The 117,255-nt window shown below is 36.8% G+C and overlaps 4 protein-coding genes and 1 non-coding gene across 6 annotated transcripts; 3 read left to right on the top strand and 2 right to left on the bottom strand.

Moving 5' to 3' along the window:
* Positions 1–29,508: 29,508 nt before the first annotated feature.
* On the top strand, positions 29,509–48,079 carry lov (BTB/POZ domain-containing jim lovell protein). Its single transcript, XM_029305721.2, is given in 4 exon segments — positions 29,509–29,580; positions 34,552–34,952; positions 37,083–37,473; positions 37,475–48,079. Coding segments are annotated over 3 exon segments (2,181 nt in total). The 5' UTR covers positions 29,509–29,580; positions 34,552–34,761; the 3' UTR covers positions 39,074–48,079.
* Positions 48,080–54,912: 6,833 nt separating this feature from the next.
* nord (neuron derived neurotrophic factor nord) lies at positions 54,913–64,016 on the top strand. Its single transcript, XM_029305716.2, is given in 10 exon segments — positions 54,913–55,260; positions 59,742–59,872; positions 60,729–61,029; positions 61,193–61,304; positions 61,306–61,431; positions 61,668–61,901; positions 62,080–62,115; positions 62,117–62,239; positions 62,816–62,884; positions 62,886–64,016. Coding segments are annotated over 10 exon segments (1,686 nt in total). The 5' UTR covers positions 54,913–55,006; the 3' UTR covers positions 63,186–64,016.
* SmydA-5 (SET and MYND domain containing, arthropod-specific, member 5) lies at positions 63,526–66,546 on the bottom strand. Its single transcript, XM_029305717.2, has 6 exons — positions 66,442–66,546; positions 65,778–66,307; positions 65,193–65,570; positions 64,760–65,095; positions 64,085–64,426; positions 63,526–63,963 (listed from the first exon to the last, which is right to left on the bottom strand). The coding sequence occupies exons 2-5, from the start codon at positions 66,206–66,208 to the stop codon at positions 64,120–64,122; spliced, it is 1,452 nt and encodes a 483-aa protein (XP_029161550.1). The 5' UTR covers positions 66,209–66,307; positions 66,442–66,546; the 3' UTR covers positions 63,526–63,963; positions 64,085–64,119.
* Positions 66,547–67,334: 788 nt separating this feature from the next.
* LOC114933236 (calpain-D) lies at positions 67,335–81,787 on the bottom strand. Of its 2 annotated transcripts, none has more exons than XM_029305713.2 (11): positions 80,985–81,787; positions 80,051–80,412; positions 77,617–78,983; positions 77,207–77,446; positions 76,716–77,108; positions 76,269–76,570; positions 76,141–76,177; positions 75,405–75,730; positions 74,698–75,040; positions 74,416–74,594; positions 67,335–74,337 (listed from the first exon to the last, which is right to left on the bottom strand). In XM_029305713.2, exons 1-11 carry the CDS (start codon positions 81,353–81,355, stop codon positions 74,157–74,159), a joined length of 4,101 nt encoding a protein of 1,366 aa, XP_029161546.2. In that variant the 5' UTR covers positions 81,356–81,787; the 3' UTR covers positions 67,335–74,156. The 2 variants fall into 2 exon arrangements, with proteins under 2 accessions (XP_029161546.2, XP_029161547.2); XM_029305714.2 differs by lacking the exon at positions 80,985–81,787 and adding an exon at positions 80,648–80,808.
* A 678-nt stretch (positions 81,788–82,465) lies between these two features.
* Positions 82,466–82,538, top strand: TRNAR-UCU (transfer RNA arginine (anticodon UCU)). Its single transcript has one exon. It is a non-coding gene; the product is annotated as a tRNA-Arg (tRNA).
* Positions 82,539–117,255: the final 34,717 nt, after the last annotated feature.

Below are 117,255 nucleotides of genomic sequence, written 5' to 3'. Positions count from 1 at the left end.
AAATGTTCTCGCAAGGAGGGTTAGAAGAACCATGCTTGGCATATCTATTCAAGGAAGTTGATTTTATCGTAAAGATAAGTTTACAACAATACAGGTATTCCTAATACATGATGAATACTGGTTGGTTATACTGGATGTGAGAAAGTTAAGCGCTGACGTTAACATTCATTAATTTATCGATAAAAGCGCGAGGGCGAGTTGGATATAATTCGCGAGATAGATTTAACGCTCGTGTCAAAACTTCGCGATACGTTTCTCCTCGCTGCAACGTCTCTCCCTCGTCCTAGATTACAAATACGCCGTTCAGCAAACGTGCCACTTTACGGTAGGAACAAGAACGCGAAGATATCTTCCGCGTGCGACGAGCAAGATTTTTTTTAAACGTTCTAAAATTATATTCCTCGCATATATCACCTTCGACATAATCACAGAAATAAATTAAAAAAAAAAAAAAGTACTCGCGACATTGAATCGTGCAGTTAATATATATCCATCTATTAATTAAATTATCAAACTTTTCATCCGAAAGTATAGTTCTTTATTATTCGAAACCCGCCACGTGCGTGCGCTATATCGCGCTCACCCTCTGCTGTTAAGTAAGTATCAACCTCAACCATATGGAGCCACGCGTCCGTGTTCCGCGTGAAAAGATACGTTCGCGGAATGTTGGAACCAGCACGTTTGAGACAGCATCGTCCCGGATTTGAGTATCAGCGACAAGATTACACTTAGATAATTAAACGCGAGTATATCGTCTTGCTACTCGTTGCCATAAATCTTAACTCGTAATTAGTCTCTCGGCACATAATAACGTCTCGGCGAGATGTTGAACGTTGAAACTAAAACTACTCCCCAACACTCGCATGCTCGCACGCCTATCATTTATGTGCTCGTAATCGGTTTTTCCGATCGTTTCTCGAGATGCTCATTAATCACGATTGTTCATCCTCGTCAAAATCGCACGATTAATTTTGTCCTCACACTCGATCGATTGGAAGTTGCCTTTATCCTTTTATTATCGTCAATCACGGATGTCTGTGGATTCAAGCGCGCGCGCGAGAGAGAGAGAGAGTATCAGCGCGATTTCCCAAGAGAGAAATAACAGAAAAAAAAGAAAAAAAGAATAAGGAACACGAGAAGAGAGAGAGAGAAAACATGAACGCGCGAGAAGCAAAGTCAAACGACGTTTGGGAAGTGCCGTAAAAACAAGCGGAGGGAAGAAAAAGAGGAGCGTCGACGGGGTGGTCAGTCAGCTGATTCCTCGTACTCGGACAGTAGTCACGTGCCGGACGGTCCGTCGGGTGGCTTATGCCACGTGGCGGCCGCGAAAACAAAGCAAAAAGAAGGGAAAAAGCGAGAGAGAGAGAGAGAGAGAGAGAGAGGGTGGCGGCGGGTGAATAGCGGCGAGATTTTATTGGTGTCGGTAAACGATGGTCCATGGTCTGCGTTGGTCAGCTGGCGTCGGCGCGGCTTTAGCCGTGCGAGTCCCGTCCCGGACGGGGGTGGTGGAAAGTGAGTCTGAGGGGGCAGGGGATGGAAGGAGGTGGTTGGGAGAGAGTGCGAGCGGTCGTCGAGTGCCGAAGGGTGGGGTTCGGTCACCACGTGGCGGAGCACGTGGTCTTTACCCTTCGCCGAGTTTCGCTCTGCCTCTCAGTTTTGGTGTCTTCCCCCCTTTCCCCCTCCCTCTCTCTCTCTCTCTACCTATCTTTCAACATTAATAATCTTTGGATGGTGAAGATACAAATTGAAATTGTTTTGCGTTCTAAGAATGACTTTTCTTAAAATGTGTTTTGTTAATGTCTTTCGCTAATGGCAGATTATTTAGAAGTCAGTCACAGACTTGATTAAAAAAAAAAAAATATTACTTCGTAGTTATATATAATTAATAAAAAATGACGATATCAAGTATGATAATATTTTTCTCGATTCTTCAAAGATGTTGCACACTAATGGCTTTCGCGATTTATCTATCTGTTCTTAATCATAAATCTATTTTGTATCTTTATTTTTGTAATAAATATTTATACATTTTTTTTCTATTAATGTAATAAATTACACATCTTCTTTTCGACTCTTAAAGAACTCAATCTCTCGACGTCAAATAAATAAACTATACTTCTTGGTTTTTTTTTTTTACCTCTCTTACAGCATCTTTTGTCTTCCCGTTCACTCCATCTTGCTTCACTCACACGTATACATGCATTCGCGCGTATTTTTATCCAGTAGTAATCATTCTTTCGTTTCTCCTTTGCCACGCTCGAGATCGCAGATCGTACCATCACCTTTATGCTCGTCCCCAAAGTCTCCTTGGTTTTCGGTATCAATGGTCCCAACCACTGTGTGGAATGGGATTTACTCAACGTAACGTGGGTGCTGATATAATGAACTATAATATTCCTACGGTCTGTCGATTAAATATGTAAGCACACGCACGCGAGATATATAGAGTAAATGGCTCCGTGACTGGTCTTCTCTTTACAGCTCTTTTATACGTTATATAATCCACTCTCTCAATGTTATATATATATATATATTTTTTTAAACATTTGATATTTCTCCTTGTTTCTCTCCTCTCTTCCATCCTCCTACTCTCATCTTTGTTATCTCATCATTGTTGAAAAAGCTTCTCGTGCTGGATCTTCCGCAATCTGCTCGATCGTACATACATAGGTTCGTGTGTGGTACTAAGGTCGTCTGCACAGGATGCCTATATGTAGATTGCAGAAGAACCACGCCCTCTCCCGTCGAGGGGGGCCTACCCCCGCTCTTTCGCCTCATCCATCCCCAACCCCTAATGACGCAAGCAAAGCAAAACAAAGAAAGGTTTATATACCGGAGGAGCGCACGCTCTCTCGCGTTTCTCTCTCTCTCTTCTTTCCACCCCTTTCTCTCTTTCTAACCTTTCTCTCTTTCTTCACCCTCTCGGCGGGCCCCCGTCTCTTTCGCGCTATTTCTTTCGTCCTCCTCGCACGCATCAACTCGTCCTTACGGTTTCCTTCGCTCGCATTCAACACCGTCTCCTTGTCCCACCCACATCCGCTCATTGCCTCTGTCTCTCTATCCTACCTATCCAACCTACCCCCCATTCCACCTTTTACTCTTTCTCTCTTTCCAGGCTCGCTCGCTCGCTCACATGCGCGCAAATGAAATCGATTAAAATGCTGGGCGCAACTTCTAGGCAGAGCTGCTCTACCCCAACCCTCGAGCTTTCCTTTCGTACCCCCTCGTCCTCTCACCCCCGGCCGCTCCAACCTCCGCCAAACTCCCACTCCTTTGCCGTAAGAAACCGAGAAAACCCTTACGTGCGTTCTCGCTACCTACCACCCGCACCTCAAGTTTCTCAACCCCCGTGTACCATCGTCGGACGATGGTATGAGTAGGCTGCAAAGTTCGTACGCGTAAGTGTATATATATATATATATATATATATATATAAAAGAGGAGAGGATGTGTGTTGCTATGTACGTGCGCGTAAAGAGAACTCGTATGCGTGATTACCGCGTCTGCCATTGCTTACACACACTGTGTGTGTGTGTGTGTGTGTGTGTGTTACACACATGAGAATGTTGCCTCATCTTATGGCACTGTTATCGAGTAATTAATAATCTGTATCAATGTCATCGAGTTGCGCGATTAATTAAGCATGCGGCGTGTGTCTTATTTTTTTTGCAGCGATCATTCACTATAGATATATATATATATTGCAAGTATAATTGATACGCATCTCATCATTTTCTAGCATTTGATAAAATTGACCGATAAAAACAATTATTATCTATCGATCGCAATGATTTATTGGGTCAGCGACTAAAATTTCTCTACCTCACACGGCACATTATATATATTTAATGTCGAAATGAAGGGGGCTCGGTGTCCGACCGTTTTATCCTTTTCATTCGACTCGTCCTTACCGATTCGACGCTCGTTTCGTCTTTTCCGTTCCTTTTCCTAGGAATATACATATACACGTATAATTTCTCGCGAAGGCGCGCACGAACGAGTGCGTTCGTCTCCGTTGCTCGAGCGTGCTCGAGCACTGCTCACGTATGCGAGATCCCTCTCGCGTGGGTGTGCGAGCGCGCGTCCCGGCGCGCGTCTGTGTTAGTTTACCGAGAGTAAATGAGTACGCGGCAGTCGCAGGTTGGTTGGTAAAAACAGTGGCCCTCTCCTCGCCTACCCTTTCCTTCCGTCTCCGCCGCTCTCACCCCCTCCCCCCGGATCCTACCCTCTTACACGTCCCCCTCGCGACTCTCACCCCCCTCGGGCGACTCTCAACCGCTATCACCCTCCCCCTCTTTGCCACCCGCTTCCTGCGCCCTCCACCGCCGCTTCTTCCCTCGTTTTCCTTACCTTTCCGATATTCCACTCCCGACAAGCTCGCGCGCGTAGACGTAAGACTCATTCGTCTTAAATCCCGGAGAGAAGCGACGAATTATTACGCGAGCTAGGGCGAAGTCGCGTAAAAACGCGGCAATTCTACCATGACGGCCTATACCATATTTGCCACACCGGAGAGATCGGAGGAGGCGATAAAAATCATCGTCGGAATAATCGAATGTTTCATCGATATAATCGTTCATTAATATTTGTTAAATGTCTTTCTTTTTTTTTTTTGCTCTACAATTGAAGAGGCGCGTCTAAACTAAAAAGAGTCTATCTATATATACGTATACACGATTTAAGTATAACAACTCGAATATTTTATGGTTGAATGAAAAATTGCTATCTATGTACGTTATGTTTTTGATTATTAATTTACGTTCGCGAATGATAGGTATCGTATCTTGTTGGAACGTAATTGTAATTATTACGAATGTTTAATTACACTTCGCGTTTCAGCGTGCGCATTAAAATACATATTAAAATAACGAAAATGCACGTATATTAGGTATAGTCAAAGTAAAGAGGGTCGTTGAGCTGATAACACGTGCTAGGCCAGATAAAAATTACTCATCTGTGTTTTTGCTGCAATTAGGTAATGCTTATCTTATTCTATTAATTAAAAATTAATCATAGATTTTATTCTTAAAATTAATTAAAATTAACCATTCTATTTGTATCAACTTTTATTTATTTTAGTCTGTAAAAAATCCTCGGTAAAATCTCTAATAATTATTTTATTCAAAATAAGCGTGCTATTAAAGTGATTATATATAATAGCTGTAATTTGATAATATCGATTTTACATTTATTTTAAATTTAACATATGAAATGGATGAGTTTAACAAAACTATTGAGACGGCAAAAAGTTTTCTAAACGTTTTAATCGAATGACGGAGAGCACCTCGTTACCTCGTTGTCCTCCTAAAACTGCGTTTATTAATGAATCGTATACCGTCCCGGCTTTTAATCAATCGAGAGAATTCTCGCGCTGCAAAGCAGTTCGAAAGATACAATTAAGATTTATCTAGAAGCGCAAAGCGGACTGATAGCAGTTGCAATAGTTCTGAAAAGTTTAGGTGCGCTTTATATATATATATATATATATGCGACCTAGATTACTGCAATATTTACATTAAAGGAGTATTAATGACTCGAGAGAAGCAATACGAGCAAGCGCCTTTAGCTCAATATTTTAATTCGACGATTAATAATTAGTATTTTAATCGATTGCCTTTATTTTGTTTTATTAATTAAATTCTACTTTGGCGTCACATTAATTTGATATCGTTTATCTCGGGGTTATAACGAGTACAGTTAATTCGTAATATCTATATCTGTTTATCTCATTTTTTCCGCGCGGTTTAATTCAATTAATTGAATATTTTGCTTTAATTAGATTCTAATTAAACTTGTGAATTCTCTCTCATGTATTTTATAAAACCATTGTGGAATTATAAGATTTAATGCACAAAGCTTAATTGCTCTTAATTTTTCTGATATCAATTATATATTAATTAGAGCTTATTTCATCATTATTAATCATACAGTGTCGTATATTTCGAACACTTTTAAGACGTTTGTCGATGACAACGGATGAATTTGTCAACGATGGAGTTTAGGGTCAAAGACGACTTCTCCTCCGATCTGCGCGAACCAGGCAAGGGTAGAGAGTTTTCGGCCGACGCTCAAGGGTTATTGTTTCGGGTACCGCGCGAATTTGCATTATTTCCTCCGACCGGTCTCATTGTTCGTTCATTTTTGAATGTTGCATTCTCAGTCACGAATTCGTTCTCTCCTTGCGTATCGCGCGATGCATTTGTGCAAGCGTAATTAGCGATGCGATCGAATGCCGTCGCTTTTCAGTTCCTAACTTATTCAACGTTTCTCATTCCCTCGCCTGGTTCTCTCTTCCCTCGCGAGGATGAGATCGCGTGACGTCACATCTCGCGAATCTATGTAGGGGTCGAGATCTGGTCGCAAAAAGTAGATCTTGAGATTTTAAAATCGATGCGTGATTAAGGCCTAGCTTTTCGAGAAACTTTAAATCATACATGCCTATTTATTTATGACTAACGATACTACAATGATATTTCATTGCGCTAGCGAATATATTGAAATTTTTATTAATCCCTAAATCTGAGATACCCTTTATAAGATACGATCGCATTATTTTTTTTTTTTTTTTGTCGTTCCAATTGTTTACTACTTTACTTCCTTAATTCGTGCGTCGTATCATTAGTGCGAGAAATTTAATGCTCATTTTGCGATGCGCATTTATTACCGCTCAATAGACTTATCCCGTGTAGAGACTGCGCGTTCTCTCTTCACATCTTAACAATGTTAAGCCCTCATAGCCCCAAGGGCCAATAAGGGATGGACGCTTACGGTTATAAATTCTTACCATATTATGTAAATGAATATATTTTCATCGTCGAAACTTTTAATTACTGGTGACGTTAGAAGCGTAAGAAAAAATTTGTAAAATACATCTATATACATATATATATATACATATAAATATGTAAAAAATATGCAGGCGACATGAAAATATAAAATATTCAGCGATAAAATTAATAAAGTCAGCGAGAAACAAGAATATCCAACGCGTAGGATAATTTATAGCAATTTGAATGTCGAAACTTTTTCAGCCTCAAACTACGAAAATATAAAGCAGAAATTTGTAAACCGCGGAGACTAATGCGTGACGTGAAAATAATAATTCGATCGAAACGTGATTGTTGCGAGAATAGATAATAACAAGAGCAACTTTAATTGCGTGACGTGTCTTTTTCTCTAACACGGCGTTTCAGTTCGCTTTAATAAGTTCTCCGCTTCCACGATTATTTTCCCGCACACATTAGACGACGTCTCGAGAGATCGGAGAAGAAAGGGGGACCGAGAAAAGGACTTGTACGGGATCCAAGGAAAGGGGGAGGACGGGAAAGACGCGACCCTCCGCCTCGCGTGAAAAATATGTAAAGTATTGATTGCATTTTATAATTACTTGGGAGCCGGTCGTCTTAGCTACCCTATCCACTCTCGTGCCACCCTCGCTCGCCACCCTCCTCTCTGCTTTCTCGCACCCTCCGCGTTCCTATCGTGGGGTTTCTTCTTTCTCGTTCTCTCTCTTCCTCCCTGTCGTACCCTGATTCTCTCGCTCTCGCAATTCCTTCGCCGTCTCCGTCGCACCTCGGCGCGTTTCCTTCGCCACCGAATATGTGTGCCACGGATATGTGTGCGTGACCCACCCCTCAACGTGGGCTGCCGCGCACGTTCTCATGTGTTTACACTCGAGCGAGCAAGGAGATAGTCGTTCTCGCTTCCTACGCGACGCATATCGAATTAAGAGAGAGAGACACAATATACTCCGATATTAAAAACAATTACAATCTTTAAAGTGGACAAACTGTAGCAAAACAAAAAAAAATGGCTTCGAACTTTTTGTTCACGCCGGGACACGCGATGACGCTCTTTAATTTTAATGAGAGATTCTTGACTGTGAGAAAAAAAAATATGTCTTATATTCTTCTTAAGATTGTCAGCTGCAGTTTAGAAACTTGCTCCCAAGTATGTATCGGAAAGTTTCGTGGAATGCAGCTTTTAGAGAAGAATAAAGTGTGAAGATAGACACTTCGTAAGAGCCACTCCTATGTCTGTTCAACAGAGAGTTTTAACTATCAAGAGTTGTTCTTAAAAGATTGACACTCTCGAATCGTGCTACTACAAATCTAGTTGATACTTTGTCGAATTCTTAATCGGTATCGTTTCTAACAAACACATCTTACTTTCATCGATTATGTAATTAATTTCATCAATTTTTAATTAATTTTTCAAATTCAGGTCGTAAGTGACACGTACAGTTTTCTAACGCGCGATCGCTCCTCCTCTTCGAGTTTTATCTTTAATTTCCATTTATTACATCTTCGCACTCATCACTCTTAGCGAGGACGTTGCGATGATCCTCATTGAACTTTATAATGGACGTATTGTTTACGGCGGCGGCGCTCGAAGGAGTTTGCGTGCGAGCGACTGGAGAACCGAAGGGAGACTTCTCGCGCTGCAAAGCAGCTCGAAAGATACAATTAAGATTTATCTATAAGTGCAAAGCGGACCGATAGCAGCTGCGATAGCCACGGCTGTTACTTCCCCTTCGCGCAGCACTCCTCGATATACCACTTACGCTTCAAAACTTTCATCCAGAGTTTCGACAACAAGATTATTTACACGATACGATCGAGAGCATCGATGCAATATGATCCAATTGATTAATCGACACTTTTTTTTTATGGTAAATGTATATCGCTCTCCCATGCGTAATCTAAATATCATTAGTGGCTTGTTTTTAAATACCGAAGAGTATTCGAAACAGGGCGATAATCTCTGATGGATCTCGAGCAATTCCGCGCAATTAAGCGTTTTCAGGGGACAAAAAACTATGAGAGATCGGACGAAATTGATGAGAGAGTGTAACGAACGAAACGCGTGTAGTTTGAACGCGTGTAGTTTAAACGCAAATGTATATACATTCATCCCTCTGATTAATAGTCGAACGTTACTCTCTCCCTCTCGGGCTACTTCCTCGCAACCACCCGCGAAAGTAAGTAGTGAGTGAGCGGCATTCAAGGGTTAGTGACTGTAGGGATGCGGAGATGGAGAGGTTGGGGAGGTTGGTAGCTCCAACGGCAGACCGAGAGTAAGAGTAGGAGGACTCGCGCGGCCGGGTGATGGTGCCGGTGGGTGGCAAAGGGGTGGCGAGGGGTGGTGGGATGAGTACAACGAGGGTACGGCCAGATTTTAACGATTCCTCTGCCACGGAGTCTTAAGAGAAAGAATGGCGGGGATGGGTGAAATGAGAGGGGAATGTCGGGGGTAGAGACGAGGATGTTCGGGAGTGTGGGTATATGGGCAGGGAACGCGGCGCGGAAAGAAGAGAAGGGAGGCAAAAGGGTGGTAAAGGAAAAGACGACGCGAGGTGAGGAAGAGGGAGGAGAGAGACTCGCGGTGGTGGTCGGCGGGCGGGTGGACGGAGGGGGGAAACGAAGGACGCGAAATGAAGAAATTCTATCTACATTTCCAACCCTTCATGCAGCGTCTTACCCCCTTTCGCGTCCCACGATCTCTTTCCCTCCGTGTCTTTCTTTCTTTCCTCGCGCGTCGCGACCCCTCCTTGTCTTCTCTTCTTTTCTCCTTCTTCTTCCGCCTCTCCGTTTCTTCTTCCGCAGCCGCGCTTCATTCCTTCAACCATCGCCAATGCCGCCCTCGCTACCTCTCATCCTCTGACATCCCCCCAACGGTCTCCTTCTTCTCTCCGCGCGATGTCCCCTCGATCCGCGCTCCCGCGGGCAACCACCCCGCTGAGACAATACGACCAACTCGACCCTCTATCTCCCCCTTCGTCTTCTTCTTCTGCTTCTTCCTCTTCTTCTTCTTCTTCTTCTTCTTCTTCTTCTTCTTCTTCTTCTTCTTCTTCCTCCTCCTCCTCCTCCTCCTCCTCCGCTTCTTCCGCTACCTTCTCGCGATTCTGTACTAGTCCTCTCCCTACGTACCGGTTCTCCTTCAAGTCACTCTAACCCCTTGAAAACCGGCATCGCCACCACCCGCCCACCACCATCACCATTGCGACTAACAGAGAGTATACGGTAGGGTTGCTTCGGTGCTTTCATTCTTTCCTTATCATCTATCCCTCCTCCTCCAACCCCCTTCCTCCCGTTTCCTCCCAACGCTCGCGCTTTCGCCCCTCTTCCTCACCCACGCGTACGACTGCGCTCGGCAGCACTTCTTTCCCTTTTCTTAAATACAAAAGCGAAAATTTTGCTTATTAGAATATTTCCAGGAGGCGCTCTCACCCGCAATCCTGGTGCTCATCACCAACCGCCCGTCTCTTAGCCTTTAGCGAGAGTTCGCGCACTCAAGTGTGACGGCACCGAGCTGTGTCGGTTGGATATCCTCTCCGCCGCGGACGACCGGTTCGCGGCCATTATTATAATTGTATGCGCGCGTAACTTTAATTATTATTACACAGAGTCTCCCTGTTCACCGAGCTGGGAACTCGACTTGGACGTATGACTGGGATATAAGGCGCATCGAGAGTCTCTACTTTGCCCGGTCAGGTGTGTAAGTGGACGTATGTAAACGGTCCATTTATTTTGATACACGCGCGAGCAACGCGGTTTCGGACGTTGGTCCGTAACACAAAGCCGAGTCGAGATTTTTCGCGTTCGCATCCCCCTTTTTAACCCTTTCTCGTTGAGAGTCGCCCGCTTGCTCCCTTCTTTTCAGAACGCTAATCGCGCAACGCGGTAGGGTGCTAGTGACTTGTGACAATGCAAAGCAATATATACAATCTCGATCGAAAGTATGAAAGTCTTAGTTAGCGGAGAGTGATGAGTGTCAACTAATCGTTGGTGGCGCCAACGAATTAAATTGCAATAAATTTTGTAATAGCTGACCCAAGAACTTGTGAAATATTATATCGATATCTGTCGATGTTTTTCGCATTTTTTTTTTTTTCCCGAGTGTTTTTATTATATCGACATATATAATAATTGGCGAATCGCGCAATGCGAACGCGTCGACATTTCTCTAATAATGACGCCATTCTTCCTCGACTGCCCGCCACAAGACAACCACGGCGGTCGCATGACTGGCGAAATCGCGATGATGGATGTGACTTGCGAAGCGCATTGCATCCTATGGCAGCGCAAAAACTTCACACACTAATTTATGGTCGCAGTGAAACGCGAGGTGCGCTCCTTCTTTGCTTTTCTTACCTTTAGTTTATCTAACACCTTCGGAAAACTAAGGGAAGCTTTTCTCTCTCTCTCTCTCTCATTTGTATGCTGGTTTGATACTGATTATTATAACTTCCATTGTTATTATTTTTTCAAGGTATCACTTTAGCACAACCTAGCACATTCCAGCACAATCAAAAAAATTTCAAAAATCGCAAAGTGGGGGGCTAACTTCTAACAGGTCTCTCTCTCCCTTCCCAAACTTTAGGCTCGCGTATATACATCGCTTTAATCGGCAGAGTTTTATCTGATGTTGATAGTGGCAGGGAGAGAGGACGCATACAGACTCACCGAAATTAATCATCATGATTTTGCAATGAATCTGAGAAGGATATATAAAATATTTTTGTTTACAATTTTTCTTATCTTTATATATACATATATTGTTAACAGCTTTTCCAAGTTACTTGATTATATTTAATCTCGCGTGTCTTTCCTCAAGGAATTTTCCATGGCACAGTGAATCTATAGTATTTTCACGTACATATATATATATATATATATGGAGCAAGAAGTCACTATCTTCGTTACGATCCTAAAGGAGTCGGTCCCGATTCTGTTAGGTAACCGAGGAAAAGCGGTGTGTGTGTGTGCGGGATCTCGCGCGAGCGCAGCCGACGCTCCTCTCGAGTGGCGCAAAACCTTCGAAATAAAGCTTGGGCGCGATGTAAGATACTGAACGACAGGGGTGGCTGCGCTGCCGTTGAAAGAGAGAGGGCGAGACTGCGACAAACAATGGGAAGGTAGTCTTCGCGGACAATAGCTCGTGTGGAACAAACACATCTTACCCGTTCGCCGTTTCTCACCCTCCAACCCCCTCCTTTCCTCCTACCGCCTGCTGACACACAGAGCGTTCCCGAGCATCGGGGGTGGATTCTCCGTCCTCGCGCCGCTTACGTTTTTAAGCTCTAAAAGGCCTCCAATATTTCTATGCATTATGCGTGCGCGAACGAACAATGGGAGCGCACGAACGTCAGGACGATCAGTGGTTTTTTTCATCCGAAAACGAGAATACATTTGCGTCGCGGACGGTATTGTACGGGGTATATTTTTTTCTCCGATTTTCGACGGCGCGCATCTCGATTTGTCTAGACTTCACATTTGTCCGGTTCCGCGATACTACGACCCAAAGTCCGAGAGAACCGAGTCGCCGCTAATAATTTTAAAGCGAGAGGTTTTTGTATTTTAATCGCATCATAGGCATCCGCAGGGGAAGCAAAAGGGGGCATTTGCCGGAATTTATTTGCAATTTTATTTAATATAAAAATATTAAAATAACAAAATAATTAACACGGAATAATATAAGAAACAAAAAAATTGTAATCGTGCCCTTTCCTGGAAAAAGATCCTGCGAACGCCCACGCATCATCTGAAACAAAGTATGCGTGTCTTATAGTTTTGTCGATGTCGGAGTAAAATGTCGAGAGTCAATTTTAATGCCGTCCAAAAAAATATCTATTATATACTTTTAAATCTCCGTAGAAAGTAAAATACAATGGAAATAAAAATACCTGTTTCTTATATAAAATTATATGGAATATATACACCATGTTACAAAGATTAAAGTAAAATAATACGCTTGCTAATACAAATGCTTGCGAGAATCTTCGCAAGCGATAGCTCGCAACGTCATTGTCATTTCACGACTGCTGCGGCAGACAAGAGAGTTCTCGAAAAAAAAAAAAAAATAAAAAAAAGAGAAAAGAAAGATCTCTCGTGAAAGAAGAAGGACTTTCGCGCACGTTCCAAGATTCGGAATCTCGTCCTTAACCCCCGACCTCCACCCTCCTGGTATCCGATGTAATTCCACCACGTACCTACATTGCCTCGGGTACCTTCGCAGGTTGCGAAGGGGAGATCGAGACGTCACAGGGGAGGAGGCCGTAACGCGATGAGAGAAAAGGAGAGGATCGGTACGTGCGCGAGGTGGATTGCATAGAAAGGGAAAGGGTTACCTCAGTGTCTTAAGTATAAAAGATTATCGAGAGATAGCGCGGCTTTAGTATCGGAGGAACCGTAGACGCCGCTGACGACGACGACGACAGCCCGTCACTTTTTCCTTGAACGAGGGGATAAGCGGGACGCAAGAGAAAGAAAAGAAAGAGAAAGAGAGAGAGAGGCTGGTGGAGGCTCGCCGGTAAGAGAGTCGGGGGTACGGAGCACGAAATGAGGGTTCCTGAGTTTTTGCCAGGCGATCAATAAAAGTCTCTGTGCTCTCCTCTTATACTTGTCGTATAACGAAGTAGGCTGGCTGCCAGTAAGGGGTTTGGGTGCGTGGCCCGGTGCGTGCATTAATTCCACCTCCGCCACCTCCGAGTCCATCTCTCTCTCTCTCTCTCTCTCTCCTTCCTTCTTGCTCCCTCTGCCTGTGTTCCTTGCTTCCTCTTGCCTTGTCGCGCTCCGTCTTTGCCCTCCATTCTCTTCAAGCTCGTTCGGGCTCCTCCAGTGCCCGCACACTCCGCTTTCTTCTCCCTTCATCTTCCCGCCTTGACTCATCAACGCTCGATGCCTATGAGAGCACGCAGCCTGATACGACGAGGGTACAACGACGAGAGTTCGGCGATCCGTTACTTTCGGGGATGCCTCGCTTCAAAAAGACGCGTTTTACGAAAGCGCGTCCACGATTCCTCCCATTTTTTTTGTCATTCTTAATTTTCTACCTGTACGCGAGCGCATGACTTCTCATCTTCGTAAACGGACAATGAACCTCGAAGGGAAAACAAGTGCTCTGTCTCTCGGTCGGAGCGATGATACGGAACTCTGAGATATCGATCTGCGGGATCGTTAAGGATCCAATGATGGTTACAGGCGTACACATGACAGTGTTTCGTTTTGTAATACGTATGATATCTTTACACACGCATTGCATCTGTAATTGTCGCGATGCCAAACCTTCTTCCTGATAAATCGTTCGGTTGCACGCGCAACTTGTTCTATTCCATTCGCTTGGTTTACCTTCGTTTCCTCATACGCGATACAATGGCGTGTCATAGCACGATGAGTCTCGTAAATTCATGTATAAGGGGATGATGTATGATTCTATTCGTGATGCGCGAGATTTTTCGAAAACTTGCGTTCGGTGCATTAAATCAGATTAACTCTTCGGTCAGTGGGGATGTTCAATAATGAAATTGTGCCTGAGTAATCAGAATTATGCTGATCTTTTTCTAAGGAAGACGATTAAGAGATTATACTAGGCTAGCGATTTTACTGCCTCCGTAAACTGGACACTCGCCAGGACACACGCTGCGTTGATTGATACTAATTGAGAGTCAAAAATCAAGAAGCTCGAGAAAGCCATTAATCCTACTCGTGTAATTACACCGGATGTACATGCAGTTTTTTTCAAAATGAGTTTATACGATGTTGGAGAAAAATCTTATTCATTAAAGTATCATCTGTCGTTTAAATTAACGTCGCAAAAATTCTGAAATTTTGGATATCAACTTCTTTCGTTATTTTTATTTGCTCCATTATGATTTATATATATATATAGATAAGATTTCTTATAGCAGGATCTGCTATTATTTTTTATGTATGAATCATAGATTGAGCAAATAACAATTTCGATAAAAATAATAGCAGACCTTATTTTGAGAAATGTATTTATATATAAAAAGAAAGAGAGAAGGAGAAGAGGCTCGAAATTAATAAGAATCGCCATTTTTGCGGATTCCCGTTAATTTATTCGAGTCTATAATCGCACATCCAGAGGAAAGTGAAGTTTTCGTGGAGAGCGTCGCAGGTGAAAAATATGTCCTCGCGCAAAAGTCCTTCGCGGGATACCGTCGAGGACGGTCGCGAAATTTATGTGGCCTCGCGCCGGAACTTTTGCGCGCGAGCATATAACGCGCCTCGGGATGTTCTCTCGGTTCTAAACCTCAACGGATGCCGCGATCTGATCTCGTTTCGCTTCTTCTCGCTTCGCTTTTTCTCACACCCCTCCCACTCGCGATCTTCGGCACATCTCTTCCACAGACACCGATACACTCCTCGCGTTACACTATCACGCCACCACCACCACCACCACCGCTTATTTTCTCCCTCTTCCCCCTTTTTCCCACGTCTTCTCTCCCCCGTGAATCCTGTCGCGTATCCGAGTCAAAGTAAAGATCATAAAACTGCGAAGCGCTCGTAAGCGCGATCGCTCGAACCAACGGCCGCATCGATTCTCGATCGCTTTTTGAGGGAGAGAGAGAAATAACACTCGCGTGTCTCTCTCATTTCGCGGCGAGATGATTCGTTCGCAATCCTCGTCCTTGTTCGGTTCATTTAGATTGACGAGACATTCGAGTCACACCGATCCTGTGCTTAAAGTATTGTCTCTTGCACGACAATCGACTGTAAAATTGCGGATTACGACGATCGAGTTTTACAAGGGAGAGTAATTTTAATATCTTGCAACTGTCATTTTTTTCAATTATGTCGAATTTTAATTTATAATGAATCAGTAATTATCTCTGTATTAGCTATAAAATTTTACCGACAAATTTGTTAAGTAAAAAAATTGAATTACAAATTTCTCAAAAAGAGATAAAAAATTTCAAGATTAATTTTTAAGTGCGCGATATTACGGTGCATATAAAAAAACTGAGATTTTTATATAAAATGAGAGATACATAACTCGCGGCTGATTTGTTTATTCAATTTATACTATACATATAATTTTTCTCGGATACGAATTATAAAACTCTTGTATGCGAATAAAATGATTTTTGTTCCGAGCTCGCAACACGATCATAGAGCGAATGCGATTCCTCGCGGGTTATAACGGCGGGAAGGTCAACAAAATTGCGCCGAGCGATTCACTCTTTCCGGTCCGGTCTTTTCTCATGCCTCGGATGCTGAGCATCGATCGGGATTTACTGGACCGTCGCGGGTTGTTGTCTGCTTTCACGGTGTTCTTAGGATATGCGGTCTTTGAAGCGTGCATCGCGGCATTGTCGCTGAAAGAGATTGGCCTACATATATATATATATATATATATATGTACGTCAACGACGAGAGAAGCCCGACGTACACACTTCTCTTAAAAAAGCGTGTAAAAAAAGGCAACTTGCGCGCGCGGATTTCTGCGCATAAAATATTTAATCCTCCTGCAATCAATCATGTTTCCTACACTGAAAAAAAAATGGTTGATTTGATTAAATCGTTCGAGTGAATTACTATTTCGTTAATTGAACAAATGTTAGTATTTAAGTCAAATATACAATTTGCTAGATTTAACATGTTAAATTTAATTTAAATATTTTTATATGTTTCCAATTAGAAAAATAATATTTAGTTGACCAATTTAATCAAGATAACACATTTTTTTCTTCAGTGTATATACATGTCGAGATTCAACGATCGCGTGAAATAATTATCCAATTATCCTGAAATAAACATCCGTTGAAATCGCTCGAAATAGCGCATGACGTTAAATGATTTTATGACATGCACGTCAATTTGTTTATATTAAATCAGCAAATTAATATTTAAAAACCATCCCTTTCTGTCTCGCGTAAAATCGTCTCTGTATTCTTTTCTTGGATCTTGTCGACATAAAATTATCAAAACCACACAGATTCACATGCGGAATCCAACTTGTACAACAGTATCGAGCCTCTATTCGAAGAACAAAAATGACACTCTGAATTCTATCGACTGTATTAATCATACAATCGCATGTGCATGAAGGGACCAGTTTCGTTGGAGAACGCTTCGATCGCGGACTTCTCTCGCGTTGGCTTCGCGAAGAGATGAGGTTCTCGCGATCGGCTCTCGCACCGATCGGATTATCGATAAGTGTTTAAGCGCGGCGAAACGACAACCGTAGTGAGAATTAACGAAAACGTGACTCGGCGTTGACGCGATGCGCCATGACGCTGCCCCCTGCGACGATTCTGGGTAATTAATTCACAATGGGCGGCCTTCGACCATCTGATTCTCTCTCTCTCTCTCTCTTCCTCTGTTTCTCTCCTCACTTCTCATACGGCATACCTAATGTATGAATCTTCTCTTCTTCACCCCTGCGTGATGATATCGATCAGCTGGTGTACGCGAGTTAGTCGCTCTTCTCATACGCGCGCGGTCCTTCCTAGATTAAGTATCGAGAGATCGATTTCGTACAAGCAGCCTTTCTTGCCTTCGGGTTCCATCCGTGGTGCCGGGATACGGGCATGCCGATAAACAGCAAGATTTAAACGTTATCTAAACGACCCTTTCTTCCTAATCAGAGGGGACAGAAATTTTCGCTGGTTCAGTTCTCGCTGATCGGATTAGAATCTTTGACAGATGGAGTTTAAGATAGAAGAACAGAGAGTTAACTCAATACTTTTCTTTCATCACTCATATATATAATCACCAGCGTTGTTGCCTGAATGAGAATTAGGCAAAAACTTTTTTCGAATTCTGTTCCGCGTTTGACGTCGTTCGCTTCGAATGAATTAATTTAGACGGAATTTTTACGGAATTTTTAATATTTGACAGATTATTATCAAAAAATATAATAGCTCGCATCGAATTTTAATATTATAATCCACCTGTGAAATTAGTACACTTATTTTTATGTATAAACCAAATGTATAAACCAATTATGTATAAACCAATTATGTATAAAACGTCCTCTTTCATCAAAAATATGTTTTATTTATTTTATGCGATCCTATTTCTTTTTATATCCACCGTCAGATGTCGAATATTTAATCAAATAATTTTATATAAAACATCGTGGATAAATTTTTTATCGCGATTGCTTTCTCAAGATGTCAAGTTTTTGCATAATCAAATGCATCCAATTTAAATAATTCCATCTATTTCCATATGCATGTGCATTTGCATCCCCTGAGAATGTCGATTATGAGACGTTATTAACATCACTGCGAATTTTCGATTGCTTATATCACGGGATGAAACTTACGAAACACACGCGACTAACGATATTCAAGCTGACCTTACCGATATACAGTTCATATGGCACGTCTCACGTCTCACATGCAGGTCTCAGCTTTCATTCGCTGTACACGCACTTATGTGTGTTCCGAACGTGTACTTAGTTATTTATTACAAAATGGAAAGAGGAGAAGAGTTTTGCTGTCGCGGCAAAAATTGTTGCCGTTACTGCATATTTAATAACAGCGATCAATCTTCGTCGCTCTACCGATTATTCGATATATGTATATAGTGTGTGTGTGTGTGTGTGTGTGTGTGTGTGTGTGTGTGTACATATATTAACTGTAAAGTACAAGGGACACTCATAAAATTCGTACCTTTGGTAGTAAAAAAAGGAATAAAATATAGCTGAACCTGCACATTTATTCTTTTTCTATATATGACCCCTGCGGAGCTATACATGTTTTTTTCAGCGGTACCTGTTAAACACTGCCATTGTAGATACCGACATATATGAACCTGTTGCACCTCGCAGAGTCACATTTTTTCAACGATGCACGTACGACCTGTCGGGCAACATCTTTCATTGTATTAAATACCGATATATATATAGTACATGTATATGAACTCCTGCAGAGCCATACACATTTTTCTCAAAGCTGCATAACTTGTCGAATCATTGTAGAAGAAACCGACATATAGCCTGAAAAATAGTTCTCGGTAGTTTTCTCCTTCCATCTTTGCGAAAATGCCGCCTGCGTATCTAACGATCCTTTTCAGCAAAAAAAAAGAAAAGAATCTTTTGGGACCATAGGTATCTAAAGATATGGATATAGGAATGTGCTAATCCGTAGCACCTAAAATTATCAGAGATAAAAAAATCTGCGTAACTCTATAGAATTTGTAGTTACACGGAGAGAATTTTCTTTTAGAATTTACTCTAAAAATTATGATAATCGTAGGACAATATAGAATAGAATAAATTTTATACGAGATATTCTCTAATTAATATTTGCTACAATACAAAATATTAATATGTACATAGTAAAATTCATCGAACGTATTTTATAGCTTATATTATTGTAAATATTAATATTTTTATTGTGGAAAAAATATTAATCAAACTTTTATAAAATTCTTCTAATACTATGTTCTCTCACGATTATCATGATTAAATTCTAAGAGAAAATTCTTTTACTGTATATAGAGAAAAAAACTAATGTACAACCATTTCATTCTTTTTTTTATAAGTAAAGGAATTTTATAAATGTCCCTTTTATTAGTAAAATCGAAAAACATTTAGTGAGTTTATTTTAAAAACACGTTGTTAAAACAAAACAGCTATACAATATAAAGCAAATGCATTTTGCTGTTGCAGTGCAAGACAACTGTTGCTTTGAATAAGATTTAATCTATTGTTAGCGAAAAAAAATTTTTGTGCATCTTTAATAAAATTATTTTTGACAAATAAAATTAAGATAAATATACCGATAAGAGGACACCCTTCAATGATCTTCATCTTGACATTATATTATAGAGATATCTTCCTAAATGATCTTCGAAAAGTTTTAATCGTCGCTCATTATTTATTAAAAAATGATTAACAACAAAATTATAAATCGGATAAATATGCAGTATAACGACCTCTCCGTTTCTTTTTATATTTCGTGTATTTTGAATTTTTGTTATATGTATTTCGCAAATATGGTACTTTTCAAGGATTTACTTTTTCTCTTGTAATGTATATGTGTGGACACGATAGGTTCCGCCCCCTACGGGAAGGTTGCACTTCTGGAAGATAACTTGATCCAAACCCCAGTTTTAAATCAGACAAAGATTTGGGTTTTGACAGATTCATCTTTTGTCTTTAAAGTACACGTATGAACAGTCCGCCTCTTCTACGAGAGGCTCCACTTGCAAAATATTTATTCTAAAAGAAACTTCCCAAACTTACTTCCGATTTAAAACTAAATTTTGGTTTCAGTTACACTATACATATAATTGTATTATGCTTTCGTGTTGTATAAAACGGAAACTTTACGCTCTATTGAATGTGGTGCCATAAAAATGACATATAATTGATTTGATTAGAACCCTAAAAAGGGCTAAAACCCTTTGATCTCTATAATATATCGAGGGTTCCCTTATCGGTATATGTACCAAAATTACTATTCTAACATGCCTTTTCACGATATATAAGGGTTGATATGACTGAGACACAGCGTGAAATATAATTTGTTTTCTAGATAGAGTCTTCAACAAGATCTAATTGTAATTTTAAATATGTAAAATTGGGATAAATACTTGAAGATAGAATATACAAGATATATCTAGCTTTAGGTCATCGAAACAGTAGACACTTTTGGTACAAATCATTGTATATCCTTGTCGTCGTAATTGATGTCCTCTCTTCCTCATTAAATAATTAGTCTGTCTCTCGCGACAAGTTTATTTTAATATTATTTTCAATAGATATTTATCATAAAATATCTCACACAATTAAAGTTTCATAACTTTTCGGAAATTTTATTTTCGATCACTCGATATATCCTCTCGACTCCATAGAATATTGAAAATGTATGTTAATAGCAACTATATTCCATGTTCATCCGATACGTTCGACGATCCAAGAATTTGACTTATCAATTGGAAGATCAACAATGATCTTCTCTAATTTTTGTGTTCGAGGAATCGCAGTGAATGAATTTCATTCATTTCGATAGGTATTAACAGAGAGAGAGAGAGAGAGATCTCCCGTGGATAATTCGTGTTCGCAACGTGAACCGCGTCCTCGTCTGATAACAGCCGCGCTAATCGCGTCTAACATTCTTCCGCGAAACCATCAGTAACAAATAACCGTTCATTCTCCGCGGACTGTGATGCACGCGACAAACGTGTAACCGCAAGGATGGAAATAGAGAGAGGGAAAAAGTTTGGTGGGACGAGGATAGAGGAAATGAACGAGCGGAAATCAAGCGGTGGAAAAAAAAAAAACCGTCAGGGAGGAGAGGGAGAAAAGTGCAGTGGAGAGAATCGAGAGAGGAAGGGAACGAGGTGGTGGAGAACGAGAGGGCGTCGCGGCGTTGTCCTCACACGTACCGGCGCTTTCTTAATCATCATCTGTCTATCTCTCGGCATTAGTAGAGAAGAAAGAGGGAGACCGCGCGGTGCGGGAGCTACGAGGACGCGGGAGGGTACCGAGGTAAGAGAGGTAGGATGTTGAGGAAAAAGAAGGACCGGCGCGATGGAAAAGAGTGAGAGAAAGAGAGAGGCAGCGGACACAGAAGGGGAGAAGGGGGAGAGTAGAGAAACGCTTCTTACTCCGCCCAGCATCCAAGATGGCGTTGGCAGCGGCTCCCCTCGTCATTAAAATCAATAATTAAAAAATACATCCGTGGGCACCTTCGCTTTTCTAGCGCCTCGTGACGCGCGCGCGCGCGCGCGCCACCGCGCACGTGTGACGGTGCGGCGGCCGCGACGCGCAGAGATGAGAACCCCTGCGGGCTGTTTCCTTCTTCGCGGATGAGGAAAACGAACGGGAGTGGGATGCCGCGCGCGCGGTACGCGTCGAGTGCAAGTCGGGGTGGGGTTGTATGTAGTGGTACCAAATCCTTAAACAGCGGACCCCCTCGAGGAGTCGGCCCACGCGTGCATCCCCTTCCCCAAGCTCTGCGTTCGAAACTTGCTGGCGAACTGGATTTTCGGAGTCTTTTAATTACCGCGATTATTATCGCGCTATGGAATACTAATTAATTCCGGCTGGGTCGAGCATGAGAGCGCGCGAACGGGCCGAAGTTTCTTGCCGCGCGCGAAAAATTATGCGAGCCAGCTTTTCCGTCCCGCTCGTAACTTCTCGAGGAAATGTAACAACGGGTTTTTTTTTTTTTTCCCCTTCTTTTTTTCCAGAAAAATTTACTCTACGTGGTTACGATGACTGCGAGAAGCGGGGACATTTTTGGCGGCACTTATTGAGTCGCGAGGGAAAAGTTTCTTAATCGCGATCGATTCTTTTCTTAATCGAACGATTTCTTCAGATCCACCGGATGCGATTAATAAAGTCTGTAAGAGCGGTGGTTTCTTCGATTTCATTAGTACAAATTCAATATTAGTCGAGTTTTATATTTAAATATATATTTATAATATCTGCTTCCTGTAACTAGCGATTAAAAAATAATCGTATACTAGGAATACAGAAAATTTATTAATCTCTAAAATTTTTATGTGTACAATAAATATTTACATCACAGACACGCTAAATTCATTTCTAAATTTTTCTTACACTTACACGAACTATTATAATCTCGCTTCTCTAGAAAAAATCGAAAACTTTATTTATTTACTCGTATAATCTTTCTTTTTTGTTTTCTCTTATTTAATATTTAATTGCACATCCTTTCGGCAAAATAATAACTAATTAATTGCGCTTCGTTTATACTTCCCTCATTTTCTAGCGATGAAGTATTCGTCTGACTGAGGAAGAAAACGTATACGAATAAATACTATATATGCGTTTACCTTTGAACCTCTTTTCGTCTCTTTTTCTCTATCTTCCTTTGTCGCAAACAAAGTAATTTTTCTCAAGCTTTCATGGCACATATAGCGATTAGTTATGCACTAGCTCGTTTGCGCTTACGGAATTTTTATCGACAGGTGAAGGCACGCACCCTCGTTTACGGGCTGAAGTAATCGCTCCGCTGCTCTTTCTTACCCCACATGATGAAATCTTCAAGGGAGGCACGACCCGTATTTACAACTCGAGGACACCACCTGTACTGTGTGCCGGGTTGATCAGTCGAGCGATGCTTTATGTCTTGGAAAAAGTACGAACTGTACGACAAAGAACGGCTCTTCAAGGTCGTTCTTCAGGACTATGGTTGATGATAATAATCTGACCGTTTTGAAGGTTGTAGGGTTCGTAAATTCTTCTTTCGGTGCGTTTTTTTAAAGTTTCGGAATAATTAATTTTGATAGATCATCGAAGAGGTGATGCACGCTTGAAAAAAAAGGCAGGTTTGCATTCGTATTCTTTTTTTTTTCGGAGCACATTAAGTTGGAATCCGATGTTCGTTGCATACAGCGGACAGAAAAATATCAAACGAGTACCCTATAATGATAATTGCAGGTGCAAGTTTTATCATCATTGTTAGTATATTTTTTTAAATAACAAATGAAAATAAATAAAATGGAAAAGGAAAGCGACGATAGACATCTTCGCTTTCTTATTGAAGCGTTGCGTTCTCACGTTATATATATTTTCTTTTTCTCTATTAAAGTAGAAACCTGTTTTCTCACAGCGAGCCATGTCTTCTATGACCTTAATGTTATTGTAGCTTTTTCAGTTTGTAATATACTTCATTTGTGCTCTATTTTGGCAAAATATTATGCTTTGTTTCGATAACGCGGAAGAATAAAAATATATGAATTAATCTTGGAAGAGAAAAGACGAATCAAAATCAAATTTTCCTTGATGTCTTCATGAACAAATCAAACGGATCAGACATGCTGACAAACATGCATTTACATAAATTTGTCATTCGTTTGTTGTTCGCCAGACATTAAATCCAACTCAAGGACTGTATTTTTTTTTACCGCATTGGATTTGTAAATATGAATATTGTACCACCGTGTGTGTAAGATAAGATTGCGCCCCGTTGTTAACCGTTCAGTAGGGTGGAAAAGGGTTTTAGGTGTGAGCAGATAATCGAGAAAGGTTTGTTCCAATATCCATCACACATCCCTCTTGCATGTTGCATAATCGTATAAGTTCAAGAAGTCCATCGGTTCGGAAGAAAAACGTCTTTTAATATGTCAGAGAACAACGGAAAATTGTTATCACCTTTTGATTACAATTTGCATACTTAAAATCTTTCGGATTACTATTAATTATGATTCAACAAAAGCCAAGACGATTGATACTTGTGCGAATACGAACGATGCTTGACGCGTTAAGTTTGAGAATTTTACAGAATTTTCATAAAATACTGTATGTGTTATGTTGTGTTGACAGCAGAAAGTGCATTGAAAGAATAATCTGTTTCAATCTTTCTTATTACTTTAATTATTCGTAATTATATTAAATTGTAAATAGTTCTAAAATTGTTTATAATGTTTAAATTACAAAATATTTTTTTACAATTACCAAGAAATCGCCAAAATTTTTCGTGATTTAAAATGATATGCTAGATATATGTGAGATAAAACGAGTTCCCTTTTAACATAATTAGCGTCATTGCCAATCTATATCCGCATATTAATAGTCGACCCGGCAAAGATAACACTAGAATATCGATTAATAAGTAAATGTCGAAGTTGTACATCGTAATACATCTCGAAGAGTGATTATCTCAATTGACTTGCGCTTGTTGGACTGTAAGGACTAAAGAAAATTCTGCGAATTCTACACAAATTGCAAGCGACACTTCTTTAAACATTATGCAAATTGTATTATCGATATTTTGTTACGTATAATACACGATGTCTTCGATTCTTCGTACGAGAAGTCGTTGGAATAATATTTCTTCATAATGATTTCAATGCGCAACTATGCCTTCCCGATATAATGCCGGTAAGAACATTAAGAGTTGATGAAAATTAGCGAGAATTATAAATACACGCACAGTAATATCTTTTGGAGTCCGCACGTAAGCGGCTTATTGCACAAACAATTGCAAAGGCGGGATTCGTATTGTTAACAAATTCCCTTTGGCCGGGATGCTTCATAATGACACGAAAGCGCTTTTTACCTGAGATGCGAAACGCAGTATAAAGAAATTTTTGGCGTGATTCTTCATCGACACCGAGCATTTTTTTCATACACATATACCTATATCGGCCTCTATAACTAAAATAAAAAAATTTATTCTATGATTATGAAAAATGAAAAAAATGCGTGAGATAATCATTCTTCCGTATTGTAAGACTTGAATTTGTCACGGAATATGAAAATGGGATGTCGAGTCATTTTTAACAATACATATATACCGAATATTTTTGCCTTTTCTTTATCCCTTTTGAACCCCAAAGTTATTCAAAGTATTTTAATATTTCTACATAAATATTTTAAACGAACGTTCGTTTGTCTCACAATTATAATTACATTCACTGCACAAAGTGAGCATACATTTTGATTGTATAATTTGCGAAATATATAATGACAGAAAAACAGATGTAATCAGAAGTATATATTTCTTTGAGAATGAGGTTTCCTTAAAATTTTTCCTCGTTTTAAAAAGACTATTTTTAATCCCTTACCTGAGTCTTCACTTTATTGTAAATGGCGCCAGAATACTTTAGAGAGAAGATACAGCAACCTTTTTTATAAATCTGTATAGGGTCAATGTATTTATCTCTTTATTCATCTGTTCACCATGGAAACGCAGATAGAACAATGAATCATTGTTCATATCTCCTTATTATGATGAAATATAATATATAAAATGTATAAGATGATTGTTTTAGGAATTGTTATTTCTTATAATTTATTTCCGTTTAATGATGTCATCGAAGGCACATGAAAATATGCAAAGATAATTCTGTAGAGACAGCAACATTTTTTAAAAATCTGTACAGGGTCATCAATGTATTTTACTCTATCCCAAGTGTTTCGGGATCCATCCACCTGCATCACCATAAAAATGCAGTTAGAACAATAAATCGCAATTATTATCATGAATCGCATTCACATGTTTATAATAAAATATAATACATAAAGCATATGAAACGATTGTTTTAGGAATTATTATTTTTGAATTTGTTACTGTTTAATGATGTCATCGAAGGCACATGAAGATGTGCGAAGATTACTCGAAAATATAAGTAGAAATATGTAAATGCGTGCGACATAAATCTGCGTGTATGGGATCTCAACACTTATAAGGGAAAAAAAGAAAGAGACAGAGAGAGAGAGAGAGGTGAGAAAGGAAGAGAGAGAGAGAGAGAGAGAGAGAGAGAGAGAGAGAGAGAGAGAGAGAGAGAGAAAGAATGGAAGAGGAGGGTCCATGCCCATGGGCTGGTACCCACTCGACTGGAGGTGGCACAAGGAGGTGGGACTCTTCGTCTCGTTCTCCACTTTCAGTAGCAAGGCAGTAACACTCGACCGCTCTGAGAGCCAGGTTGTCTGGTCACCGCTCGACCGCGTATTAGGTGCATGCGTGTGTACGTATTGTACATACGTAGTGCCACCTGCGGAATTATGAGCGCGGAAATCGCGGTGCAAGGGTTGGTGAAGGGATAATATCTTTGTTGTGCTGTTGTTTACGTACAACACGGCTCACACGTGTCAGTGCGCAACTGACAGGAAGATCTGAAGCTATACGAAGAGCTAATGATGATAATCACGGTAATGCGACAATATGATCGCAATGTGATTACAGTCATCTCCCTGTCGATGGGTCAGCAGCTGACAATATTTTAATTTAGACACGTGCGCGCGTACATTGTTTTATGGTGTCATGTGTGAGTGCTGTCTCAGATCATTTGCACCGGTTATTATTCCGGCCGTCGTTCCGAAGATACCTCTGAAGGTACCAGGTACAAGGACCAGTCATGTGACTGCGCACGCATCATATACGCACCATTTTCACAGAACACTCTGGAATTTTCATTTTATACATGTTTCCGTGTAGTGCCACGTCCGAAGATCGGAAATTTCCAACGATCCTGGATCTCGGATCTTAAATCTGTCGTTGACGCTTGGTCTCTTAAAATTAACTGTAACTATGATTTATTACATTATTACGTATAAATAATAGGACCGGTGTTAAAAAATTATTAATCTTTAATTAAAAAGTGAAAAATCAAGCAAAATAAATAAAAATCTAAATAAAAAATCAAGATTGTGTAGTAATTATTGAGTTAAACAATACGCATGCAAAAACATTTTATATTTTTTTGTATCTTTATTTTGCAATTCCAGTGAGAGAAAAGGGTAGACTTTTTTAGACTCCTTCGCTCGACGGGCAAAACTTTCTAGTTACAGTACTCACGTTCAAGTATAGTTACATTCAAGTATAGTTTTTTGGAATTTATTCCGAATTTGGTATCATCTTCGCCGTTGGCTATTTGACTTTGTCGTCGATGTTCTCATTATTTCCGCGTCTTAATCATCTTACAATTAATATGCTTGCCGTCGATTGAATCTTCGACGATGCCATTCAGGTTTTCGCAGGACTTTAATTCCTAATCGACATACATTCCACACTGAAGATTTAATTGCGAAGAAAGGAAAGAAAAGGACGCCATTGTGTGTAAAAATATAGAAGAAAGTCTCAAATATCACAGGTATTTCTTTTAGCACGGTTAAATCCTTTCAATTCTTCATAGATTTAAATAAATGGGCAAATCTAGTAGAGATTTGTGTGATTTTCTTGCGCGGTATTTGAGAATTGAAACTGTCTAAAGATCGGTTCGGTAGGAAAAGATATTTATTTTTATATATCATTATAAAGCAATGCATAAAAAAATTGGTCCTTAAAATTAAATGGATATTCCCATGACATAAATGATTTTATTATAAATTTAACGTATAAGACGGGCAACAAGAGCCAAATCGCGGATGACAATGCGTTATCCTAACGAAACTAAATAATTTTTCGTTAGAATTAAAATACCGGTGCACAAGGCACCAAATTTTTACTTGGACACGGCCAAGATTTTAAATATGAAATAATCTCATATTTTGAGATTTAATTTCAATACCCCTTTAACCCCCCTACGGAAAATAAATAAATGAATGCAAGAGAAAAATATAGATCCGAAAATCGCTGAATCGGGGATTTTATTATATTCATAATCCTATATATTCAAAAAAAGAGAGAAAAATTACATTGAAGCTACAGTAAAATCTAAAAGAATCAAGTCGATTTTCTTGCGCGGTATTTGAGAATTGAAACTGTCTAAAGATCGGTTAGGTGAAAAAAGATATTTATTTTTATATATTATTATAAAGCAATGCATAAAAAAATTGGTCCTTAAAATTAAATGGATATTCCCATGACATAAATAATTTTATTATATTCATAATCCTATATATTCAAAAAAGAGAGAAAAATTACATTGAAGCTACAGCAAAATCTAAAAGAATCAAGTCGAGAGTAAGCGTATATATGATTTTTTTTTGTGACGTGAATGGTAATGAGGTGTAATTTACATGCTGTTTATTCTTAGTAACATATTGTGCGTAAGGTACCACTTTATTTTTTATAAATATCGGAGAAGCGGCATATGTGTGTGCGCGAGGAATATGCAACAGAGCATTTTTATTTTCTGCCTTACAACTTTACACAAGTTTAATTTTATTAATAATAACGTGCAATTCTATTCTACATAATACGGTAAACAAATCGTCGTACATACAAAAAAATTGTATTTGAAAATTTGAAACAGTTGTAATACGTAATCGTATATAAATACCATTTGCATGCTTAATTTTGTACATTGAGACCAACTATTTTATATATTTTTTACGTTGTAACCGATAATCATGAAAACCCAGTTTTTCTTTAAAAAAATTGTTCTGAAGAAAATTTTCAAGCAATTGCGATTGATAAAAATGTGGTACCATAATTGTGTCCGATTTTGAACGAACGTTACTTATAAATCTCTTTAATTTCTTATATAAATATCCTAAGCATAAATGAAAAAAATATTAAAAGTAAAAAATTATAATTTCTTCTCGCAGTCGCCACGTAACCATATGATATATCTTCGACTAAATATAACGTATCCCTAAATGATGAAACTAACTTGCTCGCGCGCTATAATGCGCACGGTATACGTAAAATAAATAAATAATCGCGATTAAAAATACTCGCAAGATTTTCGCGCAAATCGTACATTAATCAACAGTCGTGGTTGTAAAATAATTGAGAAAAATCATGGGGTCTCTCGAATGCGAACGCGGCGAACTTTTCGCGGTCGTTGATATCCCGAGGAACCGCGCGGCGATTCCGGCGGATATCATCTACGGGGAGGGTTAGGTCGCGCGCGCCGAACCCGCGGTGGTGAAAAGGGGTGAGGGGGCGACGAGTTAGGGCAACAAGAAGCGGCGCGTCTTGCATCGGAACAAGCGGCTCTCCCCAAAGTAGAAAGCAAGGAAAGGGGTAGTTCGCGGTCCGCGAGCGTTGGTTGGAGCGGCGCGGGACAAGCGTCGGGGGTGGCGAGGGCGAGAGCGAGAAAGGGGTGGCAAAGAGAGAGAGAGAGAGAGAAAACGAACGAACCGGCTCGTACGCGCGCGAGGAATGGGGAGAGCGTAGTGACGGCGGAGAAACCGAAGGGAGAGTAGGGAAAGGAAGGAGGATTGGAGATCGCGCACATGTGCGAGAGAGCGAGACGGAGCGCAAGAGGGAAGAAAGAGAGAGAGAGAGACGCGCCGAGACCGCTTGAGAAACGAAGAGATTGGGGAGGGGGAGCATGTGAGGTTTAAGGAGCGAGAGGGGTGGAAATCTTAGGAGGGGCGCCTAACGTCACGGCGCATTCACTCACCGGCCGTCGCCGACGCCGCTCTGTGTGCCGCACACGCAACCCGCACGACACGGTCAGTTCTCTCTCAGCCACCCCCTCGCGCGACACACACGCGTGCTCCTCTCTCACATCCGGTGCAAGTCTCTCTCTCTCTCTCTCTCTCGTTTGCCGCGAGAGACACGACTCTCTCCTCCGGCACATCTCAACCCTCTCCGTTGTGTGAATTCCCTCCGGTGTCCCACAAGCGACTTCGTGAAAGCCAGTGTTTACCCGGCCGCGCGCGGTGTTTACCAGAGATACACGCGACGAGAAATAGCGCGGGATACCCATCTCGTTTACAAGTGCTCGCGATTGTTTTGGTGCGGTGTTTCCCGCGTAATGTAACGAGTTATATTACGCACGCGTTGTGTGCGTTTACATATGTGCCGAAATATAATTTTGGAAAAATCTCGGACGCATATGAACCGGCCGCCGCCGGTAGTTTTTCTTCGTGCGCTTTGGTGATATCTCCCTTATCGCGGCCTGCACGGTGGGTGACAGTGAGGAATCAGCTGATCGCTTTAGGAGCGCTTACCCTTACCTGGTTCTCCGCTAGATTTTCCCTCTCTTTTTCCCATCGTCATTTTTTTTATTTTTTACAACGATATTGTGGGTGTTATCGCTGATTGGTGTTTGGCTATGTGGTATTAATTGATTATTATGATTTTTTCGTAATGTGATTTCTCGATATTTTGTTTAATTACAATTAAACAAAATATAGTAACCAAGACAAGTAAGAAAGAAATTTTTTTTCTTTGTTTTCCCTCGTTTGTTCTTTCCTTTTCATTGATTCGTCCTCCTTTGACACACAATAGAGATGTTTTGCCGTGTTTCTCCGGAGATTCACAGTCTTCCCGCGCAAGATTCCTGCGTCGTAAATCGACGCCTTGTGCGTGACTCTTTAGTCGAAAATTTTGTGAAAATGTTTTGAGATTTCGAAGACGAAGATTACAAAGTGAGCTGAGTGCCGATAGCGTTCGATCCTAGTGAGCATTTCCAGATTGTCAGTGGCGCAAGTACAGCGTAGAACACGCGAGCGCGATTGTGCATTCCTCTTGTATCTTTAATATTGAGATTTCATTCTCCCTCGATAAAAGTTCTCTCTAGTAGCAAAAAAAAAGAGAAAAATCTACGAACACGCGAGCTGATGATTTCGATTAATCTCAAGATGATGTCCTGGAAGGACCAGATTTTTCGTAGATTTTACTACCTCTACTGAATCGAATGATTCTAATTGGGAAAGAGAGACGAATCCCTCGCATTGATGAAGAGGATTGTGTTCTACACACGAGAAGGAATCGAACTCGTGAGATCCAATCGTAGATCTGTGAGAGAGCTCGATCAGATCACTCAAGCGAGACCGGTGCTTTAACCTTCAACTAGCAGCATCCATTGTTCGGAGATTTGTGTGATGATCATCTCTAAACCTCATTGCATGTCTGGTATTTATGATTGCGAGCTTTACGAATCGATTTTGAATTGACGTCTATAATGCTCTGTATCTGTAAATTTTTTAATTTATGCCAAGTTTTTTTTTCTATCAAATATAATATATACGAGTTCTAATAAAAAAAAAAGAACGGAATTAAAGATGGTTAATATACGTAATAAACTAACAACAGATTTTACGCGGTTATCTAGCGTAGTCAACAAACGTTTGCATGCTTTAATCGAGTGCATATAGAATTTATGTTCCCCGCGATTTGTGTCGATCATATTTTGTCATTTTAGTCGCATATTACATTTTTGTCAGATTCTACAAAAAATAAAACTAACTGATCTTTGATATTAAAACATTACAATAAAATATATTCAAAAATATTCAAAATTATAACTTTATAAAATTGTAAAAGAATCAACATGATGTTTTTGAGTTTAGAGAATATAAAGAGATACAAAAAAATGACTCTGAAGGAAAAGTTTTAAAAATGTTTTACGAAAAAAAATGGAAAAGTACAATACTTATTACATATGAATCAATGCTACATATGTATTTTAAAGAACACAACTTATTCTCTAATTTTTATCAGTAACAAAAGTTTCTCTCTCTGACACGTACTTAATTTTCTTCTTGTTTTGCCAAATATTATAGTCGCAAATAATGATTCGCGCCTAGAAATCATAATGATACCATACAGGAAATTATCTTCTTATTATATATCTCCTGGATATCAAAGGTTGAAGGTTGGAGCACGTGCTTTATTTCGTTAATGGAGCAGAAAATTGCATGTATTTTTTATTCTAAAATCTTAACCTTTCATTACTCGTCGTGATTGTTTACGTATCGTTACGTATCGCCATTAATACTCGTCTTTTTCGACATACACATATGTCTGGCGAAGTTTAGTTTGCGATGTATCGTTACTGATTAATAGTTGGCGCGCGACGCGAAAAATAAAAATGGAAGCTGAAGCTCGAGCTTCGAAAAAAGGAGATATAGAGTAGATGTAAATCTGCGCTTTTTCCGAACACGTGCTAGTTCGACAACAAACTTGTGGAGTTTTCGACGGCGCACAGTGACGTATTCCGGTCCGGCGGTTCCCTGGGATACGCTTCAAATCGAGCCAAAAAAAGAGAAAGAGAAAAATGTTCTCCAATCTCCTGATTTGTCATCAAAGTGATCGAGACGCGGCTGCACATTTTAACACCTCTCTTACGCTCTTACGTCGTCGAAGTATGTAAAAGGGTAGTGGGTCGAAAAGCGCGAGTTCGATTATTTGATTTTGTCGCGTGACACACATTGAACTTGTCGTTGTTCTCGTTTGTACTCTGTTACTGTTCGATGTTTTTCTCGCATTCGCCTACCTCGCCTATCTCTTTCACAGGAGCGATTGTTTACAATCGTAAGTGAGCTGTCAGCTAACAGTTAATTATGCGATGCCGAGTAGAGTGCTCCTTTATTAATTGCTTATTTAACGCCGATGACGTTGACAGCGAGTTGGACGCAAACCCGAGTGAAATTCCTCTATTCTAATCGATATATCGATTTTATTTTTCGAGATTTTCTCATCGCGACACACTATCAAGCATATATTTGTTTCACGTAGAATCTTTTTCGAACACAAATTGAGCGAAGGAGGATTCTTCTATTTCGCATGCGGCGCGCTCGTGTTTCTTCCCTCTTCTCCAGCAATTTTATTATTTTTATCGTTATTGAATATATGTTAATATAATTGCATCCGGGGATGATTTATCGAGTGCCTTGTATCTGATTGTTTTTCTTTCGTTTTAACAAGATGCGATTTACAATCACATATGTGCGTGAATGACGTAACGTTGAAGAGCTGCGTGCGTTTGTTCGCTTTGGATCACGTCTACGTATGTGTGCCACCTTTTTTGCATTAAAAAAATTATGTGTTTTAATTATAAAATAAACGCATAAACGAATACGCGAACGTTATGTCATTCGTTGCGTTGTTTTGATTTGTGTCAGGTACAGATGACTATAGAGCAACGCGCGGAGGCTTAAGGGTCATTCATTGCATTAGAATTGCGTGCGTCTACCCGTATGTTAAATAGTGTATTTTATTGACGTAGAGAGGGGAAGAAGTGGATGTGCACACGAGCTAATTAAAAATGCATTTGCAATTTCGTTAAGTATAGTTTGCGTTATTGGACATATTATCGACCTAATTTATAAAATTATATCCAGGGTGCGTTAATAAAGAGAATAACGCGCGAAAATCCTGCTTGTAGGTGTAACGTGCATTTCCTCGACGAAGTTTACGAATTGTTGTAATTTAACGGATGATTGATAAAGACGAGTTACTCTCAGATAAGTGTCTTCTAATAACGTCTTCCAATAATTTCAAGGACTGGATGGTAGAATGTCAGTCAATGACGAAAATAAAAAAATACGTACGATATATTTGATTAATCTTTTTAAGAAAGAATCGTAGAGTTTATTTTCGTTGATGCCGTTTCGTTTTGGTTGACACTTCTCGCGTGGGTGTCTCTCTTTCTCTCTCTCTCTCTCGATACGATTGATATAACTTTCGAATCCGCAAAGTGATCGCTCATGTGATTTCGCGTGTCAACTCGGAAAATTTCTCTCGGAACAAATTGAATAGTGGCCGACTCCCTAGAAAATTGATCATACGGCCGCCAATCTTTTCCCTTTTCCGCGAGATTATCCCCTTCTTATCAGGCGCAAAATTATTCATAGCTAAACAGTCGCTGAAGCGATCCGTCGCTGTTAAATACCGAGAAAGGAAGTGAATCAATGCCCGAAATACGACTCGAGAATAATTATTATCAACGTTCGACCAGATGAATAATTAACGCGAGTGCTGTTCTTGGGAACGTCACGTATCCGATGATTATCTATCCGGATAACAATAATCCCAACTTGCCGCATAACGCAATAATTTACAATCTTTGTAAAATTATTCGCTCCCAATACGAGCATTAACTTTTCTCAAAGATGTGCAGTTTTGTATGAGATTTCAGAAATTTGAATTGGACTTTTGCAGCACACGCATCTTTGCGCGTTTATTCAATCTTTACTTGATAAAATATTTTTACGCAGATATAAAAGATTTTTAAAAGGAAATGTCCTTTTTTTATGACAATTATAAAAGGAAAATGGAAACGCTCCTAAAATTCTGTTCTTAATTTCGTTGGAATGCTGTTGAATAAATGGAGAAGTGTGATACACAAGTGGAAAATGTGATCCAAGCTGTAAATTGCTGATTTATTCGTACAAAAATTTGATTTGACGCATTTGTAATATCTCAAAAAACAAGGTATTATAAAAATTATCGAATAATTCGACTTGTGAGTGTCGGAACGACCGCACATCGTCATCGTAAATGAACGCGTGTTAACTGGACAAATTTCCAACCAATACATCCGCGTCTCTGAATTATGAAACAAAATGGAATCCTTCGACATTTCGTGATCCTCATCTTATCTATCAACCTTTTCTATTTCCCCGATCCCTTTCCTTTGGACTCACAATGGGCGTGCTTTTTTTCACCGGTCACTTCACATTCTTGGATTTCAGGAGACCGGCAGGGTGCAAAATAGCGGAGCGGGGAAAGAAAAGAGGAAGAAGAACGAGGAGGGAGTTACCTGCGTACGTGCGTGGCCACATACGCGTGCATGGAAGAAGAAGGACCACGCAGGACCACGAAAACACGGCACGTGAGAGACCGGGGCGGAGCAAGGTGGCGGCTCTGTTAAGTCACCAACTTCCGGCGCTAGCGGCGGAAGAATGTCGAGCGTCGGGAATAGTCCTGACAGAATGGGTGTTCAATCCCTCTATTCCTTACGGTGGAACAATCATCAAGCCCACATACAACAGTTCTTCCAAGAACTGCTGCACGAAGAGAATCTGGTCGACGTGACCCTGATTTGTGCCGAGAGTAGCGTTAAGGCACACAAAGTCGTCCTCAGTGCCTGCAGGTAGAAAAAAATTATTCGTATACAAGTATGTGTTTATATTAATTTTTTTATATTATTTCCCCTTCCCCCCCTCTCTCTCTCTCTTTCTCTCTCTCTCTCTCTCTCTCTCTCTCTCTCTCTCTCTCTCTCTCTCTCTCCTCTCTCTCTCTCTCTCTCTCTCTCTCTCTCTCTCTCTCTCTCTGCTTTAACACGATTTTATTTCTAATACAAAATTTTATTTTTAAACATAAATAACTATAGATCATTTCTCTTGCATTTTCTTCTAAACTATGCATTCTTTCAAACTAACAATTGTTCAAAGATTAAAACGAGTAATTTGTGAGTAAATTTGTGAAATTTTTCGTGGCAATATGTTCTTTTGTTTAATATAGTAATACATATTGTAGAAACAATTGCATGTGTGTCTCAACTTATCTGAATATCTCTACAAAAGTCTTATCCCACTATAAGATTGGATAAACTTTCGCATTTCTGATCTTACAAAGCAAATTTTTTAATTATAGTAAAATATTTTTAACAAAGTTATAGAGAGATAGACTTATATTCAAAATGTATTAACATTACGTTTATATGATAAAAAATATTTTATACATATTTAAATGCGAAATGCACATATGCTTATCTGCTGCAGTAAAAAAAATAAAATGTAATAAACGAGTGAAGAAAGACATTTATTTTTAGCAAGAAAATTAAAAATAATGATAACATGTCTTACCTTTTTAGTGAACAAATTGAAGAAAGAAAAAATTTATGGAACGCGCGCGCGTATTACAGTTGTATCAAAATTGAATAGATTTCTTCATTCTTTTAATGGTTAGTAAATTATACTATTTTTAATTCGTTTCCAAATTTTTTCCATTTTTATAGGTAAGTCGGACATGCTATTATACTTATTACTTCACTATATTTTTTGCTTATGCAAAGATTAGTTTTTACAGACGTTTCTCTTATACATTTTTCTCTCTCTCTCTTTCTCTCTCTCCCTCTCTCTCTCTTTCTCTTTATACAGTTTTTATAATAATGATTCTTCATTATAAGCACCCCTTAATATCCCTTTACTATTTTCTCTGATTTAATACTTAATTTAATATATATTAATATGTATATGAACTATTTTTAAATTAAGTAATTTAAATTGATGTGAGAAATTTAACCTTAATGAATGAAAAAAATTAAATAACTTAAATCAATGTTACTGTTTTATTTGTATTCCTAATAGAACAGTAAAATCAATATTGCAACGGCGATTTTTATATTTGATGGGACTTTTATGGTGTTGAAATATAAAAAGAAAAATTTTTTCACACAACAGATTCTCTCTGACAATGAGACCGACAGTGTGCGCGCGACTCATATCATTACAAGTAAAATATCATTAAAAAAAAGTAATACTATTGCATAGAATAAGAAATATATTGGCTCGACGGCGATGACTTACAGCTTTCTAACTGATTCGCCTTCGCCTCTATATCTCGTGACAATAACTTCCTATATTATTTACTTCTCTGAATACGGTTCCTTGCACATTAATTGAAAACGATCGGTCGAGAGAGTTTTATCGATCTTGACAAAAGTGTACAAGTGTGTCTTACCAAAAAAAAAAAAGTCTGAAACCGAGAGTAGTATTCATGTTTTCGCGCGGGCGAGTCTTTCTCTTATTAGTGAAAAAAATGGTTCCTAGTCGCTCCTTCGTGGTTTACGCGCCGCGTCACCATCTTACACCGCAATGCTCTTTCTCGCTTCGCGCCCGGGACGTGTGACGTAAAGTTGACAACGAGCGAAAGTCTTGTACCATCTGATTGATTCGCTGTCGCTCGATCCGGAGAAGTAAACGCTAATCCTTGCGGTGGCTTTTTGCCCGCGGTTTCTGGCCGACCGTTTCTGTCTTACTGAGCGAGGACACGCAACGTTTCTTCGCCATGCGATGCATGTAAACGTTACAAGTAGCGCGATGCGAAAGTTTCGTGAACGATTGCGCGCCGTAACGTTTAATTAACCGTAAATCGATCTTGTGCAGAGAGAATATAGTTTCTTTGCGCGCGACAAAATGATTCCGCAAAAGTAAAATTTCGAAATATATATCCAAGTGGAATTTTAATCACACGGAGGCTTGATTCTTATATGTTGCAGTCCTTTCTTCCAAAAGATATTCGCGGAGAATCCATGCAAACATCCCGTGATTGTGCTGAAGGATTTTTCGAATCATGAATTGTCCACGCTGATCGACTTTATGTACGGCGGCGAGGTGAAGATCGCCCAGGAGGAGCTGCCGGGTCTGATGAAAGCCGCTGAATGTCTACAAGTGCGCGGTCTATCGTCGTCGGAACCTAGGTTGGTGTCGGAGGAACCCAGGCCGTCGTCATCCTCGTCGACGCTCCTGGAGTTTACCACGCCGGAGGACGCGCGACACGACACTCCGGAGGAGGACGACAACACGTTGGAGAACGCGAGGGAGATCAAGCCCACGCTGTTCCTACAAACGAGGGACCATCCTAAATCGCATATTGGCCATATGAATTACAGGTATCCGCGAGAGTTGTAGCTCACCACTGATGCCGCGTCGAAAGCAGGCACGTCCGCGCCGACGTTCCGGAGAACCGCAGGATCTGAGCATACGCTCGAGTCCGCCGGCCAGTTTGAGTCCGTGCTTGCCAAACGTTTTAAATCTCAGTGGTAACCAGCACCAGGCGCAGCAACAACAGTTGCAGCTTCAGCAGTCTCAGTATCCTCAGCAACAAATGATGAATAGGAATGATCAGCAACAACTGATGAATGCTCAACAAAATCAGCAGCATCAGCAAGAGGATATAGCGGAGAATCTCTCGATGAAGAAATCCGTATCGCCGAGCGGACTGGACCAACACCGTGTGAAGACAGAGGGTAGCGAAGCGACGAGCAGTCCGAGGGGTTCGCCGCTTACGGGGACTAGTCTACTGCATCCAGAGGGTTCCATACAAGACATAGCGGCGGCGGTCGCCACCGTGATACCGTCGATATCTCTGTCGCAATCGCATCCTCCCGAGTACCTGACAAGCCTCAATCAGCTAGCGAGCCAATGGCTGCCCGGGCAAAGTCCACTGCCGCCGCCACCTTCGCAGAGTCATCATCCGCGTGAAGACAGTCCTCACGGGTCCGGGAGGTCGCTTCCGTATCAGCAACAGCAGCAACAGGAATCGGCAATAGTGTCACGACGTCCGTCCATGGCGATGTTTCCATTGGACGGCGTCACTCTCGGCGGTGGACTCTTCTCTCACGCCGGCACGTACGACAGGGCACTCGCGGACTCGTTTCTCACGGATAATTTCAAGCAGGAGGCGTTGCAGAACATTTTCGGTGCTCCAAATCTCGCTCCACCTCCCAAGAAAACGAAAAAGCATCGGAGCGAAAGCGACGGAACGCCACGTAGATGGAACGATCACAATAGCCGCGCACTCGCGGTGAACAGGCCGAAGGGGCAGCACAGTGCGCCGCGAGGAGGACCGCCGAGATCGTGGACAAATAACGAACTTACGTTAGCTCTGCAGCATGTCTGGGAGAAGAAGCTTACCACGTCTCAAGCCAGTCGTCTGTTCGGCATTCCCTATAACAGCCTGCTGATGTATGTGCGCGGCAAGTACGGGAAGAGTCTCAAGTTGGAACAACTGCGTAAAAACTGTACCGGCGGCAACACTCCCGAGATTATGAACAACAACAACATCAAGCCCGTCCAGCAATCGGCGCAGATAAGCCATGCGTTCGCCGGCCTGTCGTTGCAACATCCAGGTGACAACAGCTTCGCCCATCGTCCTTTGATCGGCGGCAACATGCCGCAACCGCAGAGCTTCTATCCCGCCGAGTACGCCGCCGCGCCCTATCCCTTGGCGGTGAATATGGTGCATCTGTTACCTCCAAGTGAGCAGAAAACTTTCGAATCGTCCGCGAACTCGAGCGGCGACGGAAGTGGATGTCTAGGCGGTGGTGGAGACGGCAACGGTGGCGGCGATCTGACGAACTCGCAAACCAGCGAAACACCGTCGCCCATAGTCGATCATCATCATCATCAGGAGTCGTCGTCGTCGTCGTCGATGCAGCAGCCCTCGCAGTCGGCGCCCCCGTTGCTGAAGCAGAACGGTTCGGATTAGAATTAAGTAGAGTACCATTTGGATATATGGCTATGGTGTACGAGGTATGTGTTGATGTTTGATGCGACAATTGATTTGTTATATACCTTTGCTCGCGAGGACTGGCGGATGGTCGATTAGCAATTTCGGTTACGAATGACGTACGTATACATATTTATATACTGATGCAGAAAAATCCGCGAGTGCGCGCCGCGAGCGCGAATACAATAGATCTTGGACGTAACTTCCCAGATGTTTTGGCCAAAGTTATCGCGATACGTACTTGCGTATTTGTGAATCTAAAAGATTATATCCATTTTTAATACACTCCCTCATACTCGGAAACGAAGCTGATCGATTCGATAAGTTTGGATGCAACGACATGTCTAGCTAGAATTCGAGAAGTTCATTTATAGACGGGAAAGAAACAGTTTTACGTTTTCTCGCAACCGATTGGGTTAATTAATATCGCGATAATTAATCGAGCGACTCCCTCCGTGAAGCTCCTTATCGCAGGTATGCGGGGTATATATAGGTTTACACGCGCGTAATTCTCACACTATCCTTCACAAGACTGACTTTTACCAACCGACTCGCAGCTCTCCCGAGGGTGACACCCTCGACGAACATTCGAGCTTTTGCTCGAATCCACGCTTAAGCGGCATTAATTGCTCTCCGCTCTCGTTTCTGTGCTTGACATTGTTTTGGGTTTCGTTTTTTTTTTTCTTCGTCGGGCTGGATATACACGTGAGATTTCTGCCGCTGTCAAAATCGCTGTCCTTGATAGCGAAATTCTCGGCGAACGCAGTTTAGAAGCTGAGCGTCCCAACGAGCATCTTGACTCATCTATTCGATAGTTTTACTATCGAATAAATAGTTAAAAGTGACTATCAATCGCACATCTCGTTAAATGATTGCAGAACGAGTTGTCGGAAGTGTATCTTGATAATGAGATTCTCGAGTGTACATCCTCCCTTCGATGTTAAAATGGACGATGTTCATTCGTTCGCGTTCGGATTCAGTCGCAAATTCACCGGACGGTATCGTCTTGCATTATGCGTCGATTTTTTCGAGAAGAACGTCGCGAATCGTTGGACCTTTTCGCGCGAACGAAATGACATCGAGAAATTTTGCCGACGCGATCGAGAAAACTTTCGCATCACTGCTATACGAAATAGTTCCTGCTGCAAAAGCGCATCATATACCAAATAGTATTGCGAACGGTTACGTAAAATATATATATAATGTCTGTGCTGAATGGACTTACGATCATTGTCGATATTAATCCGAGCATCTCAAACGGGAAGTGACGATCATATTCGCGATAGATACTGAAATTGTAGGAGACGAAATTCTTTTTTGTTATGGTAAGACGTATGACGATATTATGTTGGAAAACTCGTTTTAATTTAGCTTTGACTTGAGAGATTGAAATCAATTAAACAGATTTCAATCTTTCTTAATGAACAATGCAATTCTGTTTGATAATATTAAGTCTTTTGATCTTATTCTTGCACTGTGGGGGTTATATATATATATTTGAAATTTTAAAAATACATTATTATTATAAGTTAATTGGTTAAGTTGATTTATTTTTATGAATTCAGTCATAATTATACATATTATATACATATATATACACATATGTCTATACATATTATACATATATGTATATGGCTGAATTACAACAGTGATGATTCGGTGGGCATATTTATATGAGCGTGTAATCAGACTGTTTTGTCTTACTAAAGTAAACTAAATTGTAATGTTTAGTTGAGTATGCAAGTTTTGGCAATGATTTTTCGAGATAGAATTATCCATTGTTGAAAAATTTCGTTCTAAAATTTAAAATTAAAAATATAAGAATATAAGAATTCTAAATTAAAAACATACATAAAAATATTAAAATATTTCTCATAAAAGAATATAAAAAAATGATTACATTTAATTTTTTGGTAAATTATGATTAATTTAATTTTTGTACATTGGATTTTCTTTTAAATTTAGTGAATGTGTGTTTATTTTCGTTTAATTATATAAATTAGCTTTAGTTATATTAGTTTTTATTTTTTGATTGAAATGCATTGATCATTGATGCACGCTTAAATCGAGCTTTTCAAAAATGTACTCGAATTAAGTAGACGACATTATCGGCACAAGAAAATTGATTGATCACGTCACTTTCACGCGAGTTGTCTGCCAATTTTTTGTCTATTTATTTCTACGAGGAAAAAAAAATGTTGCCGAATTTCCCGTGAACGCGGGCGTGGATTACGCGAAAACAGCAAACTTGCCAAGATTTCCCGTTTGTCAATCCCCGAGAGCCTGATCAGCGCTATTGTTCTCGATGCGCATAATTTTTAGGGATTTAATGCGTTCACCCTCTCCCGCCCCTTCCCTTTTTCTTCCCCTGTAACACGTTACGTCTGTAAATAATATTTTTAATTGTTGACTGTTTTTTATTTCGCGTTGACCTACGCGAATCGTTTACGGAAATCGGTGTTTGTGTTTTCCGCGATGTGTGTTACGCGTTTTTAGAAATCTGACGACTCGCAAATGATTGAAAAATCTGTTGAAAAACGACTCGTCGCGAACTGACAGTCTGATGAGGAACGAGGCAAGCACGTGCGATCGCTAATCTTGGCGAAATGCCGGAACGCGAAATGCTTCTTAAAAAAGAAAAAAAAAAGAAAAATTAAGCATGGCGGTATAATTACTCGATGATACGGACACGGAAGAGAAAAAGTGTTCGCGTGTCCGTAGCACCGAAAGTTGAACTTGCCGAAATTACGCTGGTTCGAATATCCGAAAGCAAGGGAGGAAAGGACGAAAGATATATAGGAAAGATAGAAGAAGAAAGATATATGGAGCAAACACAAATTCTTAATCGTAGACCACAATTTCACAATATTTCGACAACCAGACGGAAGCGCAGGGTAACTAACACATCAGGGATAGCCACAGACAAATCTACGATAGATAAAGAAAATGCTACATATTAAATTGTAAAGATAATGGTAAATTATTAAGTAATGTTATAATAACAATACGATTATTTCGTTAAAGAGATAAAGGAGAAAAGAAATCGAGAAAAGAGAAGAGAAATGAGAAATGATGAGGAATGAAGATATATAAGAATAGGAAAAGATAAGAAGATAGAATCATATGATAGGGTCGATTATGTCACCCTTTATTATCTAGAAAGAAATAAGATAAGATATATTATGAAAAAATAATAATAGTAATATTAAATAATAATAATAAAATAGCAACTTAAGTAGCGCATAAACGACGGAGGGAGCGTATGAAGAGGGTTTGAAATAAAGAAACGGATAGAGACCACAGCGTTTTTCGGACCCCGCACCCCCCGGACAACAGCCTGTACAATACAAACTGATATTATTATTGACTATTAATATTATATATTATATATACAGGGTGTTTCAAAAGAGTTTATAACTGCTCCAGCGGGCTGTACTATCGTCGCGCTTAGAATCATTTCTTGTTGCAAATCTCTTTTTTCCGCAATAATATATATTATACATATTATATTATATTATATTGTACATATTATATTATATTATATACTTTTTCCATTTTTCTTTACACGCGAACGGTATACATCGATTCGCATTAAAAGTTTACATTTTTGCACATTAAAAGTGTATCAATTTACATAAACATATGTATAGCTAATGAGATATTTATTCGCAATTGTTCAACAACATATAAGCCTTGAAAAGCACACGACGCATTTCAACGCTTATAATGTCTGTTTGCACTTTGACAAATCATCAATGATAGTATCAAATATATATCTAATTGAATTCGCTAACATCTTTAAATCGATCATTAAATCTAGAACAATGATCGACAGAAATATTTTTTCTCTTTCTCTTGTTTCTTTCAATTTTTGCAATTTTTTTTCAAAAGCGGGTTTATAGTAGCTTTCTTATTTCCATTAGATAATTTTGTTTCAATTTTGATTCAAATCCGAACACCGTGAAACGACGATCGAGAAACAGACGTACAGGATAGTACAGCCACATTGAAAATGGTTTTAACAATTTTTTATCCACTCTGTTGACGAAAGGAGAAATAGAGACATAGGATTACTGTCTTGACTGCATACAGTTACGGCATAAGTTACGGTTTTAGCATACAGTTGAGCAATGACTGCACGTATGCGTGTGAATGTGCATGCAAGAGGTGCATAAATATTACAAATATATACATAACATATATATATATATATTTGTGATAGATACTATGTGCAGAATTCAGTATTATTTTGCAGGTGATTGAGAGAAGAAACGATCGGTTCGTTTCTTTTTTCAATTAACATTTCGTTGTTTGTAGACCCCCTTCCTCTTCCTTAGAACATTAAACATACGAGAACTTTTGCCTCTGATTGCGATGTTCATCGTCTTTCGCCTTCTCGCGAAAAGCGACGCGCAAAGCTTCAAAGGAGGGAGAAGATGAGATGATTCTAATGTGCGTGAGAAAGAGAGAGAGAGAGAGAGAGAGAGAGAGAGATGTATGAAAGAGAGAGGGTGAGAAAGAGAGCGAGGAAACATATACAGGCACAGAGAAAAAGGAGCATTATCATTGTCGCATAGGGTGCGGATAGAGAGACGCGTATCGATTGGTTTCTTTATTAATACGAAAGAATAGATACTACGCTTTATCACATACGTTAGTTGAATTTAAACGAACGCATTGACTCATTTGCGTTGTGATGCTGTGTTAAGAGCGATATACATACATTAAGCAATATATATTAAACGGATACACATTAGACAGTTGCACAAACGAACGATGAATGCGAAAGAGAGTCTGAAGCAAGTTTGGGTAAAATTGTTTGTATTGTTTATTCGCTGGGTTTATATGTGTCAGGCTGGAGATAAGATATTCCAGCGTCAGTAATGATGATATATAGTAATGATATATCTTATTATAATTAATTTTGCATTAAACTATGTTATTTAAATGTGTCGTGATAGACACACGTGCACAAAGGAAAAAAACAGAGAGTATTATCTATTGTATCCGAATGTGTTGGAATCGCATACTTCGTTGGACGTTTTATAAATAACGCTGCATCATTGTTTTCATTATCTAGGGTGTTAGAAAAGAGGGTTCGAGACTTATAGGAGAGCGCATGTAGTATTCATTCAAAAGAAGCTCCCGCTTCTGACGAGATCGATTTTTCAAACCGTTCAGCATCTCTTACTCGGTTTAATGTAGTGTGAGTAGTTCATGTTTTAAAAACAACAAACAAATTCGAGTTCCGTTTTTTCTACATTTGTTAATTTAGAGATATCTAATTTTATATATATCTCGGTCTTTTTTATAAATCGCCGTCCTGCGAAAGGACAGCGTTTTATAAAATGGTTGAGCTTTTTATCAAATGAATATTAACATAGGCACAGGTGTGACGAATGGGACAAAATGTTTTTTTTTTCTTTGGGACTCCGATCACAATAAAGTCACCAGTTTTAAGTTCCTACAATACGAGGATGACTATAATACGACTTTCTACTGAATAAAAAGAAAACAGAAGTGGTATTATTTTACTTGTTGCGTAAGAGAAAGTAATGGACGGAGAAAAAAGAGAAAGGTAGAGAGGCAGAGTGAACAGGAAAATGAAAAAAATGAGAGAGAGAGAGAGAGAGAGAGAGAGAGAGAGAATGTGTGTATGTGTATGTGTGTATGACAGTGAGAAAGAAGGAGATGTACGTCTCCTCAAAATATTATTTTTAATTTTGTGTAATCTACAATTGTACATAAGATCAGAGATGAACGCGCTGTCGATTATTTATGCGTAATATATAGGTATACATACTTATATATACATATATTATATACATATACGTATATTTATCGATAACTGTGCGTCGCGACGAAATATTGTTCTTCGGATACAATCTTTAATCGGATGAGGAAAGAAAGTGAGGCGAGAAGTAAGACACAAATGACGAAGTAGGCGAGCACATTGTAAGGATACGCGATTTCTGTGTCGCGGTTACATCGTCGAAAGAAAAAAGGCAAAAAATGCAAAATGCGTTAAAAAAAACTCAAGATTATCGCAAAAAAAAAAAAAATACGTAAACGTAATTGACGTATCATTCGCGATCAACATTTGACGTTTGACGTCCGGTCTTTCGATAATCGCGGATGTTCCCGCCTCGCGTACGAGTCGAATAGAAAGGTCGAAGTCTCTCGCTCGCGGTATTCGAGATGTTCGTAAGATGGCGGTAAAACGCGCTCTCTCGAACGAGAATCTCTCCCGGAACTTCCCTTCCGAGGGAGACGTACCAACCAACGGCACACGGCTTACTTAATAAAGGCTCGGAGTTACCGGTAGCCCGTATGCGAACTCGCGTTTTCCGTGTGTGTTATCCCGCACAAGAAGAATCTATCTCTCTATCCTCTCCCCGGATGACTCTTCCGCGTCTCGCAATCCCCCTTCGCGTTTTATTATTTTCCATTCGATTCGTAAAGCGAATCTCGATGTCGCCGACACAGAAATCGCCGTTTCGAATCTCATCAAAGACTTCATATTGTATAAAGAAAACAGAAACCGGAAACGAAACAGATGAAATAGTTACTTGCATCGGTTGTGCTGTCACCGTAGTTCCTAAATCGCCCTAGCCTCGCCCCGAGCGCATGAATAAAATAATGTAGGAATGAATGAGCGCATGAATGAAGATGTAAGCTAGAGAGTTGTTATCTCGTAGTACGGTAAATGCGAATAGCGCGCGCTTTTTACGCTTTTCTTTTTTTTTTAAATCACTTCTAGCGATATCCTGATTATCGACTTTATTTTTGTACGGTGGATTGTAACAAAATCAATCGATTTTTTCATCTCTCGATATAAAATCGTTCTTATTTATTTATGATGTATTGATTTATTGATTTTTGTATATAGCAATATTTATTTTTGATATTTTTTAAATATTAATTTAATAAAATTGATACATAATTATTTATTATTACTTTGTGTCACAGTAATAATATAGTGCGTCTCCTGTCGGTTAATTAATCAATTTTGGACTCCTCTTTTTAATTTTCGCCGACAATTATACGAGTTCTTAGATATTATTATTTTAGGAACTTTTCGCGTGTGGCAAACACTTATTTTGTTTAACAAGATAAAGAATGAAGGATTCGAGACATGATTTTAAGAGAAATTTTTATCTTAATATACAGAAAAGCACGCTGTATAACAATTAACGTCATAATTTTGATAATTAATCATGTAGCTTTTAATATATGTATGTAAATACACTTAAAACCGATGAATATCGCATTCGGCACGTAAGGATTAAAAAAAGGGAAGAACAAAGACTGATTTCTTACCTCGTGCTTTTAGGCACGATTTAAGTAAAAGCGTCTGTCATACGCGAATTAACGTGTCGGGAGAACGCTTTTAGCTTAAAGCCGTCTTTCGAAAAAGCGTGGTATAACCAACGTAAAGGGCGACGCGCTTGTACATCACTATATATATCATTTCTCGTATAAGAAGTGGAATATGTAGATCGTATTTTACCATACGACGAAAGAGAAATAAGTGTGTGGAGGAAAGATCGGGAAAGTGTATGAGGGAGAGAGAGAGAGAGAGAGAGAGGGAAAAAGAAGTAGCGCAATAGTACAATGGTGCATGTAAGAATCGTGAATAACGGAATGGAATGTGACAACTAACTGAATCTCTGTATGACATATATGAATGAGACATATGGAGAAGGAGCGAGAGGGAGAATGAAAGAAAAAAAAAGAGAGAGAGAGAGAGACAGATCTCGGTTACGGAGCGAAAGCGCAGCACATCGCAGATTATACGATATAACGATATATTTATACTAATTACACAATTGTACCATAAACGATTATAATACTACTTATTACATTATACAGAGCCGCCGCCACCAAGTATATATATTTTTTACAGGTTTACATTGTATTACAGTTTATAAAGTTTGATATACAATAAAAAGGGAACGATTACCTAAGCGCAGCGCGCGCCCGCGGCGGCAGCCGGCGTGTCATCCCGTCTATTTATAAGGGGGTGGGAAACACAAGAGAAAGCGGATGAGCGATTAGCGGCCGCCGCGGCGCGCCCTGCGTCAACGCTATAACTACAATACTTCCGAGTGTTGGAGGAGATCGACGCCGCACCGAGAGAGGGTTGTCCGCGGGATCGCGGGGATGATATACTCTTGCGAGGACGAAAAGCTCGTCGTCGACAATATTATCCGAGCGATTAATTAAGCGACCGTTAATTTGAAGGCGCAAATTGTTTAACAAGGCAGAGATAACGGGGCTTGGGAAGTTTCCTTTTACGGAATGGACCGGGAGATTTTCTTTCTCGCGCGGGCTTAATTTCTTAAATTGAATCGGCGAAAATGTCACTGATCAAAGCACCGTTCATCAGCGATAACATATCGATTCCATTTAAGAAAGTGGAAGGAAGAGGGTGTATCTTGAAAAAAAACCTCCCTTCTTCGGGAGGGATGCTTTGACGCGATCGGGCCTCGAGCCTCTCCAACACTCGCGCCGATAATGAATAAATAAATGCTACATAACTTGTGATACGTTTACCGCTGGTTACTACAGAGACTTCCTAGCCGAGCCTACGACAGGCTCGGCACCACTAGTTCACTCACGCACACGACTCAACGTTTATACGGATTTATTATTACAGATTTATTGATTATAATCGAATTATTGCGTAACGGTAATTAGATGAGATAATTAAACGGAGAGGGACTACAAAATGTGAAAAAAAAAAAATAAAAAAAAAAAAACCAGAAACACAAGAGGTTTCTCAAAGCGAATCAATTTATGATGGTGTGAATGCGCACACGAGGCTAGGACGAGGCTAGCTACCTAAACCCCACGTTCATTCTTCGGACTAACATGAATACACACGTGAATTAAAATACACACATTCGTATACAGACACGAATACACACAATCCAATCGTATTCACTTCTAAACCTTAATAAAAATCTGTACATACCATTGCAACGCTCGTCATATTTTCTTCCGTCCTACAACTATTTCCAACATTATCTTTTATGCTATTTATATTTTCTTATATTATAATATATTATAATATATTTTTGTAAATAATAATTTAATATATTTCTTTTAATAATCATTTTTCCTAATGCGCTGTGAAGGGAAAATTCTGTATCTAGATATACGTATATGAAATATTTGTCGCGTGAACATTTTTCGGATTGATCGATCCGGCGAATCAGATCGATAGGGACTTTGTAAACCACGTAGGGATAATTTAAAGCTCTTTATGCTCACGCGCCGTCCTTAAAAACGCAGCCGATGGATCGCTAAATGGCCGATGCCTTCATTGTGTAGCCACGGGTAACCGGCTGTCACTCAGATTGATGAGCAGTCGAAACAGTTCGGAGCAAATTATTGTTATTCTGATTACATAATGAGCTGACGGAGGGGGTAGAAAAGGGAGATGGATCGACGACGCGATAGAAGACCAGAGTGCCTTTAGACGCTCTCGAGGGGGGGAAATGAAGGGCAGGAAAGACGAGAGAGGGTGTATAAGTTTAAAGAAAGGACGAAGGGAGGGAACGCGAATAGAGAGGAAGGAGAGAAGACTTAAAAGAGCCGAAAGAGGCAGAGAGAGAGAGAGAAAGACAGAAAAAAGGGAGAGTGAGAAAGATAGGTCGAATCTCTCTGAAGGAGTGGAAGCATAATTCCGAAGGGGCTTGAGCCAGGAAGGCCGGTTCCGCGAATTCGCGTAATCGATTCCATCATGTCGCGGACCACCCGGGCACGGTCCTAATAAATAAGTAATACGTCGGTTCAACCGGGAGAAAGATCGGGATTCCGGAAGGGAGACGCGGCCTCCGGGATGCATTATGTGTCGACAGTGTTATGTGCACTCTCTCCCTCTCTCTTTCTGGACTAGATATTTCGAAAACTATATCTGAGATTTTAAGGGCGCATTCCAGGGATTAAAATCAGAAAAAAGTTCCTATAAACGTGGATTCAAAAATGCTTTTTCTCCGAGTTGTAACCCCCTAAAGTTGGGAGAAAAAATTAAAAAATGTATTATAGCTCTCGTTGAAATTTTGCACAGCGTAATATGTAATTAGTAGTGAATATTCAATTTTTACGCGATTTTGACAATTTAATTCGATTTTGAGAGGAAGATGTAATTTTTATTTTTGGAATCGTATGTTTATAGGAAATCTTTTTCTTATTTTGACCCCTAGAATAGGCCCTTAAAATCTCTGCCATGGGTTTAGAAACACCCTGTATGTATGTATAAATATTTATCTTTCTCTCTGCATTCGCTCTTCGGATCTGTTTCAGACTGTTTGAAACGTGCACTACGCGCAGGAAACTTTCGAGTTATCATCTTGAACGCTGTTGAAACAATTAGTAGACTAGCCAGCTTTGAATACACGTACAAATGCGTGTTTCTAGACGAGTGCTGGCAGATAGGGTTGCAACCCTCATAAAACGAAATGGCTTCGTCGTCATATAAACTGTTAACTCTTAACTCGAACATGTCGCTGGGTATTTACTTTTTTTCTCTCTGTAATCTTATTAGTAATAGAAGAAATTGCAACGTCATGGACGTAGCCAAGGTGGGACAGGAAGGGGAGCACAGATAAGTAATTTAAACAAAGAAATGTATGCCCTGTAATGCAATTGACAAAATTCGACAAATAAAGCCAGAGTCCGATGTGTTCTGTATAATCAAAAACTATTTACAAAAGATTTACAATGCTTTATGAAAATGGAATAATCATTAAATACTTTTGTATAATAAAGAAGAAGAAAACTATAGAAGAAGTACTTGAAAGATTTTCTGAAGATCAACAAAGACTGGCTTTAGCAAAAATAATAAATATGAATTCTTATATAAAAATAACTGATAAAAAATGTGATTAGGCTTAATTTGATAAATCTTTGCCCTCTCCTAGATGAAATCTCGATGCCGCCCATGTATAACGTATTAAAGAAATTGGATCGGTATTTTTATCGGCGACGATTGCGCGATTTAATGAAACGATAATTGATAAAGATCTGTGAAAAATTTTTGTTCAAATACTTGAATTTGTTACAAGATAATTTTCATATTTCGGACCGATATGCGTTACTCAACGGAAATATGGGGATAACGTCCTGCAAGAGGACGAAATCTGAGAGAGCGATGTGACATATCACCCGCGCGTGTATTCTCTCGAATTTCTACGGTCTTTGCAACACTTTGCTCTCGAACTATTTTGAAGATACCTATAAATACGTGTGCATGCCGCGCGCAATATACGACAAGTGCTCCCGCAGACGGCAAACATGCCGTATCTGGCCTGTCGCTTAAATAAAATTGGTCTCATCGGCGAGAAATTATTAACCGCGACCCATTACACATATACACGCACGTTCAAGGCCGTTCTCAAGAGGATGCAGCCTCGTGACGACGGAGGTTTAAATCAAATGTTTAATTACGCGAATAATGTTTATACGCGCGTGGACAAATTTTTAAGACAGTTCCAGCTGACTGAATGGAAAAGAGCCAAGTCGTTATTTCTGCTTTTACGTATAGGAATGTTTTTATTCTTTCTTGCCAAATAAATTTTATTAATGAATCTGTGACCGACTGGCTAAAATGTATTTATATCTAATGAATGAATGCTCCGCTTCCATTTATATTTTATATATGTTAAAAGTATATTTTTTATTATAAACCGGTTCTGAGAATTTTTAAGAGATCTAATAATAAGTTACAGACATAAAATTAATAATTGTTACAATGTATAATAATTCATAATAAATGTGATAATAGTAGTCGATAAAAAACATATTCATCAAATTTAAAAAGATTTAATTAATCAGCAAGATAAGAAAAAGTAAATTTGTAATTGGATATGATTGACATTGATATAAAATTTACATACATAATTGTGCACATACCTAATTTTTGATTTTTTAATAGCGAATATTTAGAGAAGATATTATTTTGTCTTGTAAGATCTCCTCCATATAACGTGTTTTAATATTCTGGAGCAAAAAATCTGCGTGATGAAAATTAAAAGTCACAAATTCGTCTCATTTTCAAGTCTTCGCTTTGATACAAGTTTCTACACAAAATTATTCCATTGCCCAAATTCGTGCTCCAACATTCGCTGCACGTTACATACGGACATGTTCTAAATAAGATCTAAGGTTGCCAATGTGACACCCGACACCCTTGAACACGTGTAACACTTGGAATATGTCGGCGAGTTCTCCGTCAGAACCAGTATTACGAGGTGGTGAACACCTAAAGCGGAATAGGTCTTCACCTCGCAGAGAGTAGGAAGGACGGAGGAGGAGAGCGAACTATTTGAGCAAGTTAAACTTGATACACAGGTGGATCATCGAAGCCGACATTCGAGGCTCTTCCAATCGACCGATGAAGCGAGGAATACGCATACTTTTTCAACTGAAAATTGTTCATATAGGTTACTTCAGTTTTTTTAGCTCGAGCCAATGAACTGATAAACGGATATGATAAGAATGAAATAATGCAAATTATATGAATTGGTAAATGATGCAAAAATATAAATTTCTTTTTCATCACGCAAGGTTTCACATTAATATTTTTATTGTATATAATATCGAAAAGTATTCGATGTATTTTACGAGTGCAGAAAAAAAGCAACAAATTAAGCGACTCGTGGAAACTCAATATTATTAAATAATTTATTTTAAGGACATTGTAAAATTGCTTACATGTGATATGTGGATGACTTTGGCAAAATTTATTAGTTTTACATATTTCATAATATTTTAATATTTTTTTTAATGAGAAACTATTTCGAAACTCGATCGAAAGATTAATCAATTTTGCTTTGGTTTGAGAAACACGTGCGAGATGTTCCAGACGGTGTTAAATTTAGAAATTTCGCACGACAGCATTAGTCACGGCGATCTTTGTTCCTCATTTTGCGGTTAGAAGTCTCGCATTTCGCTGTTTTCTAGTCTGCAGTGATCTTTAATTTTCGAGACCAATGATCGAAAAGTTCGCTCTCATTTCGATCTTGCTGTGATAATCGCATACAAGAAGCAAATCTAACGCGAATAATACTTTATTTAATAATTCCATTATTTTAATATTCTCGTCATTATTATAGAAGAACAGTTGAAGAAAATCGAGGCTACGCGGCCTTATGAGAGCAATTATTATAATTACGCTGCTCAATTAATTCTATACATACGAACGATGAATACAATAGAAATTTATGAAAATAAATTAATGATAATTTCGTACACATTATTTTCACGTGAGAAAAAACTTGTCAAAAATTTCTTTAAAAAGAATTTATTATAATAATATTGATTATAACATTATAATTATTATAATTACAAGTATTTATTATAATAATATTTATTATAAAATTTATTATACGTTATGTGTGATACTATTTTTAAGAATCATGCATTTTAACGTAATGTGATATTTTTTATATATGTTGCTCGTGAATATATTTTTTATTTCACGCAGAATCGACTAGCGGGGCAGCATAGGGCTGTGCATTCGATGGAAATTTATGCGTGAGACCCGCCTCTCTCTCTCTCTCTCTCTGCTCGTAGAAGCCGAGAGAATTCGGTCGATGTATATACAGACGCCAAGTCTCGCAAACCCCATCTGGGCCCTTTACGAGCATCCGATTGCCTCCCTTTCGTCGACAACGAGAATCGTAGGTTGTTGGGTATATAGGAACCACCAATATACCAGAGTGTGTGTGTGCGCGTGCGCTTGTGCATGTGTGATCTTCGAAACTTTTAAAATAGATCTAAAACTAATCAACCTGACGGAACAGACCCTCGGACCGTAGCTAACATATGAACGATCTCGTTTATTTCGCGTGTGCGTTGCCCTTTATAATTAGATATATAATTAATACAATAAAATAAAAATGGGCGAGATATCTAATATAGAGATGTAAAATAAGTTAACTAGAAATTATCTTATATTATAGAGGAAGAATTTTTTACAATATAATTATTGTAGCGGAAAAAAAAATTCCTCAGCAAAGGAAAAAAAAATAGAGAAAGTCGGTGTCTGATATTTTCTACGCTCGATGATAATCAGCAGTGCCTGCGGAAACAATGTTTCGTTAACTCGCGGTGACGAATTGCCCATTGACTTGTGACCCTGCGACAGAAATAAGAGAAATGTCCTCTCTCTTTCTCTCTATCGCAACTCTTTTTTTTTTTTTATTTTGACGTTTCGATAAGCAACGCCGTTTTTGGAAGTGAGCCCCGTTTGCATTACGAAGCGGCGTCCCGCGGGTCCGAACGGGCCCGCAAAAATGACTGCCAAAAAAGGCCCAACTTCATGAAGTCGAACCGTCACTCATCGCGGCCAATTGGCTTCCACAACGCAACAATGTAACGCGATGTGTGCATAACGATGCACCGCATACACAAGTATAAAAGGTGTTTGTGTGCGGCAGAGGTCGAACGATGCAGACACGTGGTGCGTATACGCATAATTCACATACATTTATTATATATATATATATATATATATATATATATATATACATATATACACATGTGAATGTCGTTGCACACCTCCTTCCCTTGCCGGGACCTACCCAGGAGTAAAGGTTTTACCGATGGCGTACGCCCATACGCACGTAGCATGTAGGCAGAGGTTCCCACACCGCAGGCCATGATTTATTAGCCTGCCACTCGCCAGACCTGCTGTCATCATCGTCCCATGGTTGGTCCATGATACAGCGCGCCGTGCCGTATATAACTTCCCTCTATGCACGATCTTCGCGTCATATCGGCTCCTTCTTTCCTCGCGCCCCGTTGATACAGGAAGGCCGTCCGGCCCCTTCTAGTCCGTCCACCTTGTTTTACCTTAACCAGCCGATACCCATGCCGCCCGTATTGAAGCCGACAATCACCTTCTTTCTCATCGAAGGAGACGCTTCTCAACCCGCTTTCCTTCCTCCCCCGTCGTGGCTGGGAGGCGCAAATTTCGCAAGCTCGATCTGGATGTCGTTATCGCGCGTTTCCACAATTTATTTGTCGATTTAGATGTTCCTCGCTGGGCATCTGTCAAAGTATTTTTCGATCTGACAATTTTGGAAAATTAAATCATTGGAAGGAAAAATAGAAGAGTTGCATTTAAAACTCGAAGCCACATCGTATTCTAGGGGTCAAAATAAAAAAAAAAGGTTCCTGTAAATTTGGGTCACAAATGTGTTGCAGCTCTTGGAGATAATTAATAATTAATAGTTTACTTCATTTTCATGTGGTTGGCCAATTTGATGCGATTTTGAGACGGTGATATGAGCAAGTGCTACTAATTTTCATTTTTGGACCCATGTTTATAGGAAGTTTTTTTTTCTCTTGAATGAATTTGAAAAGATAATACAATAATCTTTGGTTGGATTCGTCTAAACGACGCTTCTTAAATAAGAAGGAAGAGCGAAAGAGACGAGCTTGTTCGATTCATGTGACTGTCGTCTACCATACGCGTAAAGCAACAATATAAACACATTATTACGAGCATCCCACGGGATTAGGGTCACCCACATATCGTGAACACCAGTTCCTCTCTCGAAGATCGCGAGGGGGTAACAAGCTCGCTACACGAGAGATCAGACGAGAGAAAGATGAGGGGGCGCGATGTAAATAAAGAAGGGAGAAAGAGAAGAGAAGAGAGAGAGAGAGCGTGTGCGAGGGGAGAAGGAGGGTTCTTCCCAGAACACGGGGGCGAACGCGAAGTCGTCCGATTAGGAAGCGAGAGGGGTTACTTCGTTTCGTCGGCCGCCGGCGGCGGCGGCAGTTCGCTCGCTCGTTCGGCAGCACACAGTCGAACTCCTTCGCCACTGGACGACGGACGTCGTCGTCGTCGTCGTTGCTGTATCTAGCTCGAGGGACCGAGGGGCGGGTGGGACCATCATGTCGTGCGTCATGATCAGCATCCTAATGATACTCGCGTCGATCGCGCGCGGATGCGCCGGCTGCCCTTTCTGCGCCAGGCAGCAACCTTCCGAGCAGCAGCAGCAGCAGCAGCAGCAACTCTACCGGACGATCGGCAGTCCGAGACCCTTCGGCGCCGACAAGCCGACTCGCGTTCAGGAGTTCAACCGGACCGGCGTGCTGCATCCCGAGTACCAGATACCGGCGACTATCAGACCCGGCAACGTCTCTCAGTGAGTATTTAGTAGATTGTCTCATCGTAGTAGAGGTTTATCACTGTGATGAAGATTAGTTGGATGGTACGACGAGAGTCGGATATCGCCCGTAATCGTTTTATTGGCGGCGGTGACTGACTCTCTGACGATCTGACTTTGCCTGATTTCGATTATCCGAGATGACTGCTGGTGTGTTTAGTCCGGATAATTATAATACGCTGCACTACTGTTGCGATTCAATCTGCACGAGTGTTCCATTTGGTTTTACTCCATTTTCCTTGCAAATTTCTTAGATTTTAATCAATTTCTGGGAAAGATCGAGTTTACCGAAACTAGAAGGTATATACATCTAGTTTGGACAAGTTTCATCAATAAGATAGTATTATTATAATGTGATAAATTATACATTATGTATTAAAATGTCATATAGCATTGAGTCTTCAAACGTCTTTCAATTATATTATTTGATTTTGCTTTAGAGTATTTTTCTTTCATTTAACACTAATTTATTTTTATTACCTTTTTGTGGCGATAAAGTTATTTATAAGCAACTTGCATTTAATTATTTAATATAATCAATGCAATTACAGGAATGTTCGACATTAAAATTAAATAAAATTAAAAATTGACAATTCAGAATTTTAATAAAATTCTGAAATATGAAATACACAAATTAAAATATCAACCGGTTAAAAGGAGCCAGATGTTAGAAAGAAATTAATTTGGCATTGAAACTAATAATTAATTGTATACGAAGCAAAAATAAAAAATATTCGAATAATTATTTTTCGCGATATAGTTGTGAATTTATAATGGAAGCCAGCTCGTGCGCCAGCTGATCGCTCTTTTCGTTTTCGATGCAAATTTCAGGCGGCAAAGTTAGCACGCGCGATTATATACTCGCGTGCGTACGCTTCTGTGTAGTGGTAGCGAAATATTTAACCAACTATTTTTGAGTGCGTAAATTGTTTGCTCGATACGCGAGCACGCACACAACGAAAAGAGAGAGACAGAGAGAGAGAGAGAGAGAGAGAGAGTGAACTGCGAGAACGTTTACAAGTAACGTCACGCACCCCGTGCCGCGTTTCGTCAACCGTGGCTCGTTCACAGTCATTCGATGCACGCATTTCGCGTACACGCATAGCGATTCGATATATTCGATCCGCAACGCAGAGAAAGAGTCAATATTTTCCTTTACTCGCGAACGAATGATCATGGCGAGATGTAACGAGCACGTGCGAAAAGCAGATGAACACCGTTCGACGACGAGGGTCGTAAAAATCAACTTCTAGTTCCACGAGTTCAAAGAAATTTTTTTTAGTTTTACAACTTTATTTCCCTCCAATCCGCGCGAACGTTTGGAAATTTTGCAATAACTACTTTAGATAATAGTGATTCGAGTAGGACCGGAGAACAAGCGGAATGTTAATTGAATAGGAAGAATAATGAAGTCGTTCGATTCACCCTTGCTCGCTTTAATCTACCCCACAAACTGTCTTAATTGAGAGTAATCGTTTATTGCTTATATATGTGGCTGGATAGTCGTTTAAAGTTGAGAGAAAAAAATGAAAACTGCCGACTCTGTTGCACGCGCGATTGAATGGGACGCTAAAATTTTGTCGCTCCGTTATTGTGTCCTTTTGTATGTACATACATCCCTTTACACCCCCTTACAATATGTACCCGGCGTCTAATGGTCCGATCCGTCGCGACGCTACGCAGTCATAAAATCCTTCTATCGGATGGTTTCCACGAAACTCTGACTGAAGTCGAGGTACAGAATTACACACGTTTCTCTGTTTCTCTCGGCGGTTACAGATTTTCAATTTTACGGAGAACAGACATTTCGAATATTTCTCATTCACGAAAGTCTTTGGAAGTTGAAGAAATGCGCTGTGGAATCTAATGAACACGATGCGAAAGACTTGAATGATGACTTTACTTTTGCTAAGCGCCATAAATATTCTGCAAATTCTTTATTGTCCAGCTGTTTAAAAAGAACAATTATTATTCGTGCCGTTTTTTAAAAATCGTGAAAAAAAATTTGTAACATTTAATTGCTTTAATAAATTGTAATTGTGCACGAGAACATTTTTTTCGTACTGATAGAGAAATTCAGCTCGATGTGGTAGATGATTTACATCTCTCGACAACAAACAATAAAAGTAGAATTAGATTTGGCGAATTATTAATAGAGACCGTTTCCTGGATCCTCATACCTCGGATATTTTCACGCGTGCAAATGTACTACACGAAGGCCACGACGACACTTTCTACTTCGCTGATACCACATGCCGCGGATTTTTAAATGGCGTCTTTTACTGCCAGAAGTGATGATCTCACAGTCAATTTTTTTACGATTTGAAAATGATCATTACATATAAAATCTTGTTCCCCGCAAGCTTACAATCAAATTACAAATTCAATAACTTTTTGAAAAACAAAGTTTCAAATCTTCTTAACGTTCGCAAAAAGACCTTTACTTTCAACCTCTTAAAACTCGAGAGAATAATTGACATATTCTTGATATTTTATAATTATTGCAGAAAATCAATTAAAAACTGAATAAATAAAATTATGTATATATCAATTGTAAAAGCACATATTTTAACACCATGTTTTTGCTCCTAAACAGAGAATTAAATATAAATTCAAGTTTGATTCAAATTCATAATACGACCTGGTGATTTTTCGGGAGATTAGACCAATTCCAAATTCAACTTTCAATTTCACTAATATCAATGTCATCGGTGTTATCTCATTTTTCTTGCGACATGTCTAGTCGCACCTTCTCCAGAGGATCACCGCTCTTTGGGATAGAAAAGAGCGTTGACTTGAAAAAAAAAAAAAAAAAAAAAAAGAAACCCTACCTATCTCGGTCGCGACTTTCCACGAAACTTGCGGCAGACTCCGGCAGAGAAAACTCCGCGACAAAGAGGGGACAGGGAAGACGAGGGAGAGAGAGAAGAACAGACCGTCTAACAGGATCAATTCGGGGCTCTCCCCGCCTCTCTTTCTTTCTTCCGCGGACGCGACTCACGACGATGATGCTGAATTTAGACCACGGGGGTCGTGGCTGCGCGACCCCAGACGCCGCGACGCCGGCATTGTGCCCCGACGCTAATTTTACAATAGCTGTCTCACACACCGACCGCCAGACGCGCGAAAGAGACGAGAGCACGTGTGCAGCGGCGTCTCGACGTTCTTCGCAAACGACGGCGACGACGACGAAGACTACCAAGACGAAGACGACGGCGGCGGCTGCGAACGGGTTGAGCCGCTCGACATCGACGTAAAAGAGAGAAAAAAAGGACGGTCCCGACGACGACGACGACGACGACGACGACGAGATGCACATGAGGGAGAGCGAGGGCGGTACAGGATGAGCGCAGCATCGTCGAGGCGTAAAGTTAACCGGTGTAACTTTCGCGGGAGGAAGAAGAGAGAAAAAGAGAGTGGGATGACCGTAAGGAGAAGAGGAGGATGGGAGGTGTATATCGTATCAGTTCGATCTCTCAAACATTGAGTGACTAAATATAACGACACGGGTGGATACACGGTATAATGCACGGTATGCGTGACTTCGTGATGATCGCAACCGACTGACTACCGGGTAATTATTGTCGATTACGATGTTCGCAACATCCGCGCACGTTATCCAGCTGAATTCTGAATTAACGTAGCCGATCGACGCCGATTATGATAACGAGTCGGGTTAAAATCGTGGGTGATTTTTGCGACTTCCTCTGCACGGAGAGAATTTTCTCTTAGAATTTATCCTGAAAATCATGGTAATTGTGTAGGATAATATGATATTGGACGAATTTTATAAGAGTTGAAATTTAGATATTGTACATAGCTCATTTTTTTCCGTGTATACAGAGATTTCTTTGAAAATCATGGTAATTATGGGACAATATGGTATTGGGAGAATTTTATAAGAGTTTCTCTGATTCATATTTTTACTACAACAAAAAATATGAAAATCTACCACAATAAGATATAAAATATGTTCGATTAACTTTACTACGTACATATTAATATTTTTTAATGATAATTATTTAATCCGAGAAACTCTTATAAAGTTCTTTCAATGTATCATATTGCTGATTACCATGATTTACAGCTTAAATTCTAAGAGAAATTTTAGCTAATATTTTTTAGCTATAGAATTCGCCGTTGTTCTCTGTTAAACTGTAGCTAAAAATATTAGTTACCGTAGCCAGTAAATTTTAGGTAGTAATATAGGGACAGCTAAAATTTATCTATAGTAGTTAATTTTTTTCCGCGCCGACACGTGCGGAATGCGGCAAATCCGCAAAGTCGAAGTAAGAGCCCGATCTCGTATACATATAAAGTTATTAAAAATAAAGTGTCATCAGCGAACGGGATACTTCGATGTGTTCCGTTATACAATATCGCGTTTTATTCGACGTTTGCGTACGCTCAACGTGCCGCGAACACCAATATCAAACTGGATGCAGATGAAATTCTTGCAGGTTCTATTACCTGAGCCCACGGGAAGGTCCGCCTCTCACGTTACTCGTTAGCCCGTGCAGCGGCCCGATATCTTGGACGGTCAGTTACGTGGAGCCGCCCGAAAACGATCAGGAAGCGGAAGGAGTGAAGTGTACGGTGAAATTCTGCTCATTCTTATAATAATCGAAAAATAAAGAGCCAGCAACACGCTCAACATTTTGCACCGATATTATTTTCACATCAATATAAGACGCTGCTTATTCGCATCTTGTCGGTAGCTTCATATCTTTATATGATTCGATATAGTAAGATTTTATTCTATTTCACATTTCCTATTTTTTTAAATATATTTTTAATCATTATTTATTGTATTATTTATAATTTAAATTGATTGTAAGATGTTTTGTATCATTTTTTATCAATGATTGAAAAAATCAAGGATAATTTCTTCCCCTTATAGCTTCATATCTTTATATGATTCAATATAGGTAGCATTATCTTTTCTTTCTATTTCCTATTTTAAAAAAAGTTTATATCTACAACATTATATTTATAATTTCAATTGATGTAAAATATTTTAATGGCCGTAACTCTTTAGCGAAAATGATTGAAAAAGCCAAGGATAATTTCTTTCCCTTATAGCTTTATATCTTTATATGATTCAATATGGATAGCAGTATCTTTGTTTTCTATTTCTCATTAATTAAAAATTTTTCTATTTCTCATTAACTAAAAAATTGTTTGCCATATTATTTCTAATTTAAATTGATGTAAAATATTTTAATAAGAGTGTACTATTTTTTAATATTTTAAAACTGCAATATATTTTGTTATATTTGAACAACTCTTTAGCGAAAATGATCGAAACGATCAAGAATAACAAAAGAAAAGAAACACATAAGTCATTAGTGTAAGTTGACAAATGGATGAGACGAAGCTCGAATAATCGGGCGGTCCTGCAAACTCCGCAGATCGATCGAATGATTCCGAATCACTTTACCACGTAGTGCAAACGCGGTGGCCCGTGAAGACTCTGAAGCCGGGCTCGCCTCTCTTCACATACGTGGGCGCGGACGACCAAAATTTCACTATACCAAAGACGCGGGCCGGTCTTTACTGGTTCGAGATCAAGTCCGTGGAATCCGCGAGCAACGGCTCGGCGGGAACGGTGCTCCTGTACGCGACGTCCAGCGCCCTGAACCACGTTCCGGGGCTCCTGTACGCGAGCGAGAAGGAGCATCGACATCGCTCGCTGAGATTTCAGCAACGACGCAGCAAACGTCGTCTAACGATATCCTGGAACAAAAGGTACACACAATCTTCCCTTTGAAAAAATCGCGGAAAAGGCCGCATATCCGCTTCATTCTTCGTCCGCGAAGAGTAGAGGACTAAGAATGCATACTTTCGACGATCTTGGTACGCGAGGTTTGAAGAAGAATTTGCATTTGAGACGGAACATTTGTTTTTCCAGCCACGTAGATCCTCACCTGTCAAACTACTGTTTAGCTGTCACTTCGGGCGCGCAGTCACATCCTTCGACGCTTTGCGCCGCGCAGAACGTTTTGAAAACTCATCCGCACAGCGACGTCGAGAACCTCGAAGGAGCATCACCATCGGGGCATCCCGGAAGGTCTGCACTGCGTGCGACAGACCAAGCTGACGCTTCATAGGATGAGATACGATACTACGTACAACTTTACTCTATACGTGGTCGGTCTCTTTCGTCAAGTTGAATCGAATCGATCGCGCGAGTTGGTTTTGAGTGAAGCAAAATATAGTCGTAGACGAAAAATGACCGCAAATATTAATTTCTCCAACTCTTTCGTAGAGCAGATTTTTTTATTTATATTCTCTGTCAGAATTACATATTTGATTATAAAGCACTATATTTCGCGTGTTAACGTTATATAAGCTGTTAAGTGAAAAATGTATGTCGTCCAATACAGGTGAACACCCGGAATAACGTTTCTAATCGGGTCGCCATCGACACAATCAGGTTCAAAAAGACGCCGGAGCTGACGTTACGTACCGGTCATTATACTATGGCTAATCTGCGAAAGACAGACGGTTTCGTCAATTTTCGTTATCGCCCTCCGGACAACACCTCGAGCACCTTTCACATACTTCCCTGCGGCGGAGGCATCGTGAAGGCGAAATTGAGCGGGCCAGGGATACTGCGGGTAAAGTTTACGATCAAATGTGACCAATGTCAACTGTAAATCTCAAGAGAGAAAAAGAAAGAGAGAGTTTTAACTTTTAACAATTTGTATACATATGTACATACATAGAACAGCTGAGCTGTCATTAATCGAAATGTTTTATTATTTATTACAAAAGCGTGTTTTATTTGATCGATAGGAAAAGGAGGTGGTTGGATATGCCTCGTTGCGGGTAGCCTCCTCTACCTTCCGGTAAGACGTACACGTTACGTATATCGACCACACCGCAGGAATTAGTTCGAATATCCACGATAAAAGTGCTAGCCACACAGGAGTCATCATTCACCATTTATCCGCAAGTACGTTACAGACAGAGACAAATTTACATGTGTGTACTATTTTCTATTTTCTTCTGTCTAATGTCACGGAAACAATCATTTTCTGAATGATTCAAATTATCATCCTTTCAAAGGATTTTGCACATTTGGGATTTTATATAAATTCAAAAACTCTACTAATCATATAAAATTAAATCTTGATAAAGTTAGCTAATTTTTCTCATATGTAGCTTATAATCTACTGAACAAAAAATATAATATACTCAAAACTAAATATTAAACAGTTACTGATTTACAGCTAGTTAAATACGAAAAACTTGGGCTCTTCGAATTGTTTGACTAACTGTAACTCAGTAATCACTGTCCAATATTTAGCTTCGCAGCTATTACATCTTTTCTTCAGCAGGACATAAACTACAACATATGAAAAAAGCAGCCAATTCCACTAAAAGCTAAAATCCCATATATATTTGATGGATACTTTACAACAATATAAAAAACTGTGCAGGAAATCGCAGTCATCGATGATGAGCTCGAGTCTCCCAAATCTTGTCCATTCGAAAGCGCGAATTGGACACCGCTATTCTTGATTCGCAGATACCATCCCGAAGTCCGCCACGCGAGTACCGATCTCTGAGAACCTGCCACGAGGTGACGATAGGCGTAGGAGCCGGCCGGCGCCGCCAAATATTGCATCCTGGTGAAGGAGCTGCGGAGCTCGTCGTCCTTGACCAGCGTCGCGACCTTGCCGGATCAGTGCGGGCTCCATCGGCGCAGGCGGTCCGAGTACACGTTCGAGGTATGCGAGGAGAAGCACAGCCCTCCGAAGGATCGCGCGCTGCCGTTCACCTTGAGAAGGCTGCAGCCCGGCAAGGCCTATCTCCTGCAGATCACGGCCCAGCTCAAGAGCCAGTCCCTGTCCTATCCGTTGCTGGGTGTGCGCACGCGACGTTCCTGCGTAACGTAATCTAACGCGATTCCTCCGTCAAGGCGAATATACCATATAATAAAGCGACGCGACACCGATAACCCACCGTCCTCTCTCGGTGAGTCTCCGCAAGGTCAGCTTGTTTTCGTTAAACGGTATAATATGGAAGGAGACGAAACCGTCCGCGATATTTCAAGAGAATCGAAATATATGTATCGTAAATTATTTTTTCACAACAATATATATGCGGCTCGAAGTTACGAGCTGTTATAAAGTAATAGATACGCGCGAGAGATTCGCATCGAAATATTTATATCCTCTCTTCAAAATTGTTCTCTGTCAAGGTACAAAAAAAGATAACACGTGCGAAAATTTGAAATTAAACTGAAATTTTTTTTACTTCGATAATATATATCTCTTTCTTATTTTATCTTGCTGTTAAATTTGTTCGCCAACTAGAAACATGAGACGAACATCGGGAACGCAGATCGACGTATAAATATAACACGTGTGGCGAGAAACCGCTTCCGGATTTCAGAATTTTCGTTCAGCGGCGTATTTCGTGTGGCATCACACTCATCTAGTCTAGATTTTACGACCATGTATAATGTACAACCCGCGGCAAATGCGGAGCAACCATAAAGAGCGTACATCATCATTATCATCGTCATCATCCACGTATATTTTGATATTTGCGTAACACGTGTATGTACATTCTTTACGTAATTATAAGCCTTTTTATACATACACTTTTTATCCTTTATAAATAAGTAAGTTAAATTGAATATTTTTACCACTTTTATGGCTACCTGTGTATCTGTGAACATCGAGGAAAAAGAGAAGAATAAATTTTGGGGACAAATAATGCGAGATTTGTAATAAAAAAAAACACATTTTACACACTTCGTTCAAGTAAAAAAAAAATAAAATACAGCTACCTTCGTTCTTCTATCATCATTATGAGGAATCGAGATCAAAGTTCCATTTCGATCAGTCTGAGAAGTTTTTGACCGGGTGAATTCGGCGGCTCTGTCTTCAGCAGCGAGGCTGCTCTGGAAAGATGAGCTCGCTTGTTCTCACCAGGGCACGACGCGAGCTCTCGCAAAGTAACCGCCGTATAAAGTGCCAAACGTGCACCATAAGGATCCAATTGGGTTACCGTATCTAGGATGAGCTTACATAACTCGGACTTTTGTGGACTGCTCGGTGGTAACAATTGTATCAGTGAATGACTCACTGATATGCAATGCTGATGACCGGGATGTAACAGCACCGTCAACCTAAAAATGAACAAGACGTTTAATTTTTACACATAAAAATTATAAATGCTTAATACAATACAAATAATACAATATGATAAATAATAGCAATCATAAATCATAAACAAATAGAATATGTCAATGTCTTAAATTTTTAAAAATCTATGCAATTTCTCAAGTAGAACAGAAAAGTCAAAATGATGTCAATTTGTAATAAGTTATATTGACCAAATTTGGATTCCAAAAAAAATTTCTGTTCTACTTGGGTTAATTCCTCATTAAATAGTGATGATAAATACGCTTTTTAACTAACGCAAATAAATAAATATTGGAGGACGACAGACGTTACTCTACCGTGACAGAAGCTCGGATAAAGTGTGTTCGGTCGCCTGTTTCATGACTCCCGTGACTTCCTCCTCCAATCTATCTGTTAATTGCGCAACTTCCGAGGACGTCACTGTTCCCGGACACACGTTGCAGGACCAGTCGGTGTCCGAGTCCAGAGAATCGTTCGGTAACATGAGTCCTTTCTTGCAAGGGCACTTCAGAGTCCCTAAATGCGTGCCCAATTCCGCGGGATCGGCGCAACGTTTGCATCGACAAGCAAAATACTTGGTAGCGAGAAGATGCTCCCGTCTGATCCTGGTGGACCAAAGCGCGTGGGTGTACATGGTACTCAGGTGTTCCCCTCTGAAAACAGAGTCGTAATAAATCATCTTTCACACAAGATGTGATTTGGAAAATTAAGAAAGACGAAAAATGATCTTGAAGGGAAATGAATACCTACTTCTTAACGAACGTGACGGCGTAAATCGCGATACGTGGCCTGCCTTTGTCGTCGATGCGGAAGCTGTGTCGAGTATTCGCCACGCAAGAGTGCTCCAGAAGAGACGCGTTCTCGTAAATCGCTACCGAGCCTTCGGGCGGCATGGTCTCCAACGCGTTCACGTCGATCAGTCCGCAGATCTTGGGCAAAATGTCCCAACAGTCAGAGGCCATCGTCAAGAGCGGCCCCAAATGCTGACTTATCCTCGTCACCTCGGCGTGAGCCTCCGTGCCGGGTCCCCGCGAACTCTCGTGACTCTGCAGCTCGGCCAAGGACGTCCAGCGTTTCGATCTTGTCCGCCACAGTATCAGCATACGAATCACCAGCAGAACTTCGCATCTGCGGGACGCAGAGTCATGAATCCGCGAAGTTAACGATGGGACGAAGACAAGTGTGACTTGAGAAACGCTCGCGTCTAATGTTTCACGACGGCTCGCGCGATTAAATAAATTTCCCCAAACCCCTACCTTCATTAAAAGACATTTCGCTAATTAAGGCTCGAACTTATTTCTGCCTGGACATTATTGGTCGGGACACGCGATATACCTGGGAATGATTCTAGCGCGCGCAAGAAGAGCGCACTCGGACCGGTGCCTCTTTTTATCGGACAGTCCCTCGCAATCGGGTCTGCAAGCGGGCCAGAGGCACCCGCGGCATCTCGCATCCACGTCATCGCATCTCGACCCGCAGCCGACGCAGATCCACTGCGCGACGCCGTGCGTCGACGGTCCCCAGACCAAAGGCGCCTCCGACAGGATCGCGTCCCCCGGCGCCAGGTCCCGGGTCGCCAGCAAGTGTCGCCCGAGTTCCGGATCGCGACCGATTTTCCAGGCGATGCACCCGGACCTATGACGCGGCCAGTCCTGAGACTGATGCGACTTGTCGCAGTAAAACTCGCGTCTGCAGCTGCCGCACTTCAGGGTGGCCTTTTTGCCGCACACCGGACACACGCCGTGACTAGGAGCAGAACTTTCCATGCTCGATTTATTTACCCGGAGATTATTTAGCAGCGAAGGCTCTGGATTTCTGGATCCTCTATCTTGTCTGCAGCATCCGATACGTCAATTAATTTAGAACTGCAAATTAAAAACTGGACTTTGCACTTTCTGTCGATTTTTTTTATTTATTTTATCTACTTATTTTATTATTATATTTTTTTAATTTGAAAAAGAAAATTGATTGGACTTTCGAAATTATATATCTTACTCACTCGTTCGATTTTTTCGGCCTAAATCGGAATTATTCATTACGGAAACATCATGCACTAGCCGCTAACTTTATCGCACTGAACAGCTTAGCATTTCCTAAGCACGGCGGCTATGTTTAATTATAGGCCGGACGTACACGTTACTATTTTAAGGCTGCGGAAAGGAAGAGTTTTGACTGATGCATATAAATCGCGCGAACGCATAAATCATTTATGTTTTATATTCAATATACATATATTTTATTATATTGTAATTTCTTTCTATCACTCCTGAAAAATATGTAGAACGATTTTATGTATTTAGAACAAATTATATTTAGGACAAATTATGTACAGGGTGTGCCATCGAAAATTGTTGAAACTAATCAGCTGTCATCTTTTAATGCATACAGTTATTGAGAAAACAAAAATTGTATTGGAAAGAGGAAAGTCTGTAGTTTTTAATGGATATAAATAAAATGTTTGTATACCAATTTATTTTATTGATAAAAAGTAATGAAAAAGTGCTAATAATTACAGAAACTATAATGATAAATATTATTTATTACTTTTTTCAATAAAATAAACTGATATACGAACATTTTATTTATATCCATTAAAAACTGTAAACTTTCCTCTTTACAACACAATTTTTGTTCTCTCAATAACTACGCACATGCATTAAAAAATGACAGCTGATTAGTTTCAACAATTTTCTATGGAACGCCTTGTATATAATTATATAATACCGATAATATGTAGTATTAGATATAGTAATGATAAATTTATCTCAAACTCATAGCACGGAAAAAATAAAATTATATTTTCTTGTAAATTTTATTTCAACTAATTGAATCAATGACTATCTCAGGATAAATTAATATGAAATCGCAAAACTGGAAATAATGAAGACAATCTAGATAATATTTCGATTTATTATTAAACGTGCCTACATGATACAAATCAGGGGACAACACAATCTCATTATCGCTTTATGACGTAGTAAATATGTTTTCTCCTTTGCGTGTGAATTTGTATATGTATGTATGTGTGTGTGTGTGTGTGTCTGTGTGTATGTGTGTGATGAGAGTCTAATAATTATTACACCTTATCTATAGGGGATGGGGATTAGTTTAACGATGTTCACCAGATACGGTACACAGACTATCACAAAGTTGATTGCTGGTTCGGGTTCGTACATGGGTGTTTCTAAAATGATCACAGCCGCGAGCTGAACGACATAAAAGTGAAGAACGCGCATCCAAAAGCGCGGCATCATTTTTTTCTATATATTATATTTTACTATATTCGACTCTCTTTAAAGTACGTTTTCTTTTGAAAGGTCGTCGATAATCCGCGATACGTATGATATATATAACATTTGCCACAATATATTCTTTCATCCTTGATATCAGCTGATCCTGTCAATTTTCTCTCAACCATCTCGATTTTAATTTCATCGCAAGGATCATTACGTTGAAATTATAGAAAAATCAATGTTATCGCACTGTGGAATTAGAACAAAGAGACACCTCTCTCTTTCTCGAAATAAATTGCCAGAATCTCAATTTTTGATCGGGGATTCTCTGGCGTACTATAACAAGATGTTAAAAACTTAGATCGACAAATTTTGAAGGGAAATAGAAGATTGCAAAATAAATATTTTTTATTAATACTATTTTTCTCTACGTTTATAATTTTATATACTATATGATATGAAATAGGAGTTTGTAACTTAAACGATAAATAGTATTAATAAGTGGAAAAATTAAATTATATTTTAATCTTGAAAAAAAACAAAACACAAATATATAAAAGTAATTCACTCTTTTTACAATAAATGCTCAAAAATTCCTCCATTAACTTCAATACAAAAGATGGCAAACTGAAAAGTCACAAACTCATATCTTATAGTATTAAACTAAACATTGCGGAAAAGTATAAGCCTTAACAAAAAAAATGTTATATACTATATGGTATGAAATAGGAGTTTGTAACTTAAACGATAAATAGTATTAATAAGTAGGAAAAATTAAATTATATTTTAATATTAAAAAAAAACAGAACACAAATATATAAAAGTAATTCACTCTTTTTACAATAAATGCTCAAAAATTCCTCCATTAATTTCAATACAAAAGATGGCAAACTGAAAAGTCACAAACTCATATCTTATAGTATTAAAACTAAACATTGCGGGAAAGTATAAGCCTTAACAAAAAAAAATGTTGATTAAGTCTTCTTTTTCCCTTCAAAATTTGTCGATCTAATTTTTGAACATCCTAAAATCGATCTTGTAAAACTTTTGACATCACGATTTATTATACTATATCGGATCCACATCTCGGTCGTTCCAATTCCACCGTATCGAGATTATAAAAAATTAGATGGATACACTTAACGCTTGTATGCAATTTAGAATGCACCCGGTACGTATGTAGCATCACTTACGAAGTTATGAGTCGCTCATGAGAATGACACTATTTCATTTTTTTTCCTTTTTTTCTCTTTACACCTTATTTATACAAATACAACGAAGACACCGTTAATTTTTTTCTTTTATATTTTCTTCACATATTAAGAATATATTTCCTAGGTACTCTGCGATGGCATGCGACCGTCCGTAAAAATAAAATCCGCCGGTCTCACTCGCGTGACGGCGTCGCGCTTTAAAATGATAAATAATAATAAATAAAAATAATAATTAAACCAAACTAGATCTCTCTAGACGTAAGAAACGAGATGCTCGTCGTCGACGCGCGAGAGGACACGAACGGATCTTTACGCCTCGCACGTCATCGTCATATCTCGATCTCGGTATATCACTCTAACTGCGCTATGCAAATGTGTGTGTATGTGTGTTTTGTGTGTGTATATATATATATATATATATTTATATAGAATGCATTATACAAACTCGCCGCGCGGCTTGCAACCGCGTGTGACGGAAACACCGAAGCACATGCAAAACAACTCAAATATAACACAACGCCGGCTTCCCTCCTCTCTCTCTCTCACTCTCCCATAAATAGAATAAATATTCGTCTTTATGTACAAATGGTACTTCCTCCGTAAAGGATGTTTGTGCTTACGTAGGCCTGCACTCTCGCCGTGCGTTTAGCGTTAAGAGCTCGTTTTTGCATCGATAACACACGCCCTTTATTCCGTTTTAAAGTCGCTCACTCTTCAGAGATACAACGTAGAGAAAGGAATTTCGATAAGCCCCCGTGATTATGTAAAGACCAACTGAGAATTGGTAGATGCAGCTGATATCTTAAAAATATGAATACACGGGAAAAAAATTCCTATAAACATGAGTCCAGATATAAAAATTAACAACCCCATATCTCCTCAAAATTGGATCAAATTGTAAAACCACATAAAAATGAAATATTCACTACTAATTATTATGCAATGCAAAATTTCAACGGTCTGTGAAAATACTTTTTTCGATTTTTTCTTCCAACTTTAGACTAATAATTCGGAAAAAAGCACATATTTTGGATTCATGTTTATAGAAACTTTTTTTCTTATTTTGACCCCTAGAATACGTTTTCAAAATCTCTGACATAGTTTTAAAAACACTAATATATAGTTATTTAATCGAAAATTGTTCGAAATGAATTAGGCGTAGCGCTAAACGCACAATGAGTTATTGCTCTTAAAAATGTAACACATCTTGTCCGCTTCTAGCTTGTGCAGAATCCTTCGCGGTGATTGTTTGACAGAACGGCGACGATCGAACTTTGCCCTCTTTTTTTCCATTGTATATCAAAATATATCAAAACGGTGCGAAACTAGAACAATCAATATTATTCAATATGTTGTTTGAAATGTTTATCTCTGTGACTGACATACATTTACATGATTTTCTTTATACTTTCAAGCTGTAGAATAACGTCGGTTGTTGTAGTTTCGATACATCGGTATATCGTGTCCCACTCGACGATAAAAATCTGCGAGATATAATTTGAATATTTGAAATTAGTGAATATTTCAAACACAATTTCAATTTCCTTGCAATATTAATAATATATTAATATATTGATATGTATCAATATATATTAATATATTATATTATGTATATAATATATTAATTAATATATTGATATTGCTCAGAAAAAACAATTGCTCAAAAAAAAAACTCAGAGCAACGCAATTTGATGAGATCCCATAACAGATTCCCATTTGCCACGTGGGACTCGTATCGATTTGTTCTGCACGCGTGCACGAAAAAAGATAAAATATGCGTGCACCGCAGAGATTTTACCGTTAATAAATTAACATTTTATTCATAGTCTGTTTTGACAAAACGAGTGCGGTCGGTCTTAAAACGCCGCGAAACGGGAAACGCTCTCTTAACGCTTTAGCCTCGATGATTATGCAATATGTAAAATAGATTATTTGTTTGCTTATTTCGCAGTGGGGTAGGGGAAGAGAACGCTTATATTATGACATGCGAATATGTTGTACGGTCATCGTCAAGGGGGGGACGAAGGGGAGAGAAGGGGGAGTAATTTCGTCATTACGACGACATTATCGTATGGCACTAGGTGTATTAGCGTTTCCGTTAATTAGTCTCCGAAGCACTGCCCTCGCGTAAAATGCAACTCATGCCTGGTACAAAAAATGAGATTCCTTCGCTAGCTCCTTCAGTTATCTTATACGGTTTTGTTTAAGAAATGTGCGCGCGTGATCTCACAATAAGAGTATTGTACGTTTCGAACGGGGTAATAATGTTCTCTCTTTCTCTTTTAATTAGCCTCTTGCATCCACTCTCTCAGAATTATTTGTGTTTTAACGAACTCTACAAGATCTCGTATTCCCAATTTCCTGAAACGCACAACTCCGGTAGTCCGTGTGTGTGTCTTATATTTACGAAACTAGTATCTTTTTGTAAACGAAGGCCACTGAATACAGAATCTACTGCAAATATTAAGATTACTCGTAGAGAATATTTCGAGAACGAATCCCTCGAATATTTCAATGAATTAAACGACGTTTTGACAGACAAACTGGTTTGACAGATCGATGCTGAAATTGTCGGCGTCGTTTAAGTCATCGCGCGCGAGAGAATTAATTCTCAGACTCATAAACGTTTACTGAACTTTGAGCGCGTCACGCTGTAAAGATTGATTATCTGGACGTATTTCCGTCAATACACGCATTTACGGATTGTTTAAACGGACATTTCCTGAAACTATACACTTCTTCGTTTAATTCTTAAAACTATAGTTACTAACACTTAGGCCTCGCTAAAACAATACGGCCTGCTGTTTTGAGATCGTCGAGGGGGAGGAAGGGGAAATAAACGTCTCGCTTGCGTTTTATCTCTCCGCAAAAGACAATCGCATAAGTGGGATCACGATTTGCGATACGAAATAAGTGGCTCGAACAATCTATAAGCTAACGCAACTTAAAATACGATACGTGTAAAAATCGATATAAAGTGATATTTACTAATTCAACTTGAATAAAAATTATAATTTAAGCTATATTTGATGCAATTTAAATTATTAATAGCAATATATAATTTATAGTATTATATAATTTATAGCATCATATAATTTATAAATTGTCAACAGAAAAAATGTCTCGAAAGAAAACTTATACAATTCTATTCCACTCATTTTCAGTATAAAAAACGAGCAAATTTAGAGAGTAGACGGGAATTTTGTACTATTGATTGAAATAGTGTTCACAATGCTCTCTTTCTCTTTTACTTTCTCTCACTCTCTCTTTCTCTCTCCCTCTCAGTCTCTCTGTTAAATAAAAGATATCTTAACAGAGAATTAAATTTTCGGTTCGAGTCAAAAGCATTATTGACTGATCACAGCATCGCGTATTGTCGCATCACCACATTTAATGTATATAGAGAGCCCTAAACAATTTTTTTTTTGATTCGATAGAATTGCCATAGCGAGACACGGATACCAATTGACCATTGTCTAAAAACATGGAATTATGGCAGTTTGACATTAAAACCGAAATATCGAGTTTCCACAAAGATTCATCTTACGACCACGATATCGGCTGGATGGACAAAACACAATTTTTTAAAAAAGCATACAAACACGAAATTAATGATGTTTAATCCGTTAACTGCCATACTTGCTGTGTGTATTTTGCAATTAATTTATTAATGTAAAATAATAATTAATAAGCGAGGAATATCCAACGATTTCAACTTACCTTTACTAAAATTAATCATGCGGTTTTATAATAGAAACAAAAAGTTACATACATACATTGCATAGAATGGCAGTGAACGAGTTTAGATATTTAAAAACTTTAAGTCTCTCTTGGCTCCTTGCTGACAATGTTGGAATTATGACGTCAGAGGTGAGAAAACACACTAAAAATTCTTACATGCCATTTCAAAATGAAAAGATATTTCGATGAAACAGCACTTCAGATGACTATAGCACATTCTTAAAATATTTCAAAAACTATCCTTTTCCCTTTATAATAAATCAACATTTGTAAAATGACTGTAATATAAGGTCAAATCTGTATGGTCTTTGCACATTCCACATAACAAAGTCTGATATCACATCATTTTACGGTTGTTGATTGACTGTCAAAAGAAAAAGTTTTTCGAGATATTTTAAAAGTGTTAAAGCCATCTGAAATAATGTTTCGTCGAAATATTTTTCCATTTAAAAATGGTATCCAAGAATAATTTTTAGCGTGTGCTTTTTCACCCCTGACGTCATAATTCCAACATGATCAATGAGGAGTCAAAAGCCTTAAAGAAAGATTTTTAATTCTCTTTCTCTCGCTTTATAACAGTTTGCTACGTCCATTTTTAACATTCTCCAAATGTAAGACGGGGAGGAGAACAACAAAATCTAGATAAATGTTCTACCCTACCAGTTGATACATAGAAATTCTTGCATAAAATTCCAGCCTCTCTTTTTATATTGCGCATGTGTGCACACATTGAATGAAACTAAGACTTGAAATTCTCTTAAATGCGGGTTTCGAATACGGCCTTACGTGTTACAGCAATAAGATCAGCATGTAAACATTGGTTAAATCGGAAATGTCCCGATCCGATATAATCGTACTACATTCTAAGCAATTCCAAAAACAATGTGTACGGTGTCCACACACATCCTTATATAATGTGTCTTCTCTAATGGTTTCATTTTATATTATATTATTTATGTAATCTTTAGATTTTTTTTGTTATTTCTTACGACGCGTAAACGTTAAGTTGAGAAAATAATTTTTTTTTGTTTTATATAACAAGCAAAATGTTCAACTTGTTTCTTCATAAATATTCAATTTTCCATAAGTCTTCTTTATGGGGTTCAATGGTTCCAGCAGAAACACTTAATTTGCACGTATTTTATTTTACTTTTTTTTTTCATTTTAAGTTCGTCCTTTTCCCCGTCAACGCGCGCAGAGTGCATGAACCACTATCTACTCGAAAGATCTGTTTTTTAATCACTGGGTCCAGAACCATTGTACATTAATTGTTACTTATTGTATTACGTCCAATGCTGAGCATGTTGCAACGCTAAGAGCATCCGTAGAATATCATCAGCTAGAAAGCACAAAGAGTATTCTAATGTCTTCAGAACGTCTTATTAGTAAGTGCTGAAATGTTTCTAGCTTGCTTTGGTTTTTTTTCAGTCAATTCTCTCGACGTTCCGAGGATCATTTCGAGGATTACACTTGACAGTATTTTCCTCCTGTAATATCCAGCTCGTATTCGTTCTGTATTTTATTCTTCATGTTATTAAGCGAGGACTGTGCAAACCTTCCACCTGAGTATCAATTTGAGGACAATGTTGTGTATCAGGCGGTCCCCAATCGTGCAAATTTCCACTGTTAGCTAATCTGTGCGTAAGTCGATGTGCTATTGAGAAACCTCCGCTACCTTCCAATTGCGTTAGAACTATGATGACTTGTCTGGAAAGGAGTGATTGAAAATAATGTAAAATATAATCTCGTGTCGAACGAAAAACAAAGTTCAATGATATCTCTCACCTATGAAGGGGGGGAACACTATCGGCAGTTCTGAGTTGTCCTCTCGTGGACACGACGTTATAGCTTTCATGGCAGTCGCATTTTACGTGAATCCATTTATTCACATGACGATTTTCGACCATTACAACTAAACCGGCCCATCCTTTAGTTAAATAATAGGCAGTCATACCTTCTCTACCCTGTTTTCAACAAGAATTCAAGCAATTATTTTTATTAATACAGTGTTAATATTAATATATTATTATGTTATAATAAATATTATATAATGAGTGTGTTGCTTACTTCGTGCCGTTGTCCTTTAGCCAATGTTAGGCTTATAATAGCATCAGCTAAGACAAAAGCAGGCGGTGATATCTGCTCGACCAGAAGCCTTTTTGAACTATGAATGGCAAGAACATATTCTGGATAACTGGACGTATCTTCCATTCCAGTGTGCCAATGATTAAAAGCCAAACACACAACGATATAAAGATCCCTCTCCAACATTTTATGACAGCCGACGAAACCGCGTACTTGCCGCTTACTGTGCTCTACTAGTCTACCAACTTCCGGAGCAGCCGGAGATCTCGTGCGAAAGACTACCACGCACAAATCCAGTTGAGAACGTTGCGACTTTTCCGAATTTCTAAAATAAAATTATATATTTGTATTATGTATTGTACAAGATATCCCATAGGAAATTGCTAAAACTAATTAGCTCTAATTTTTTTAATACATGCAGTTATTGAGAAAAGAAAAATCGTGTTGAAAAAAGAAAAGTCTATAGTTTTTTTTATTAGCACTTTTTCATTATGTTTTACCAATAAAATATACTGGTATACAAACATTTTATTTATATCCATTAAAAACTGCAGACTTTCCTCTTTCCAACATAATTTTTATTTTTTCAATACCTGCATGCATTAAAAAATGACAACTGATTAGTTTCAGTAATTTCCTATGGAACACCCTGTAAATATGCTTGCTCAAAAGTAGTACAATAATCTTACCTCTGACCCTCTTGGAACAGCGTAAATTCCGTTTCGGTGGGTTCCAACACTGTTAAAAGGACGCACGACAAATGTCTAAGGGACGACAACGGAGGAAGAGTGCCACGTAATCTCACTTCGCTCCATCCGACTCTTGTCTTACAAATGTCAATGCAATCAAAATACTTTAGGACGTCATCGAAGGATATCCAGAAGACACCATCCGAAGCACCATGCGGCATAAGCATCTCTCGTAATTGCAGAGTCCATATAGGACTATCATCCGACCAATCGCCTTTCCAACTATAGTGACCCCAAGGATTACGTAATCGTAACAACCGTATCCCCTGTGTAATTTAATAAATTTCTTTTATTATCGAGACGATAAGTGCGATATAACATATTTCAAGCCAAGTCAATTTAAGACTCCTAGATTCTCGCCGAAGCCATGTTAGATTGTGACATCAGAAACGAGAAAGCATACGCTAAAAATTCTTAAATGCAATTTTTAAATGAAGATATTTCGATGAAACAACTGTTGATTGATCATAAAGAGAAAAGAATAATTTTCGAGGTATTTTAAGAATGCGCTAAAACCATCTGAAGTGCTGTTTCATCGAAATATCTTTTTATTTCGAAATAACATCTAAGAATTTTTAGTGTGTATTTTCTCGCCTCTGACGTCACAATTCCAACATGGTCGGTCAGGAGCTAGGAACTTTAAATGCTAAGCTAGGTACATCTGTCTGAAACTTACCTGTACATCACGAACATCGAGGACAGAATACGCATGCCTGGAAAAGACGTGCATTTTAAATAGAAACGATCAGCAAAAAATAAAGTACATTAAACCAATAACATGAATAAAGTAAATTTTCAATTTACCTGGGCCTTAAACCCTTACGTTGATATTCTTCTTCGTCAACCTTCATATTACCTCCTCCGCAACTAGCACCCATTAAAAACATAGCCTGTCTCGAGGACAAGAGTTGTGCCCATATTAGGTCCCTATCAAGTTCGTCTTCGCTTGGCAATGCTGAAGGTTGTAAAGGCACGCTCTCACATGGGGCACCAGTTAACGTCGCTAGACCTTCTATGGCACGGCCGGATACCAAAGCTTCGTAACAGCCGTGTATTTTAGCAACTGCTTTCTCAATTAGCGGCACCCACAGTTGTTTTCTTTTTGCCTTCAACATGCGTAAAGATGCACATGTCATTAACAATGTCACAAATAAGAATAAAGCGGATTTGTAAATAGATATAATGAGATATATCCACATCAAATACTTCATATGTAGTATTTACAATGCGTAACATACAGACGAGATATACCTGAGAGTACACTAAGTGACCTCTCTTATCACAGGGTAATAGATCATCAACGAGCACCGTCGTCCATTTTCCATCTTTACACAGTCTAACTTGGTAAGCACCTTCGGGGCATGTCTCCTTCATGACCAGAACTCTTCTCACGAGCTCGTCACTTTCAGCAAGAACAGCCAGAGCCGATAGTAACCAACAATTTCCTAAGACACCTTGCGAGATATCAGAGGGTAGGGGTGTCCTAAAGACAGCCCAAGGCAGTTTAGAATCGACACTTGAGTCCACGTTAATTTGATGTGGCCTTCTCCATTGGACGACGTGATTATCCTTTGTATCCGCAGGATTATAATACAAAGATTTTGGAGCTGGAGGAAACGAATCATCGACGAACGGCTCATTGGTCTACAAAATAAATGTGAAAAGTGTAGTTTAGTTTTTATTACAACAATTTACAATGCTTGTAATCACACACTCAGGATGCTTTAGATTCCTGTCATTACCTCTTTGCAATATCGTACAATACGCTCCCATTTTTCTAACGCTTCTCTCTCTTCTAGCTGCCTGAGATTTTCCATCACCACGCTCTCTTGCCGCTGTATTCTAAGAGTACTAGTGCCTGATTCAACAAGCCTAGGTATCCCTCTATCTCCAGACATTTGAGACAGCGACTTCGAGCTTTGGCACATTTCGCAAAGAGCAGTCGTACTCTTGTTCTCGTAAGTGCACAATTTACATTGCCACTAAAATATGTAAAGAAAATTATAGAATAAGACAAAACTGGTAATGCTGTATTAGCTAAACAATAAGAAATGAAATAAAACAAAGTAAGAACTCTGGTAAGAATCGGCAAGCTAAGAATTATCGTGTGCAAATAACAAATTTCTGAGAATTCCATAAGAAAGATGCTAACTTGAGTATGCGAAGGATCTCTGGTCCTCGAGTGCCTTTTGTCGATCGCCGACGAACCGTTTCTCCTTACAGAATTTCTGTGCCTCGGGGTAACCGCTTTGGAATTCGTCGGGGTCGAGCAGAGCCTCGGGCTTGGACTCCGCTGACCCAGAACTCTATTATCTTTCGGAACTTCGAGAAAATCCGCCAAGGTCTTGCAGGCGTTGCAGTTTTGCGTCGAGAGTGGATTCCTCAGCGTGCACGACGGACACACCCAGCTCTCGCCCTTTCGCAGAGTGGCATCCTCCAGATGCATGATGCTCTTCAGCTTCGAGCCGCAGCAAGCTTCACACGTTGTTCTCGACGCGGCATTCAGTAGAGTGCACTTTTTACACGTCCACACCGGCGACGGCGGATCGATCTGATCGTCCAGATCGGATTCCGCCGTGGCCAGGGTGGCTGACTTGGGTGGTATGTATCTAACACTGTCCCTCGACACCACAATCGGCGATTGGGCGTGCGTCGGATAGCTAGTCGTGTCCTTCGTGACGGTAATCAAGCTGGGTTGCGTCAACGACGGGGGCGACCTGGACGAGCCGCAAATGTCGCAACCGCTGGACCACAAGGGGTTGTACGCGTAAGAACACTTTCTGCAAGTCCACATACGCTTGAGCGGACTCATGTTCGGTAGATCGCTCACCGGACTGGTCGCCTCGCTGTGCGCCTTCGTCGGCACGAGACCTAACTTACTGCTCTGTTTCTTTGGCAATGGCGGGGGTATATCGGGATCCGTGATCCCGATATAGGAATACTTTGGTCTTGAGTTGAAGCCGATCGAATGCGGCGGTACCGCGGGCGGTTCCTCGTCGTTCAGACTTCTACGATTCACAGTCTTCTTCTGTGTCACGTTCGCCACGGAATCGGCGTCGGAGAAAGATCTTCTGTAGGACAAGGGTCCCGCGGACGATAACGCGCGCGGCACCCAAGCTGGTACGCTGATAACCACTCCGCTGCAAGGCGCGGGACTCCTAGGAGCGTCGCAAGCCTCGCACTGCTCCAAACCTGGCGCATTATCCAACGTGCAATTGTCGCAGCTCCACAAGCCATCATCCTGACGCGCTTCCGGTACCACCAGGCTCGTGGGTCTTTGTACCACGTGGTCCGATAATTTTTGAACGACCGAACCGTTTGACAGCGAGCGACTAACTTTAGACTTGACCCGTTCGTACATAGAAGGACTGTGTCGTTTCGGAGAGCGTTGAGAGGTATCGGTGTTATCTGTATACGGAAGCGTAGTGGACTCCATCGCTCCAATTGATGGTAAAATCCAGTCTTTACGGTCCACTCTTTGTCTCTCGTTTCGGCTTATACTTGTCAACTGTGCCATACCTGGAAAATTTTAAAGCAACGATTCAATGATGTGTCAAATGTGCATTTAAATTAATATATACTTTAATCAAAACATCACATACCAATGCTCAAGCTCGTATGACAATAAAAACAATGATAAATTATTAAATTAAGGCCATGTGTAACGAGCAATACGATATTATTTTATTATTGAGAAGAAAATTCTTAATTTGAAATAATAATTATACAAACGTTTCGAGCTCTACTTGCTCCTCTTCAGTGCGCAAAAAAAGTGAGATCTGACACCTATTTATTCGACTTTTTAAAAAACTAGACAACAGTCAAGTACTAACAATAAGGCCAACAACAATTAGAAGCATCGTCATCTCAAGTTATTCGGAACAATTTGTAAGCATAAAGGTTCAATATTTTAGTAGTTAGTTTAATTTATAATTTTTAATCTTTTTTTCACATACACATTAGTGGAATCCTATTTTACAATTGAATAAATTCTTTAAATTCAGTTAACAAATATCAAATAATTTGGAGAGGATGAACATAATCATTGCCAGATCGAGGGACTTTCGTCAAATAACGATAAGTGGTTCATTTGGAGTAATGTATAAGTGTCACTCCAAGTTTTTATTAATAATTCTAATATATTTTATGAATAACAGGACGAATCATTCTGCTTCTAATTGGGTTCTTACTTTGTTGAACTATTTTAATGGTCTCAATTCATTGTAAATATATTTTGCGTTTTAACTATGACTCAACTATATAACTTATATTGACTATGTATTGCGGATTTTATTAGAATTTTATGTATTTATTTATTATCGTTATTTATTATCACTATTTTTTTGCGCACTGAAGAGGAGCAAGTAGAGCTCGAAACGTTTGTATAATTATTATTTCAAATTAAGAATTTTCTTCTCAATAATAAAATAATATCGTATTGCTCGTTACACATGGCCTTAATTTAATAATTTATCATTGTTAATATATACTCATAATATATATTACTATATATTATAATATACACTTATAATAATATATAAATAAATGATACGAGTATATAATACAATAATAATGGTAAAACTCACCCGTATTATTAATTTTAGCATTATTACCAGAACCGCTCGTACCAGCATTCGCAGGTAGAATATTAGGCAGAAATCCAGAGGTGATTTTTAGACGGTTTTCTTTATGCGGATGAATCTTTTTGCTCTTGCGTGCACCAATCTTCTTTCCGTCGATTCGAGCTATTGATGCATTGGCATCACAAGCCGCGCAAATCAATGAACTGCAGTTATTGTCCAATAAACATCGAATACAAGTCCATTGTGTATTTAAAGAAGGTAAAGACGAAAAACGTTGCAGCGGTTTCCTCTCAGATGAGTTGCCATTCCACGAACCACAATGTAAATTTTTTTTAACGTTGAATGCAGACAGATATCTCTCGGAGCTGCAAGTTTATAGGAACACATGACGCATGAGAATATAACAAAACATTTTGCAACAGTATTACAAAAACAAGAAAACATTGCATTCTAAGAACTCAATCATAATGCATGTGAGAACGTAGAAAAAAAAATAGAATCATAATATGACATTTGCCTCATATAAACAAAAACAGGCAATATTATATTTACTATTAGAAAACTAAATTTCTTTAATAACTTAAAAAGACCTACTATTACCTAATATCGCCATACATGAAGTTTGTTAACTCGATGTAAGCAACTCTCAACATAAGTAAAAACATGCAGAGACTAAACAGAGAGAGACATAACAGAGGGAAATAGATCTAAATGCAGCTAACATGATCTTATTATGCTTCACTGCTCAACATAAACATGACACACATATTGATAATCGGATAATCACATTTAATACCAAAATAGTACGGATCCAAACAAGTCATAGTTATCCCCATAGAGTTTGACAAGAGAGATCGCCGGTTCCTCGAGGCATAACACGAACACGCATGGGAGGGAGGGGGAGGGAAAGGGTAGGGGATGAAATCGCGACCCTCACCCGTTAGTAACAGCGCGTCGGGATTCGTCGCGCTGGCCGACAAGTAACGATGCCGTTTCCGTGAGGACGTTGCGCGCCGCCAATAATCGGTCCGTCCTCGGCGGCGGCGTCGGCGGCGTCGATTCCCCGGAGGTGGCGGACGACGACGACGACGATGTAGTTGACGACGACGACGTCTCCCCGTCCTCTGTCCCCTCGCGTCCTCCCCTCGCCGCTGCTCGTCCGCTACGCTCCGCGGCGAGGTGGCCGCCGACCCTCTCGTCGCTCCTGAGCCGCGTCAGCCCGCACCTGGCGCATCTCGCGCTCTCCGTAGGATTTATCAGGGCGCACTCCGAGCAATGCCACTGCAGCACCGACGCGATCGAGCCCATTCTCCACGCGTAGTCATGGCTCCCCCGCTGGCGCCGCGCTAATATATCACCGCTATGTCACCCCACGTCGGTCGGGCACAACGACGACGACGACGACGATTCTCCGACCCCTGGACAAAGAGAGAGACAGTGTCGTCGCGCTGCCACCGAGAACACCCACGCGCGCACGGATACACACGGATATATACACGCACTTCTCGTTCTCTCCTTCCTCTTGTCCTCTTCTGCCTGTCGCCCCGTCGTCTCCGTCGCACCAGGAGGTACGCGACGACGCCCCGACGACGGGCGGCGGTTAACAGCGACGATCAGCTGTGCCGCGTCCACCACGTCGCCGCGAGGATGTCGCCGTCATCGGATGCCGCGACAGGAGCCCGCCGTTCTTTGTCATATGTTCCGCGACGGCCATCTTTCCCGTCGAATTCCCTCTCCGTCGAGAACTATCCCTCTCGTTCCCCTTGCGTTCTCCCAGGAACGGCCGAGCGAAGTTTTGCGCCCTGATCCCTGTCGATCGCATTTTTAATTTAAATTGATATATATATATATTTTTTTTATTTTTTTTTTAATACTCTAAATATAATAAAATAATTTATAGAAATCTTTATAGAAATAATATAAGAATTTTTATATAAATATGTAAATAATTTTATATAATTTTTTATATAATAGAATTGATTAATATATAAATATAATAAATAATTATTTTATTTATTATTTATATAATTATATAAATAATTATAGAAATTATATAAAATAATTTATACAAATTTTATAAACAATTTTATATAAAAATTTATATAAATAATCTAAAATTCACAATTATATTTATTATTACAATTTATTTTGTGAGAATGTTTTCTGTATGGATGATAGCAAACAAAATAGTTGATCCTAACAATAGTCAATAAGCATATGTTCAATGACACATATTTGAAATTTAATTGAATATTTTTGTTGTGAATTACTTTTGAATTAATATAAAAAAATTATAAAATTGTATTATATATACATTACTGGGTGTTATAATTGCAGCGAGTGCTAGCGGCATCTGTCAAAGAAACGATGAAAGATGTGTAGCCTCTATTACAGCAAGCAAGCTATTGAGTTCACCAAGTCCCTGTGGCGCAGAGGATAGCGCGTTGGACTTCTAATCCAAAGGTCGTGGGTTCGATCCCCACCAGGGATGCGCGAGCGGGATATCAAAACCGTTTGTATATTTTTTTACACACGCTTCCTATTATTTTTAAAGGTTCGAAATCATAAATGAATAAAAATAAAAATATATTCAATAACAAACTTATTGTTTTCGTATTTTTGTATTTTAAATATAATATTGCGAGAGAAAGAATATTTACATATTTGTTTTCGTAAGTTTTATATGATTATGTGAATATATAAATATAGATTTTAGATCACAATAATTCATACCCTATACCTCGCATATTATATCGCGTATATAAGATTATGACGTCAGCAGTGTTACGTTGGAAGGACGTTCGATTTTATTTTACGTAAAAATGAAAGAGCTCAATGTGTGTGTGTAGTGTCTATAAAAATAATTCTAATTAGAATTTTGTTGAATGAACTGTAATATATTTTTATATTGAGTATAAAGCGAGCTCTTTTTTAAAAAAAATATAAGTAATATATAAATGTAACAATTCTTCTTGCTTTTTAAAAATTAAAAAATTTTTAGTAATTTTATTGAGAAGAGAAAATATTCGTAAAAAAGAGTTGAAGATAAAAAAGGTAATAGCGAAATTTCAACATATATCATATTTAACGAGCCTTATTGTACCACTCGCTGGATCATTAAGGGATGACACACGAAACTCTCCGCGCTCTTTCTGGACCTACTGGATTTATTCTATCTCCGCGAAAGCTCACGTGCCATCCCCTTTTGGTCACCAACGCAGCACGCCGTCGGTTTATTTACGGAAACGCTTCTTCTTTGCTTCTTACCGAGAAATGTCTTACTTTGACTGCACCAACTCTTAATAGTCGTTTAGTTTTGTTTGATTTCTCCAAGCAAAAATAATTCTTAGAGTACAACATACAAGGAGCAACGAGCAAGATAAATATATACTTTTAATTAGGGAAGAAAACATGCGTCATGTTTTATTTTCGTTCAATTAATTCTCTTTTCTCATTCTTGTAAATAAATTTTATCTATTATTGCATTTTGAATTTTAAATGCAACTCTTGAAAATTCTAATTTTTTTAAAACGGTAAATAAATATTATGTGTGCATTGAATCAAATTTTATATTATTCAAGAAAAATAATACGAAAATGACATACATTTTTTTGCACACAAATAAAATAAAATTATTAATTATTAAATAAATTATTAAATAATTAAACTACGCTATAAAGACTATAAAGACGCTATAATCACGTATTTTACAAATACGCACATCTTTATATATGCCAAGATTTATCCTAGAGGACATTTCCAACGAACCTTGGTCGGTGCCAAATAACGATGACAGTCTAAAATTCCAAAGTTCTACTACCAATATTTCCATTATTATTCGCGCGTTAGGGGGTGAAAATAACGTTCAAATTTTCCGGTTGTGACATTTTGTCACAGTTCGTTTACATACCTGCTTGTTTTCACGAGCCAAGAACGTGCTTTCTCAGTAGGAAAATTTGTGTTTTCTTATTAAGAAAAGGTCCTCGTTAAAATTTTTGTGTTAAAGATAATCACTATTTATATAATGCAGTCATGTGTTAATTTAACATATTACTGTTGTGCTAATTGAATCTCAATGTTAAATTATTAAAACAACTGAAAAAATGTAAAAATAACACAATAATGTGCATCCATTTCTAATTTGACACAATAAATACGTTTTGTTTTATTAGTGACAAGATTTATCTGTTAAAATTTACAGAAAAGAATGTTGATTTTTTATTTTATAATATAAGTGGGAACGATAAAATGTAAAATTAATATATTTTTACGTTTTGTTTTATTAGTGACAAGATTTATCTGTTAAAATTTACAGAAAAGAATGTTGATTTTTTATTTTATAATATAAGTGGGAACGATAAAATGTAAAATTAATATATTTTTAATTAATTTTTACATTAAAACTATGTTAATTCTACACAAAATTTATTTTAAATTACTTGAAATTTTTCATTTATTTTATATTAAAATATTAATGCGATATTTATTTGTGTCTCGATTTAACATATTCATATTATGTTAAATTAACAGAAAAATTTCTGTGGACCGTTGTGATATCTGTTAAATTTAACATAAATTTTTCCACTGTGTCTCATTTTTCATCTCGTTCGAAAAATCGAATTTCTCGGACTTTCGAATCACGACGCAGATTGGCCTCGCGCGTTTCCGCCGCGTTTATTATACATTCTTTGGAATTGAGCCAATACGATATACACATTACTACCAGACAGCTAGTCGCCGCCGTTCGCGATTCCAATTCGCAATCATAGAACAGCCTCATAAATAATTGCGTTGTTCCTCCTCCATCATTTGTAACAACGACGTATACGAGCTCTTAATTAGCGGCGATTATGTACACGCGATATCTATATGCGTTCTGCGATTTTTTCGACGTGGGGGTATCGAATGTGTCATTATATAATGCGGAATTTGTTGCTCTCTAACTGCGAAAAGATGGGAAAGTTTTTAGATCAAATTAGAACTCGCAGATCTGAGTCTTCCTCATTACATGGTGCTCTATATTTTATTACATAAGCATAATATTATTATCTATAAATTCTATAATATTATAATATAATTATAATCTATAATATTTTACTGCATAATGAATATAAATTATTTACTCAGATTATAACATATTAATATTTTATTTATTATATATATATATATATATATATATATATATGTGTGTGTGTGTGTGTGTTTTTCTCTTTATATTATATTCAAATGCGCTTTTTACGCATTAAAATATTATACAGTAAAAAATTGTATTTTTCAAAGTCGTCTATATGTAATGTATATTAATAGATCTATTAAACAATTGATAAGTCACGAGAAATGCATCACATAGCAAGGCCCCCTGCTGCTCGAAGAATTCTTAAATTCCGACAATTGACATCGTTCTGTTCGTTTACCCTGAGTCAATTAACTGTTTAACATCTCGAGAGAGTGTCATATGATCACACTTGTAAAATGGAAAATTTTCCGCGTCGCGATATCATGAATATAAATATGCATTGCATCTATATTGCTTTCGTTTATATCGCGCGTATCGGAAATTGCACTGAGCGTTTGCTGATCTTTAGTGTAGAAAGTATATACGAGTGCATTGCAGAGTATATATAACACATTTTTTACACTTACGAATTAATTTAATCGATCATTCAATTATTATACTCATGTATGTATCTTTAAAGAGAATAGACGTCATTATATTATGTAAAATATATCGGATGTCTCTAAAAGAGAGAGCTGGCTTGAAAGTATCCTATTTTGTATTATTTTTTAAAATAATTTTATGCAATGAGAGAGAGAGAGAGAGAAAGAGAAAGAAAATGGTTCACTCTCTAATTGTATTAAACTTTCGATAAAATTGTACGAGAAAGAATGAAATGTAGCGCTCATGCGACAAAATTATTGTTTACCGTATACGGAAAAACGTGATCTTGTCACACGTTACGTCATTTATTTTCTATAACATTAACTGATGCATGTCTAATAACGGTTAACACTATGACGCAGCTTCTTCACGCGTCGACAGATTTTTTCTTCGCTTCTCTTTGAAGTAAACAGCTCGTGCTGCGAAGAAAACGTTTGAAAATGCCGTGATTATTTATAAAGAACTTTCTTTTATATACGATCGATAATGAGCATACAAGAGAGAGCATCCACTTAGAGTTCCTGTGCTTTTAAGGTCGTACTTTGCTATAATTTTTTATCTATCGATATATTTAGAAAATGCACAAATATTGATAATATCATTCATAAAAAGTGGCAGATGTGATAGATGGTTACTGCAAAATATTTGCTTAGCAAAAAATTAAAAATAATTTGTTTTGTCTATGTATATTTATATATGTATATGAATATGAAAAAAATAACAAAATCGAGAAAAAATTAGACTTTGCGTTAGATAAACATTCAAAAATTTTGAGAAATTCCTGGAAATGATTATCGCATCGAGGAAGCACGACAATAACAAATGTATTTCTTGTCATGCCTTATTTACGTCAGCTTATTTTTTATTTTTACGAGACGTTTTCGACGCCGACATCTGCGGTCAATATTTATCTTACCGCGGCAACGCAAAAGCATTTTATCAGAGCGACAACTTTCGACCTCATATATGCGGACTGCAGTATGGATAAAAAAAAATGCAAGAATTATGTTGACGTGCAACGGGTTATCGAGGTGACGGCTCTTTCGCGAGCTACGAATACACGTAAATCGATATATTACGTATCGTCGGTCAATGGCATCGAATCCGGTTGGCGACTGCTGTAAAATTTGTGTCGCAATAATTCTATCGCGATTATTTACGATAAAAATCGAACAGACATCATTCGAATAAATATCATACAATCAACACATTATCTACATCGGAAAATATGATGCATTTGTAAAAATATCGTTCTCCACTACTGTACTTCGTCTAAAGACAAACTTACAATTTACATTGTAAAATGTAACAATTTCTGCACTGAAAAAAAATTTATTGAATTCCAATAAATATTTATTTCAATACTGCCAAATACTCTGTAAATTTTTTAGAGTGGAATTTCATTCCAAAAGAGTGAATCATTTATTTGAACCTAATAGTATTGATTTGATGTAAAAAATATTTATTTGGTGTAAGAAAATCCTTTTCAAAACAAAGGAATATTTATTTGTTTCAAATAAATATGATTTATTAAGCAATATTAAAATAAATATTTACTAATTTAATAATTTGTTTTGCAGTGTGTTTTTTTTTCCTTCAGTAATATTCAGTATTTATATTCTAACGTATAATTATTTAAAGAAACCGACTTCTTTTCCATAGATTCGGTGACTTGGCGATAAGCGGCGCTTGTCTTATCGTACGAGAGTAATTATTTGCATAATGATAATGCGTTTTGCTTGCCAATAAATTGTACGTGTGAATCAGTACGAGCCCACATTGCTAAGAACGTTTAAACACGACACAGTATATGCGATGAACTTTTTTATAAGCGAGTCCTTGGAATGGAGTATTTCCTATTGCTAGCGGAAATTTTTTTGTGTGTTTTGGAAAATCTTACTGCTCATAATCTGCTGATAAACGAATTTTTTTCTTATCTCAGACTTCTCATTATTTTGTTATCTGGAACAATCTATTGTATCACACGTGTTTATAAGATTAAAAATATCTCATAGATAGATTGAGTTATATATAATTAAATAAAAATATATTAATCATTTATATAACGTTATCATAGATCATTACATGTCACTTGTATATTACGCAATTGCTCTTTATTTTATTTATAATTATTATATATTCATATTATATAATATTATTCATATTATATAACAGTATTCATATTATGTAATATAATATCATAATAAATATAATATGGCAAATTTTTCAGTTTATAAACGCTCATGTTTTTAATTTCTACATTATATATAGATATTATTTTTTACATTTGTTACAGTCGGGTGTCTTCTGATTCTAATTGCAATAATTTCTACTATTATAATAACAAAAGAAAAAATAGAGAAATTTTTATACATAAATATGTGTTCGTATAAATATTTTTTTGTGGATAATACATTTATGAATAGGTACATTCTAAACGTGAATGATTTTTTTTATGTACAACGCTTCGCATAATCACTGCTGTCACGCCTTCGCTCCGTAATTCTGCCCCCGTATCTTGAGAGAAAATAGATAAGCTATCAATTATTAATGAGACGCAAGGACGGTATGTTCCAGGATTATTTTTACGCAGAAAGGTGCTAGTTTTTAATTAAAATTTAAAGTAAACTACTTTTTGCGAGTAATTCAAAAAAGATGATGGTTTACAATATAAAATCTCTTGCACATTCGCATAAATATTATATATAGATATTATATGTATACAATATATATATATATATATATATATATATATATGGTATATATAAAATAAAAAATATACATATATATTATACACACACACACACACATACACACACACACATATATATATATATATATATATGTGTGTATATATCATACAAATGATTAAATGTATAAATTATCATATATAATTATATAAAAACAATGAGCTTATATATAAAGCAAATATATTAATAAGTAAATATATTAAGATGTGTGAAATTGTAAGATACTTTTACATATAATACAATTTAAGATGCTTTTAAATAATAATATTTAACACAAGTTTCATATAAACTATGGATAATTATCCGCGTAAAAATATTATAATAATTTTTTTATTTTTATTCTTTAACGTGACAATATATACATTGTTGCAGGCTTCTGACTCAATATACAAACTCATCATCACATCATGATGCACGTTGGTATTTTATACGTACACGGATCATTATTATAATCCAACCATATGAGTCATCTCTCATTTTACTTTGTCACGCCACATTAAGCGTGCAGACTTCTTTATTACGTGCTATCGAAGCGTTTCTGTCTACGCTTCCTTAGGCCGAACGCTTTTAATATATGGAGGCGTGTATCGCAAATGTGTGACAGATATTAAATAATCAAGCATCAGGTTTACCGGAAACCAGACAGCATGGCCCAACAATACATCGAGTATGATATTCATGCGACTCGCTGCAAAAAGCTGAAAAAAACTCCGGTCTCTCTATACAAGATAACGCGCATATATGTTGTACGTCGGCAAATAAACTGGAGATAGTCTCGTTCCAATTGTGGCGCGCGATTACGATTTACTCCTCGTCGGATGAAAACTGGGAACTCGATTTAATTGTTTCAGCGTTATAAATAAAGTATATACACTCATAAGCACACGATAAAATCGCGAGATTTGGGACTAAGTATGTTTTTTTTAGACTGTCGAAAGTTGAGGGTTCGCTCGGTGTGAAACTAATTAAACGTCATTTTTTTTCACAATATATGTATAAGCGGAACTTTATCATTAATATATTCACTGATATACCTAGAGATTACATCGACTGATTAAATATACACACTCGTGTATTTACTCGTTTCAGGTCACGTGTATCGGACATGTTCGCGGCATGCATACAAGTTTTACGTAATTTCCGGAGGTCTTCCTGTTTCGTCGCTTAATTTTTATCACGCGCTTCTGCAGAATTTTTTTATTATTATTACACTGTAAAAAAATTATTAAATCAATAAAGATTTATTTCTATATACTGCCTAATAAATCATTTATTTGCAATAAATAAATATATTGATCTGTTTTGAAAAGGATTTTCTTATATCAAGTAAATTTTCACATCAGATCAATATTATTAGTTTCAAAGAAATAATTTATTATGCGGTATTGAAATAAATATTTATTCAAATTTAATTAATTTTTTCCAGTGTATTGACTAAGAAAAAGAGACAGAGAGATATAACATGTAAATGCGTGTAATAAAATGCAGTAATCTTATTTATATTATGTTTAGTCTTGCGAACACAAGAATATCCGCAATTACCCAGGTAACAAGCTGACGTCATAAAAGTTAAAACGACGTCATTTTAATGTCGATAACGTCATTTTAACGTCGATGACGTCATTTTAACGTCAGCTTGTTACCTGGGTAATTAATTCCCATTGATTTAATTAATATTTCGATTTTGAAATATTCACATTCGACATTTTGGAAAAATCGCGGCACCTTTGATAAAAATTGCATCGGTGGAATAAAAAAAATACATTCCATTACATCTTTCCATATCTTCATAATTTATTCTAACTTGTATGGTTGTAATATAGTGCGTTCACACCGTAGAACTGAAATAGCTTTATAGTACCTAAGGCAGTCATAAAATCCTATTTCAGCGTCGAAACGAGCCGTTTCGTGAGCTCATCCTTCGGCTGCATCTATGCGTCACGCAAACTACTACATTGAAGTAGTAAGATTCACTTTCTAGCACAGGGTTATTCAAAGATCTCTCTCTTTCGGACGAAATTACGTCGCAATTCCCAACACGATCGCGTTCCCGGTTCTCCGTTCTTTGTTCGCGTTTTCCAGAATTTCAACTTAAAACACACGTTGCTCGAAATATTGTTATTAAACTATGTTGTTAAATTATGTAAGAGCAAAGCTAATCTATTGTAAATACAAAACTTGACGTTTGCTCGATCGATTCAATTTTTTGTTAATATTATTCTGCTCCTGTCACCTGTCACTTACATCGCCGTAATTCTTTTTTATTTACTTTGTTATTTCAATTTGCATATCAATCGTTTAATTAGAAGAATGATAGATATAGTCATTCTCAAAGTATTTACGGAGATAACAAGCTAAATTGTAGTTTAGAATAAAAAAAAAATATTTCTCGAATGCATTAGAAAAGAGGATTTAGATTAGAGAAGAATGTCATTTGGACGACTTTCGTCTCTTTTTTAATTGCCGTCATGTCAACTCGAATCTACGCAGCTCGGCAGGTTATTGCCCTATAGACTTTTAGATTATACATTCGAGAGGAAGAAACACGTGTCTAACGTGTGTTGTACTATTCCACGAGCAACAAACCGACGCGAGCGAACACTCAATTAAGACGTTAATTAAGATAGCACTCTTACGACGGGTATGCATTCCCAAACTGCGTTGCTTGACACCTCGAGAGAGCTGCAGGATTAACGATCGATGACGCAAAAGCGCATCCCTGCGTTCCACGTGTTATATATATATATATATATATATATATATATATATATGTGTGTGTACGCATGCCTGCATGCAGGTAACGCTTTGGGAAATCGAGTGGAAAAATGAATGTAAAGGTCAGCACGATACCTTATCTTGTTCTGGAACGCAGTTATCTACAACGTAAAATAAATTTGGGATTGATGGCAGCTTTCTTTGAGGGAGAGAATGAATTCTACCGTATATAATAGGAATTTACAGAGTGATAATGAGGGTCAAATCTTCCGGTGACGGAAATACCACTCGAGATTATAATTTTATATTTCATACATGATTAGCTATATTAAAGATATATTAAAGTAGATATATTAAAAATACGAAGAATTAAGATTCACATGTTTTGTATTAAAATTGTTTTAAAGGAAAAAGCGCAAAAATACGATCAAACATATAGCGTAATATTTATCGCTTATTTGCATCGTTTGATTTCAATGATTGTATAGTCGAATATGTATGCAGGTTAATGCTCACATTAACTTGTGTGAAACTCAACGTCACAAAGCGTAATAATGTCGTAAATATCTTATCCTAACCGCAAGCCTTTATCACGTGCTCTACGTGCTTTACGTTTGTCCTAGAACTCGAGACTTTCCATGTAAACATATACGCAGTTCGCAGATGAAAAATAGTTACCTAAATAATTTGCTTTGCATAAAAAATTCTGGAAATTTGTGTAAAATATTCTGTTGAAAGCAGTTTAATGTTAGTGATGTATAAATAAAAAAATAACAAATTATTTTTAAAAATCAAATCTTTTTTTCTTTGATATTTTATTTAATGATTTGATATTATTTTATTATTATTTATATTATTTTATTTATTTAATATTATTTTAGTTATTTATTTATAATTGTCGAATTACATGATATCAATTAATATATAAAACTGAATTTATTTCTATATGTTGTTTCCAGAATATATTTATCTATTACATTTTATATTCAAAATATAATGTCATGATCATCAAAATGATTATTAAATATTAGCCTATTCTCTGTACAAGCTTAATTGTTTAACATATAATTTAAAAAATTTTTATTTTATAAATATAGGATTAAAGAATCGTGTAACGTTGGCTGCAAAACATAAATTATAATCATGAATACATTATTTTGTAATATGATAAGATATAAAACTCATGAAAAGAATATATAGCTGTAGTAGCTATACAGCTAACGTTCTAGTCTGTCAATTCTCAGTCCTGAGTTCAAGACCATCTTGTTTTTCTTTCTCGCTTTAAGTCTCTAAGTGTTATCTATGTGTCTTTATTCAACACATAAGATGTCAAATGGGACTAATATAAACAGACCGATTTAAGAATGCCAATATTCTTTGTCCTTTCATGACACGAGTATTGGATAAATCGGTTATAGTTTTTTTTTCTTTAACATGTAACATAAAAAGATAAAAATACAAGTTTTATTAATGGCAATTTTATGTATTAAGAAATTGCTTGTACATTGAACAAATTTTTGAAATTCCTTTTTTATTCATTAAAAAGAATATATATAATATATATAAATAATTATATGTATATATAAATATTTTAATCTTCAACAGCATGAGTTTCAAACATTTTTTTAATGTACTGTATGTATTGCTGTATCAAAAATTTTTTCAATGTACAAATATGTATATATATATATATATATATATATATATATTCTTTTTAATAAGATTTTTATAAAGTTATTCGACACTTTCGAATAACTCAAATTGTATTCAATAGACTGCATTTCTTAAGAATCGTTTCATACATTTTTAAAATGGAAAAAAGATAAGATAAAGCATAATGATTCATTATATGACTAATGTCAAAACATTTTAAACACAAATATGTTTATTCATTTTAGTAGAAAATAAGAAGCTATACATATTATATGAACTACATTCTATTATGTTAAGCTTGGCTCTATTTATATCTCCAATGCTTTAAATATGAAGAGTAAAATAAAAACAGGCATTATAACGTTATACATAATAATTGGGATCGATTCCGTCGATTCTCTGGATAAATTGCGTCACGATAATTTTGTTCCCCGATCAGCATCTCGTTCCCTTAAAGCCTTAAATGAAACACGTTTAAACAAGTGCCGCCTACGCGTGTCCCGTTAATTCGATAATCGATCGTCGTCATACGTCACGGTCATTATCGAGGAGACTGCGCGGCTAAAACTTTATTATACCAAGGGACACGAGACAACTTCGTGTTCTAAAGATAGAGCAGAGCTCAGGGTGCGCATAGCATTAAGATGCAAAGGAGATGAGAGATACGTACTTGCATGCCAAGGTGCGATTACACTTGACAGAAGCGTTACTTCCTTTTTGCAAGATTGAACATTTCTTGACAGATACATTAATTCTCGTTAAAGTAGTTTATCTGACAACTTGCGGTTTATTCCGATTATCATCCCTATTATTAATATTGAATTTATTAAATCAATATCGCGCACGCGAATAAAAATAATTCTAGAATAAATTTTTATATACATATAACCACTTAATATATCTAGAATATATTTTTATATTATAATTATAATATAATATATTATAATTAATTTATAATATAATATAAATATTAAATATAAGAGTTTTAACAAGGCTCTGTAATATAAATATAAATTTAACGTATAAGACGGGCAACAAGAGCCAAATCGCGGATGACAATGCGTTATCCTAACGAAACTAAATAATTTTTCGTTAGAATTAAATACCGGTGCACAAGGCACCAAATTTTTTTTTACTTGGACACGGCCAAGATTTTAAATATGAAATAATCTCATATTTTGAAATTTAATTTCAATACTCCTTTTTTTAACCCCCCCACGGAAATAAATAAATGAATGCAAGAGAAAAATATAGATCCGAAAATCGCTGAATCGGGAATCGAACCCGAGACCTTTCGCTTGCCGGGCGTCTGCTCTTCCAGCTGAGCTATTCAGATCCTTTCGATTCTATACTTTTCTCTGTTATATATATTAATGTTGGTAAACAAACGCATTTTTTAAGCCAGCGTGTATCAATATAAGAGTTTTAACAAGGCTCTGTAATATAAATATAAATTTAACGTATAAGACGGGCAACAAGAGCCAAATCGCGGATGACAATGCGTTATCCTAACGAAACTAAATAATTTTTCGTTAGAATTAAATACCGGTGCACAAGGCACCAAATTTTTTACTTGGACACGGCCAAGATTTTAAATATGAAATAATCTCATATTTTGAGATTTAATTTCAATATCCCTTTTTAACCCCCCCACGGAAAATAAATAAATGAATGCAAGAGAAAAAAAAAGGGTAAAAATAAAAAAGGATAATATATGTATCGTATATGATGAGAATGTCAAAATAAATAAAAAAATATGCAAACGAAATTTTACAAGAAAATTGTAATACTAAACATATATATAGTTACTTCTATACTGTATATCGCCCCAATTCTTTAAAATACACTATAAATACGTAACGTTTCTCCGAAATAAGATATCGATGATTGTATCCCTGACAATGAAGATCTGGTACGTGAGAGATATCTTTGTTCAGTCAATATCATTATTTTATCTCTCCGGCAGTGAAAGTTTGACGCGAAGCGAGACGGTATATAGCTCCCACAAACATTAAAGCGCTCTATGAAACTGCGTATAACGAAATTACAAACAACCGAATGCATACTGAAGAATTATATGTTATATAAAAGGAACAAATCGCTAATTTGCTTCAAACGTATGATTATCTAATTAAGAATAATTGAGGAATCGCAACAACGGAAACGTCAAAAGTGTTATTGCGTAAATATATTATTCAAAATTAAGAAAAAAATATAAATAAATTATATTAAATAAATCTTAGAAATAAAATCCGCATTACTATTGCATCACAAGTATACTCAACTTATGGTATTTTCTAAAGAAGATTTTGTAGGTGAAAGTATACATAAATATAATTATATATAAATTAAAATATTTAAATTCAGGTTATATTAAGATAGAGAAGATGTATTATCAATTAAAATAAAAATTTAAGTCAGGTCATGTTAGATACAAAATATATTACTCGAGTCTTTCCTGTATTTGTCATTTGAGTCTTATAGTGGTGCTAATCATTTTGTTGACCTATTATAAGTGTTCTAATGAATATCACGCTCGCGTCAATGTACGCATGCTAATGATTATAGGAAGAATTGTATTGAATTATTTAATGAACAAACGCATAATTTTCTTTTTACGAAAGTGTAAATTTTAAACATAATGAATAACGCGCGCGAGTCATTTGGTGTAAAGATATTTTATCTAATTTAAAAAATATTTTTACTAAGTCAACCATTATTTCGTCAGAAACTTTTTAATATATACATTACGAAAAATTATTAAACTTTATATCTGATTTTCATTATCATGTTACGCATTTTTCTCTCGCTTTCGCGTAATCGACCAGACGGTCGTTCTCGATATGACGTAGTGAGAATTTCACAATTCTCACTGCACGGCGATCATACTACATTAACGACGATTGTAATCACATAGTAAGACCATACCGGAATCACGTGCGAAAAATGAACAGAGAGAAGTGAGTTTTACGCTTATAATACGCGTCAGTGGACTACGTCATCCTATGTACGTATGCACTCGATGCGTGCATCACGAGACTCATTAGCAAATGGACATGTTAATAAATTAGATCCAATGATTTTGAAACCTGACACGACATACGACATACACCGAGTGCTAGCTTTTCATATTAACGTCGCAATTACTCTTCGAAAAAAACTGCCGACGGTTTTTTTTTTTGATAATGATGCACACATTAGCATTCAATATTATCCTATTCCCAAAAATATCTGTATCAGTTATTTTGTATGTACTTTTTATAAAAAAAATTTTATTTCTTATAAAAATATTCGAAAGTTGAATTAAATTTTAAGCGATGAATACAAATATTAGACAAAAGAGAGAGTTAAAAGCAAAATATTTTTGTATGGAAATTAAGAAAGTGTGCAATTGAAGAAAATATTGCATAATAAAAATCAATTTGCGATATTCTGGCTTAAAAAATGCATTTTTTCGTTTAATGAAAAAAATGATAAGCGTTCTTTATTGTCAATGTTATAGGCTCAGTTGAGAAAGCTAATACAAACAGTTGCGTATCTACTTGTGGCATTTAACCAATTAACCTCATACGAACCAGACGGACCCCCCTATGAAGACTCTGTTCATCAATACTACGTGAGCAAAATCAATAGATATCGCTATCGAACTTGCATACGAACACTGATGAATTTTATCTGCTGTGCACATAGGTCCAACATTAAACGCAATTACATTATTAGGCAGATCGGATACACGTACCTCGGAATCATTACATTTCCGTTCACGTGCGAATTTATCGATTATTATGTGATCGGTGCTATAATATTTGTATTAAAAAAATCGATAAACGAGACAGTGTATATATATATATATATATATATATATATATATATATATATATATGTTTTCGTGATACTGCTAATACTACTAATCGATCAGATTAACTTCTTACTAACTACTTACATGTGCTTAATAATATCTCAGATTGTATATCTTGAGACTTAATAAAGATCTTAAATCCATGAAGTGTCTCAATTATCTTTTATCATACTTTATCATGCGTTACGAAACTGGATTATCATTCCAGTCTACTGCATTCACGAAACAAACACATCCGTAAATTGACTTTCGCAAAAATATAAGTACGTCATTATGTAAGACTCGCGAGATTTGCGACGAGCGAGATGATTAATCGAAGCTACTATTGCAAGAGAAACTTTTACACACACACACACACACACACACAATTTCAACCATTTATTTATTTTCGAAGATTCAGCGAAATAAGCGAAAGAAATAAGTATTTCATATGATATATACACATTCAGTGATTGATAAAAATTTAAATTAGTTTAATCGAAATTTGTGGACGCGGCTCGAATTAACTTCGTACATTATATATATGTATGAATTTTAATTATTAATTAAATCCAGATCGTTCTGGCCACCGCTAGTTTTCTCGTGACTCGCGTCACTCGTATGCGGTGTCAAATTAATTAATCCTAAAGCATTGATCGCGTGCGCTCATTCCATCCAGTTTCATTGAATACCACGTGTCGCGTTGATTCGTCGCAATTCTCTTGAAAAGGAAATCAAGAAGCTTCTTGCAGAATATATAGGTCACATGATTTTCTAACAGTGAATCATGGAAAGAGAGAAAATAATTTCCTGAAAAATGCAATCATATTTAAGTTTTTTTTTCAATAATCATGCCTTTTATGTCGATAAATTAATTATACGATAATTTGAATGCATTAAGAATTTAGTTGATTGAAAATTCGAGATAAAAGACATTTTTGTGGAAATAGCTGTTTAAATATAACTTTTAAACACTTGTGTTATTTTTCTCAATTTTTATCTCAAATTAATAAAGATACGTATTTGCGTAAAATAAAGATATTTACGATAAAATATATGCCGGAATAAGTAATTGCTATCACATTCATTGCTGATTAATTGTTGAGGCGATGATAGGCGAAAAACAAATTTATGCGATTGCGATATATCGTGATACTGATGACACACATACTTCGATGATTGAATAAGTTTGCCGGAATATTGAATATCAAAATACTTAGTCGCTATACTTTGATATGATTAAACAGTTACAATTTATAAATAATCCCGATTAATTTTTATATAAATTATATATTATATGTGTGTGTGTATATAGATTTTAATTATTTTATAATATATACTGCATCATATATATTATTCTATATTCTTGCGAAACTTTGAGATTTGAATTTTATTAAAGTTATGATTTTTATATATTTTTTATCACTAAAAATAATAAAATAAGGTACTATATAAATAAAAATAATACTTATAAGATTGAATGTTAAAATAAATAATATATTTGTATGTTTCTTTATATCTAAACTGAAATAGAATAGTTTTGCTTAAAAGAGTTCTTTATTGAATTTTTGGTCTGCATTTATCCCAAATTTTAGCTGTGTTTCTTGGAAGGACAATCGAACGATCAGTGTTATTTCCGTTCGTATCGACTGTTTGCCGATTTGTTTGTTCGCTTTCAAAAACAAATCCAATGTACAATTGACCTGCGGAATGCGTATTTCAAACGAAACTGCATTCAACAATCGTCTTGGGACTCGGGATTTACGTGCAAGAAAAACATACTTATGCAGTTATGCTTTTCTTCATTCGAGTTACTCTGATAAACAATAATATTGCTATAACGAAATAATTAATAAACAAATATAAATCGTAATTTATAAATAATTATATACTATAAATAAAATTAATAATTTATAATTCTTTGACTTGATTAATTTTGATAAGGTACCATTTTTTTACGTTTGCTATTATTATGATATACCTATAATATCATATATATGAATTGGATCAGATGATAGGTTCTTGATTTCTACGTGGTACAAATGTCGGAGAATTAATTGGGAATTAACCGAGAGAGAACGAGCCTGAAGCTGTCTCTCCTTGATGGTCCCTTCGTCCCTTCGTAGTCATCGACTCGTTGCCATGACAACCTGTAGGGGTTCTGAGTCTATCCTATATCCAATCCTCTTTCCTGAGGTTAACAAGGACGTATTGTGCAAAACTGATGTCGATTTCGACATTATTTTTTGTATAAATTAATTATTAAAATCTCGTTGATTTAAATTATTCCATAATTTGCTTAAATTTGTGTTTATCTATTCCTCAATTTTGTATGTAGCAGAGATTTCTCTTTCGTATAACGATTATTATATCAAAAATTAAATATCCATCAAATATGCTGATAAAGAAATTATCTTCAGCATATATTTATATTACTATACATATATTATCTTTCAAAATATTTTTAAGTATCTTTTGTTTTAATAGCATACATGTGATACTATTTCGTTTTTTTCTCGCGGAAGCTGGAGAAAATATCTACTTGTTACATCTACGAGAAACTATACCAGATTCGTGGAAATATTCTCGTGCACCGATTTTATTCTTTCTTTAACCTAGAAATAGGACCCTGGTACAAGCCTGGAAACTGGTGCAAAGAAACTCGGTCGTGTTTGGCAAGAGCTCGTTGGGCAACGGTTACCATTTTATCTTCGTTTCGAATGAATGGTTTTCGTGGGCCAGTTTCCGGCTAGAAGCTCAGCTGGATCGATAATTTCGGTTTCTATCGAAAACAAGTTGAATCAACAAAAGGAGGGTGAGAACAAGAGAAAATAGATGTGTTTTTAGTAAAAGATTATAAATATTTGTTGAATCTCTGTGGACGGAGAGAATTTTCTCTTAGAATTTACCCTGAAAATCATAGTAATCATGAGACGATATGGTATTGGAAGAATTTTATAAGAGTTTCTTTGATTAATATTTATCACAATAAAAATTATTAATATCTACCACGATAAGATTAATTTTACTATGTACATATTAATATTTCTTATTGTGATAAATATTAATCAGAGAAATTCTTATAAAAATTCTTCCAATACCATTGTCCCACGATTATAATGATCTTCACAATAAATTCTAAGAGAAAATTCTTTCCGCGTATATATGCTTATAAATATTTTATGTGACAATCTCAAACTAATATTTTCATAAAGATATAAAAATATAAAAAATCTTCACTCGTATCAAAATTAATAAAAAAAAGAGAAATCTGCTTTATTAAAAAAGTTTTAAAATTCGAGTGAAAATGAAAGAAAGCGATCGCGTGTTGAGATACAACAAGAATATTGCGTAATGTGCCATAAGATTGGAATATCCCAGTAAACCATTCGCCCACCGGATCATCGCAACATCGCGACATCGGTCTTCAGAAATGAAACGGCCTGCGTTGAATACCACGCAGCTGAAACTCGTTTTTAAGTAGTGAGTCACAATCCCATTACCTTTTTCGAAGTAGCTCACGGTGAGAAAAAAATAAGAAGTACGCACTTTACTCTGTTCTTGTTTTATTAAGCGTGTACCAAAAATACTACTCCTGTGCCTTTGATTTTATTGTAACGCTCGCTTAAAGAGCAACATGCGATGTAGAGGAGAGAAAAGCCTGCGTAATATTCCCGTGACATTCGTAAAAACTTTAGAGGGAAACTTTTGTAGAGCATGTGATTTTTACATGAATAGTCTGTACATCAATATTATCAGTTTTGTCTCTCGCATTGTTACATCAAATAAAATGCACATTTAATCATTTTTATATGTACTCGATACGCGGACGAATTTATTGTGAGAAGTAGATGATGTAAAATGAATAAGGAGAAAAAAGATTGGTTGTGCCAGATCGTGCTTTTGTTCGCAATTGACGATGACTGCGGTTAAATGCAACGTCTAGACGTCTAGATGAGAGATATTGCTTTTCATATAAGTGGCAGTCTTATGGACAACAAATATGTTTGAGATACATGTTATTTCAGATTATTAAACGTAAAGAAACATGTACAATTCTTATCAAAAAGAGAGAAAAGAAGGAAAAAAAATATTTATACATATATATTCTCCGAACTGAAATTATATACTGAGGAAATTAACTTTTTTTCTATAAAACCTTCTTTTATGACATATATTTAAAAATTTAAATAAAAAAACTAACAGGACAAGAGAAATAGTAATTTAATAATTCGGAATCCTATTTTTCTCATAAATTGTATATGCATAAATAATTTATTTAATTTTTTGTCTTATTATTATGTGTTCTTTCTGAAGAGATTAAATTATATATTTAAAAAGAGACATACAATTGCGATATTTCACTTGTTTTCATAGAATTAAATAATGAAAACAAGATATTCCGCGCATTGATGTATCTAATATTTTTTACCGTAATTATATAGATGTATTATTATTATTTTGTTACGCCCAGAAAATACGATTGATATAAATTTCATGAACAGATCGTCGAATGTATTATATTGCAATTCATTGATTGTATATAATATTACATTGTGTGAAAGCCATGTTCGTTTTTATTAATGCATTAAACAAAATTCATGAATAAAAGTCTCGTTCTCAATAATTGTGATAACGATATTATTCAATTTTCTGTGAAATTAAATAAATCTGATTAGAGCTTATTTACACCGAATAAATAATGATATCATGTAACAATCATTATGGTTTTTATTAATCTTTATATGTAATATATTTGTTATTAGAAGATGTCAACTTTGTTCTATTAAACTTCAGACATTTTGTATGTTTTCATATATTATTCAATTAAATTAAAGCAGGATTAGTAAAATAAAAAATATAATAAATGTATTGCTTAGAAGTCGTAAGATATAATATTGTTTTTAAAAATAATGTCAGGACAAAAAATTCCGTTGTATAACCTGGTGTTGACAACGATATTTTTTTCTTTTGACATATTTATTTCTGGACTGTTCAATAAAATCTCAAGATCGATCAAATTCCCATAAGTTGACCCAATCGACTGTTTTTCACGTACATCGTTGTTTTCCATTGTTCGATGTTGTTTGTTGGTCGCGACTCTATTTCTTTCAAGCAAGTGTCACGGATCTTCGACCTCCCGATTCATATACATACGAGATCCACGAGATCAACACACCTCTTTGCAATATTATCTCAGAATCTCTGACGTGCGAGCAAGGGATAAAATCGCTGTCATATTTGCATGGTCAACATATACGAAGTCTCAAACATTAAAAAAGGCGAATATGACTGACATTTCTGACGTCAGAATATTTTTTTCAGCTACATTGTTTGCCGACATCGAGATTTTATTCCACATCATCTAATATAAAGTATTTAATTTTTTGTTTCTTATTTATATAGTTATTCAAACACATTTTTAATCGCAAAAACTTTTCTTTATTTTATAATGCAAGAAAAATCTAATTCTTTTATATCATAAAATTGAATAGTCGTAGAATTTATATATAATGTACATGCATATTACATATACTCATATAATTTTAATTTTTTTATTTACTTGCATATATATTTAAACAATTTTTTATATTTATTAAATATAAAAAATTGTTTAAATATATATAAGTATATAGATTTTTTCAAAATATTTACATTATTCAATTCAATAAATAATATTAGACTTTCTAACGTTCTTAAGACTCTTTTGTTTGTATAAGAGTAAAGATAACTATTGTAGAAAAATATAAGAAAGATAAATGTTTGTTTGCTCATGGATATCTTGCAGTATAATCGAGTCGAGAAAAAAAATTGCTTGCCATTATAATTTTGTGTGGATAACAATTTTAGCCGACAAAAGCTGATTTGCATACATGGAAAAGCATTAATTGTACTTTTAGCGTAACACAGCCAATAGAGCAAATTAAATTTAAATAATACATAAAGGAAAATAGCTGCGTATATATTACTGTGAGAGGCAATACGGTCTTTAAAGGTGAAAGGTAATAATGTAATTTATAAAAGAAATTCTTTTTCTTAGTTAAAGGGAGTTTTCAAGGGAGTTTTTATCTATTGTATATACAGAGAACTGACGATCCGTAAATTAAAAAAGTACAAGTTATACATGCTTGGATATTGCACTGCATTTTATGATCTTTCCGCTTATGTTAATTTATGTATATGAAGAAGAAAATGTATTTGATTCGGAATAATTATTTCAATATAAATGTTCCTTTCAAAGTGACTTAATTATATTACGATAAAAGATTACATGTCTTTTATTATTTATCTGTAATAATTAAATGACAAGATATATACTCTTATATTTTTAATATAAATTAATTTTTTATATATCTTGAATATAATTGGAATATAATTGGTATCATTTAAAGAAAATATTCATCAAGAGTTATTATATTTGTCTTTATATGCAAATATATGTTGTGAGATGTCTCAAAAGGTGAGTTATGAGTTTAATTTATACTAAGAATTATAGCGAAATTCATTAAATAAGACAGGTATATTTTACATCGTTATGAAATTTTAACAATAATGACTTTCGGAAGTGCGAATTATCTTCATTCTCTATATTCAAGCAGAAATAATATATATATATATATATATATATATATATAGTTACAGTATATACACATTAATATAAAGTCATTTCTTTAACTGTAAGTTACAATTTATGAAACTCAACTTTAAATGAAAAAACTCAAAATTTTTTAAAATTTACTAATAACTATTTGTTAAAACTGAATTGTTCTATTATAATTTAATTTATCGAATAGCTCATAAATTAAGTGTAAATTTATACACACGGTTATAAGTCTTTATTATACAATATATCTCTCTTTGTATGTGATGCAAAAATATTTTTTAAATTTATATGTATGTATAGTGTATAATATATCATTTCTCTCTCGTACAATTTGTTCGTAACCGGAGTAGAATACCAATTTTTATAAAAAAAAAAATAAACCAAATTTATATAATAAATTTTTATATAAAATATCTTGTTTCCGAAAGGAATAATTTTAAAAGTTATCGAATATATTAATTCGAAAAATATGATAAGATTTTAAAAATGTTAATCTGCTATATATACATATATATAGTATCATGTTCATTATTCCATAATTTCCGTAGTATTTCATATATTCTTTTCTCATTATACATATATATGTATACATCTCTCATTCAATTTCAACGAAAAATATACCTCTGTCGTGTGAATTGTAAATATACCTCAATCAATTCGCGGAATGTTTTGCATAATGTACATGCAATTATAAAGAAAAGCCGGCTACATGCGCACATATCATGCAGTTTTTACGATTTGTTTATGAAATAAATCGCACTTGCGACTATGATTTTCATCTTCTGATTTATGATTCACGCGAGATTTACATCATCTCGCGGAAGAAATTTATATGCCAAAAACAAACGCTTGTTGCCAAGACGTTTCATGCACTCGGTGATTTTACTTAGCTATTGTGAGCACATAGTGCGTGATATAAATTCCCACAATTCTATTATACAATTTTACCTTCTCACGAAACACTTTTCTAGATACCTGAGAAATATATTAAGAATCTTGCTTCCGGCCCTTCTGCGTAATACATACTTCGAAGCTACGAAGCTAGATATTAATATGTAAATTAAAAAATTTTCTGGTTCACGTTTACATTGATCTAATTCGAAGATTACTTGAAAAAAAATACGTATACGAATATACACGATTAAAACGATATGTATATAGTATTAAATAAGATCATCTCTTACACTAAACTAGTAAATTAAATGTTTTATACGTGTGAATAGTAAGTATTATTTATTGAAGAATATAAACTTTTAAAGCTAAGCTATAAAAGTTGATACCCTTCAATAAATCCAAAAAGGTAAACCAAAAAATGTAAATTATCTACTCAAACTACTAAAAAACGAGTTGAATTTTTCGGAAACATATCAAGCTAACTATAAAGTTTTTACGATTGAATATCATGTGTAGTCTCCCCAGGTGTTACGTAGATTTCTATGGGGTTTTTGCTCCTCCGAAGGGTGCAATATGTTATATATTTCGCAGGTATAATAGAAGCCTTTTCTTTTCTTTTGACCTTGAACCGTCGCAGATGCGCAAGAACCGTTGAGACATCTTGCCTGAAAGAAAAAATGTTGTCACCCTTCAGAGATAGAGCACAACTCGACAAAGGACTATTTAAAAGATTTTACAAATTATCGCATATATGCATATATACCGAATAATATATTCATCGATCAATAAAAATAGTTGTTTATCGTTTACAGTCGAGCAAAAATATTCCGACGTGACGGTTTTTCAATCGCTCGACCTCGCTGAGCGAAAGTAATAAATTATCTTTGCGAATGTTACATGCGCTAACACACACGACTTCTACGAAAACGTACGCAGAAGCATCGAGAATGAAGTATTGATCGGTCGAGAAGCGTATATACATATATTAATAATCACACGGTTCATCAATTGGTTGAGATATAAAATAAGAAGAAAATTATAATTTTTTTCTACTAATTAAAAAATAGAAAGTTATAATGATTCATATTCCAACACAATTATAATATAAATTGTAATATAAATAATAAATGCAAAATACGCGAATACGTAATAATCATAGAAATAAATATATACTATAAAATTATAAAAATTCCAAAATATATAGAGTTTATATAATTATATACTTATATAAATGTTATACAATTATATGTAATTAAATGCTTGAATTAGCTACATAATTTCTCATTAATGAAAAATAAATATGTTTATTGTATACGTATCATGCATCGTTTGCAGAATAATATTTATAGAAGTTGTTAGAACGCGCGTGTAAATAGGGGAAAAACATTATATTTATCGATTTTTCGCAGATTGTATATTACTTATTTTTACACGATAAGACATTTTAAAAGCAGAGACACATTGCCGAGTAACATTGAAATTGTGATTTCTTTTATTTTCCGTGTTAAAGCCTGCTAAATGGAAACCGGAAATGTAACGTTACCAAGCCAGTTCTTAGAACAGGAATTGCACGGTAGCACAATGACCGAAAGGTTTCCTTTTGCCTTTCATGAGATGGTCACGATCGATTGAACGTTGTCGGTTAACTACAATTTAAGTCTCTTACTAATAATTTCCACAAATTATATAAAATCAACTATTAAAAAAATATTAGTAATTAATGAAATTATGAGAGAGCCAACGTAGCCCATTAGAAAACTTGTGGAATATTAAATAATTATTATAATTATTATTCCGATTTAATTCTCAAAAATATTTTTGTCATTGAAATGTGAAAGTATATAAATTAAACGAACTGACTTAATGAGATATAATTAAATAATTAGCATAACGTAACACGTATATACATAATTACTGATCATTATATATGGAAATTAAATAATAAGAGGAAGGATAGTGAATCAACAAAGCAATTCGAAGACACATTGACTACATTTATTCTCGTAGTATATTTTATATACAAAGATGTAAGTGCGCAATGCGCGCATATGTATGCATACGTATATATGTATGAGTAAGTATGTTGTTTGTTTCGCTTATATGTTACACTACGGATCTTAATTAAGGGAGTCAGAATAAATGGAAGAATTCTGGAAGTAGCTCAATGGTCATGCTCTTATAAAAAGTTCAAAAGACTATCTAGAGTAAGCTATACAGATAGATTCTAGTAGGAAATTACGACGAAGTCGAATATTCTCTTAATGTTCCCGCGATATATTCGCAATCTCATTAACCTACCTATTATTTACAAGAATATGTCGCGCCACACGATATACCTACTTCACTGAATTCTTAATCCTTGAATGACAATCGACTGGGGCGAGATTAACATGGGATGAACGATATCGGATCCATGATAAAAAGGAAACGACAAAGTCGAACGCAATGAACGAAATGAGCATGATTTTTTTTTTCTATTCAGACTTCCATTATTGATCATCGAGGATCCACATTACAATTACGTCACGGTATGTTGTAAATTTTATCGCGCGTAATCCTAATGAAATCCCCCTAGAATTGTGCAGTGTTTTTACTTCGCATATGTCATATGCGGATGATTCGTTCTATTCCTACGTTAAGGGGATATCTCGATGCCTATCGCAACGCGACAGAGTTATCGTCTACGTAATATCACAGACAATCTTAAGTTTTATAATAAGAAGATGGATACTTGTGTCATTAGCGGCTATATCGATTCTACAAATGTCCCGACTATTTTTTTTTTTAACGAACTGTTCCGCACGTCCATCTGAAAGTTACCTGTAAATTTAGAAATATCCGATACTAATCAGTCATTTGGATATAGACCATCAACGTTGTAGTGTTAATTACGACGATGCGAATACGGTCTATTGTAATATAAAGAGATGTTTTTTTTTCAAGAAAATAGAAAAGATTCTTATATACAAATCATATCGAATGAATATACGATATAATATTGATATTCTGTTCGGAAATCGAATTTAAAAAAAAATCAAGCCTGGAAATAATCTTTTCTATCAATGACGAAAAAAAATATAAAATTTGCCGCACCTGATCTCATATTTCAAGCACATACATAAATAACGTTTGCATCCCAGCTTTGGGATCATTCGATGGGAAGTTTAATTACAAAGAAAAATGTGCGCTTAATAAATAAGTTCCTCGATACTGTCGTTTAAAAGGAACCAACGATACATTCGTTGTATAAATTAGAGCGACAATGACGATCCAATGGTGCAGGTCTCTTTTTCATCGCGAATCGCCGGAAGAGACCTTTCGAAGGAAAAAAAAGAGAAAAAAAGAAAAAACCAAGCGTGTCCTTTCGCCACGGGGTCGTGAACACGCGCGGAAAAGAAGCGTGGCGGCGGCGCTCATTAAACATTCAACGAGATCAGGCCCGAGTCTCGATCCGGTTGCGGTAATAATTGGGCGCTCCGAGGCCCCCGTCAAGGTGCCCGGGGGAAGCGAAGCGCGAACGAAAGGAAACGAAGGCGCTCCCAGCCGGTCTCTGACATCCGAGAGTCCCCGGTGTCTCGAGGCTCTTCTCTACCCGAGAAAGGTCGTTCTCTCCTCTCGCCCGGCCGGGAGCGGATCAAGAACACGGCGGCGATGATGGCGACGGCGGTTGCCAGGTCGAAGCTAACGGTTGTTCTCCGCGTGGAAAGGGGACGAGAGAGCCTGTCGATGCATAGGCGGTCTCCCGCGGGAAAAATGCCGCTGTTGTCTGGGCCCATTCCCTTCATCCCTGCTCCTCGTCTTGCCTCCTCGCGATTTCCTCTCCTTCCCTCTGCTCCTCTTGAATCTCCACGCAGTGCTCCGACTCCGGTTGGTAGGTACGTCGCGATTGGTCACAGCTGGCCGGGATCGATGATGCTGGCTGCTAGGGTTTAATGCCAACATGGCCTCGCGAATACGACTGCTTGCTGAAGCAACGTGCGCGATGACGTCGATCCAACTAGATCCCTCGATCGATCGTTCCTTGTCCTGGACACTCCATAAGATCCGATCCAATCTTTACAAATTCATTCTTTGCCAGATTCCGGTCTTCACTGATATATATCAGACACAGGAAAGTCCGGAAGAACTAGTTCCTAGAGGAAGACGAGATTACATGCCGGCACATTTGCATTTGGCAACTCGTTGATATCACGCATAGTGTCATCCCACTTTCCCTTCTGCGAGAATACACGCTCGAGTGTCCGGGGAACGTTCGGGAGACTCTGCGAAGTCCTCTGGGTAAGGAGAACCGGTGACGATCCTCCTCTCCTGGAGTTCACTCGATTCGGCTTTCGGCCATCCAGCGTCGTGTCGACACAGCTGACACGATGCACGATTGTAGAACGAGAGATTCCTTAGATCTCCTCTTCTTCGACAATCGGCAGGCTGCTCTGGTGCACCAGCGGGCTGGTCCTAGCGGTGAACGCGAGGATCCAATAGTCCAGCTCCTTCTTGTTCTCCATCAGAAAGGTCAGGGCGATCGGCGAGTCGAAACCCTTCTGTCTAACCAAAAAACCCTCGTCGCCGTAACGTTCGATCGTCGTATTCCTTAGGTTCAACACGCCAAGCGGCCGACAGACCTTTTTCTGAGGATAGATGACGGCGAAGTGTTCCACGCTGGTGCGATAGACTTTCACCTGTACACCCTGCCGATGACCGTTCGGTCCGATCAAGGTCATGTAGCCGCTCATGTTCTCGGTGTTCCAGCAAGAGTCCACGTTCGAGTCCTTCAGACTGGACTGGTTGAACTGCAGGAAGTTGGTGTGCATCGCTACGTCGGCCGGCATTCTGCCTCCTCTTTTCGCTTTTACTTCGATCTGCCCTTTAGCACCTTTCTCTCGCTCGCCTTGACGACGAACTTTGATGACCGCGGAAGGTCGACCGCTGCCAGGTATACTTCGATCGAAAACCTTGCGACGACGTTTTATTGAAAAGCTCGCGGCGTTCTGCGGAAGCGTGTTTCGGAAACGAAACGTAAGCGCGGTATGTGTGCCTCGTTTCTCTAGTAGCAGTAGCAAACGAAACTCACCAGACGATCGCGCGCAATCTACTGGCCACGGAACTTTCACCACCGCTACTTATAGCGCGCGCAAGTCGACGCCGGAGCGCCTGCGCTGCGCATCGCTCGAGATGTCATCCGGCGCGCGTGAGACTCTTTCGACGTCCATAATACGAGGCTGATGCACGTCGTAAATCAGAGCCGTATAGCAAGTGGCGCCGGTCGAAAAACACCGTGTCGCAATTTTTCCCGAGCTTCTCGTCGCGCCTCCGCGACGCAGAAACGACGGATCATCTTTCTGAGGAAAAATGTAACGTTTCAGTATTGTCGCGTTACAGAGGTGCGAGCAAACACGGATCGTTTTTATATTTCGACAAGATGTAACTTTTGGTATCATCGTGCTAGCAACAGCGCATATACTCTTTCATAACACTGTTCGATAAAAAAAATTTACGGAATAAGATTAGTTGTTAGTTTTTTTGAATGTTGAATACGAGTCTGGTTTCCAAATTATTCTACACGTCACAGTTTTACGAAATTTTTCATTAAAGTTGTAGAAAAGATCTTTTTTTCACGAATTTTAATTTAAAATTTCGCAAAATTGTGACGTAAGCAATTTGGAAATCGAATTCGTATTCAGCATCCAAAAAAACTATAAGAAACAATTAGTCTCGTTCTAATGTTAAAAAAATCATTTTTTGTTGAACAGTGTATAATATAAAATATCTTGTAATATTCAAAAAATTGGTATTGATCATATAACATAAAAATGCTATATTGTTTATAAAGCATAAAATATTTAAATAATTTAAATTTTTATTATAATTAATAATTAAATATGTTTAAAATTAAATATTTAATTAAATATGTTTCGAAAAATGTTGAAAAAACATTTATGAATAGGATTGCGAAAAATAAAAAATGAACACATTATGAATAATAAAATATTCAAATTGATGAATAAAATATTCCAACTCAAAATTTTCTCGATTATATAAAATCTGTGTTAATCTGAATTATAAAATAATTGTCTTTATATATAATCTTGAATATCTTAAAATTTAATTTCAAGACATGTATCTATATTAAATTGCATAAAGTATTCTTGATAAAATTATTTAATTCATCATTTAATTGTTCTATGTAATTATATTACAATTAATTGTAAACATTATAGATTTAAAACAATCACTGAAATCTTTTTCATTTGCTATTTTCTTTCATTGGAATTGGAATTATATAGTCTTTTATTATCTGATCATGTTCTCATTTTGATTTTTGTCTTACATTGCATTTTTTATATTTACATACAAATAATAAAATAATAAAATTAATTAATTGCAAAAGCAAATAAGCATATAGTAAAAAAAGCAATAGTACGTGAATCTCGTATTATGGTACCGAATAAGAAATAGCTATGCACAGAGCTGCATCGCAAATACATGGAATGCATGCATTTCGTTGTGTCTCGTGCTGCATATGACGCATGACAAGACACGCGTTACGAATAAAGCGACGCGATATCGCATGACAATAATTTGTGCGTCGAGCCGATGTCAAAGATAAACGCGATGGTGCGACCTGATTCTTAAATACATTTAGACTGCGCTTTCTGAATCATACTTTTTCTTATAATTTTTTTCTCGGTACACTTTAATATATATCAAAATAATATATATCTTGATATATCTTTGCATATATTTATTATTATATTAATAATATATATTATATATATTTATTATTACATATATTTATTATTATATCAATAATATATATGATATATGTGATATATGTGTATATCAAAATATCCGGTAATGTGTAGAGATTAATCCTTTTCTTATAAACAATTTTACAAAATATCTCAGAATTGACAGAAAGACTTGATGATAGAGAAGATGGAAATGAGCGCACGCGATGGGCGTAATAAAATAAAAACGTTTTTCTGGTGAAACAATTTCAAGATTGTCCGATTACGTAGGATTCCATGTACGTATTACCTCACGTAATAGGGTTTTTTCAAGTATATTACAACTACTATTTATAGAAACAACGCGTGCGTGCGACAGGCTTCTCATCGTTGCGAATAAAACCAGATCGATCGAGTTTTACAAGGAACGTATTAACTTTGTAAATCCCAAAGTTAGAGCTACGTTTCCTTAATGGGAGCATACTGACGTTTTTAATTATAAAAAATAAGACAAAGAAAAATTAATTAGCAACAATAGTTTTTTTGTTTTATAAACTGTGTGTATTTTTGGACTCAGATTTAATTCCATTTCAATAATTAAGGATTTAATAGAATAAATTATTGTGTCATTGTGTTAGATTGTACGTCGCATGTGTATATATAATATCTGAAATATGTGTCTACCCACTTGAACAATTTAATTGACAATTAATTAGTTATCCCTCCTTCGTGCATTATATGGTACCTGCGACCCGGCGTTCAATTAGCGCGATGAAAATGATAAGATATCGATCCCCCGCCATGATTAGAACCGGTTTATCAAGCTACCAAGTTCCAGTTTCGTCGTTCTAGCGGCTATTCTGGGCACAACGTGGTTCACGAACAACAGTTCCCATTGGACGACGATCTCAACCGTGTCATGCATTTTGGAGCATCAATGTTCGCTCGCTGTCGAAAACTCTCATTGTTTGATGAGGAGCCGGAAATTAAATTACTCTATTCGCGACTCTCTCGCCCGAAAGCGAGACTATTTCGGGAGTTTGATAAAAATGGACAGGGAACGCGAATCGATAACTGTTTTTCGTCGCTTCATCGTACTGCGCAATTCTAATCGTTGCACCGGGTCGTTGCACCCTTTGGGTGCAAGGTTCGCAACAACGACGACGACTATAACTAGGACGACCACAACGACGACGATGACGATACTGTTTGTCAGCGCTTTCTTCGCAGAAGAGCGCGTTTTGGCGTCCGGTCGATATTTCGCTCGTTCTTCGGAACGAGTTGCATGAAATTTTAGCGATCCGTGTATACGTGTGATTCAGAGAATCGAGAGAACTCGCGCGTTCTTCCCCTGCCAAATAGCCGCCCGGTAGACTCATCGGTATTTATTGACCGTCAGCTCTCCTTCATTTTTACGATTAAATGAATCGTTTCTGCGTAAAATGGATAATTCTCATCGCCTATTCCAGAATCGTCGCGGTTTATTTCGAAGACCGACATTAGAGAGTAAACAAAGAATAATTGTGCCAAATTTTAATTGTTATGAATCATTTCTTTCTCTCTCTCTCTCTCTCTCTCTCTCTCTCTCTCTCTCTCTTTCTTTTATTTAAAAATTATTGCAAATTTTTAAATAAAATAATTAAAAATTCAAACATTAACAATATCAAACATCACAATCATGTGTTATTGCGATTTTTATAAAAAATATTGCACTGAAAAACAACAATTGATTTTAAATAAATATTTAAATCATCAGTATCATTTATTCATATTTGTTTGAAACAAATATTTATCTGTTTTCACAAAAGATTTCTTATATCAATTAATATTTTTTCACGGCAAATCAATATTATTAATTTCAAACAAATATGATGTAAATGATACTATTTAAATATTTATTTAAAATTGGTATTTTTTTCAGTATGCCATCTATCTAAAATTTATTTAACGTGTGCTTACACTGAGAAAAAAATTGTTAATTTGACTAAATTGTTCAACTAAATTATTATTTTGTGCGAAATAAACATATATATGTATAAGTATTTAAATCAAATATACGTTTTGTTAGATTTAGTATGTTATATTTAATGTAAATATTTCTATATGTTCAATTAATAAAATAGTATTTAGTTGAATGATTTAATCAAGTAAACAACTTTTTTTATTGCAGAAATGTAATAACTTGTTATTCATCGAGTATTCTATTGATATAAAGTCATTAAGTCGATTTCTTCATAATATTATTCAAACTCAATCAACGATGTTAAGTATAAAAAATCAATGCAAAAAGTTTCTTTTTATTAAACTTTGCTTACTTTGATTAAATTATATTGTAAATATTTACATTGATTATTTCTGATAAATATATCTATATATATATATATATATATATATATATATGTATATATATATATATATATATATAATATAGATATATTTATCAGAAATAATCAATATGTAAATATTTACAATATAATTTAATTATTAAATTATCACTCGAAATGTGACTCATTCTTAAATAGATTTAATCAGCACATTATATACACATTAAGAAAGTAGTCTCATTATCCGCCGATATGTAATAATAACATTTTCCTATCCAAACAAAATTAATATGTGTTAAACGTAATAATGGTGAAATCAATAATTTATAATAGTCTTAATTATTTTTAAAAAATATTTATATAAAAAATTCATCATTTCCTGTGCTTATGATTATTTTTGTTAAAAATGTTATTTATTAGAAGAGGATGTATTTTGCTTTTTTTCTGATTTGATTTGATTTAAAATTTTCAGTAAATATGAACTTTTTAATGACTTTGTCGATTATACGAGATATTTTTGCTGCACAAAACTTTAATTATAAAATTGACAAATTTCAACTTGATTCTTTTTTTTTTTACTGAAAATGTAGAGAAGAGATCAAGAAATATTATTTCTTATTCAAATCAAGAGTGTTAATATAGATAACAAAATTATTATAGATTTACTATTGTAAGTTTAAATATATTTTAATTCAATAAAAAATATATGTAAAACTTAACACAAAATATTTAATAATAGAAAAACGAGAAATCATATAAGAATTATTAAATTGTCACAAAAAAATCAATACAAAAGCATTAAAAAATATGAAGCATATGCGGTGAAGAAAATTTACATATTTTGTAGATAGATATTCTATTTTATATATGCATTATTACATTTAAGATTGCAATATCGATAATGCCTAATATAGTCTAAATCAGAAATCGCGGTAAAAGATCAGAATCCGCACGATGATAAAATCAGTAAACGTTGTTGCATGCGCATTATAGTCGAGAATCGACAGGAAACTTCTCTAATTAATGAAAGTAACGCATGATGATGATTCGTAAACAATATCAGAAAGCGAGTGGAACGAGAAGATAAATATATCATCATGCAATCTTTTACGATCGCATGAGACTTTCATGGAGTGCATCTGCATCCAAACGAGCATCGTTTCATATGTACGAGCAGAAATCTTCGAAAACCCGCAAAGGGACTTTCTTGCTCATTTAAATGGAATCAGTGTATTATATTATTGAAAAAAAAAACAGAGAATAGTCATCGATAGTCTCATTTGATAAGCATATAGTACTGCAAATCGAGGAAATCTCACTAAGTCACGATTGCATCAACATTTTATTTTGGCTTAAATATCTGTATTATATTTATTTTTTTCTAAATAAATAAAGACAAACATATTTAAGTCTCGTTTAAAACCAAAATGACGTTGCAATCAGGCCTAAAAAGATCAGTTGATAAAAGCTGATTCATAATCAGTAATAAATATATTTCAAGAAATGTCTTATATTTTATAATATACGAGATAAATTTATAACAATATATATTTTGTTAAAAAATATCTAAGTTTGATTAACAATAAGAGTTTTGTTCATTTTTTATGAATTTATCACATCTTAAGAGTAAAAAATGTATTATGTACATACCATAATCCGAAGTTTAGATATCACTAATATAAAGTCTAGAACAAAGAATTTTTCTTATATTGAGACATAATAAAAATTCAATGAATTAAAATTATGTTAAGACATACCTAATAAAAATTCGATGAATTAAAATTATGTCCAGACATAATAAAAATTCGATGAATTGAAATTATGTCGAGACATAATAAAAATTCGATGAATTAAAATTATGTCGAGACATAATAAAAATACGATGAATTAAAATTATGAAACATAATAATAATTCAAGAAGTGCACAGACAAGAAAGTAGAGAGACCTTTGAGGGAATACCTGGCTTTAAAATCACGTATGAGCTGTTTGCTAACACCTAATATTAAACGTTTTAGTTGTTCACAATCAAATAACGATAGTTTGCATTCTGAATCTGGCGATGCAAAAGCTTGTTTCTCGAGTAAAATGCTTGCAAAACTTTATAATTTATATGATGATTAGATACCCAATTTTATGTATTATATTAGTCGATTGCTTTATTTTAGGATTATTTTTTAAAGACTAAATATTTTCCTTGTCTAATATTTTTATATTAATAGCATAAATGTGCAGAACAAATATGTTATTCTATTTTTCTTTTGTTTATTTTTTGTTTATAAAGCTGTGTAAAAGAGAATTCTAATTGTAAATAAAAAAAACTAATTTATAACAGAGCAATTGTAGAAAATAGAAAATGATTATTAATTATTGCTTATATGAATTAAACATTTGATCTTTATAATTCATTATTAGGCATATTAAGCTTTATATTTTAATCATTATCGATTTTTTCTATTTACTAAAATTCCTCTAATAATGATACATAAATAGAGACCTAAAATTTGGAAGATATTAATTATTGCTTTCACTATCAGATCCTGACATTGATAATGGGGAGGGGGGGGGGGTTCTGCAAAATTATTTAATTAATATTTTTTGTTCCATGCTTAGTCTTTACTCTAGGATCAATGACGTATTTTTTTTTTATTTACAAGAGGGAAGGGGGACGCACGAGAAAAACTATAACTTTTCTATTTTCACACATACACACACACACACACACACACACATATATATATATATATATATATATATATATATTATACATATATCTATGCACATTTATTTCGAGAAGTCTTTGATACATGCGAGTGCATCGCGATATAGATGCGTTCGAAATAACGAAATAAAAATCCTTTACAAAATAATAAAAATTAAAATTGTTACGCGTGCAATTTGAAAACAAAATTTGTTGAATAAAACATTCTTCATTAGATTTCTATTTGATTTCAAGTTTGGTTTTGATTTTTCATTCAAGCAGTTTTTTACTTAATAGCTTTCACTAATTGCTCTTTCACTTAATTACTTTTAATCGATATTTTATACGATACCAAATATTTTTGATCAATTTTCCAGTTAATATTTTTTATAAATTCATAACATTCTCACGCCTCTCATTTCCTGGCGAATAATTATTCACGAAAAATTGATTGATTATTCTGGCAGCGCAATACTGAGGCTGATGCTGGCAAAGGAACTTCTCTGTCGGATGTACTTGGTGAATCGAAACGCAATCCATTACATCGCAATGTTATTGGCCTTCTGCAAGGACGAAGATCCTTGCGAAGGTCTTGGAAAAGCATTCACTCTTGCCATGGGTGCCAGGATTTGTACTGATACAGCAAAAGGTGAAAGATATGTTGACGAGCTTCTTGAAGAGAAGCGCCGTGCAAAGAAATTGGAATTAAGTAAGGATTATCTTCGTGAGAAAGCTAATGAGGTAATTTATAAAATTTATGCTAATTTACGCTATTATTTGAAGCTGACTTTGTTACTTTTGCGATTAAATAAATTATATAAATAAAATAATATAAAGTATTTGAAATAATATAAATACGAAAATAAGAGAAAAATGGAAAACAATAATTATGTATTTGCATATATGCGAAAATCTTTATATGATTTTGTCATAGATTATAATTTAAATATCATAGATATTTGCTGAATCAATAGTTAATAAGACAACAAGATGGATGATTGAGAATACTATTTGTTCCATAAAAAAATTAAGTTGTTAACTTATATATGTATTTGATTTAAAATATGAATATTAAATCAGATATATATCTTTGAAAATAAATTGATAAGAATATATAATACATCAGTAATTATATCGTAAATATAAAAATAAGTATCCTTAGGAATCTCGGAAGAAAATGCAATTGTTAAAAGTAGTATAGTGGGCACTATGGCCCGTCAAAACAAACCCCCACCACCGACCCGTCTGGCGCCGAGTCTTATCTTATCTTTCCCCCTTCACCGGCGTCTGGTTTTTCCGAGTGTGGGTGTAGGGGGAGAGGGTGTTGGGGAAAAAAAATGGCGACTG

This window comes from Nylanderia fulva, unplaced genomic scaffold (assembly GCF_048542155.1).
Source record: "Nylanderia fulva isolate GAGA-0341 unplaced genomic scaffold, ASM4854215v1 Scaffold45, whole genome shotgun sequence".
Lineage (NCBI taxonomy): Eukaryota > Metazoa > Arthropoda > Insecta > Hymenoptera > Formicidae > Nylanderia > Nylanderia fulva.
This window is presented reverse-complemented; position numbering and strand designations above follow the sequence as displayed.

Coding starts and splice junctions, on each gene's coding strand:
- SmydA-5 (XM_029305717.2), bottom strand. CDS start 66,208: ATGGAAAGTTCTGCTCCTAGTCACGGCGTGTGTCCGGTGTGCGGCAAA. Junction 65,096..65,192: donor GCCGTCACGTTCGTTAAGAA/GTAGGTATTCAT, acceptor CTCTGTTTTCAG/AGGGGAACACCTGAGTACCA. Junction 64,427..64,759: donor TTATCCGAGCTTCTGTCACG/GTAGAGTAACGT, acceptor GTTCATTTTTAG/GTTGACGGTGCTGTTACATC.
- LOC114933236 (XM_029305713.2), bottom strand. CDS start 81,355: ATGGGCTCGATCGCGTCGGTGCTGCAGTGGCATTGCTCGGAGTGCGCC. Junction 77,447..77,616: donor GAGATCCTTCGCATACTCAA/GTTAGCATCTTT, acceptor TACATATTTTAG/TGGCAATGTAAATTGTGCAC. Junction 75,731..76,140: donor TCGATGTTCGTGATGTACAG/GTAAGTTTCAGA, acceptor TAAATTACACAG/GGGATACGGTTGTTACGATT.